General features: G+C 36.6%; 1 protein-coding gene and 2 long non-coding RNA genes across 3 annotated transcripts; 1 reads left to right on the forward strand and 2 right to left on the reverse strand.

The window, feature by feature from the left end:
- The first annotated feature begins 25,283 nt into the window (after positions 1-25,283).
- On the forward strand, positions 25,284-75,828 carry LOC149782199 (heat shock 70 kDa protein 12A-like). The gene is made up of 5 exons (XM_089935085.1): positions 25,284-25,365; positions 40,338-40,643; positions 41,543-41,767; positions 44,059-44,292; positions 66,383-75,828. Exons 1-5 carry the CDS (start codon positions 25,363-25,365, stop codon positions 67,457-67,459), a joined length of 1,845 nt encoding a protein of 614 aa, XP_089791211.1. The 5' UTR covers positions 25,284-25,362; the 3' UTR covers positions 67,460-75,828.
- A 35,293-nt stretch (positions 75,829-111,121) lies between these two features.
- LOC149782200 (uncharacterized) lies at positions 111,122-116,988 on the reverse strand. Its single transcript, XR_016414565.1, has 4 exons — positions 116,849-116,988; positions 116,257-116,364; positions 115,866-115,978; positions 111,122-111,235 (listed from the first exon to the last, which is right to left on the reverse strand). It is a non-coding gene; the product is annotated as an uncharacterized LOC149782200 (long non-coding RNA).
- Positions 116,989-138,066: 21,078 nt separating this feature from the next.
- LOC149782201 (uncharacterized) lies at positions 138,067-143,943 on the reverse strand. Its single transcript, XR_016414567.1, has 4 exons — positions 143,814-143,943; positions 143,222-143,329; positions 142,831-142,943; positions 138,067-138,180 (listed from the first exon to the last, which is right to left on the reverse strand). It is a non-coding gene; the product is annotated as an uncharacterized LOC149782201 (long non-coding RNA).
- Between the last annotated feature and the right edge of the window lie 236 nt (positions 143,944-144,179).

Raw genomic sequence — 144,179 nt, forward strand, 5'->3', positions numbered from 1 at the left:
GACAAAATAAGTTATTATCTTACTTCTGAATGGGAACAAAAATAGATAGATAGATAGATCAGAAATAATAGCATAAAAAAAGTTTTAGCACTTAAAACCAAGTTCCTTTGCATCATAAGTAAATTGTAACGTCGAGGAAATCTGAATCTCAAATTGTAAATTATATATTGGTTATTTAGTCCTCTGAAATTGAATGTTAATATCTCACTTTAAGAATCTCTTGTCCATTTACATTTGACACAAGTTATAACTATGTCCAAACCTGCTTGTTGGCAAAACTGTCAAACAAAAGTTTTCTCTTTTAAAGTGAAGTATATTACACTTTTGATGCGTCTGTCTTGTTTTAAGTCCATTAAAAATATATTTGTATCTTTGATCGACTGTGAAATATAAGATTATAGCAGAGATAGTCCGAATACAAGACTGCAGCTAGTTCAGTAAAACAGAGTCAATTACAACAAGCCCTTTGAATGTTGTTAAATTGTTAAATATCTGCCACAGCAGCAAAGAAAATAATGTGCAACTGACGTTATTTACTGTCAAAATTAAAATACAAATAAAATGAATGCACATAAGAAAATTACAACGTTACAGGCTTATAGTCTGCCAGTTTATCACAAATTTACTGTTTAGGTTCAGACGCTCAGTCAAAAACTTCAGCTGAATTGAGTTCCAATCACAAGCGTACTAAATATGACAAATGGACACATTTATAAGGGAGACAATTCAACTGGATTCGTCCAAAGTAGTGACAGATTAGGTTCATTGATCTACATTGAATTGTTGCACTAAACATCAAGTGGAGTGATAGGACAGGCAAGTTCAAAACAGTGACATCAACAACAACAGCAGCAACAAGAATAGCAATAACAATACTAATAATGTTCATGCTACTGGCTAGGAAAATGGCGGTAATCATAGAGGTGGTGTTGCTGGTCCTGATGATCACGATGGTGGTGGTGGTTATCATATTGCTCATAACAGTGATGATGGCCCTTAATATCATGGTTGTGATAATTACAATCATGGTGATTTTGACACGGCACAGATGATGCTAATGATCCTGGCATTGCTAAGAAAATGATTAAAAGTGAGGATAATCGTATTTGTAATGGTGATATCGATGACGATATAAATTACATTAATGTTCATAACGATTACGATATAAATGACATAAATGGTAATAACAATGACCATATAAATGGCATAAATGGTGAAAACGGTAACGAAATAAATTACATTAATGTTCATAACGATGACGATATAAATGACATTAATGTTCATAATGATGACGATATAAATGACATTAACATATAAACGACATAAATGGTAATAACAATGACCATATAAATGACACTAATGATGAAAACGGTGACGATATAAATGACATTAATGTTCATAATGATGACGATATAAATGACATTAATGTTCATAACGATGACGACATAAATGATATTAATGGTGATACTGATGACGATATAAATTCCATTAATGGCAATAACTGTGACCATATAAATGACATAAATGGTAATAACAATGACGATATAAATGGCATTAATGATGATAATGATGACGATATAAATGACATTTCTGTTCATAACGATGACGATATAAATGGCATTAATGGAGATAATGATGACGATATAAATGACATTAATGGTGATCATGATGACGGTGATAGTATTTATATGAGTGAGATTGATGGTTATAATGATATGTAAAGTGCAATATTTTTACCCTTAATAAAAGATTGTTGTGTAATACTGTCGATTGCAGAGAAATATTTTTTGATGAAAAAGTCTTAAATTAGAAATTTAAAAACAAGCGTTACAATTACTACGCAACCAGAGGAAAAATCTCCAGACCCTTTCTCATAGTACTTTGATAATACAATTTATAAGGTATCTCATGAATGAGGAACAAAGTTATAAACTACAACAAAATAGCGTCTGCCCTTCTGTCCTTCTGCCCAACTGTTCTTCACAAAGAGGCAAAAAAATAAAACAAATGCTGGCATTAAAATCCATCAACTTTAAGCATATAACAGTGGCGTTTCCACGAACAGAAACCCAACTTAAAATCCATACTAACTACACCCCAGAACAGTGGCCGCAGCACAGAACAAATGTTAATATTAAACGCCATCCCACCTCAAGCTTAGAACACGGGTCATCGCAAATCCGACATCAAATTCAATCCAAATTCGACCTGACAGCATGCACTGAACAGAAACCGACACTAAAGTCCATTGTACATAACAGTGGGCGGGTGCTGAGCAAATACAGGCACTCAGTTCTAATCCTCCTCAAGCCATCTCAGTGTCCTTCGCGAGAAACAAAATAAAACCCAAAAAGATGGTTCCAAGTGAAGCCAAGAGCAGAGTCGATTAATTCCAGCTCCAAAAAAATAAAAGAGACTGTCACAAGGAACAAACGCCGATTATAAATTTCATCATGAAAAACAAACGTTGAGACATAAATCTAACCTAATTAGTCGAGAATAGTGGGCGGTGCACGAAAATATGGCGACACTAAAACGTATCCCTACTCAAGCTGATGTCAGTGGTCGGTACGAAAGAATCGGCATTGAAAATACGTCTCAGCTAATTGTCAAAGAAGTTGCCGTGGCATAGGAGAAGCAACAAGACTGAAAATCAATCCAGCCTCAAGCCAAGGTCATGCTCCATTAAACAGAACAAATGCGTACATTAAAAGCTACCCTCAACTTCTGACCAGAAAAACGTTGACATTAAAAATTTACCAGACTCAAGCCCAGAACATAATCAGTACATCACAACTCGGCCATCACATGGAACAAGGTCGACAGTAAATTCCATTCCAGCTCAAGCTCAGAATATTAGCTTAGAACGACGAGAATAGTAGTCTGTGCATGAAACATAGTAGACACCAAAATCCAACCAAAATCAAACTGAAAATCAGTCCTAAATACAGCCCGGAACAAATGTTAATACTATAATCCATCCAAACTTTAATCCACGAAAAGACTATTGCAAAGAACAATTACTGACACCAAACTCGAACACATCTTAAAGGAACAGTCTTCATCACACAAATCAAATGCCGAAATTAAACACCGTCTCAACTGATGCGCAAAACAGAGGCGCTCCACCCCAGTTCAAAAACAAAACAGTGGCATTGACACAGAGCAAAGGCAGACACTAAATTGTATTCCAACTCAGGTTAAGAACATTACCACGAAACAGTGACACTAAAATCCAACATAGCTTGCGCCGAGAATATTGGTTGTTCTTCGGAACAAAAGCAGACATAAAAATCCCGCTTTACTACACCTTATCTCAGTGGATGTCACACAAAACAAGTGACACTGAAAACAAAAGACCCGAACCAATTTCGTGGAAAAGTGGCCGTTGTACAGAATAGACATGAAGACTATAATCCATCTCACTTCAAGCCAAAAACATAGACCTTCCAAAAGTTGACACTTAAATCAAAATGTTGAGAGCGGTTGAAAAATAGTTAACCTGTTTAAACTGTATAAAACAGAATAAGTGGCCTAGGAGCTAAGATCTATTTTAATGGTTTTATATGTCCATACAGGCTGTATTAGGTTCCAAGTAGCAGCAATGTTTCATTTTTCAAAAAACAAGCTGTATTAAGTGTCACGTAGCAGCAAGGTTTGTTTCGTCAATCCTCATGACGTAAATGATTCTAGTCGTTGTGTGCTTTTGGTTCGTTGTTCTGCCTACCACTGTCTTGGACATAAACCTAACCACCATCGAGTCCATTGTCCTGATGATTGGCGTGACCTGATATATAGTTTTAAAACGCATTTACTTCAGTGAAGTTTTGGGAATCATACAGTAATTATTACATGAATCAAGTGGAACATAAAATAAAAACAAATAAAAGCATATATATGTCAAACTGGCAGAGTAACAGACAGGCAGATAGACATATAAACATTAAGAACAGTCGAAGCAAAATGGTCCTGTTTTGAAACATAATGAACTTTGCATTTGTTTTTCAAATATCCTATATACCTTTTGGTATCAAGCGCTGATCTTTTTCTTCACTCGATATTGTCTTCCATTTGAGACGTTATACAACTACAAACATTAATTATACCTTTTCTTTTTCCTCGCATAAAAGTATTTTCGACTGAACCTTGTACAGCGTAATAAACCACTTAGAACAGGGCTGCTATAGGACACTGCGACCACTTAACATAGACAACAGAAAAATATCAGTCTTTACTTCAGTCGTAAAGTCTCGATTGATTTGAAGACGTCTGTCATGTTTTGTAAAATGTTTAGTGCGCTCTTTCCTTAAGATTTATGACTGCCTGAGTCAGCATGGAACATAATTATGTACTGCAATCCAAATGGATCATGTTCAAATAATGTGGACCTCTAACTGAGTAACATATTATTTTGAACTTGATTTATAGTGTAAAATGTTCAATGTTGTTTGTTTGTGTATATTAATCTGGTAGGAGTGACCAAGCCCCGTGAACATCGCGTAGATGGGCTTGGACTCATTATCCAGAAGAATTGAGGGGAAACATAGAAAAGGTGGTTATTAATCCGATCCCTTCCACCACTAATCAGGTGGTCAAAACCCAGTACTCCATCTCAAGAGAGGTGTCGGGTGCCCAGTGTCTATCACGCAGCGTTTGGCAAGCAAGTCCTGCACCCGGTGACCAGTGTCACCCTTAACAGTGTAGGGGAAGGATGATCGAGGTACGGGTTCGCTGTAAGAAAGGTGGACTCCATGAATTGTGGCGGAAAGAACTTTATTGAAATTATTGATATAATGGATCAGCAGCAGGCAGGGCGAACAGACCAAGTTTATTTCTTCAAACGAAGGCTCCTACGAAAAAATCATTTGTAAAAGCCTTTACTTACCAAAGAAAGTGCTTCCTTAGGGTATTAAAATTGTATCAGCCTACATATAAGACCACACTAGGACAGTCGCCACAACTGCTGCTATAAGGAAAATTATTTTAAAATATTTTGTCAAGACCGATTCGATATCGTGTTCGTGGATCATGCAAATTTATCGTTAAGAATCCATGCGGAGTTAACTGAGCACGACTAAATAAATTTCTAAATTTAATAATATCCATGTCTCCAGAACACCAAGTTTGAAGAATATTCCTTAGCGTGTGAGTGTCAACGCCGTTAAAAACAGCCAAAATATTACAATAATCTCTAATTACCTTTGGAATTTGAGTATACCGCTGAGTTACATAAATAACGCCAGTAATTTTATGTCTACCACGAGAAAATATCCTTGCAGGATTGGATTGTTAGTCTAACATTACGTCGTCGTATACGACTAAATTATTAATACTTCGTCAAGATCATCAACTGATGGTGCACATTGATATCGGTGATAAATTCAATAATATCATCGTGATTTTCATTTAATAATCGTGCATTTTCATTAAAATCCTTTAGTACTTCATATCATCGCTGATCATCAACTGATGGTGCTACTAAATATAATTTATCCCATTTTAGCCACCTCATTATCAAATTAAGCAATAATTGCGTTTTTCCACTACCAGATGGACCTATGATTATCAATCTAATAGAATTTGGTAGCGCTGCGTGATGTTTAACTGGTTCCTGTTTTTTGTGGCGGAAAAATCAATTACATTCATGATATAATTATAAAATGGATTTATATTATGTGAAACGTCGCTCGCGTACTCCAACAATAGGCCTGACTACGGCTGTTGCGCGCAATAATAGATCGGCCGCAACAGGTACATGTGCGAAATGTGGCACAAAGAAATTCAGATTTATTTTATCTGGTCAACGAGCAAAGCCGGCCAAAATAAAATCAATTTAAAAAAAAGGGATGTGATGTTGCAGCACAGTTAATAAAATTACCTGGTGTTCCCTGGGCTAAGTATCCTGGAGAAAAACATATTCCAGAATATAATTATTGTGGTCCAGGAACCCGACTCGATCTTAGACTTGACGATCATGATAGACCAAAATTAAATGAAGATCCCGTAAAAAACATAGAGCATGCAATGTTCATGATATTGCTTATCGAAGCAACGATCTACAACAAAGACACCTCGCGGATGTAAAATTGATTCACACGTTAAATTCTATTCCTAATAAATCAATAAAAGAAAGATTAGCTAGTTGGTTAATTAATACTGCAATGAAAGGTAAATTAGCGCTAGGTGCTGGTAATTAATATTATGGAATCGATTTATTATACTCTAGTTGGATTTTGGAAAGGTAAAGCAGCAATTAGTAAACTTTCTAAAGCTGCTTGAGTAAAGATTCCAACTGCGGCATTGTGGTTATCCAAACAGGCAGTATGGCAAATTTATCTTCCGCCGCTTAAACGAATCGAACACGCGCATTTTGACGTTAGTGTCCCTAATGAAGTTCATCAAGCTGATATTATGTTTATGCCACACGATATTATTGGTCTAAAAACATACAAATATATCCTTACCATAGCTGGTATTGCAAGTAGATATAAAGAAGCAGAACCGCTAACAACTAAAACCGCCGTTGACGTCGCAGATGCATTTAGGAAAATTTATCAACGAGGACCTTTAAGATGGCCAAATTTACTTCAAGTTGATCCTGACAGAGAGTTTTTAGGTGCGGTATCATTTTTAATGAAACAAAATAACGTTAGGATATGGCGAGGACACACTGGAATTCATCGCGATCAGGCAATTGTTGAAAGATTTAATAAAACACTAGCTGAGCGGTTATTCGGATATCAATATGCGAGGAAATTTATTCAGGATTCAAGATCATACGAATGGGTCGAAAGATTACCAGATGTAATATTAACGATAAATAGCGAAATAACACGAACAATAAATATGAGACCGGCCATCGCGATTACAAAATCAATTATACCAATAAAAAGGCGCGATTTTTCAACACAATCAGTTCCAGGCAGTATCATTGTGAGATATTTATATATACCAGGCGAACTTGAAGGTGGCAGAAAAAGAGCGACGGATCCCATTTGGAGTATTACAACACATGAAATATCCACCATGACAAGGTCATCTGGAAGACCAGCAGTTTATATACTTGACTCACTTGCTCCTCAACGTGGATTTACTCGTGAAGAACTACAAATAGTTCCCGCGGACACTCAATTGCCGCCTAAATCGCTCCGGTAATACGTCTATTACACTCAAACACGCCAACGTGACATTTTCTCGTGTATGACAGTAATTATTGTTTTTCCTGTCCACGGTAAATTGTCTTGAATCATTTTTCTGATATTTCCATAACATTACGCAATTACAAATCGCGCAGTTATTATTCTGCTGTTGTTTCAGCGACATAACAAACTCAACATCTAGGTCAAATATGTAATTATTTTTTTTATCGTATTGTTTGTAGCTGGATAATTTTTTCCTTATTATGTCATCGCAGGTTTCTTCGTTAATTATCAACGAATCTAAGATAATTCGTCTTAATTGAGATATTTTTCTAACCCTAGATATAGCTAAATAAACTAAATTTGATAATTCTGTGCGATCATCAACAATCCAAACAACTATATCAGAAATAATTAATCCCTGAGATGAATGAATCGTCGCTGCATATCCTTGCGTCCACGGAGATTTTTCCGCGCTTAGTGCTTCTTCGACGAAATCAATATCAACGGCAGCAATATCATTTAACACCAGGTTCTTTTTTCCTTGCCCCGGTAAATCAACGTCAATATTTTGTCGTCGCGTATCTGCTGGTCGATAACATAACGGCACCGGCAATGTTGGAAATTTCTCTTGTTGTAATTGAAATAATTCCCGTTGAAGCGTATCACGGACTCTTTTTCTACTAGCAACTATCAAATCATTTGGTCTCCACGCAGATAAAAAGTTCTTGATGGATGTTTCTGAAATTATTTCGCGCATAATCGTACGCTGAATTTTATTTGGTTGTAATCGAATTAATTTTTTAAGTTCACTTAATTTTGCATCAAGTGATCTGTAATCGGTATCAACTTCTTCGTAATAATCAACAAATTTTTTTAACCATCCATGTGGAGATTCCCCATCAATTGGATTTGGTTGGCCATGATCGCCGCACATTATCACGGCAGTGTTTTTCAGTAATAACCAATCAAGAAAAGCTTTAAACACCTCCAACGAAACAGTACAAATCTCATCCTAAATAATAATTTTATTGATATATTTTTCTCCCATTCGCGAAGAAGTCCATGTTCCACCGCTATATTTGAAAAAACTATGATAAGTACACGAATTAACTCCTCGTTGCTTCATTTCTTTCGCTAGTCTGTGTGTTGGCGTTAACACAATTACGTCAGAGTTTTTAAATAATTCAATAACTCGTGTTGTTTTACCTGAACTATCTGGCCCGTTCACGTATACTGTTTTATATCGCGATATTGGATCGTACACGAACGGCGACGAAGAAATTTCTGATATTTCACCACAATAATATTCATCTTCGACCACAACATCAGCCGATCCACAATAATTAATAATATTTTCATTTTAAATTCTCCATGTGCCCCATGAACCGTCTCCGGTTAATTTCGATACCGCCGCTGAGTATTTACTATCAATATAAAATGAATCAGTAGCTACCCTAACTGCGTGTTTGGGAAATATATTTATCATCGAAAGTAAATTTATACTTACGTACGCCAACATCGATGATCTTAAATGAGTATACTGCTGAGATTCCCCGTCGACCTAGCTGATAACGGTACCCAATTTTGCTCCGTCTGCGAGGTAAATATTTTCTCTATTACAAAATATATTTCTCGCAGCGGTATCAGCGATTATAAAATCTAATACAGCATCATCCATGATTAATCGAGAATGATGTCGTTGATGATCGTATGATCCGCCTTGGGTAAATTTACCAATTATTTTTCTAACAAGATCTTTTGCTGTTTTTTCGTCATGATCCATTGGCAACCAAACTGATGTTTGTTTTTTATATGATATAATTGCTTCACTGACTATCAACGACGTTAGCATCGCTGAATCGAGCATATATCGCAACAGCGCCGTATGAACCCAACGTCGCTCTGAAAAATGTCTATCAAACCAAACATAACAGATTTTATGAAGATTTTTGGCAAATTCAAATGATACTACACGAGCGAATCTGGTTATGGGAAAACCTGGCAACGGACCATTAATTGATGCTCGTGTCATCTCGCTACTAGGATGTCCAAATTGAGCAAAATATTTAGCACACTCGCCTAATCCTAGGAAACTCCCAGGATAACACGCAACCATGTCAACTGATATCATATCCATGTAATTATATTTAGTGTTCCATAATCCACACTGACACTGGATCTGATTTACTTATTTTGTGAATAAAATCAAACATTTCTGAAGAATAAAATTTAACAATACGATCTCGTGGAAGTTTCGTTACCGCAGATGTCCACGCATGCGAATTATGATCAATTATTATAATTGGTGCTCCTCGAGATTTATATGCTGATTCATATAAAATTTCTCCCCATAATGTCTTTACGGTTATTGGAAACTTTAATTTACTCGACAACATAGCAACGTCATTTATTGACGCACCCGCAGAAACTGATTGCGCCCACGTAGTTATTTTTTAAGCCTTAAATCGGTTAAACCTGATTCGCGTTTTGTAATTTTTAGGTGTTCTATTACTCGTTCAGCTACGCAATTTATCCCAGGAGATAATTTCATCAAGGCGAGATTTTTAACATCTGGTTTATTATTTAACCGATAAATTCCATAAACAACTGCAGTCACAGGATAAGATCGAACATAATACGGTTTATCTATGCCGGTTAATAATCCTGGCCTGGAATTACTGGATAAAATAACAGTTTTTTTCCCACCAATTACAGGATCATGTCTATCACGAATAATCCAAACTTCATTGTCGGTCATTTGTGCCATAAATTTTATTCCAAAGATAAATTTCTCGTCGCGATGATTAGCGCCGATATAATCGATTATTTTCTTTGCTCGTGCATCGCTCATGGTATTATCGATAACGCTGGTTTTCCACGTTGACCACACATGAACTGCTCCGTCGTCGTAAATTATCTTTCTTGGTTTTATCAGCGTCAGCTATATCGTGTTCAACTTCATCGAGGTCAAATAAATTCATGTTATATTTTAGACAAATATCTAATATAATAATGAACCAATGAAAGTGGTTAATGGTCGGATCGTTGACTTGTTGCAATAAATCATGCAGAAGTGAATTCTGCGAAGAACATTTACAATCTATTCGTAAGGGTGGTTTAAGACCAACCAGATGTATAAAATGTGATGTTGGAATCAGAGGAAAAACACGTCTGTGTGTACATTGTGGCGCAAAACGCTACCGAGAACTTAAAAGACATTATGACAAAAAAAATATCGATGACAGAATCATCAAGTGTGAAGAAGATTATCTAACTAGGTTTCCAAGCAAATCTTGATTTAGACAAATAATAATTACTATATGAATACAATATTCATGAAGCATTCAATCATTAAAGACTACAAAGCATCTTGCAACGGTGTTGTTAGACATTACAGATTGAGAAAACCTGTTGGCAACGTCAGCAAATTTGGTTATCTCAGATTCAGAGCCGGAAATAAATGTCATTTCAATCATCGTTTTGTTCATGAATGTTTTTACGGATTAATCAAAGATGGTTTTGTAATTGATCATATTGACGTAGATAAACTCAATAATAAATTATCTAACTTACAGGTTGTTACTCAGAGTGAAAATTGTGCACGAGGACACGCTGGTCATAATAATAATAGGGCCAGAGCGGTTAAATCGGTAAATTTAGAGACCGATGAAGAAATATTTCAGTCGATGTATTCGGCTGGAAAATATTTTGGTATTCACTCCGCTTCGATACGACTTGTTGCAGAAAAAATACAAAAATCAACATTTTCCTATCGTTTTGGAGAATGGATCTCGTTTTATTATATTCCTCTGATATTAGATTAAAATCATTTTAGAAATATTAAATTATAATTTTTTTTGCTTTTAGAAACATAATACTTAGTATATAATGAATGACGAAAATATCAACAATGTAATTTATGCCATCGAAGAATTAAATAATAAAGAAATAAAATTATCAGACGAATTATCTATAGAAAAGATTATCTTTGACTTTGAAATACTAGCACAAAACAAACATGACGGTAGATATGTTCTACCAGCTGAATATAAATCCATAAAGAAAATTCAATCAGCGATGTATCAATCACTAGCTGCCGTAGATGATGCACAAATAAAAGATTTTGCTGCTTCATCTAGGGCAATTGAGAAAATAAGATCAGAATTATCTGACGAATATGAGGCCAAAAAAAAATAATTAATACTCGCGCAAGGCAACTAAGAAAAATAGTAAATGGCGAAAAGTAAATTTATTTGTTATTTACTGAAATTATTTGGTTTGTTTACTGTTTTTTTACTGAAATTATTTGTATTTTACTGAAATTATTTGTTTTTTTACTGAAATTTCAGGTAAATACCCCATCGGAATTACAAAATTGTACAATTTGCTCAATTTTGACTACCAAATGCCCCATCAGAAATTAAAAATCAAACAATTTTATAATTTTGACTACCAAATACCCCATCAGAAATTAAAAATCGAACAAATTTATGATTTTGAGTACCAAATACCCTATCAAAATTAACAAAATTCAGCAAAATAAATATTTCAGTAAAATAAATGTTATGTAAAAAATAAATATTTCAGTAAAATAAATATTATGTAAAAATCAATTATTCTGTAAAATTGTACAAATTACTTGATTTTGACTGGTAAATACCCCATCAGAATTACAAAATTGTACAAATTTATGATTTTGACTAGTAAATACCCCATCAGAATTACAAAATTGCACAAATTACTTGATTTTGACTAGTGAATACCCCGTCAGAATTACAAAATTGTACAGTTTGCTTGATTTTGACTAGTAAATACCCCATCAGAATTGTGAAAATAAAAAAAAATGATATTTTTGTTAATATTTACTGCTTTTTATCTATTTTTTTTTAGGTAGAAATATTTAGGATCTCACGAGTAAATTAATACTTAGTGTTGCGTTTCTTAAGTCAAGTAAATTTCCAGACTGATCCGTTAATCTGAAATTAATTCTCGATAACAAACTATTATGACATCGCAGATAAACCGGATTAATTGGTTCCTGTACGATTAAAAATCCAGGTGGTATATCTTTTGGTGAAAATAAGTAAAGAATAAATCCTTTCCTAGCTTGATCTGATATTGTTGCGTCGGCGCTATAGCTGTTTTCGACGACGTCACAACCAAGATTAATTGCGACAACATTTGTTATATGTACTATTTCCGGTGAAATATGTCGTCCACCACGCCCAGATGGATCATTATTATGTCTAAGTATAGCTGGTGACGGTAATGATCTTCTCCACGCGGCTAGCATCTCAGAAAAAATTCATCGATGGTATCGCTGAGGGATTTTCTTAATTCGGGTGCATTATAACCGGGAAATTTAAAATTTGGCAGCGTCGCTTCTGTTAGCGAGTACGCGGTTAAAGATTTTTGTTTATTGTCTGATTTATTATCAATTATTGCCTGAATCATTCGTTGGTGAAGATATTCGCTGTCGGATGCGACCTGATTTAACATTTCTACGCGCTTAATAATCTCGCTACAGGAACCTGATACATCAAAAATACACTCCTGAAAATGCTGCCGTAATTGCCGTAGTATTTCTTTATACGCGATATTATATATTTCTAATGTTCCAGTAACATCAGCTAGTTCAAAATATGGGGTCTCGTTTATTGTTGCTCCCGCAAAAAACCCACATCATATCGTCTTTTTTTCTAAAGACAAAATTACCCTTGATGTTGATTTTTTCAGGTTAATTAAAACTGTTTCGTAATTTTTTTCACTACGTTCATGATATGATTGTCTGTCTGTGGTATAATCGGATTTTTTAGGTTCTGCTGGCGCTGGTGGTTCAATCTCAGGCCATCCTAGAACTGTTCTAATTGAACTAGCATAAATATCTACGGCGTAATTAGGTGAACTTATCTCGATAATCGATGACAACGTTGGTTCGTGAGCGGTTATTTTTATCCCAGGTTCTTCCCCGGTTATATTTTTTTATTCTATGTGTTAACTCATCATTAATTTCATCGATCTGATAACTACCTGTTGGTAATCCAACGACGGTCCAGTCAGGACTGCCGTCTGGTTTATTTTTATTAGCAAAAACAAATGAATTATTTGATAATAATCCATCAAATGATTTAGATCTGATGTTGGGCCAGCTGTAATATACTCGCAATTGAGCCAACGCGATTTCGTCAACGGAAATTGCAATTGGAAAATTAATGCTAAATTCTGGATTAGTCGAACTTGCCGAGATCATCGTGGTTCTGCGCGGAATTGTGTTTGTTGCAATCTGTTGAAGTAATTCCGACATTATTATTATTTGTAGCTTTAATATTGGCTTGATTATATACGCCAATCATTAATGAAAATTCAAAATCGGATATATTTCCGTCATTGAGACTCTCCGATAACAAAGATAATTTTGAATATGCAACTGTTGCCGCGTATAATTTAATCACGTACTCGGATAATTTCTCATTCGTGCACGAACATATTTTTTTTGCAATAATATTAAGGACACCCGCCACCGTTGTTGCCGCGGAGATACAAATAGTCACAGCTATCGGTGCCATCATTGTTACCGCGGATAATATTATTCGAGCTCCAGCAACGACGGCTGATACCGAATAAACAATCACGTCAACGATAACTAGTCGTCGTCGATATTTTTTTATTTTTGCCGTGTACACGTCGATGATATTTTTCAGAGACGACTGCCACTCACGTGCTTGATTGTACCTATACTGAGATGCGTCGCTGGTGTTCATTTTATTTTGCCTAGTAAATAATTGAGGTGACTCAGATATAAATTCCATGCACCACCAAAATGATGTCCGTTTTGTTGTTTTGTCAGTTTCTAACGTAAATGTTTCTTCGACATTTTTATTTAATAAAACAGTCAAAAATCCAAGAAATCTATCGCTGGGATGTCTCCAGTCATATTCCTTAGTAATTATTCTGAATCTTATAGAGGAAAAAACGTATAATCTGTACACGCCAGTGACCGCAGCGGTGTATTTAAGGTTATCGTTTTCTGGTGTCCACGTTGATGATCCGTTGACGTTGTAAATATGATATCATTGACCTGCGATGAGGTTATTGTTGGTGGAATCTTAATAAAGCCAGTTTTTTTCGATAATTCCAGGAATGAGTAATTCCGTTCCTTTGAATGTATCAACGCTGACTTCGATATTAGCAATTGTTTTGTTAATTTCATATATTTTTTTAGTTGTTTCAGCGGCGGTTTCATCGATTTTTCTGATGGTTTCATCGGTTCTTATAGTAGTTTCCGTAGCTGTTTCATTGATTTTTCTGATAACTTCATTGATTTTTTGATAGCTTCAGCGGCAGTTTCATTGACTTTTCTAGTATTTTCATTAGTTTGTTTAATAGCTTCTTGTAGACTCGTGAAATCATTTACGTGATTGTTATATTCGGTCCGTCGAATTGTATCATTTAATTTGATATTACTCGTTTTTAATTTTCCGTGTTGATCTTGAAAAATAACAACCTCGTCAGGATCTATTCCTAATATTGCTAAAAGATTGTTAACGTCTTCTTTTGTTGCATCCTTCGATAAATCAACGTCGACGGGTCTTTTTTTAATGTTCGCGATGACAAGGATCTTTCGTAAATATCAACCATTATTTATCAGCGATTGATTTAATTTATCAGAAGTGTACTCGTGAACAACCTTATGATATGGTTTAGTTGATGCTGATATTACATCAAGGACATTAATTGCTTCACGGCCACATATTGGCGGATCAGTTAGTGTTTGTGTTGGTAACGTAGAATACCAAATTGGAACGTTTAATTGTCTTGCATAATTTAGAAACTCACGTGGTGGCGCTAACCCGTACGAGTCAAAGTAAATAATTTCACGTGGATTAATCGCGTAAGCAACCCAGTGTGTACCAGGACCAATACTGTCATCGAGATTTATAGTTCCGGTTTCATCGCGGTTTGGTTGCTCCGGTAACTGATCTCGCATAAATACACCTCGGAAGAATTTTATTTTTAATTTTTTAGCGGCGTCAATTAGATCAAAATTTGACATTGGGGAAATATTTAACGGCGTTTTGGGTACCATGACGGAGGTGTTCCTGGTAGTCGAAGGCCTTTTCCGTACCAAGATGGGGGTGTTCCTGGCAATCTTAGGCCGCGTCCTTTTCTTTACCGTATTTTGCTCCTGTTATTTTTTCTGCTATTTTACTACCAGCGTATCCAGCAGCACCTAACACAGCTGCCTTTCCTAACGCTGGTAACGCAGCAGATAATAAGGCTGGTAACGCAGCGAAAAGTGGAAAGAAACCATCTACTTTAATCATATCCTTGACGGCGCTCGGAGAAAAATCAATTTGAACCCCAATATTTGATAATTTAGCTTTACTATAATGTTTATGCTGAGTTTTAGTTAGCGATAGTTTATTTGGACCACCGTTGGCAATTTGATTGTGTTTTAATGTTAATTTTGCTCCACAAATTTTTGTTGTATTTGATTGGAGTTTTTTCACCTGACCCGGAGTCAGGGTCACATTAACATGATCGTATGGCATTATAATAAAAGTGATTGATTTAAATTGATCTCACATTTTTTCCACTGGAGCATCAATGATTCTCATTTTTCCGCCAATACCTTCAAGAATCATAGTTCTATTACTAAATATGACGGCAACTGCTTTAAAATCAACGCCAGCTGCATTAACTACTATGGCTTTAAAATGTATATCAACGTCGGATTGTTTTAATAAATCAAGATGTTCTAGTGAAAAATAATAGATCGGATACAAATTTGTAAAATCTAATTGTGATATTTGTAAACCAGTATCAATATTTTGATCTCGCCCTAAAAAACTCATTAAACGATGACATCCACGCGCCACTGAATTAGCATCAAAATCTAACGATATCTCCTCAGATGGTTCCTGATGTCCATTTATTCTCAGCGACATTTCACTGGCATTATAATTATCAAATATCAATATGACTAGATGTTTGATTATTTGATCGATTAGCAGTTTGAAGAGCAACAAAGATATGTCTTGGTGCCGAAACACCTTGTTGTGATGCCATGCGCCAAGTAAAATTACCGTTGATTCTACTAGTGGCACTATCAGTGGTTGTTGTTAGCCACGACATTATTGATTTACCACCTTGATTCATAAAAAAGTAATTTACCTTCTTCAATAATTGATGGAGTCATTGCTGGCATCCATAATGTAAGTTTAGATAATACTACTTTACCATTATTAGCAGCATCAACAGCAGCATCAACATTACTCTCTCTCCAGATGGCATCTCTATTATCACCATTTCGATAAAAAAACAATTGTGTATTTGGCTCCAAAAATTACCTTCTTAAAATTTCTGCATAATCCAAATATATGAGATAATGGAATTGCACATGAAAATCTTATACAAGCACCTTTTAGCATGTTTTTACGTGTAGCAAATCCTAGGTTAAAATTAGGATTGGCATCCATGACTACTGGTTCCACATCAGCGTCATTAGCAGCGTTAGAGTTTAATTTTAGTCGTCTTAAAGTATATGGATTGTTTTCAGCCGCATTAGAATTATCCTTGGCAAACATCATACTCGGGCCAGCTGATCTAGTAAAATCATCTGAATACCTCGCTAAGCCTATAATTGTTGTAGCAATACCAACATTATCGTTAATTGTTTCAATTTCTTTTCCATCTATCATGTATATGGCGCTCTTAAATAACTCCATAATACGATTATTAACAAAACCAATTTTGAAAGATACGGTATTATCTGTTTTTATAATTTCACCTACAACCTCGATAAACGCCTCACACGGCAGAAAATATCTAGTTGTATCATGAACCTGAAGTTCAATTCGACTATCACTATTTGGCAATACTGCGTCGTATGAATAATGCTGATAATCATGTACTGACGTATCCTTATCTACAGATTCACCCATGTCAAAGGCCTCGTTGGATGTTCGCGCAAACATTTTATTATAAAGATTATCTTCTAAAACGAAGACCACTTCCGGATATCATACTCGTATTTATTATTTGCTCGGTTCCCTGATTTATTAATTCTGCTAATGTTTGATTTGCTGCATCATTTATTACCTTACTAATATCGTTAGGCATCACTGAGGTGCTTGGTAATTTGACTGGAGCAACAGGTTGTTTTTTTCTGCGTATTAAATTTAATATTCTGTCTTTAATGACATTAAACGCTTTACTGGCAGGGCTACCAACAGCGGCGGTGGCTTTATCACGAACAAAGTCCATAGTTTTCATCGATAATTGTTTCGCGATATGTCCGACTTTAGGAACTATTCTTGTGATAAAACCTTTAACAACATTACCAAATCCGTCTCCGTAAGTAACTCTGTACGTAGGTTTACGATGATTTTTGTACACGATCATTTTATTTAATTATTTATTTATTCAACAACTAGTCACTATACTCGTCGATAATTTCATCAATGAGATTTCGATAAACATTAACATCCATGATACCGCCGCGAAATAATCTTCGACAGATATTTGCCTCGTTGATTATTTCTGATGAATTATTTCCAGCTCGTTTTCCTCCAATAAGAACTTCTAATCGTGATACATCAATAACGATATTGTCGGGGCAAATTAAATTATTTCCAAAACCACTACCGGTAGCACCTGGAGATTGTGGTACATCCTGAAATTCTTCCTCCTCTAATTCTTTTAGTCTTTTAGGGTCTTTTCTCACTTCATGTATACATATTTTAAAGGATACATAACCCGGATCTCTTAAATTAATCCTAATATTTTTATGAGTAAAATATAATGCAGGAATCCAATCATCTTTTTCAACACTATCAACATATCTTGGCATCAGATACTTTCCTTTTTGATCATAATCAAATGCAGCAATACGAATTAATTCTTTTTGATCTTTAAGGGTTTCGAAAGCATTTTTGTTCAACATTAATGCAGGTACTTCGGGTATTTCTGATTGTTGTGTTTGCAAAGGTGGAGTTTGTTGTCGAGGAGGTTTCTTTCTCGCTTTGATTACTTCACTAACAAATTTTTTATATTTTGGATCTTCTGTATTGATCTTTGATCCTTTAGAGGCAAAATATACCGCAGGAATCCAATCACCTTCTCCAATTTTACCAATATATTTAGGTTTTAGATACATTTTTTAGAATCAAAACCATATGCAGCAATATCAACTAATTTACTCCGATCACTAAAACTACTAAGATTATCGTCGGTAAATATTTCATGTGGTAGTGGTGGTTTTTCTTCGGGAGGTTGTTGTCGAGAAGGTTTCTCCTCAACTTCTTCTACAATTCCTCTCTCTTGTACTTCTCTATTATATCCTCTAATAAAATGAGAATAATTACCAGTTTTCTTATCGGTTATCCGAATAATACCCTGCCTTGCTTTATACAACCAATCAGCCCATTTTTTACGACTATCAACAGTAAATATTTGTGTCTATCTGTAAAGGTTCTATAAGCAAAATCGCCAAAATCTTCCAATTCCTCAGGAGTATTAAGTGGATATTGTAACATTCTAGTCAAACCATACTGACTGAATTTTTTATCATAAGTATCCTTAGATTCAGGTTGAGCTTGAGGTACAGGTGCAGGTACAGGCACAGGTTGAGGTTGAGGTCGAGTTTGTTCTGCAATTTGTCTTAATACTGGAAGGATACCCTTTTTTCTCACATCAAGATCTTCAATATCTCCTAATAGAACTCGCTCAGTGGTTGTTGTGATAGGTTTAAATAATAACTCAGTTGACTCCGTAAAACCTTGTTTTGCATCTTCAACTGGGGGCCCCGAGTGGCCGAGTGGTCTAAAGCGCTCTCCGTTACGGATCACTGCCATCTCACCTCTGTCTGCGTGGGTTCGAGTCTAGGATTCGGCCAATGTGGGTATGTGAAAAAGCTTGCCAGTAGCTTCTCGTGGGTCGGTGGTTCTTCCCGGGGTTTTCCCGCGTTCTTCCTCCACCATTAATACTGGCCGCCATACATAGCCTATCTTGTGCTGAAAAATGGCGTTAAACCCCACAACAACAACAACAACAACATCTTCAACTACTCGTATTTTTCGTTTGACAGATTCTTTCACGGGAATATATTTCTTTATTGCTTCTAGTCGCTCTCGTGCTAATCTAGTAGCATATGCTTCTCCAACGTCCATGAATATCATAATATTAATAATTTTAATTTATGATGATAAAAAATTTACAAATCGGTCTTGACAAAATATTTTAAAATAATTTTCTCTATAGCAGCAGGGAGGGCGACTGTCCTAGTGTGGTCTCATATGTAGGCTGATCCAATTTTAATACCCTAAGGAAGCCCTGTATTTGGTAAATAGAGGCTTTTACAAAAGATTTTTTCGTAGGAGCCTTCGTTCGAAGAAATAAACTTGGTCTGTTCTCCCTCCCTGCTGCTATGGATCACATTCTCGATATAGAAATACATCTACACAAATTTTACAATTTAGATATAAGAAATAGATATAAAATTACGATATTCCTTCATGCTTACCAACTTCATACCATTCTGGAATTTCTGTATTATAGAAAATATTGTAAATAATTAAATATCGAATAAATTAATGATAGTCAAAATAGTTAAAAATTTAATATTTCGGACTAATACATTAATCATTTTGTAGCAAAGTGTTGTACTGAATTTGACATAAAATACCAAAATACCATGCGTCATAACTTAAAGAATCTTTTATTTCTAAATTAATTATTGCTAAGCATGAAGTTGGTAGTGAACTCGTCTTTAAGAATAGTCAATTTTATGATTATAAGAAAATATAAACTCTTAACAATTTCAATAATTTCAATAAAGTTCTTTCCGCGACAGCTCATGGAGTCCACCTTTCTTACAGGTAAAAAGCTGTATGTGTTTATAAGATTGTCTCTAGGGTATATGGATTTTAAATGTTTTAAGACGTTTGGGTGATTTGTTTTAGTAGCAATTCAATCTTAAATCGACGCGTTTGGAACATTTTTGGATTCTTTTAATATTCCTTTACTATTCTTTATTGTCATTTATTGGAAAGTTGAATAGCATTAAGAGTTTATATTTTCTTATAATCATAAAATTGACTATTCTTAAAGACGAGTTCACTACCAACTTCATGCTTAGCAATAATTAATTTAGAAATAAAAGATTCTTTAAGTTATGATGCATAGTATTTTGGTATTTTACGTCCAATTCAATACATTACTTTTTTACAAGATGATTAATGTATTAGTCCAAAGTATTAAATGTTTAAACATCTTGACTATCGTTAATTTATTCGATATTTAATTATTTACAATATTTTCTATAATACAGAAATTCCAGAATGGTATGAAGTTGGTAAGCTTGAAAGAATATCGTAATTTTATATATATTTCTTATATCTAAATTATAAAATTTGTGTAGATGTATTTCTATGTCGAGAATGTGATCCATTATATCAATAATTTCAATAAAGTTCTTTCCGCGACAACTCATGGAGTCCACCTTTCTTACAGCGAACCCGTACCTCGATCAACCTTCCCCTACACTGTTAAGGGTGACACTGGTCACCGGGTGCAGGACTTGCTTGCCAAACGCTGCGTGATAGACACTGGGCACCCGACACCTCTCTTGAGATGGAGTACTGGGTTTTGACCACCTGATTAGTGGTGGAAGGGATCGGATTAATAACCACCTTTTCTATGTTTCCCCTCAATTCTTCTGGATAATGAGTCCAAGCCCATCTACGCGATGTTCACGGGGCTTGGTCACTCCTACCAGATTAATGAACACAAATAAACAACATTGAACATTTTCACTATAAATCAAGTTCAAAATAATATGTTACTCAGTTAGAGGTCCACATTATTTGAACATGATCCATTTGGATTGCAGTACATAATTATGTTCCATGCTGACTCAGGCAGTCATAAATCTTAAGGAAAGAGCGCACTAAACATTTTACAAATTTCTGTTTTACCTGACAGACGTCTTCAAATCAATCGAGACTTTACGACTGAAGTAAAGACTGATATTTTTCTGTTGTCTATGTTAAGTGGTCGCAGTGTCCTATAGCAGCCCTGTTCTAAGTGGTTCATTACGCTGTACAAGGTTCAGTCGAAAATACTTTTATGCGAGGAAAAAGAAAAGGTATAATTAATGTTTGTAGTTGTATAACGTCTCAAATGGAAGACAATATCGAGTGAAGAAAAAGATCAGCGCTTAATACCAAAAGGTATATAGGATATTTGAAAAACAAATGCAAAGTTCATTATGTTTCAAAACAGGACCATTTTCCATCGAATGTTCCTAATGTTTATATATCTATCTGCCTGTCTGTTACTATGCCAGTTTGGCATATATATGTTTTTATTTGTTTTTATTTTATGTTCCACTTGATTCATGTAATAATTACTGTATGATTCCCAAAACTTCATTGAAGTAAATGCATTTTAAAACTATATATCTGGTCAAACCAATCATCAGGACAATGTACTCGATGGTGGTTAGGTTTATGTCCAAGACAGTGGTAGGCAGAACAACGAACCAAAAGCACACAACGACTAGAATCATTTACGTCATGAGGATTGACGAAACAAACCTTGCTGCTACGTGACACTTAATACAGCTTGTTTTTTGAAAAATGAAACATTGCTGCTACTTGGAACCTAATACAGCCTGTATGGGCATATAAAACCATTGTAAAAGAAATCTTTGCTCCTAGGCCACTTATTGTGTGACATCCACTGAGATAAGGTGTAGTAAAGAGGGATTTTTATGTCTGCGTTTGTTCCGAACAACGGCCAATATTCTCGGCGCAAGCTATGTTGGATTTTAGTGTCACTGTTTCGTGGTAATGTTCTTAACCTGAGTTGGAATACAATTTAGTGTCTGCCTTTGCTCTGTGTCAATGCCACTATTTTGTTTTTGAACTGGGGTGGAGCGCCTCTGTTTTGCGCATCATTTGAGACGGTGTTTAATTTCGGCATTTGATTTGTGTGATGAAGGCTGTTCCTTTAAGATGCGTTCGAGTTTGGTGTCAGTATTTGTTCTTTGCAATAGACCTTTCGTGGATTAAAGTTTGTATGGATTATAGTATTAACATTTGTTCCGGGCTGTATTTAGGACTGATTTTCAGTTTGATTTTGGTTGGATTTTGGTGTCTACTTTGTTCCATGCACAGACTACTATTCTCGTCGTTCTAAGCTAATATACTGAGCCTGAGCTGGAATGGAATTTACTGTCGACCTTGTTCCATGTGATGGCCGAGTTGTGATGTACTGATTACGTTTTGGGCTTGAGTCTGGTAAATTCTTAATGTCAACGTTTTTCTGGTCAGAAGTTGAGGGTAACTTTTAATGTTCGCATTTGTTCTGGTTAATGGAACATGTCCTTGGCTTGAGTTTGGATTGATTTTCAGTCTTGTTGCTTCTCCTATGCCACGGCAACTTCTTTGACAATTAGCTGAGACGTATTTTCAATGCCGATTCTTTCGTACCGACCACTGACATCAGCTTGAGTAGGGATACGTTTAAGAGTCGCCATATTTTCGTGCACCGCCCACTATTCTCGACTAATTAGGTTGGATTTATGTCTCAACGTTTGTTTTTCATGATGAAATTTATAATCGGCGTTTGTTCCTTGTGACAGTCTCTTTTATTTTTTTGGAGCTGGAATTAATCGACTCTGCTCTTGGCTTCACTTGGAACCATCTTTTTGGGTTTTCTTTTGTTTCTCGCGAAGGACACTGAGATGGCTTGAGGAGGATTAGAACTGAGTGCCTGTATTTGTTCAGTACCCGCCCACTGTTATGTACAATGGACTTTAGTGTCGGTTTCTGTTCAGTGCATGCTGTCAGGTCGAATTTGGATTGAATTTGATGTCGGATTTGCGATGACCCGTGTTCTAAGCTTGAGGTGGGATGGCGTTTAATATTAACATTTGTTCTGTGCTGCGGCCACTGTTCTGGGGTGTAGTTAGTATGGATTTTAAGTTGGGTTTCTGTTCGTGGAAACGCCACTGTTATATGCTTAAAGTTGATGGATTTTAATGCCAGCATTTGTTTTATTTTTTTGCCTCTTTGTGAAGAACAGTTGGGCAGAAGGACAGAAGGGCAGACGCTATTTTGTTGTAGTTTATAACTTTGTTCCTCATTCATGAGATACCTTATAAATTGTATTATCAAAGTACTATGAGAAAGGGTCTGTAGATTTTTCCTCTGGTTGCGTAGTAATTCTAACGCTTGTTTTTAAATTTCAAATTTAAGACTTTTTGTCGTCAAGAAATATTTCTCTGCAATCGACAGTATTACACAACAATCTTTTATTAGGGGTTAAAATATTACACTTTACATATCATCATAGCCATCAATCTCACTCTTATAAATGCCATCACCGTCATCATGATCACCATTAATGTCATTTATATCGTCATCGTTATGAACATAAATGTCATTTATATCGCCAGCATTATCACCATTAATGCCATTTATATCGTCATTGTTGTTACCATTTATGTCATTTATATCGTCATACTTATTGCCATTAATGTAATTTTATCGCCATCAGCATCAACATTAATATCATTTATGTCATCATCATTATGAAATTAATGTCATTTATATTGTCATCGTTAGGAACATTAATGTCATTTGTATCGTCATCATTATGAACATTAATGTCATTTATATCGTCATCGTTATGAAAATTAATGTCATTCATATCGTTACCGTTTTTATCATTAATGCCATTTATATGGTCATTGTTATTACCATTTATGTCATTTATATCGTAATCTTTATGAACATTACTGTAATTTATATCGTCATAGATATCACCATTACAGCTACGATTATCCTCACTTTTAATTATTTTCTTAGCAATGCCAGGATCATCACCATCATCTGTGCCGCGTTAAAATCACCATGATTGTAATTATCACAACCATGATAATAAAGAGCCATGATTACTGTTATGAGTAACATGATAACCACCACCACCATCATGATCATCAGGACCAGCAACACCACCTCTATGATTACCGCCATTTTCCTAGCCAGTAGCATGAGCATTATTAGTATTGTTATTGTTATTCTTGTTGCTGCTGTTGTTGTTGATGTCACTGTTTTAAACTTGCCTGTCCTATCACTCCACTTGATGTTTAGTGCAACAATTCAATGTAGATCAATGAACCTAATCTGTCACTACTTTGGACGAATCCAGTTAAATTGTCTTCCTTATAAATGTGTACATTATATTCTTTGCTGGTGTGGCAGATATTTAACAATTTAACAACATGCAAAGGGCTTGTTGTAATTGACTCTGTTTCACTGAACTAGATGCAGTCTTGTATTCGGACTACCTCTGCTATAATCTTACATTTCACTGTCGATCAAAGATACAAATATATTTTTTAATGGACTTAAAACAAGACAGACGCATCAAAAGTGTAATATACTTCACTGTAAAAGAGAAACATTTTGTTTGACAGTTTTGCAAACATGCTGATTTTTATATAATTATAACTTGCGTCAAATGTAAATAGATTTAGATTCTGAAAGAGAGATATTAACATTCAATTTCAGAGGACTATATAACCAATATATAATTTAGAATTTGAGATTCAGTTTTCCTCGCCGTTATAATTTACTTATGATAGAATGGGACTTGGTTTTAAGTGCTAAAAACTTTATTATCTATTATTACTGATCTATCTATCTATCTATCTATCTATCTATCTATTTTTGTTCCCCCAGTCAGACGTAAGATCAGAACTCATTATATGGCCAGTACCATGATAAATTTTATTTTATCTGTGAATAACTGTTAGTGTTCTAATGAGTAGTTTTTAAAATTAGTATTATTGTTGTCATCATGATCATGATGATGATGATCAATTACATTAGTAGAAAAATGAAATGATTGACTACATGTGAAAATATGCCTCTGGTAAAGTTACTGAAATTCTTTGTAAAAGGGGTTGGATAAAAGATTGAAAACCATATTTTTTTTAAAGATCATTATACACCTATACCTGAAGGCTGTGACCTTTCCTTTACAGAGACAATAGTAACTATCCTTTGATGGGCCCTAATCTTGTTCTTTGCTCTGTATTAACTTCCTGGTCTATTTATAACATTCCTTGAACACGGTACAGAAATTGCATCCACAAATAAACTCACTTTTGAAAAACAAGAAGAATTCTATAACTCTTTTAGATGATACAATGGTAAGTAAAACTTCAGTAACAAGTAGGAATTCTACAGTTTTTGAAACGGCGACAATTTCCAGTATTCAAGCACAAATGAACCTCAAGCAGCAGTTAGGTCAGTGTATATGTGTATTGTAAGTTGTCATGCTGGCACACCTGTGTATTGATAGAGCTTACCTAAACGAGTCGAGATTAGGCATTTATTCTGACATTTATTTTATTTGTAGGTTAGGTTTCTTCCAGATATTGAGGTCTCTGCAGTTAGGTCAGTGTATATGTGTATCTTAAGTTGTCATGTTGACACACCTGTGTATTGAAAGTGCTTACCTACATGAGTCGAGATTATTCTGACATTTACTTTATTTTCAAGGTTAGGTTTCTTCCAGACATTGAGGTCTCTGCAGAGATCTGGTATAAAACTCACCTGGCATGTGGATATCAGTTTCATTGGACGTATATTATACATAAATGAGGGAAGGTGGGTGGGTGGAAGCAGATAATTACTAAGTCAATCATCCAAATGATGCTCTCTCTCTCTCTCTCGTTTAAAACTTCGTTTTCCTAAGGCTATGATCATTGCGTTATCATTCCATAGAAGGTTCCATTCTCATTTTTATTTTCCAAGTTTACAATACACAGGTATGCCAAGATGTATGATCGCATGATCTTTTTCACATAAGGTCGATTAGAATGATCTTCTTTGTTTCTCAAGGATAAAAAAAAAAGTTATACTGACCGTGATTGAAAAGATGAATTTAACAACCTAATTTAATTATATTGTTGACAATTCACAGCAAACCACCGATCTCCCTCTCTCTCTCTCTGATATAATCTGATGACGGAACAATAAAAGTCGCCATACAAAACTAAGTTAAGTTATATCCCTCCAACCTCAAAATATCCCAAAAATGTAGCTTATTGGATTAAGTAATCATGAGAGTGGTCACTACCTACCCAACCGGGATTGGGAGGGCGATAATTTACCTCCATTATAGCTTCAAATTCATCTGTGAATAAATCTTGATGCTATAACATGTATTTATTATTATTATTATTATTATTAACCAAAGTAGTTACTGCCTTGGCCTCCCGAGCCATACCAATGATCTATAAAAACGGTACTGGTTGCTGCCTCGCTAATCGCTCAGCATTAGGAGGTTAGTGTTAGGACTGGTCGGCCTGGTGTCAGGATAATGTGACTGGGTGGGACATGATGCGACATGTATGTGACACGATGACCCAGTGCTAGACATCACTATAAACTGCCACGCTGCAGACATCGTAGCGATATGACTAAAAATTGATAAAGCTACGTTAAAAATCCAAATCACACTCACGCCTTGGCCTCCCATGATGCTTTGCACACGAGGCTAGGCAAGCACCACTGAATGGACGATTGCTGTGGAGAAATTCAAAATGGCAGAGGTACTTCAAAATGATGAATTGGCAATAAAGAAATCGCATTCAATCAGTTATTTGCAGATAAGTAGACGCCAGTTTTGTTTGTATTAGTCACAACTGTGTCAGTTTAAGAGGTAATGAGTGTTAAGTTAAAGTTTCACAATGCATTACTGACATTTCCAACCATCATGTATGAGTAGGGTGGTGGTGGTGGCGCAAAGGCGAGATATTGGGCTTTCGTACTGTTGCGCTTTAATTGTGTCAGAGATGCTGTTTTTCAACATAGTTGGTTCGATTGTGCTTAAACTCTTAGTTCAACATTTTCGAATTTATCGATCTGTCAAGCAGTTTAGAAGGCATTAGTGGAAGCTATGTACAGTCTTAGAGTTTTTATCTTTATTGTTAAGAAAAAAAAACTTTTCCTAGTTACGATATGATAGCCACGACTGGAAATCTGGATAAGTCAAGTATTAATATTGGTACTACTTCAATACATGATCAGAGAATAGATTTATATCTTAAGGTGAGATTAGTAATTTGTATTAGCATCTGTCTTGTTTTGTAGGTTTGGCTTCTTTCAGATAATATAAGATGTCTTGCAAATATTTTATGCATGCAGATCACCAGATTTTCATACAATAATGTGAATGGGACTATCTTCTGCATAGACTAGGGTGATTAGTAGCAGAAGGTGGCTATCTTAAGCAATCTTTCAATAACTCTCCCTTTCCCTCCCTCCCTCGTTTGACAAAACTTAATTCTTCTATGGCTATGAACTTTGCGTTATCGTTCCGTAGAAGGTTCCACTTTCATTTTATTTTTTCAAGTTTTGAATTCACAGGTATGCCAGGATTTTATGAACACAAGATGGAGTACAATGATCTTAGTTTCTTAGATGATAATACAAGTTAATCTCACCATGATTGAAAAGATGAACACGAATTTAAACAACCCAATCTGATTATTTTGTTGACTATTCACAGCAGAACCACCTATCTGTCTGTCTGTCTGTACGCCTCTCTGTCTCTCTGTTTCTCTCTCGCTAAAATAATCTGATAGCCGAACATTGAAAGTCACCATATCGAAATAAGTTACGTTATATCCCCTAAAACCTCAAAATATCCCCAAAATTTAAGTTATCGATCAAGCAATCAGGAGAGTGGTCAGTACCCAACCGGGGTGGGGAGGGGGATAATTTAGCAGTCCGATATGATACAGCAACCGCCATTATAACTGCAAATTCATCTGTGAATAAATATAGATGATATAATGCGTATTTATTATTAGTATTATTATTATTAACTATTATTAACTAAAGTGGTATTTTGCCTTGGCCTTTCATGATGTTTTGAACACGAGGCTAGGCAAGCAGCACTGAATGAACGATACCGGTGGAGAAATGCAAGATAGCAGAGATAATAAAAAAAAGTTGAATTGGCAATAAAGAAATCGCTTTAAATCAGTGATTTGCAGACAAGTAGCCACCAGTTTTCTTTGTATTAGTCACAACTGTGTCAGTTAAAGAGGCACTAAATGTTAACTTAAAGTTTCACTATGCAGTACTGAAATTTTCAAAATGTATGAGTGGGGTGGTGGTGGCTATAGGTGAGATATTGTGTTTAACTGTGAGTTCAGCATTTTCGAATATACCGATCTGTCAAGCATTTAAGAAGGCATTAGTGGAACATATGTACAGTTTTAGCGCTTCTATCTTTATTGTTTAGAAAAATAAACTTTTGCGACTTACGATACGATAGCCATGACTGGAAATCTGGATAGGTCACGTATTAGCATTGGTACTACATGAATACATGATATATCTTAAATTTAGATAAGTGATTTATTTTGACATCTATTTAGTTTTGTAAGTAGGGAGTCTTTAATATATTCAAATATATTTTGCACATAATTTATGCATACAAATCACTAAATTTTCACACTTGAATCTGAACGGGACTATCCTCTGCATACACCATGGTGGGTAGTAGCAGAAGGTATCTATCTTAAGCAATCTTTCAATAACTTTCCCTCTTCCTCTCTCCATCCCCCTCCCCCTCTGGCTCTCTCTGTCTCTGTATGTCTGTCTCTGTCTCTCTCTCTCTCTCTGAAAGAAATTCATTCGCATAAATATATTGCCTTGTCATTCTATATGGATTTTCCACTTTCATCTGGATTTAGCATATTCAAATTTGCAGGTAAGACAAAAAATTTGATTGTATGACCTTTTTCATCATTAAATGGAGTTTAATGGTCCGCATAATTTATCAGAAGATGATACAGATTATACTGGTGATGATTTAAAAGGGGAATATGAATAGTCAGATTCAGTATCAATGTTATGTGAATTTCAGTCTTCTTACCGTTGTTAATATGTATTAGCATAATTAGAGTTTGTGTGCGAAAAGATAATTATTATCCTCTGACATTTGTTTAGAGGAATTGTATTATCCAGGATGATTCAAAGGGTGTAGCATCCTATAAGATTGAGATTAAATGTATGTTCCGGTCTAGTAAAGGTCAATATTATTTTTATGAAATATGTACAGCCATTATTCCGCGGGGAAATCTTTAGAATAGTTTAACGACCAATTTTGCTCATTGTGCGGGAAAAAAAAACCAACAAACAACTACACCATGTGATCGGGTCCTGCTGGATATAAAGTGTGCGCCTATGTACTTGTTATCATTCTGCAAACTTAAACTTATCTGATTTACTTCCATGTCTATACAATGCATTTCTGGAAAATCCACACTTAACACCGTACGATTGAATAGGTTACGAAATATTCTAAAATTACAGATATACCTGTTTTTATTATATGCTCATTTATTTCTCCGTTAACTTTACATTGTCAGAATCGTCCAGTATTTTACGATATTGCACACCTTAATATTGCATTCACGTGCATAAAGGAACTACCTTCTATTGTAAACAGACGATGGACGCAGACGCTTGCACTTTTGATCTGTAAACAAATCATGTATACTCGCGTAGTAGGCGGTTTACGTTTTGGTTGATTAAATTTGTTTCTGAATGAAGTAAAGCAGATGTTTCGTGGATTGCCACATATCAGCTACTTTGCAATATTACGCGCTAACTTTTTTGATACAATGTTTCGGATTTAGACTAGCTATACAGTATACGCCAGAACGTGTCCTTACAAATAACATACAAGTGACAAAGCATCCACTGTCTTCTTTAGGTGGCAATAAAATATACTTACAGTTTTACATCCTGAATTTCCTCAAAATGTGCTTTCTTAATTCTGCAAATCCGAATTACATGAGCCATGTCATAGGCTCGCAATCTTGATTACACATTTCAAACATAAGTGCAATTACACCCTCCTTACTGCACTCAAAATGAAATAAGCAGTCCGATGTATTTCATGTGGAATTGTCACATATAAATCCAGTCCATAATCACGAAATTTCGTAGAATCGACAAAAATACCAAAATCTATTCATTTCAGATCAAATGGAAAAGTTGTTGCAATGCGCATTTATTCACTATATGACTCAAAATTTCAATTTTAACTAGATATGCCATTTTCTTTCGAAAGATATGTCGAGCGCGCGACTAAGTTCAAATTTATCTGGGCGGAGTTATGTGTGCAGTAATAATGATGTTGTGTAATGATGAATCTGCGCTTGTGTATTTAGCTTGGAATAAGGTATACATTCAGTTACTTTGTTTCTTGTAGTGTATTTTGCTAATATAATTAAGCATTAGGTAGAATAAGAAAATGAGCATATAATAAAAACGTTTCTGCATTTGTATAGGAAAATATGAACTAGTTTTGTCGGATGGATATACTGCAATCCCAAGGTCGTACAGTATTTACATCCTAAAAACTCGTTCATATTTTCCGATACAAATGCAGTAACCTATAATTATTATATGCTCATTTTTGTCTCCGTTAACTTTACATTGTCAGAATCGTGCAATATTTTACGATATTGCACACCGCCATATTGCTCTCACGTGCACGACACATGTGCCTAAGAGTGTATTAGGAATTACTTTTCAAACAAATAATGTACACTCATGCAGTTGACGTTTTACGTTTTCGTTGATTAAATTTGTTTCTGAATGAACTAAAGTAGATGTTTCGTGGATTGCCACATATCGGCTGCTTTGCAATATTACGCGTTCACGTTTCTGATACAATGTTTCGGATTTAGACTAGGGATAGACGCCAGACAGGTCATAACATTGCCGGATACCTACGAATAACACGTAAGTGACAACGCACAAACGTGTCTTCTTTAGATGGTAATAAGAATGGCAAAAAATATACTTACAGTTTTACATCCTGAATTTCCTCAAAATGTACTTTCCTAGGTCTGCAAATCCGAATTACACGAGCCATGTCATGGGTTCTAAGCTTGATTAGACATTTCGAAATTGTACTTTAATTTCCACTACATTCCAAGTGCAATTACATCGTCCTTACTGCACTCAAATTGAAATGAACAGTATATCCATAGCGTATTTTTGACGATTACAATTGAAAGATTTCATATTTTCCCCACATTATCATTCCAAACATTCAATGACAACAGAAACACTTGCAGATGTCAACACGCCGCTCTCTTGCTGCTGAAATCAGATGTACTTCATGTAGAATTGACACAGATAAATCCAGTCCATGGTCACGAAATTTAGTAAAATCGACAAAAATACCGAAATGTATTCATTCCAGACCAAATGGAAAAGTTGTTGCAATGCGCATTCATTGACAACATGATTCTTAATTTCTTTCGAAAGTGCTGTCCAGCGCACGACTAAATTCAAATTTATCTGGGCTGAGCTATGTGCGCATTAATAATGTTGTTGTTGTGTACTGATGAATCTGTTGTTTATGTATTTAGTTTGGAATACAGCATTAATTCAGTTACTTTGTCTCTTGTAGTGTTTTTTTTTGTTTTTTGTTTATATAATTAAGCCTTAGGTAGAATAAGAAAATGAGCATATAATAAAAGGTTGCTGCATTTGTATGGGAGTATCTGAACTCGTTTTGTCCCAAGGTCACGCAGTATATCAATCCGAAAAACTCGTCCACATTTTCCCATACAAATCTATAAATCTCGATAATTACCAAAGTACTAGCACTTCGGTATTTTCCATTAGTAAATAAGGTACGAAATTCCCCAGTAATGTTATTTAATGATAATATCAGGATGCTTTCAGTTTTGAAGACAAAATAATTCCAAAAAATTATTTATATTTTCTGTACGGAAGAAACTGAACATGTCACAAATTAATATTTAATTTATCACATATGCCAAAGTGCTGCTGTATGAGATTTTCTGAAAGATATTCTGGTCAATAGTTAGGACTAATATCATTTCTTAGTTATTTTGTAATGCATGTTAATGTGTTAAGCACATGCATTATTATGTATGACTGTGAATTATCCAAAGATTTTCAGGAGAGCATTTTTCTGCACATAAAGTATCGTGAACACTTTACAATATGGCGCCTGTTCTTTGAAACTGGCTAATTACCCGGTATGAACATTATCTTTCAAACACCTACTATAAACCTATAAACAAAAAAAAGCACATACATTAGGTTTGTTGCATTATATTTTTAATTGTTTTACCGATTCAATGTATCCAATAGATTATTGTAAACTGTGCATGTTTTGTTCATTTTAATATGGAATCAATGGCGCTCTCTATTATTTTTTTTTACTTATTTCTAAAAGTTAAAATCCGTTAAGTTTGAACATCAGCTGGCACGGAGTACAGAGAATGGTTAAGGAGCCATTGTTGCTTTGAAATTTTAGTTTGGATATGAAGCCGTTGTTTTCATATATTCACAGTGTTTTTTCGGCAGAAAGTTATGAAATTGCACTGTAGTCAGACATGCTATAGTGGCTTATAGTCAACAATGCTTTAGTGGCATACAATCAAACATGCTTTAGTGGCAAACAGTCAAACATGCTATAGTGGCAAATAGTCAAACATGCTTTAGTGGTCAGTAGTCAAACATGCTATAATGGTCTCAAGTCAAACATACTATAACGGCCTGCTTAATGTACGCGGCATAATTCAAGCCTTGCCAGGAATTAATTCATCCCTTCATGCTTTATACATTTCAAACCATACCTTCCTTCCTACTTTTGCAGTTTGGAAAAATGAGGTAAACGGTGAATGCCTTGTGAAATGATATTGTTAGGAGACGGAGCAGTCTAATGCACATAATTTGTCCATGTCATGGCACTGCACATCTTCTTGTACATTAGACTGCACTCTCTACCCAAGCGGAACACACTGGAATGACACTGAATGTCAAGCACTTCGTTTGACATTTTTTTTTCTTCTGCCTCTAACGATGACTTGCTAGCTTCCTTGATTTATCTTGTTTGCTCAACCATTTGTTAAATTAATAAAAGTTTTTAAAATGCGGAAACATTCTAAACTTTTGTTTTGAGTAAATTGCTATTAATATCTTGCCGGTAATGTTGCAAACGTACAACTTCATACAAAAGGGAACACGCGCTATTTGTGTTGATGAAAGTGTTTAGAATGGGAAAATATGAACTTCTTTTTACAAATTCTCTGTAGCTGTAGACTGATACATATTGTAAGGGACGGAACATCTTTCAAATGTACTAAATATGAATGTACAGGTGAATAAAAACAGGAGACAGTGATATACAAAACTGAATGTACTGTATACAAGTTTCATTTCATATGAGCTAGTAATTAAAAAGCACAAACCAGTGCGTTTATATTCTTTGCTGATGCATTAATACACTTTTCTTCATATGATTGTATTTATTCTAATTTTCAGTTCGATGTCTCTACTCGATGCTCGCTTTTTAAACAAGATATTTTATTAATTTGCACACTATGCACGCTTGTATTGACTTGATAATCTCTTTTCCCACTTTAATGCTAAGTTACAAGATTGTAAGTTAACCACGTGATGCATCCAAGTTCCCTTTAGGGTATTCGGCAATACCACGATATTTCAAATAAAGTAACGAATGCCATAGGAAGTTTTAAAATAAATAACAGATATGCACAAATAAATAATTAAAACTGACGAAATCTCATTTATATTATTGAAATGTACTCAATCTTCAGATCATGATGTGTTCGTACAACTGTCATAAGCTCTTTAAATTTCCGTTTTGCTAAAAAGTGAATAAGAAATCATACACGAACAAAAAGTTCTTCAAAACTCACACTTTAGCCTGCTTTGATCTTTAAGAAACTAATATTTAGGTACCTTTATAATCTTTGATTACAAGGTTATAATTTTGCAAATTGCGGTGATGCATTTGGACCTGTCTCTTATGATGACACCTGTTCGTATCATCTACTTATTCCTTACTTTTATTCCCTTGTACACACACACACACCACCCACCCACCCACCCCACACACACACTCTTTCTCTCCAGCCTAATATTTGTATCGTGCAATGCGACATAGGCCATTAACGCATTAGGACTGGAAAGCAGACAACGGTAAAGCTTATGGTGAGAGATTTAATGAAAGTGACTCAAAGTAACAGTCCGTTTAATAAGATATATGTTCAAAACGCAAAAGGAAAGTGGAAACAAGTAAAATCAGGAGAACGATAAGGACGAACAGAAGGGGGTGGTTGTATTGCCCCACACTACAATGTCGAATTCGCATAACCGATATACCATTCCAATCCATGTTAAATTCCAATAGCTATTTCATGCCCCTATACTTTATACCACTTCCGAGTTACACTTAGTTTTGGTCACTAGTAAATAAACTAATTGTATCTGAAATGACTGCTTATATGTGCGGGAGAAAAATACTTCAAATAAGACAACTTTGACTATCTGTGAAATACGGAAACAAAGTTTCACAGTATCGGATTTACTATTTTCTGGAGGTTCAAGTATGAAATATAAATCTTAAACAAACTGATAAACGTTACAATAGTTATACAGAGCTAGCAATTTTCTATGAGGTGCACATTTGGAGTAAAGCCTAGTTGTGTCTCCTCAAACTCAAAGCAGAATTTGTCATTCTGACGTTCAGCTCGCCAAAGGAAAGTAAAGCGTCTCTCACAGCCTCTCCTTTCCAGGTGCAGTGATCGCCGAGGGACCATTGTCTGGCTCTGCTGGGCAGGAGGTTACTTGCATATGGCCTCTCCTTCACTATTGTGTCCACAGCAGCACCTTTATGGGGTGTGTACTGTTTTCACAGAGCCTGTTGTGTGGCGCGACCGAGTGCCCGGCGGTATAACTGAGTGGGCAGACTAAGTTCCTTAGCCTAGGTAGGCATCCAGTCTAAAAGAAGGAAAATTCTGACTCCAAACCCGGGCAAATGGAGCTCGTTAGCCTTGTCAGGCAGTTCGTCTTGGAGAAGGAAACTCTGATTTCAAAACCCCGCTGCCTTGTGGATATCTTCGGGAGTAGGAAATGATACGGGAGTAAACCCAGACAGATAATCAGGAGTGGAACCCCTAAGGCGGCTGAGTGTCAACTACGACCTTCTCCCGGCAGCTCGTGCATCCGAACTGGTTCCAAATGACATGCTCAGCATTCCTTTGGACCCCACCAGCAAGGATGAAAGAGAGATCCTGACGACTGGACAGCCCAGGATATCCATACTCCACGCCCAGGCTTGCGCCCTTGTGAGGAAACAACGCGAAAGCTGGCAGTCTACGGGTTATAAGTCCCACCCGATTGGCGTAGGGAAGGGGCGCCACGGGTCAGCTTCGACGGTGGAAGGGATCGACGCATGCCACTGGCCAACTACCGCCGGCCTCACGCCGGACAGCCCCGGTCAGTAAGGTGTGGGCCCGCCAACGTCTGCCTGCTCCAGTGGGTGCCTGGAGCTCAGTGTATTGCTCAGCATGACAAGCAGACTGAACCTCCGCACCAGAAATAAAGAACAAGAAACCAACAAAGAAGAGTGCAGCTCTTCGATTCGCAATATGGAAAGTGCGCACCATGTGCACAGGCATCTCTGACGACCTCAGGGAGGTGGACAACGGCAGGAAGACGACCATCATCAACAGAGAGCTCACCAGACTAAATGTCAGCATAGCTGTTCTCCAGAAAATCAGGCTCACCTCCAGCGGCTCCCTCAGAGTGGAAAATTACACCTTCTTCTGGAAGGGTCGAGCACCTGTGGTGCTCCGCAAGCAAGGAGTTGGATTAGTAATCAAAACACCCTCCTGGTCTCAGTTGTGCCTCCCTCTGGGGGTACGGAGTGCCTTTTATCCATCCACCTTGCCAGTGCTACAGGTCCTGTCAACATCCTCAGTGTCTCCTGTCAACATCCCCCAACATCACGTCTTCAGAAGACCAAAGGGATCAGTTCAATGGACAGCTGGACGAACAGATCAAAGGATGCCCTAAAGATGAGCCACTATTCCTCCTCAATGACTTTAATGCCAGAGTGGGTGCAGACCACGAGTCATGGTCTACCTGCCTCGGACATCATGGTACTGGAAAGACCAACAAAAACGGTAAGTAACTGCTGAAGCTGTGCACCTACCATGACCTGCGTGTTACAAACACCTTCTTCAAGTGTAAGCTACAATACAAAGTGTCACGACAACACCCCAGTCTCATTGCTTGGCGCTCTGCCCTGAACAGAGTCCTCACCATCAGAAGCTAGCATAGTGCAGCCTGCGACTCCGACCACGCCCTCGTGATCAGCAGGATGTACCTACAGCAACAGACACTACACTGGCAGCAACTGTGTGAAGTAATCCAGCGAAACAAGGCATGTACAGTGGCATCAAGAAGGCCCTAGGCTCTACAGTGAAAGAGGTCGCCTTCCTGAAATCTCTAACTAGAGAGAAAATCACAGATCGTGAGCAAAAGATGGTCAGATGGATGGAGCACTACTCTTAGTTGTACTCTCGAGAAACGTCAGTCACCGATGTGGCCCTTAGCATCATACAGAAAGTGCCCAGCTTAAAGGAGTTCAGCAAAGCCATCGATTCCCTTACAAAGGACAAAGCACCAGGTGGCGACAATATCCCGCCTGAGTCTATCAAACGTGGGAAACCAACATTGCTTCATCCGAATGAGCTATTCTGCCTCTGTAAGGGCGACCTCAATGACTAACATTTACAGAGAGATCTCGCTCCTGAGCATTGTTGGCAAAGTGTACGTCCGCATCCTCCTAAACTGGCTGCAGCTGCTAGCGGACCGTGTGTACCCAGAATCCCAGTGCGGGTTCGGAGCAGGCAGGTCGACAACATACATGATCTTCTCCCTTCGACAACTCTAAGAGAAGAGAACAGAGCAAGGTCAGCCACGCTACATAATGTTCATCCACCTCACCAAGGCCTTCGACCTGGTCAGCAGGAAGGGCCTATTTGAACTTCTCAGGATGATCGGCTGCTCCCCAAAATTTCGCGGCATGATAAACTTTTTCCATGCCAATATGAAGAGAACAGTCTTGTATGCTGGATCCTCCTCAGACTCCTTCCCCATCAACAGTGGCGTGAAGTAGGACTGCGTTCTGGCGCTGACCCTTTTCGGATCTTCTTCTCCCTGCTCCTGTCCTATGCCTTCGACTCGTCCACTGGCGTATATCTGCACACAACGTCCGAGGGGAGGCTGTTTAACCTGGCACGACTGTGCTCGAGGACCAGAGTGAGGTCGGTGCTCATCAGGGAGATGCTTTTTGCTGATGACGCGGCTCTGGTGATCCACACCAAGTATGCCCCTCCACCCCCCACCACCGAGACTGGGAGATCGTTTCTTTGATGTCTGCAGGCAGTTCGGGATCACCATTAGCCTGAAAAAGACAAAAGTCAGCGCGAAAGATGCCACCACTGCCCTCTCCATCAAAATTAACGGTGTCACCATTGAACCAGTCAGCAACATTCCTTACCTGGGATCAACCATCAGCAACACTATCTCGCTCGTTGTGGAACTGAATAGAAGGCTTGGAAAGGCAAATATCATCATGGCCCGACTAACTAAGAGGGTGTGGAAAAACAACACGCTGACAGGGCTCACCAAGATCCAAGTATACCAGTCCTGTGTTCCCAGCACCCTCCTATATGGAAGTGAGACCTGGATCAGCTACATGAGGCAAAAGCGCAGGCTCAATTCCTTCCATATAGGGTGCCTAAAACGCATCCTGAAAATCATCTGGCAAGACCGCGCCCACACAGCGAGATCCTGCAGCGTGCAAGTATCCTCAGCATGTACTCCCTGCTGTGCAAACGCCGCATTCGATGGCTGGGACACGTCCGACGCATATAGGATGCGAGGCTGCCAAAAGACATCCTATATGGACAGCTGGCCACTGGCACCAGAAGAGTCGGACGCCCCTTACTCCGTTTCACGGATGTATGCAAGAGGGACATGAAGGCATGCATCATTTCACTCGACAGCTGGGAAGTGCAGGCCGATGACCGAGGCACCTGGAAACTGACGGTTCGCAAGGGCATAGCATTCGCTGATGTGAGGTGAGGCCAGTTGCCAGCAGAGCAACGTGAGAGAAAGAAGAGTGCGGCAGCAAAACCAGCAACTCAGACTACCCAGTACGTCTGCACTAACTGCAATAGGGACTGTCACTCGCGCATAGGCCTGCACATCCACAGCAGACGATGCCAAATCCCCAGAGACAGACGACACTCCAAGGGCGATACTCGCATGGTCTCCCGAGAAGGAGAGGCCAATGATGATCATGATAATGATGATGATGATGATGATGATGATGACATCAAAATAAAGAAAATTCTATATTCTCAAAATCTCTCATACGAGAAACATTTATTTTTACAGGGAAAATCAAGGGAATACTTACTTTTTTAAATTGTGAGAACCTCTTCAACCAATATGACAATATCTAGCAAAACCTACAGAAAAATTTGAACATTCACACAATTTTTTTTTATTTGATCGTATATGTTTATTTGAATATAATTGTACGTTTATGTTTAAAATAAGCGATTTGTGCCTAGTTTGCTCTTCCTCACAGAACATAACTTAAATCAGTATTATGCAAAACTCAATGTTCTTAGGAATTAGAAATAAAAATAAATTAAATTAAAATGTTGATTTAAATTAAATTTAAATAATTGTGCTTTTAATTTATGCTTAAGAAAATTAAGAAATTATTAAAACAATAAAAAGGTAAACAACACAAGTCATACAAACAAGCAAATAAAAGAGCAGATTCATAGGCTTCCAGATATTGGTTCCATTCCTGTATATCGCAGAATTGATCTGTAGCATCTTAGGAATAATTGTGACAAGTTTCATATTCCTGTCTTTTCGGATATCATTGTTTGCTAAGTTGAGAAAATGAAACATACATTTTAAAAATTGGTCATTTGTCTCTGTTGTCTGGTATTTGAGTGCGAAAGCCTGTGTAAAATATATGTGCTAATCAATGAAGTTCCGTAGAAAATGTGTATGTTAATTATTAAGACGGACAGACGGACAGTTGCTTAAGAATTAATTTATTGCTCTATAATCAGGATTAAATAATATAATTACATCCGCGTCAGACAATTATTTTACGAGATTCAAGGTGGGGTACAATTCTGATCAGTCGTGCGAGAACGCTGACGTGATGGCCTCTATAAATGTTGGCTACCTTGTTTTATTCATATTGAGATTTTCATTATACAAAAGACACTATTGACTATTTTATCGTCGTTTGTCGAGAGAGGTTGCAAACGTTGATTAATAAAGTTCAAGTCCCGTTCCTGAAAAAGTATTTTGGAATTTGCGATACATTGGGTGCTATTTGACAGACATTTTAACGACAATAGAAAAACACTGTAACCATTAGGAAACTCATTTTTGTACCTAACTGACTTTCTAGAATAATACTAAGTTATATTTACTCAAATATCCAATCAATCTATACTATTAAATATAAAGATATATATACTTATATTTCTATATTTTCTTTACGTATCAAAAATGTTTGGAAGACATTAATAGATTGATACATACATACATACATACATACATACATACATACATACATACATACATACATGGGATAATTGAATCATTTTTAGTTTCTAGAGTTTTACAGAATTGAAATGAAAAAATATTGAATGTCATATATCATTTGTTTTACCAAATGTTTTACCAAATTTACTTTACCGCCAAGGGTAGTTTTGAAATATTCAAAAAATATTCATAAAATATTTTATATTTCAAACCATCTTCCTCGCAGCATTGAAAGCCAGGTGAAGAAAATATCAGAGTAATTCATGCAAAGAAATATCATGGTAATCCATGCAAAGAAATATCATGGCAATCCATGCAAAGAAATATCAGAGTAAGCCACTCAAAGAAATATTAGAGAAATTCATGCAAACAAATATTAGAGTAATCCATGCAAAGAAATATCAGAGTAATCCATGCAAGGAAATATTAGAGTAATCCATTTCCTAACAGGCTCTTGCATCTGATGACATTCACTTTTTATAGAAGATAAATGTTATAAACCTATCGCAGTTAATCTATGACACAAATTGTACGGACCGGAATTGTGAGGTTCTAAGGATTGGCCTTGTTTAAACAGTTTGTATTTATCAAATAGCTTAGTGCCGCTGCATATCTAGAAGTTAGATTTGCAATTTTCTTTGTTTAGGCTTCTGTAAAATCTAATAAGCTTCTGGTGGCTGCTATCGACTTTGGAACTACTTTTTCAAGTTGGGCATGCTCCTTCAGACATGAATACGAGAAGGAACCAACAAAAATATTTGTCAACGAATGGAACAGTGGAGTAGGTATCTCTCCGAAGGCACCCACGACAGCTTTAATAACACCAGATGGCGAAACATTGCATGCTTTTGGCTATGATGCTGAAGACAAATATGCCACCTTGGCTGAGAACAATGCGCACAAAGACTGGTACTATTTTAGAAGATTCAAGATGTCCCTTTTCAATGACAGGGTAAGTTGGCGTTCTTAAAAAGGAGCACCTGACATTTGAATGTAAGGACAATGGTTGTAATAACATTAAAGATATCAAATACAGTCAGATGTAGAAAATATTGATGAAACAAATGAATGTTCATTTTTCACAGCTAAGTAAGTTTTTTTGTCTGCAATATTTTCTTCAAATACGAGTGAATGAATGTGTAAACGAGTATATATATATATATATATATATATATATATATATATATATATATATATATATATATATATGTGTGTGTGTGTGTGTGTGTGTGTGTGTGTGTGTGTGTTTTATTACGAGTCAGCGGAAAGAGTGAAATTTGATATGGTGTCCTGATACATGGAGGCCGTCAAGCCTTGACGTATTCTTAAGCTATATGAAATGAATTTTCCCTCCGACTAATAACAAAACAACAATGCGATTTTGTATATATTGCGTACTCCCTATCGCTTACTGTTTCGAAATGTATTTAGCTTTACTGTAGGGATGATATTCAAAACGAACTGTGATTTATTGAATTTGGATTCATTGCCTCTGACAATATCGATGAACCGGCGTTAAATAAGAGACCTAGGTATTTGCACTCTTCGTGTGATACGGAAATAAGGATTGTATTGAACACCAGTTCAAGCATGTAAGATCAAATGTGTATACAATAAAATATTAATTAAATAAAATATTAATTAATTAAAATAAAATGTATCAATAAATAAAGCTCAGAAGAACTACAGGTAGACGGTATCTGGATGGGGATTTGGATGAATTGCGATACTGTATTGATATTGTATACATCTTGTCTTGAAGATGAAGCATAATATCACTTAAAACAGGCAATTCGACCACGTTCACCATATATCAGAAACACGAGTATTTTACTTTAATTTTCTTTTAAGAATCTCAGCCGCCAAACAATAATAAAGGATGAATCTGGAAAGGAGATGCCAGCAATGAAGGTGATACTTCTTGTTATTCGATATCTGAAAGATGATCTCCATAAAGTGTTTGCATCTAAAATTACCGGCACATTTTCTTTTCAAGAAGAGACCCAGTGGGTTCTCACCGTGCCCGCTATATGGAACGACAAAGCCAGAAGCTTTATGCGTGAGGCGGCCATACAGGTAAAAGCCCGATTTTCTGTCCTATGCTTACAAAAGATAGATTTATTAATGTTAAAACATCTTGTCCGCTAAAATTTCGTTTCATATGGATATCCCTTTAAATAATTGTCATTCAGCACACTTTGCTATAATAATTAGCTTTTATTCGCAAAGATCAAGCAATGCACGTGAAGAAGTTATGATCTTGGCAATATCATGTATACGTGGCTCATATACTGTGACAGTTATCTGCTAATAACCAAAACAAGTTGCCGAAAAGTATGAAAACAGAGAAAACGCTACGAGTTAAATATGATTATGGGGGATTTGCAACGTTGTGTTATATTAATCCAGTTCACTTTTCGCATAGCACTGATCAGATTGAAGTATTTTTAAAATACTGTAGAACTATCGAAAATAATAGGACAGAAAAAGAATTAATGAAAATAATCATACTCATGCCATACATACAAGGCATACAAGCGAAGGTCAAAGCTCAATTATATAAGAAGCCATCATGGTGTTGTTGTTGTTGTAGTGTTTAGCGCCATTTTTCAGCACAAGATAGGCTATGCATTCGCGGCAGTATAAATGGCAGAGGAAGAACCTTGGAAAACCATGGAAAGAACCACCGATCAACGAGAAACTACATGCAAGCTTTCTCACGTACACACATTGGCCGAGCCCGAGCCTCGAACCCACGCAGACAGAGGTGAGATGGCAGTGATCCGTAACGGTGAGCGCTTTAGACCACTCGGCCACTCGCCCCCCCCCCCCCAATCAGGGTGTAATATAAACAAGAGGGAAAAGAGAGAAAATGCTAGGAGAAAGTGAGAGCATGGGTTATATAGAATTTACAAATCAAGCAAGTATCTAAGTCAAAGTATCAAAGATTTAAATTAAAACATTTTTTTATATACATTTTCACTTAATATGTAAAAGAGAATCAAAGGGTTGAAATGTGAAATCAGCACAGGTAGCTATTCAGTTCTTTACTCAGTTCTAATTCATTTAGAATTTTGTTAACAAATCCGCTTAAATATTTTACTAGTATTGTGTTCTTTTGTTTTCATTAAATGTTATTATTTCAAAATATTCGGTCGTATGAAATACTATTTCTTAATCAAATTAAGTATCACATCCTTGAAGAATTCGCACTCAAAGAGGCAATGGAATTCGTCAACCAACACATTATTTTAACATTTGATGCCTTTTCTCTCTTCATATGGAATTTTATTGCAATGATAAGTTTTTCTAGGTAATTTATGTTTTGACATCTTTAATTGCAAAATAGTCAAGAACATTTTATTAGATACATTTTCAAAATATCCCTCCAACTGGATACCCATTTTATAAATTGTAAAGTCTTGTCCTTTGGAGGATTCTGCAACATATATCCAATCGTTCTTGTGTTAATCACATTGCTCATTTAAACATTTGAAGTATAAGTTTTCTATGTTTTATAAGTTTCAAAGATTCCTTCATCTACGAACACCATTGTTAAATGCATAGTCCCGGGAAGTGGTTGTCGCTGCTGCAGAGGTTTCTATCAAGGGAGATAAATCAGTTTCAGAAAAGGCCTATAATTACAGCATATTAATCCATGCTGTTCGTTAACAGAGGTGGGAGTGGGTGGCATTTTCGTGATCACATCAAACGTACTGATTTGTTTCTAAATTTACAAATTCACTTCTTAACATCAAGCATTGAATGTTCTGTAAGGCTTTAGATACATTAACTTTGAAACAATGAATGCGAGATAGAGCTTAAATTTAAATGAACTGTTACAACGAATATAGAACAGGTTCAATTCTGTGTGAAATATTGCATTAATTGTACTAATAATTAAATAATCATATCAGGCACATACCTATTTGTTTTAATTCTGGATTAACTGACTTTTCATGGATTACAAACGAGTTCTGCACAAGTCTTGATGAAGAACCCGTATAAAAGACAGAGAATAGTGTGGCAATACCGAGTATATTCTCATCAAATCATCATCTAGTTTGATATACACGACATGATGATATATATCCTATTGTACCAAAAAACATTTGAAGATAACAGCAAGTGCATCACACGTAATGTCAAAATGGAATTTGTACTTCTAATAGTCCTATAGTACGAACAGCAAAATGACTTACTGTGCTTATTCATCTCGTTGTCGCAAACATCAATTTATAACAACAATAATAATAATAATAATACAATTAAAATACCACCAATGATACTAAAAATCAACAAAAAATACGTACTGCTCCGTACGGGTAAAAGTATATAATTAAAGTTATATTTCTACTTTTCAACAGGCTGGAATCAGCAACGATCAGCTACTCATTGCCTTGGAGCCAGAAGCGGCATCGCTATACTGTAGACATATTCCTCTCGAGACAAAGTCATCGGACGGTGAAACAGCGATTGTGCCTTTATCTCCCGGAACTCGTTACATCGTTATTGATGCAGGAGGCAATCACACACACACACACACACACACACACTGGTTTATCTGTGGGCATTCGCTTTATTTTTATATGTTTGATTTTAATTAATAACTACTGTTACAATGTTGGCTCGACATTTTGTACAAACTCCTTTAGAAATGCAAAAAGCCTTAAAATCAGTGGTACAACCAGATTTGATCAATTCCTAACCACCAGACAGAACCGTCCAAGACCGTTGTATAAAAAATTTCATCATCCATATTCATAAACGTAACTGTCATCAAACGTTTCGAACTGATTTGCTTGGTACTGCACAATCAGTTCCCAATTCCTTTGTCCAAGTTTAAAACATTCACGCCGTTCTAAATCATCTGCAATAGTATTGCTTAAATAAAATTGCATGTTTCATTTCTTTTCAAAATCATTATTAATTCAAAGTTTTAAACAAAATAAATAAAATATAAGCATAAAAAAGCGATAATTTTCGTCGATTATATTGAAACTTATTTCTATATTTTCTCAGGCTTTAAGTAAAAGTTGGGAGATGGTGTTACAACTCTATGGTCACAAACATAAGTAACAGAAAAGAAGCCAATATTATCATGAAGCGAATCCAGGCTTGTCCTTATAAAGGTCTATGAAAGTCCTAAATTAAAGAAAAGTTCCTTATAAATTTCAATACCGGCAATGTACTGGTCCTCCAAGAACCGTGACTTTGTCCAGATTGCGTTGTCCAGAATTCCTTTTAATAATTTATAATAGTTCGAGAATAATAGTATAGTCCAAATAATGAACACTTTCTATCTGCAATGAACAGTTCAAACAAATGTTTTTCCTCTCGATTAATATCTAAGTACAACATTAAATACGTTTGCAGACTTACATCAGGACCACAATATGTGTGAATGTCTCCAAATATAGGAATGAATCTAATTGCGGAATTTTCTCCTTCTAATCACCGTATATTGCGACTGTAATTCGCAATAGTTTCCACATGTGCATACACTATTGACTTTGCGTCGAATTAAGCATATTCTTGTGACCTTGTGTACCCAATGGGCAGTTACAGAATTATTCTCGAAACATTGATATCCTATCAGTCACTGAGAAACTACGCCATAGGCGCCATTTAAGTCTTATTATTAAGATTATTATTAATAATTGTCAACACGTACGTAAACATGTATTTATCGATCCTATGCAATATTATACTCTTAACAGATTCAAGTCACGCAGACCAAACTTAACTAAAGATATTTTGTACACATTACAGCCGTGAATAAGAATTATAAAAATTAGATAAACTCATGTATCAGGAGTTCCAAAAAATATAGATATACACAGCAACGGATGTACAGAAACGTTGCAAAAGCCTCTTGTGACCTTAGTAGTATATGGGGTCACCCTAGCGTCAAGTGGACTTACCATGCAAAAACAGTCGATTCACTCTGGCGTCAATGGGAATTTAACATGGGAAATTTTAACATGGATGGAACTGTAGAGCGTCAAGGGGAATTGAACATGGAAATTGAACAGGACCGGTACTTTAACGTCAATGGGACTTTAACGTTAAAATATGGGGTTTGCACTTTGTCGTAAATGGAAATTGAACATGGGAATGTCACCTGGATGTCAATGGGAATTGAACTTTGGGTGACGTCATGAGGTTTATAGGGTCAAAACATTTTATAGGGATTTTAATGTATTTGTAAGGACAAAAGGTAGATAGGGACAAACATACAAATACACATTTAAACACACAGAAAAGACGACAGAAATGTTCTAAAACAAACCTCACAGAGAGAATAATGGCTCAAAAAAGAAAAGTCTATTGTATGGGTTCAAAACATTTATTCAAGTATATACATGGGCTCTCTGGCCTGTGCTTTGGTCTAAGCACTATCCATTTAATACATAAACATTTCTACATCAAACAAACCTATTTACTAGTTATTTAGTTCTTGGCTCTAGTAAACCTGTTTACATTTAATGTTCATTTATAAGAAAAAGCTAACACAAAACAAGTAACATGCAATCAAATAGGACAAAGTTCATGTTTCTCTCTCTCTATTCGTCTCACATGTTGTTAAAAATCTGGTCAGCTAGCACTTGTGTCCCAGCGTAGATATTTCCCATCACTTAATCCGTTTCATTCATAAATCGGCTGTTATATCCATCGTGCTAGGTACACTTATCAGTAAGCAGATCAAGTGCAGTCATCGTCTTCTTCCCATGGAGGTACAATGTATACCATATGAATGGTTACTTTTCCTTCGTTGATGTCAAGTTTTCCTCTCATCGACTGCACGTCTTCAATAGCCCTAAAAAGTTTGGACGAAGTTATTTCTGCAGGTGTGCTAAATCCGAGACATACAGGTGAGTTCCAACTGTCGCGATACATAGATAGGCTCAAACGACCTCGATCTTTGACTTGGCAATGACATTTGAGTTCCTCTAACAGTGAGTCAAGTAGGTCCGTAATGAAACCTGCTACTTCCTCGGCTGAAATGTCAGACGCGAAGTCTCTAAATTTCACCGTGTAGGTGTAAGTTGTCGTTCTAAATTTTCTTGAGGTCACTGTCTGAGTCATTTGGATGCTAAAATACTCCTGTAGGTCTACTGAATCCTTTCCCTTCTTGGACGCACTTTGCTGTGACGGTATGGTAGTGAAAGAGGTCAGTGATGTTTGTTCCTTCTCTTTTTTCATCTGCGTAGAGTGATTCATCTTTCTCGTTGCTTGTCCTCGCAATGAAGTGTCGTTCTTGGAAGTCGTCCCTTTTTATACTGGGTGATATCAGTATGTCCATAAGGTAAAGTTTTGTGGTCTGGAAGTTTCACTAGCTGCACGTAGTTTGTCATGGCGTTAGTACATAAATAACTAAGATGTGTTACTGCATTGGTGATGTGATAGTGAGGCAAAGAATCACACCCGAGTTTCTCGTTGGACTTGAGTCTTACGCTCTATACTTGCTGTTTGAAGGGATTCATTTTTTCTCAATTGGTCTTAGTAGTGACAATGAACTGTTGGTCTTGGACGTTGTCCTTTTTTATATGCTGACCAATATTGATGTGACCGTACGGCAAAGTAAAGTGGTTGGGAAGTCGCACTCGCTTCTGGTACACGATTTGATAGACTTTTTCCAAGGGTCGACTGACGATGTGGTGAGTGGGTAAACGTACAATCTTGTTCGGCTGGTAGGTGGTCACTTTAAAGTTTGCATCCTCTCCAGACTGCAATGCTTCTTTCAATACGCCAAAGTTGACCACACGACTGGTACGATAATTCAGAGTCAATCCTTTCACTTTACACTCTGTGTGCACTTCTCCTTGTGGGTCCCGGTATTCGTAGCCGTAATTTTTAGGACCGCCACTCGCGAAACTTAAAATCTTGTCGTCAGGATGTTCGTCTGTCCAGGCTCCTAAACGGTCTCCTTCGATGTTAGGGTGTTGCTGACCCGGTCGATCGATGTAGATGCAACTGTCCGTGTCAAAGTACAGGACGCGATCCCCTAACAGTTCTAAAGCTTCGTACAATTTTAAGCGAGCATGAGCTGTCACGTAAGCCGCAATGATGACATTTCCAAAAGGGTCGTCTTGTACAAAGTCCAGATCTTCTTCGTAATTGACCAAGATTAAATTCTCTCGAACGACGTCCACGTGTTTCATGTATTTGGTTTTGTCGTGAATCATCTGGAAGTAGCGGGAAGGTTCTGTCAAATATTCCGTCTTGGGTAAACACGGTCGTTGTGCCATTTTACCCCACAAGCAATTTAACATCACTTTGGCAAACGATCGCCTGCCTTCGTTTTTCTCGATGTGGTCTAAAGTGATGCCCTCTTGTTCCCGGTATTTCTCTTTGAATTTTATTTGGTCTTCGGGAGTGTGACACCAGGAAGGATAGCCGCTGGCTTCTTGCTTCAGTTTCAAAAAGGCATCCACGTAGTCTGCGAAAATGCCTTTCTGAGTAGGGTCACCCTTGTGGTATTGTTGTGTCTTGGGAAAGTGGCAAATTTCGTACACTTCTAACAGTTGGTATCCCGTGTCCATAGCTTTGAACAATTCTACGCTGACCCAGGTTCCCGTCAAGGCCCGTTCTTCCTGGGTGTGCTGACAAGGCTGATCTTGGTTGCACGTTTCGGCACAAGTACGGCACAAGGGAAACATCAGTTTGCCTTGACAATGGTGAGGTAAGACGGGATGGTATAGGTTCGTGGGAGGCAAAACTTTGCACTTGATCAAGCCTTCGTATTGTCGAATGTTGACCAGGTCGATGTGTTCCGTCAGCAATCGCGGGTGCCCTGTAGGAAAGTGACAATATTTGCACACGTAGGGATACAGCGAACACACATCCAAGTATTTGATTTCTTCTCCTTTCTCTTCGTCGGCTTGGTACAGCAAACAGGTGGCATTGGTCCTTCCTCCGTACAAACTATCCCTCGGGTTCAGGGGGTCCATCAGCTTGTAACTTTCCACGACACGTTTAAACTCGGGATCGATTTTCAAACGGTGATCGTATTCGTGTTCCCACATTTCTACCACTTGGTATCCTTGCTGTTCTAACTTCAAGCGTCGCTGACAAGTGTCCTGGTACAGGTCTTCCATGGTCCGTTGTAAAAACTGATTTTTAGTGTCACGGTCAGGGTAGCAGACGGGACATCCGTGAAATAAGCAACCGTTAAACTCATACACGATCTTGGGGTTTTTTAAGTCCCAGCCATCGACCGAATACGTTCCGATGGTCCTTTCGCCTCCTCCGTTGCGGGCATGCTGAATCCATTTGCCTTCCTTGTCGCACAAGTAATGTAACCAGCGTAGGGCTTTGACCGAGTATTGACGCTTGACATAGTTGGTCGTTTGAGGACTGATGACAGCCACGGTGTTTTCAGGCATGAATCGTTGGCGGTACACTAAGGAACACGCTTTGGCAATGGTGCAAGCTTCTTTCAAAGAATCGACCCCTCCGTGTTCCATGAACAGTTCTCGAAATTTTCCACAGCAACGTCGTAAAATGTCCACGTCGGAACGACAATACTTTAACATTTCTTCCTGAAAGTCGAAGGGGTCAGAGGCATGAGCCTGGTACCAAGCGTAGAAATCTTCTCGTTGTTCGGTACGCATGTTGTCGGGGTCGTAATAGTGAGCCTCAGGCAAATGGGGTAGAACGGCATGTTGATTGGCTTCCGTATTGAAAAAGTGTGGAAAGTACCCTTTAGCCATTTCTGTCATTCCAAACGTTTTAGGCATTCGACTCAAAGGCATGGCCAAGTAACTCATCGAATCTTTAAACTGCACTTGTCCCACTTGCATGAAAATGATTTTGGCTCCGTTCAAAGTGACTTTAGGACGTTCGGTGCCATGTTCCGTATAGTACCTCAAAAGAAACTGTCCATCGTATCCGGAGAAATTGTGAGCCATCACTGTGGCATGGCGATGACAATCTCGGTAACGTTCGATGTCCTCTTTGCTCCATGTCTTGTCGATGGGGTCTAAGACCCATTTGGCAAAATCGTCTAGCGTCTTTGGTCCTCGAAAGATTTTTTCACGCCCTCCAGGAATTTTGCTGCAGTGAGGGCAATAACTGAAGATAGGTTCTTGAATACACTTCTCGCACGCTCGATGAGCCACGCAGAAATTAGGAATGTGAATGCCAGTCTCTTGCATGCATTCGAAATCGAAAAAGATGAAATTGCCTTTCTTCTTGTGACCGTCCTCTTTCTCTGGTGGGGGTTGGTATTTTTGCACGTAACATTGGTGTTCCAAGTCCACGATGTGGTGACAAATGTGACATTTTTTCTTTCCTGAACATACGTGTGCCTTGACACTATTGGTACGTATGCCTTGTCCACACGCGGGGCACAATCTCAGCAGTTGACAAGCGCATTTCTTCTGTGAACCTTGCGTCTTCAAATGTTGTTGGTAACAGGTAGGGCTGACAAACGTGCGCAGACAAGTTGAACAAGGCACTGGTTCTTCGCTCAGACAGGGTTGAGAGGCCAAACATCCTGAGCATTTCCATCCACAATGTTTGTGTTGCTCTCGATTATTATAACCATAGTCACATTTCTCACAATAATAAACATATCCCAGGAATCCAGTGACACTGGTAATGGTATCGAAATGTTCATCGTGATGATAAAGGTGAATGTATTTTCCGTCCTTAAAATGTTGGCCTCGAAACAACAGAGGCCCGCGCATTTCTTGAGGGTGCACTTTCAAGGTGTAGCGTGGAGCTAGGGCATCTTGCAATTTTTGCATCTCAGGAATGCCACAGGGTGTGTCTTTGGACAGTCCGGCTTGTTGTAACAGGAGTTCTGCTTCATTTCGTTGTTTGGCTCGGTCGGATTGTTGAATAGTTTTCCAGGTTCTTTTCCATTCTACCGTGTCGTTCTTGTTGGCATAGGTTCGTCCCACCACGATGGCACGGGCTAAACACATCTGGTCATGAGGGTTGTTAATTCGGACGAGACTTGTTTTGGTGTTGCGAAGGTCGTCCACCAATAAGACCTTTTTGCGTCCTGTCCCTTGAGGAAGAGAGACGTGAGCCATTTTCAGTGTGGCTTTACCATCGGTGATGTCAAACTTGTCATTGGATTGTTGCACCTGTTGTATCTTGTCCATGACTTTGGAAGGGGTCAGTTCTGCGGGTCTGCTAAACTCGATCCAAACAGGGGATTTCAAGCTGTCGTGTTGTATGGATAGTGTCAAGCGATCGTCTTCTTTGGGTTGACATTGTCGCTTGAGTGTGGTGAGCAAAGAATCCCACATCTCGGTGATGAACCCTTCTGCTTTCTCCAACGGTACGTCGGACTTGAAATCTTTAAACTTCACCGTGTAGGTGTAAGCCGTGGTTCTAAATTTTCTAGAGGAGCGCTTTTCCGTCTCTCGAATGTGATAGTACTTTTCAGGGTTGACTGGTGAACTTTGGTTTGGAGTAGACTCTCTCTGTCTGGTCGCAGACGTGGAAGGTGTTGGTTCAGGTTCGCTCATGTCTTCTATTTGAGCGAACACTTCTTTTCGTGTGTGAGGCGGTACGTCACTTCGCTGCCTCTTACGTTCTTCTTCTCTCTCACTGAAATCGTGCGATCGTTTCATCTCGATTGCTGATTCAGAAATGATTTAACCAAGTTCATTCTTTCCATATATACCCTCTCTACCTCTCGTTGTGACAATGACGGTATATTTCACAAGGCAAGTGAAAGCCAAGCATATAGGAACCCAACGACAGCGTTGCGTCTTAAACACCTCATGCATCTTGACGACCCTTCGATTCAAACCCTACCACGAAAGAAAATAGTTGCAAGAAAAATAAAACAGACAGTTGGTGTCTTCAAGAGAGCTAGAGACGGCACTGTGTCGCTGGGACACGTACGTACGTACTCCAGAAAACTACTCTACTCGACAACGTGAGTGTGCTTGTCAAAATGTTTGAATAAGATTAAAAATGTTTGTCAGTTTCAAAACGCGAACCAGTACTGTGTCCGTTTAATATTTGATGTGGCAAGAAGAAATGGTACAATACGCAACAAAGGGTTTGTACGTTTACACTCCAATCTGTCTGTACTGCAATGGTAACAGCGCTCTTGCGTTGGCATTATTTTGCCACACTACCTTTTAAATAAAACAATGCATCACTCATCATAAACGATTTCATTGGCTATACTTATTTTCTTACCGCTTTCGCTTCGAATTGACTTCAGTACCTTTTCGCACAGCGACAAGATCGGACGTGTTTTTTTATTCTGCGTCTGGTCGCTACACTACTTGCCCTGAATTTACAACCAAACAATGTGTTACACATTGTAATTGACTTCATTGGCTAACCGATATTTTACACTTCTGTCTCTGTTGATGTGAGTGTGCTTGTCAAAATGTTTGAGTAAGATTAAAAATGTTTGTTAGTTTCAAAACGCGAACCAGTACTGTGGCCGTTTAATATTTGATGTGGCAAGAAGAAATGGTACAATACGCAACAAAGGGTTTGTATGTTTACACTCCAATCTGTCTGTACTGCAATGGTAACAGCGCTCTTGCGTTGGCATTATTTTGCCACACTACCTTAAAAAAAAAACCCAATGCATCACTCATCATAAACGATTTCATTGGCTAAGCTTATTTTCTTACCGCTTTCGCTTCGAATTGACTTCAGTACCTTTTTGCACAGCGACAAGATCGGACGTGTTTTTTTATATTCTGCGGCTGGTCGCTACACTACTGTCAACAAGCCCTGAATTTACAACCAAACAATGTGTTACACATTGTAAGTGACTTCATTGGCTAACCGATATTTTACAATTCTGTCTCTATTGATGTGAGTGTGCTTGTCGAAATGTTTGAGTAAGATTAAAAATGTTTGTCAGTTTCAAAACGCGAACCAGTACTGTGGCCGTTTAATATTTGACGTGGCAAGAAGAAATGATACAATACGCAACAAAGGGTTTGTACGTTTACACTCCAATCTGTCTGCACTGCAATGGTAATAGCACACTTGCGTTGGTATTATTTTGCCACACTACCTTTAATAAAACCCCAATGCATCACTCATCATAAACGATTTCATTGGCTATACTTATTTTCTTACCGCTTTCGCTTCGAGTTGACTTCAGTACCTTTTCGCACAGCGACAAGATCGGACGTGTTTTTTTATTCTGCGTCTGGTCGCTACACTACTTGCCCTGAATTTACAACCAAACAATGTGTTACACATTGTAATTGACTTCATTGGCTAACCGATATTTTACACTTCTGTCTCTGTTGATGCGAGTGTGCTTGTCAAAATGTTTGAGTAAGATTAAAAATGTTTGTTAGTTTCAAAACGCGAACCAGTACTGTGGCCGTTTAATATTTGATGTGGCAAGAAGAAATGGTACAATACGCAACAAAGGGTTTGTATGTTTACACTCCAATCTGTCTGTACTGCAATGGTAACAGCGCTCTTGCGTTGGCATTATTTTGCCACACTACCTTAAAAAAAACCAATGCATCACTCATCATAAACGATTTCATTGGCTAAACTTATTTTCTTACCGCTTTCGCTTCGAATTGACTTCAGTACCTTTTTGCACAGCGACAAGATCGGACGTGTTTTTTTATATTCTGCGGCTGGTCGCTACACTACTGTCAACAAGCCCTGAATTTACAACCAAACAATGTGTTACACATTGTAAGTGACTTCATTGGCTAACCGATATTTTACAATTCTGTCTCTGTTGATGTGAGTGTGCTTGTCGAAATGTTTGAGTAAGATTAAAAATGTTTGTCAGTTTCAAAACGCGAACCAGTACTGTGTCCGTTTAATATTTGACGTGGCAAGAAGAAATGGTACAATACGCAACAAAGGGTTTGTACGTTTACACTCCAATCTGTCTGCACTGCAATGGTAATAGCACACTTGCGTTGGTATTATTTTGCCACACTACCTTTAATAAAACCCCAGTGCATCACTCATCATAAACGATTTCATTGGCTATACTTATTTTCTTACCGCTTTCGCTTCGAATTGACTTCAGTACCTTTTCGCACAGCGACAAGATCGCACGTGTTTTTTTATTCTGCGGCTGGTCGCTACTCTACTTGCCCTGAATTTACAATCAAACAATGTGTTACACATTGTAAGTGACTTCATTGGTCAGTCGATATTTTCCACCGCCTTAGCTTCAAATTGGTTTCATTTGTTATTCGCACCGTGAGATGATCAGACACGTTTTTCTGTACCTGACCATTAGTCACTTCACAAACAATAAAACTAAAACACAAATGATCACGCCATGAGCGGCTCATGGAAATTATGTTAGTCATGTTACGAAATATAGCACGACTTGCTTGGATGTACTTTTCTGTGGTCACTCTTTAATTACATGCGTCTTCAGTTCACTCTTGTGATATTTTTTGTAAAGGGTGTATTTTTTCTATGGATGTGATTGTGTTATGTTCTTTTATGTTTTCAGTGATTTTACTTTATATCTATATTTTAATTTAGATGTATAGACTATGTAGTCTGAAATAAAGAATTCTTATCTTATCTTATGTAAATGGAATGAGTGTTTCTTTGAAACTTTCATAAGGAAAATGTGCCATAAAAACAAACGTACGTGTCGTCATATTTTTAAAGTAGGAATAAATGATCTCTTTCTCTCTCTCTCTCTCTCTCTCTCTCTCTCTCTCTCTCTCATTGTAGTTTTGATTTATACCCTAATGGAATATGTTCCCGTTTGAAGATACCTCTCCAAAATTGTGATCAGTAGTCACCATAATTACGTGAACTGTTCGTCATGTCATTTTTTTCAAAAGTTTACACTCTAAAAAATTGTAGAACGATTTTTTTTCTTCCATCAGTAAATCTTTGTATGAAATAAAAGCTTGAGTTTGCACAATTCTGGTATCTTAACTTTATCCGGTTTTGAAACTGCAATATGTCACGCAATTTTTTTCTTTTAACGTTAGATTTACAGTTTTTCAGAAAAAAGACAATCACACGGCTTTTTTAAGAATGAAACAAATGACATTGCACTGTATAACCCTGCCTATGGTTAACTCTGAATTCTAAAGTCAAAACATGGGTTCGGAAAAAATGTAACAATGTTCGTCCTATCCTCAGTGTAAACTGAGAGAATATAGGACGAACATTGTTACATTTTTTCCGAACCCATGTTTTGACTTTAGAATTCAGAGTTAACCATAGGCAGGGTTATACAGTGCAATGTCATTTGTTTCATTCTTAAAAAAGCCGTGTGATTGTCTTTTTTCTGAAAAACTGTAAATCTAACGTTAAAAGAAAAAAATTGCGTGACATATTGCAGTTTCAAAACCGGATAAAGTTAAGATACCAGAATTGTGCAAACTCAAGCTTTTATTTCATACAAAGATTTACTGATGGAAGAAAAAAAATCGTTCTACAATTTTTTAGAGTGTAAACTTTTGAAAAAAATGACATGACGAACAGTTCACGTAATTATGGTGACTACTGATCACAATTTTGGAGAGGTATCTTCAAACGGGAACATATTCCATTAGGGTATAAATCAAAACTACAATGAGAGAGAGAGAGAGAGAGAGAGAGAGAGAGAGAAAGAGATCATGTATTCCTACTTTAAAAATATGACGACACGTACGTTTGTTTTTATGGCACATTTTCCTTATGAAAGTTTCAAAGAAACACTCATTCCATTTACATAAGATAAGATAAGAATTCTTTATTTCAGACTACATAGTCTATACATCTAAATTAAAATATAGATATAAAGTAAAATCACTGAAAACATAAAAGAACATAACACAATCACATCCATAGAAAAAATACACCCTTTACAAAAAATATCACAAGAGTGAACTGAAGACGCATGTAATTAAAGAGTGACCACAGAAAAGTACATCCAAGCAAGTCGTGCTATATTTCGTAACATGACTAACATAATTTCCATGAGCCGCTCATGGCGTGATCATTTGTGTTTTAGTTTTATTGTTTGTGAAGTGACTAATGGTCAGGTACAGAAAAACGTGTCTGATCATCTCACGGTGCGAATAACAAATGAAACCAATTTGAAGCTAAGGCGGTGGAAAATATCGACTGACCAATGAAGTCACTTACAATGTGTAACACATTGTTTGATTGTAAATTCAGGGCAAGTAGAGTAGCGACCAGCCGCAGAATAAAAAAACACGTGCGATCTTGTCGCTGTGCGAAAAGGTACTGAAGTCAATTCGAAGCGAAAGCGGTAAGAAAATAAGTATAGCCAATGAAATCGTTTATGATGAGTGATGCACTGGGGTTTTATTAAAGGTAGTGTGGCAAAATAATACCAACGCAAGTGTGCTATTACCATTGCAGTGCAGACAGATTGGAGTGTAAACGTACAAACCCTTTGTTGCGTATTGTACCATTTCTTCTTGCCACGTCAAATATTAAACGGACACAGTACTGGTTCGCGTTTTGAAACTGACAAACATTTTTAATCTTACTCAAACATTTCGACAAGCACACTCACATCAACAGAGACAGAATTGTAAAATATCGGTTAGCCAATGAAGTCACTTACAATGTGTAACACATTGTTTGGTTGTAAATTCAGGGCTTGTTGACAGTAGTGTAGCGACCAGCCGCAGAATATAAAAAAACACGTCCGATCTTGTCGCTGTGCAAAAAGGTACTGAAGTCAATTCGAAGCGAAAGCGGTAAGAAAATAAGTTTAGCCAATGAAATCGTTTATGATGAGTGATGCATTGGTTTTTTTTTAAGGTAGTGTGGCAAAATAATGCCAACGCAAGAGCGCTGTTACCATTGCAGTACAGACAGATTGGAGTGTAAACATACAAACCCTTTGTTGCGTATTGTACCATTTCTTCTTGCCACATCAAATATTAAACGGCCACAGTACTGGTTCGCGTTTTGAAACTAACAAACATTTTTAATCTTACTCAAACATTTTGACAAGCACACTCGCATCAACAGAGACAGAAGTGTAAAATATCGGTTAGCCAATGAAGTCAATTACAATGTGTAACACATTGTTTGGTTGTAAATTCAGGGCAAGTAGTGTAGCGACCAGACGCAGAATAAAAAAACACGTCCGATCTTGTCGCTGTGCGAAAAGGTACTGAAGTCAACTCGAAGCGAAAGCGGTAAGAAAATAAGTATAGCCAATGAAATCGTTTATGATGAGTGATGCATTGGGGTTTTATTAAAGGTAGTGTGGCAAAATAATACCAACGCAAGTGTGCTATTACCATTGCAGTGCAGACAGATTGGAGTGTAAACGTACAAACCCTTTGTTGCGTATTGTATCATTTCTTCTTGCCACGTCAAATATTAAACGGCCACAGTACTGGTTCGCGTTTTGAAACTGACAAACATTTTTAATCTTACTCAAACATTTCGACAAGCACACTCACATCAATAGAGACAGAATTGTAAAATATCGGTTAGCCAATGAAGTCACTTACAATGTGTAACACATTGTTTGGTTGTAAATTCAGGGCTTGTTGACAGTAGTGTAGCGACCAGCCGCAGAATATAAAAAAACACGTCCGATCTTGTCGCTGTGCAAAAAGGTACTGAAGTCAATTCGAAGCGAAAGCGGTAAGAAAATAAGTTTAGCCAATGAAATCGTTTATGATGAGTGATGCATTGGGTTTTTTTTTAAGGTAGTGTGGCAAAATAATGCCAACGCAAGAGCGCTGTTACCATTGCAGTACAGACAGATTGGAGTGTAAACATACAAACCCTTTGTTGCGTATTGTACCATTTCTTCTTGCCACATCAAATATTAAACGGCCACAGTACTGGTTCGCGTTTTGAAACTAACAAACATTTTTAATCTTACTCAAACATTTTGACAAGCACACTCACATCAACAGAGACAGAAGTGTAAAATATCGGTTAGCCAATGAAGTCAATTACAATGTGTAACACATTGTTTGGTTGTAAATTCAGGGCAAGTAGTGTAGCGACCAGACGCAGAATAAAAAAACACGTCCGATCTTGTCGCTGTGCGAAAAGGTACTGAAGTCAATTCGAAGCGAAAGCGGTAAGAAAATAAGTATAGCCAATGAAATCGTTTATGATGAGTGATGCATTGTTTTATTTAAAAGGTAGTGTGGCAAAATAATGCCAACGCAAGAGCGCTGTTACCATTGCAGTACAGACAGATTGGAGTGTAAACGTACAAACCCTTTGTTGCGTATTGTACCATTTCTTCTTGCCACATCAAATATTAAACGGACACAGTACTGGTTCGCGTTTTGAAACTGACAAACATTTTTAATCTTATTCAAACATTTTGACAAGCACACTCACGTTGTCGAGTAGAGTAGTTTTCTGGAGTACGTACGTACGTGTCCCAGCGACACAGTGCCGTCTCTAGCTCTCTTGAAGACACCAACTGTCTGTTTTATTTTTCTTGCAACTATTTTCTTTCGTGGTAGGGTTTGAATCGAAGGGTCGTCAAGATGCATGAGGTGTTTAAGACGCAACGCTGTCGTTGGGTTCCTATATGCTTGGCTTTCACTTGCCTTGTGAAATATACCGTCATTGTCACAACGAGAGGTAGAGAGGGTATATATGGAAAGAATGAACTTGGTTAAATCATTTCTGAATCAGCAATCGAGATGAAACGATCGCACGATTTCAGTGAGAGAGAAGAAGAACGTAAGAGGCAGCGAAGTGACGTACCGCCTCACACACGAAAAGAAGTGTTCGCTCAAATAGAAGACATGAGCGAACCTGAACCAACACCTTCCACGTCTGCGACCAGACAGAGAGAGTCTACTCCAAACCAAAGTTCACCAGTCAACCCTGAAAAGTACTATCACATTCGAGAGACGGAAAAGCGCTCCTCTAGAAAATTTAGAACCACGGCTTACACCTACACGGTGAAGTTTAAAGATTTCAAGTCCGACGTACCGTTGGAGAAAGCAGAAGGGTTCATCACCGAGATGTGGGATTCTTTGCTCACCACACTCAAGCGACAATGTCAACCCAAAGAAGACGATCGCTTGACACTATCCATACAACACGACAGCTTGAAATCCCCTGTTTGGATCGAGTTTAGCAGACCCGCAGAACTGACCCCTTCCAAAGTCATGGACAAGATACAACAGGTGCAACAATCCAATGACAAGTTTGACATCACCGATGGTAAAACCACACTGAAAATGGCTCACGTCTCTCTTCCTCAAGGGACAGGACGCAAAAAGGTCTTATTGGTGGACGACCTTCGCAACACCAAAACAAGTCTCGTCCGAATTAACAACCCTCATGACCAGATGTGTTTAGCCCGTGCCATCGTGGTGGGACGAACCTATGCCAACAAGAACGACACGGTAGAATGGAAAAGAACCTGGAAAACTATTCAACAATCCGACCGAGCCAAACAACGAAATGAAGCAGAACTCCTGTTACAACAAGCCGGACTGTCCAAAGACACACCCTGTGGCATTCCTGAGATGCAAAAATTGCAAGATGCCCTAGCTCCACGCTACACCTTGAAAGTGCACCCTCAAGAAATGCGCGGGCCTCTGTTGTTTCGAGGCCAACATTTTAAGGACGGAAAATACATTCACCTTTATCATCACGATGAACATTTCGATACCATTACCAGTGTCACTGGATTCCTGGGATATGTTTATTATTGTGAGAAATGTGACTATGGTTATAATAATCGAGAGCAACACAAACATTGTGGATGGAAATGCTCAGGATGTTTGGCCTCTCAACCCTGTCTGAGCGAAGAACCAGTGCCTTGTTCAACTTGTCTGCGCACGTTTGTCAGCCCTACCTGTTACCAACAACATTTGAAGACGCAAGGTTCACAGAAGAAATGCGCTTGTCAACTGCTGAGATTGTGCCCCGCGTGTGGACAAGGCATACGTACCAATAGTGTCAAGGCACACGTATGTTCAGGAAAGAAAAAATGTCACATTTGTCACCACATCGTGGACTTGGAACACCAATGTTACGTGCAAAAATACCAACCCCCACCAGAGAAAGAGGACGGTCACAAGAAGAAAGGCAATTTCATCTTTTTCGATTTCGAATGCATGCAAGAGACTGGCATTCACATTCCTAATTTCTGCGTGGCTCATCGAGCGTGCGAGAAGTGTATTCAAGAACCTATCTTCAGTTATTGCCCTCACTGCAGCAAAATTCCTGGAGGGCGTGAAAAAATCTTTCGAGGACCAAAGACGCTAGACGATTTTGCCAAATGGGTCTTAGACCCCATCGACAAGACATGGAGCAAAGAGGACATCGAACGTTACCGAGATTGTCATCGCCATGCCACAGTGATGGCTCACAATTTCTCCGGATACGATGGACAGTTTCTTTTGAGGTACTATACGGAACATGGCACCGAACGTCCTAAAGTCACTTTGAACGGAGCCAAAATCATTTTCATGCAAGTGGGACAAGTGCAGTTTAAAGATTCGATGAGTTACTTGGCCATGCCTTTGAGTCGAATGCCTAAAACGTTTGGAATGACAGAAATGGCTAAAGGGTACTTTCCACACTTTTTCAATACGGAAGCCAATCAACATGCCGTTCTACCCCATTTGCCTGAGGCTCACTATTACGACCCCGACAACATGCGTACCGAACAACGAGAAGATTTCTACGCTTGGTACCAGGCTCATGCCTCTGACCCCTTCGACTTTCAGGAAGAAATGTTAAAGTATTGTCGTTCCGACGTGGACATTTTACGACGTTGCTGTGGAAAATTTCGAGAACTGTTCATGGAACACGGAGGGGTCGATCCTTTGAAAGAAGCTTGCACCATTGCCAAAGCGTGTTCCTTAGTGTACCGCCAACGATTCATGCCTGAAAACACCGTGGCTGTCATCAGTCCTCAAACGACCAACTATGTCAAGCGTCAATACTCGGTCAAAGCCCTACGCTGGTTACATTACTTGTGCGACAAGGAAGGCAAATGGATTCAGCATGCCCGCAACGGAGGAGGCGAAAGGACCATCGGAACGTATTCGGTCGATGGCTGGGACTTAAAAAACCCCAAGATCGTGTATGAGTTTAACGGTTGCTTATTTCACGGATGTCCCGTCTGCTACCCTGACCGTGACACTAAAAATCAGTTTTTACAACGGACCATGGAAGACCTGTACCAGGACACTTGTCAGCGACGCTTGAAGTTAGAACAGCAAGGATACCAAGTGGTAGAAATGTGGGAACACGAATACGATCACCGTTTGAAAATCGATCCCGAGTTTAAACGTGTCGTGGAAAGTTACAAGCTGATGGACCCCCTGAACCCGAGGGATAGTTTGTACGGAGGAAGGACCAATGCCACCTGTTTGCTGTACCAAGCCGACGAAGAGAAAGGAGAAGAAATCAAATACTTGGATGTGTGTTCGCTGTATCCCTACGTGTGCAAATATTGTCACTTTCCTACAGGGCACCCGCGATTGCTGACGGAACACATCGACCTGGTCAACATTCGACAATACGAAGGCTTGATCAAGTGCAAAGTTTTGCCTCCCACGAACCTATACCATCCCGTCTTACCTCACCATTGTCAAGGCAAACTGATGTTTCCCTTGTGCCGTACTTGTGCCGAAACGTGCAACCAAGATCAGCCTTGTCAGCACACCCAGGAAGAACGGGCCTTGACGGGAACCTGGGTCAGCGTAGAATTGTTCAAAGCTATGGACATGGGATACCAACTGTTAGAAGTGTACGAAATTTGCCACTTTCCCAAGACGCAACAATACCACAAGGGTGACCCTACTCAGAAAGGCATTTTCGCAGACTACGTGGATGCCTTTTTGAAACTGAAGCAAGAAGCCAGCGGCTATCCTTCCTGGTGTCACACTCCCGAAGACCAAATAAAATTCAAAGAGAAATACCGGGAACAAGAGGGCATCACTTTAGACCACATCGAGAAAAACGAAGGCAGGCGATCGTTTGCCAAAGTGATGTTAAATTGCTTGTGGGGTAAAATGGCACAACGACCGTGTTTACCCAAGACGGAATATTTGACAGAACCTTCCCGCTACTTCCAGATGATTCACGACAAAACCAAATACATGAAACACGTGGACGTCGTTCGAGAGAATTTAATCTTGGTCAATTACGAAGAAGATCTGGACTTTGTACAAGACGACCCTTTTGGAAATGTCATCATTGCGGCTTACGTGACAGCTCATGCTCGCTTAAAATTGTACGAAGCTTTAGAACTGTTAGGGGATCGCGTCCTGTACTTTGACACGGACAGTTGCATCTACATCGATCGACCGGGTCAGCAACACCCTAACATCGAAGGAGACCGTTTAGGAGCCTGGACAGACGAACATCCTGACGACAAGATTTTAAGTTTCGCGAGTGGCGGTCCTAAAAATTACGGCTACGAATACCGGGACCCACAAGGAGAAGTGCACACAGAGTGTAAAGTGAAAGGATTGACTCTGAATTATCGTACCAGTCGTGTGGTCAACTTTGGCGTATTGAAAGAAGCATTGCAGTCTGGAGAGGATGCAAACTTTAAAGTGACCACCTACCAGCCGAACAAGATTGTACGTTTACCCACTCACCACATCGTCAGTCGACCCTTGGAAAAAGTCTATCAAATCGTGTACCAGAAGCGAGTGCGACTTCCCAACCACTTTACTTTGCCGTACGGTCACATCAATATTGGTCAGCATATAAAAAAGGACAACGTCCAAGACCAACAGTTCATTGTCACTACTAAGACCAATTGAGAAAAAATGAATCCCTTCAAACAGCAAGTATAGAGCGTAAGACTCAAGTCCAACGAGAAACTCGGGTGTGATTCTTTGCCTCACTATCACATCACCAATGCAGTAACACATCTTAGTTATTTATGTACTAACGCCATGACAAACTACGTGCAGCTAGTGAAACTTCCAGACCACAAAACTTTACCTTATGGACATACTGATATCACCCAGTATAAAAAGGGACGACTTCCAAGAACGACACTTCATTGCGAGGACAAGCAACGAGAAAGATGAATCACTCTACGCAGATGAAAAAAGAGAAGGAACAAACATCACTGACCTCTTTCACTACCATACCGTCACAGCAAAGTGCGTCCAAGAAGGGAAAGGATTCAGTAGACCTACAGGAGTATTTTAGCATCCAAATGACTCAGACAGTGACCTCAAGAAAATTTAGAACGACAACTTACACCTACACGGTGAAATTTAGAGACTTCGCGTCTGACATTTCAGCCGAGGAAGTAGCAGGTTTCATTACGGACCTACTTGACTCACTGTTAGAGGAACTCAAATGTCATTGCCAAGTCAAAGATCGAGGTCGTTTGAGCCTATCTATGTATCGCGACAGTTGGAACTCACCTGTATGTCTCGGATTTAGCACACCTGCAGAAATAACTTCGTCCAAACTTTTTAGGGCTATTGAAGACGTGCAGTCGATGAGAGGAAAACTTGACATCAACGAAGGAAAAGTAACCATTCATATGGTATACATTGTACCTCCATGGGAAGAAGACGATGACTGCACTTGATCTGCTTACTGATAAGTGTACCTAGCACGATGGATATAACAGCCGATTTATGAATGAAACGGATTAAGTGATGGGAAATATCTACGCTGGGACACAAGTGCTAGCTGACCAGATTTTTAACAACATGTGAGACGAATAGAGAGAGAGAAACATGAACTTTGTCCTATTTGATTGCATGTTACTTGTTTTGTGTTAGCTTTTTCTTATAAATGAACATTAAATGTAAACAGGTTTACTAGAGCCAAGAACTAAATAACTAGTAAATAGGTTTGTTTGATGTAGAAATGTTTATGTATTAAATGGATAGTGCTTAGACCAAAGCACAGGCCAGAGAGCCCATGTATATACTTGAATAAATGTTTTGAACCCATACAATAGACTTTTCTTTTTTGAGCCATTATTCTCTCTGTGAGGTTTGTTTTAGAACATTTCTGTCGTCTTTTCTGTGTGTTTAAATGTGTATTTGTATGTTTGTCCCTATCTACCTTTTGTCCTTACAAATACATTAAAATCCCTATAAAATGTTTTGACCCTATAAACCTCATGACGTCACCCAAAGTTCAATTCCCATTGACATCCAGGTGACATTCCCATGTTCAATTTCCATTTACGACAAAGTGCAAACCCCATATTTTAACGTTAAAGTCCCATTGACGTTAAAGTACCGGTCCTGTTCAATTTCCATGTTCAATTCCCCTTGACGCTCTACAGTTCCATCCATGTTAAAATTTCCCATGTTAAATTCCCATTGACGCCAGAGTGAATCGACTGTTTTTGCATGGTAAGTCCACTTGACGCTAGGGTGACCCCATATACTACTGACCTTACAACTAAATAAATGACATTTAATGCAAATTTTCAAGGATAATGTTGAAACAAAAGTTGGTTATAAAGAAAAACAAAAAAGATACAGTATTTAAAACTGAACTTTTTCAAAATAGGTTCTGTTGATATGTATCTGAATTATATGAATAGGACATTCTACTTCAATCATTACTTTGGATGCAGTAATAATCATATGATGTTTCTTTGCTGTCCTGTTTAAGATATAATTATATATTTAGCAGTACATTAAATACACTCCGATCAGCTATGCGGTACAAACGTTAATTGAATCGCATTCTACAAGGCATATGATGTTCGTCAAGAAAAGTTTCAACATGTGTAGCTTTTAATTTCTATATGGAGTATCATCAGTTATTGTATTCTATTTTTTTCTCTGTTAACTTTACATTGTCAGAATCGTGCAGTATGTTTCCATACTAAACAGCTTCATATTTCACGACGCGTGTATCTAAATATAGCACCGTGTATTAGATACAACATTGCAAACAAACAGTGTACGCTCATGTAGTATAAAAGTTTTAGCTTTTCATTTATTAGATTTGTTTGTGGATGAACTAAACAAGCTGTTTCGTCCATTTGAAAGTAGAGATGATAAAGTGAACGATGTGAACGAAGTCACAAATGAAACTTTCAAATGACTAAACGAATGAACGTGATATTCGCATATGAACGTGAGAGACGCAGTTATTGAAAATACCATTCTGATCATTTAAACAGTTATTTAGGAAAAATATACATAACGTTTCGTAAATAGAATGTTTTAGAGTATGTGGAGTGCTTTCTAGGGTCTATAAAATTAACATTCAAAAGCATATTGAGGCCAAGTGCTATCGTATATCTGTCAAAGACGTACCATTTACAAGTCAGTCAAAACACTAAATTTGAGACAATATGCAACTGAAGATTTTGGTAGAAAACGAAGGGCATCAGAGCCAATAAGCCAAGACGACGAAGAAGTCTTATTTCCCCTGGCTAAATGGACTGTCACACACCGACTGTTTTGCAATTTTCGCGTTTAACTATTTTGATACGATGTTAGGCTAGCGATAGAAACCATACAGGCCATAGCTGAGGTCTCTAAAACAAAGAGGTCACAAGTGACAGGGCATAAACATATGTATTATGTAGCTGGTAATAAGAAAGGCAATACATATATTTACATTTATGCATCTTGAATTTCCTTAGAATTTTCTTTCTTGATAATTTCAATTACAAGAATTCATATTTTCCCCAAATTATGATTCAAAACAATCAATGACAAAACAGAAACACAGGCACAGTTGATTCAACTCTCAAGTCACATGTAGGTCGTACGGAATTGACCAAATAAATCCAGTCCATCACAAGCAGAAATGAGTTGTATCAACATAAAACAAAATCCATCCATTCCAGACTAACTGGAAAGGTTGTTTTAATGCGCATTTATTCAGGAGATGACTCTAAATTTCGATTTCAAGTAGATAACACGACTAATGTCGATCTTGCGACGAAGTTCCAAGATCGCTGGGGGATGCTACGTGCGCATTAATACTGTTACAGTGTATTGTTACAGTGTATTGATGAATCTACGGTTGTGTATTTATCTTGGGAATACAGCATAAATTCAATTACTTTATTCATTGTATTATATTTTTTTTATAATTAAGCCTTTGGAAAAACCCACAATGACTATATAATAAAAAGGTTACTACATTTTTATGGGAAAATATGAACTCGTTTTTTCGGTCTAATACTGCATTCCCAAGGTCGTGCGGTATTACTCAGAAAATTTCATTCATATTTTCCCATACAAATGAGGCAACATATAATTATAGAATTAAAAAAGTCTCAATCATTGCCAAAGTAACTTTTGCCAACTTAACAACAAAAAGAGGATCATGAGATTTCACAGATGCTTGCATTTCTTTTAGAAGAATTTCAAAATAAAGTGGAATCTTATGAAAGGACTGAATGCATAAATTCCCGGTTACTCACAAAACGTACACACATGTATGTATGTATATGCAAGTTAAATTATTGATTGATAAAGTGTAGTTCTCTATTTTAAATACCTTATTATTTTATATTTAAAACAATATCCCAACTCTGACTCATCATCAAACAATCACTTGTAATGTAGACAGAAAGAGAATAATGAACTGATAGCGTCTTTTATGTATCCTGTTATATGATTTTAGTATTTTTCTGTAGTCACTGGATCGAGAGTAATATTAGTTATTAATTATTACATGTTTTTTTTATTTACAATATGCATAGATTCCTCAATACCTTGTCACATAAACTCGATTGTTGAAATATCTACCAATCATATGTTATTGGTTTGTCAATCTTCGATGAATACCTCTACAAGTAACTGAATTTCAGGTGGCACTGTTGATATAACGATACACGAAGTAATGGAGGACGGGAACCTAAAAGAAATTCATAAGGCGACAGGCGGCGCATGGGGAGGACAAGAAGTAGATGAAGCATTCAAACAGTTTCTGATCAAGATATTCGGAAATCCTGTTCTTGAAAAATTCAAAATGGACGCCACAGAAGACTATATTGGAATCTTTCGTGATTTTGAAGTGAAGAAGAGGAAGGCATCTCCATCTGGGACAGAATATCTCACCTTTACCTTACCTTTAGCATTAGTCGAAACATTTCAGAATGAGACCGGAGAAACCCTAACAGAAGCGATCACTCAATCTCCGTTCGCAGCAAATATTAATTTACTTAAAAGAAACAAATTAAGATTGGACAGTTCCCTAGTGGGAAGCTTTTTTGACAAGTCAGTAAGAAGCGTATTAGAACATTTGCAAGTATTTTACGACAACTATGAGAAGTATGGAATATCAGTGGCCATTTTAGTTGGAGGTTTTTCTGAATCTGCCATGCTGAGCTGTGCTATTCAAGACACATTTTCTTCGTGGAAAGTCTTAGTTCCTTGCGATGCGGGTCTCGTGGTGCTGAAGGGGGCAGTGCTATATGGTCACGATCAATCAACCATCGTTTATAGAGTCGCTAGATATACATATGGGGTTGGATTGCGTACCATATTTATTGACGGGAAGCATCCTGTTGAAACACTGAGAGTGTCTGAAGATGGGAGACGGTGGTGTAATACATCTTTCAAAATATTTTTAGAGGAGGGTTCTTTAATAAAACATGGTCAAATCGTATGTGACGGACAGAAAATAAATCCAGCTAAATCCGAACGTGATTGCGTGAAGATTCCTATTTATGCAAGTACCAGAAAGGATGCACAGTTCACAACAGATGAGTCCTGCTTCTTCCTGGGCAAACTTGTTGTTGGTGGTCTCGATATCAATTTACCTCGAAAAGATCGTAAGGTAGTTTATACAATTACTCATCAAAGCACGGATCTGCATATACATGCAATAGATACAAAATCTGGCAGAATGCTTCAGGCTTCAATAGATCTTTTAGACTGAATTAGACCATGAAGGACTTTGCCAGTTCGTGTTCTCTCAAAACTTAAGGGACAGCAAATGTGTATATATATATATATATATATATATATATATATATATATATATATATATATATATATATATATATACAATTTTCTGATTCTCTTTTCAAATGATAATATGTGAAGAATTATCTTTGGTACGTGATTAAAATATCCGCATGCATGAGTAATATGAGATCAAACGTGTAATATTAAAGAATATGAAGAACTGTAACTGAATTATCTTAACGCTTGGTTTCGATCATCAGCCGCCATGCCATGTTTTAGTTATTTCCTTTCAATCTCTTTCCAATTTGAAAATCTTAATATTTTTGTGCTATCTATTTACTCTCGAAATTAGCTTTCTTTAACACCGCTTATGACTTTGAAAATTTCAGTTAGCACTTTAATACGGCCACAGTTGCGGGAAGACACCATTAGACACAAACAATTGAAAAATACAAGCTGGTGTTAAGGTCATTTGACAAAGTGGATCAGAATGGCAAGATATTAGTGGGAAACGTTATCTAATAAATAGCAAAATAGAAAGAGATGAGTGATAAGCATGGCACCGGGAATTGTTTTTATCGATTTTTATTTTATTGCAGAGTTGGTTCTGGGTTTACTGATAAATAGACATTATCTTAATGGAAAATTATACCTTGATGTACATACACGAATAACTCCCTCATAATATGGTCCTGATTTCGTCATAACCTGTTGTCTGTTATAGTATATATTTGACTTTTGAGACTCTAAACTAGTTGGCACTTGCATCTATAACATTTCTGTACTGAGGGCACAAGTGGATGATACAAACGTTTCATTAATTATTACATATATGAGCCTTCTTCGTGAATGTTGTAACAAACTCTTCGTGTTAGTGTCCACCAGTGTTATAGCACAGCGTAGACGCCGTGATATCATTTGCAGATATCCTTGAATACGTTTTGTCATCTATCATTCATCTTATTGGCTTGTGAAATTTGGTCAGTAGCACTACAAATAACAATTAATTCCAGCTGGTATCGTTGATATAGCTATCCACGAAGTAATTGAGATAAGAAAGGTCTTAGAAGAGTCATAAGAAGACAGGCGGCGCATAGAGAGGATAGGAGGTAATGAAACATGCAGACAGTTTCTGATCTAGGCATTCGGAAATCCAATCCTGTTCTTCAGAAATTCAAAGAGGACATCATAGAGGACTATATTGGACTCTTTTGTGATTTTGAAGTGACGAAGTGGAAGGTATCTCCAGTTGGTACCTTTACCTTGCCGTTAACATTAGTCGAAACATTTCAGAGTGAAATCGAAGCAACCCTAACAGACGCGATCAAACGATCTCTGTTTGCAGTAAAAATTAATCTACTTAAACACACCGAGATTGGATAATTCATTAGTGAGAAGCTTTTCTCACATGGCAATGTTACGACAACAATGAGAAGTATTAGATATCGGTGGCCGTTCTAATTTTTGATGTTTCCCTGTGACATTCAAGGCAACGTTTCTTAGTAAAAAGTCTTCGTTCCTCATGATACTGGTCTCGTGGTTTTGAAGGAATTCTTCTATACAGTCATAATCAATTAAGTGTCTTCTATAGAGTGGCTAGATATACATACAGCGTGGATGCTATGACATCATTTATTTACAATTATTTTTCCTCCTTTGCAATGAAATCGGTTACATGTACAATGCCTTTGTATATGTATGTATATGGCATATACAAAGAGACACTATATATAATTGTACACAATAAATATACCTATTTTATTCTAAATTAACTAAAATTGTAAAGAGTACTTGTGCAGTGTGTCGTGGTCAGAATGCTGACAATGTTAGGTCTAGTTAGTCTTTATAATGCCATTTGATAATATTGACTGTTCAATGTGATAACATGGCAAAGTTTTCAGAGCTATACAGATAATAAATCTATAATGTTGGGACTCAGATCAAATAATGTATATTTCTAATGTAATTTCAATCCTCAACGATCTTTTTCCACAACGAGTCTTAGGCTTTCCTTGATATAAGTGTGTTCCTACGTATGGTATTATTTTAATTGATAACAGGAACTAATTAAACAACCCTGTTTTAAAATATAACATGTCAAAGGCTGAACCTCTCTTGCTTTTTGTCGTATAAATGACGGATGTAACAAGTGCATCTCTAATGCTGCTCATAGCAGGAACACATCGCCCTAATTCTCTCTCAATGCCATATGGCGATACACAGGTGTCAGTTATATTAGGCAATTATCTTTTCTTAGTGCCGTAGAAATTGTCGAATTTTCAAAACTTTTAATAACTATCTTCGACTGATAAAATGTCACGCTATCGCCATGTCCCAAACCCTTTTAAGGTCTTATGTTTACTTTTCTAGGATCCACAAAACGCACTGGAGAGTCTATACAATATTTAGCAGCCACGATAAAAGGATTAAGGATGCAATACATTTCTGCTTACAAATATAACTTAAATCATCTTCTGCACACAAGTTCTGAATGCCAACATATATAATATTCTGTTCACAGCCTAATTGTAGGCTTACGTGGTCCAGTCTAAACTAAAGCGTTTTTCGTGTAATATGGTAAAATTGATGAACGAAACATTTTAGACAGAGGTAAAACTCTTGCATTTTAGTCTTAATAGGAAGTTCATAATTTACATGATATGATTGCATGATATTATATTGAGTTCTTTGTTTATGCCGAAATTGTCTTGCAGCCTGTCAATATATATGGCCCTACAGAAGTAAAGACTGAAACATATTATAAGTATTTAGGATGCACATATTCTTCAAAAAACTATTGGTATATGTACCGGAAAACTGTCTAGCAGGCGCTGAAGGCTATGCATATTTTGAAGCAAAGTGTTTTGAAATTTGACAGATTTACCGTACCTGGATTACTTCGTCTGTCTGACGCGAAGATAGCTCCCATCCTTAACTATGATGCTGAAGTTTGGGGGTTTTACGATGCTTATGATACTGAAAAAACTTGTTTGTCATTTTGTAAGTATATTCTTGGTACATCTAAGTCTACTCCAAATGCATTGATATATGACAAAATAGGAAGATTTAGGATGCACTGTATAGGATATAAACATATTTTGAAATAATTGCTAAGAATACTAAAAATGCCGGAAGACAGATATCCTAAACAATGCTACAATTTACAGTTAAGGTGGGTGGAAAATTGTGATTGTTGGGCTGACAATGTTAAAAAGCTTCATTTTACATTCGGAATAGCCAATGTTTGGTAAACTCACGGCGTAAATAATGAAAATAAATTGTTTTTCAGCCAGAGATGTGAAGATATTTTAGGCAAAAGTTGCAGGATGAGATTAAGTCGATGGAAAGACTGCGTTTCTCTAAATCATTAGAAGTAGAATTCACTTGTTAAAGATATCTAGAATTGTTCGGATATAGTGATTTTTTTTACATAATAACTATGCTTGGAGCGCGGAACTTGCCAATAAGAAGTAACACGGGAAGATATGAAAGTATTTGCTATGAGGAAAGATTGTCAAATTTGTAACCGTAACATCAAAAATTAATTGCATTTTATTACTGCTTGACCGCTATATGGAGAAATACGAAGAAAATATTTACCCGTCTTTGTATATATTTATCCAACTTTAGAAAAATGTAGGCCTTTTATACCAAATGAACTAGTAAAATTCTGATGACAAATGTAGCAATGTTTGCTGTAAAGGCCTTAAAGATTACATAAACCGTTTTATTAAGGACTCCTGCTACATAAGATTCTAAATCAATATAAAAAACGTGCTCCATGCAGGTTCTCGGTTCCATTTGAATTCGTTTGTGTGATTACTGTGAAATATATGCTTGTATTTCATCCAATTTAAAAATGCAATAATGATCACTTTCATGTATATCACCTTCATGTATATCACTTTCATTATATATCATGTTCTTTTATTACGCAGTAAAACATCTTATTGTACCGCACGATGTATGGATATGTACCTATGGCCTGTATCACAAATAAATATTATATGCATATGTATATGTATATATATATATATATATATATATATATATATATATATATATATATATATATATATATATATAATAAATGAATATGAACAGTGCACAACTAGTATCTAACTAGCGTGAGTGCTTTCGACTTTTAATGAGTATTTTTCAAACGCAAATACAGAACATAGTCAAGACAAACAAATAAAATAAAACAACCATTGTGTTTGCAAAATTTTACATGACTATGACTTGTTGCGGATGCTGAAAATATATATTATTACGTGTGATAATTTGTATGAATATAGATTGTAAGGGTCATTTGAAAACACATTACATCTTTTCAAAATAATGGGTTTGTACCTTATGATGAGCTGATTTTTGAGAAAACATGTTATTGGGAACTAAGACTTTGAAAGTATTACGTATATTTGATTTAATTTAATTGTTTGTAAGTTTTAAAATGTTTTTAGTTTTAATTTCATTACATATCAAAGTAATGTAATTTTGTTTACTAGGAATTTGATATTTTCCAGAAATTAGTTTGACCTGATTGTTTAATCGCAAACACCGAACTTTGTATCTTTGATGACCTAGTTCCTGGCATTGATTGAGAATCAAGTAAACAACTTCTTTTTTTAATTCGATTTTAATATGTGAATGATAATAGTTAAGTCGAGGCTGTACAGGAATACGTGACTTTAGACGTATAGATACTTCTAAACCATTTTAGAATGTGATCACGTGACCCTCATACGTGATCTGTTTTGCGCATTATTTGTCTGTATAACCCTTGTTTATAGAGAAATAATCTCGGTCGGGCTTCTAAACTCTGGGACGTAAGGTGTTCGCTTTGTTATAGCCAGTTTGGAGTTATATTTTAATCTGTATTCAAATTATTTGGATTCTAAAAGATGAATTCTTTTGCCTGGAAATATTTGAGTGCAAATGCAGAATTCTTGGAAAAGGACAGTTCTTTAAATTCTATTCGGAAATTCAAACACCGGAATATTACTGTCTGTGGAATAACAAAAACCGTAGACACTACAGCACCATACTGGCTACAGTATACGTCATCGCCTTCCATTTTGGAATTTTCGTCGGGACTCGAACTTGAATTCATTAAAAAAATATATTACTAGGACTGCTAAAATTTGATTCGTGGATTATTCCTGGATTATTTTTGGATTTGATTCTTAAAGCCGTAAGTTTTTTTTTTTATTTTTACAGTGTTTTTCCAGGGAAATAAATTATTTGTTAAATTTGTTTTATTTCACTCTTTCTTTTGTTACTGTTTATTAGAGCCTATACAGGCAACATGAGAAAAGCTGTAGAAGAAATGGGGTTGACGAATTTAATAAGATTTGAATTCAGGTCATTAGATTTCCCCAAGGAACACCAGGTGACCTAATTTATGATTGGTTAGCTGCTAAAGGGCCTGCTCTTTTTGACAGAATGCTATAAAAATGATTATTAGACCCTCTTTCTCATTCTGAAATTGCGTCTTAGTTCTTATATCAGTGATGTTTACGTGAAAATTAGTTATTCAGACGTCAGTATTAGTGAAGTCATTTAGTTTGGTTAAGTTGATGGTATTTAATTTACTTCAATTATTCATTGGACTTACAAGTTGTCATAATCTTTGTCTAAGTAGCTGTTTAGGAATTACTGTGAATTAATTTAAAGACAGAGGATTATATATTTGTGATACGTCAAAACTGTTAGCACAGACCGTTCAAAGATATGTGTACATAACACCACTGGAACTAATTTGGAGTACTCAATACTTGTTGACGTCTTGTATAACTTTCAGGACTATTTACGATTTCGTTCACAATACTGTAAATTCTTTTTAATTTTTAACTTTATATTTTAGAGAAATAATTATTTGTTAATATTTACAAAGCTGGTTCGGAAAGGAAATTAAGAGAATTACAAATTAAAAAACCGGGAAGAAATTAGAAAGATGTTTGATGTTACCAAATACATTAGATTATTGCCATTTTTTAGAGTAAAAGAAGCTGATCGATATTTTCCTCATTTCTTCCTTAAACTTTCGAACAGTATTTAATCATTGATAGACTATCCATGTGTTACATGAAACTTAAATTGTACATGCGTACATATGTATCTTCTGCGCTATTTATTTTAAATAAAATGAGGACAATAAACAGTGTGTCTTCTTAAGAAAAAAATCTTGGGTACCTATATAATTTATGAACCCGTGATTTCATGGTAGTGGATACACATTAAGTACTCTGTCCTTAGCCCCAGCAGGCTCTTATGTTCGGTATCGGGAGCCTAGTCGACGAGGCTTTAGATACATTATGGAAATATGAGAAAATATATTTATATATATATTGTCTGTTTTTTCCATTTGCTTTACTATAATCTATTAACTCTAAGACTGATTTATGCCATGTATCCCATGTGAAAAAAGCTAAATAATTGCGTGTAGCCACATTAAAGAGACTGTAGAGGTGTATTTTAAAATAATTCTGAAAATAGCATGTTTGTATGTAATTGCGTTTTAAGGCGCCTCAGCATAAATATGCATTTTATGTTTGTATGGTATGTAATAGCGTCTTACGGTCAATCCGACTAGGCGGTCAAGATCACTGAACACGTTTCCTCGGTTGTAGGCGAACATCATAATTTTGTAATATATAGGGTATTAATGGATTATCAAATTCAAGATGGTGCAGGGCTTTAAGTCTGAAAAGGGACCCCGAATGGACGATTAATGTAATTTTCGAGAGGTTTCATTGTGGTTCAATACTTGGGGTGTGGCTGCTATTTATGTGGTAATAACTGAGGCATTAGCCAGCCGCTGGGTCGTGAAGGTGGCATGGTGAGTTACAATTTGAGTTCCAATTTTCATTTCTATCTTTTCAACCGTCTGTTTACATAAACATATTATATGACAGAAGTCTCTGATTTCATTGAATCTACGGTGAATATGGAGATGATTTGTTCAAGAGATTTTGAATTTGCAAAGGTCAATTATTATTTTGGGAGGTTTTGATAAGTAAGATGGCCATTTAGGGATACATAATTTTGCAGTATTTTAACAGTAATTTTTGCAGTTTCAAAGTGAGGACGAATTTACATGAGAATATTTTTGGTTTCTGAAGGTTTGGTATGTTGGCAGAACCAATACATTAGATGCGGGGTTAGATGGATTGGAATATAGTTTAGTAGCATAATAGAGAGTCAATTTCGATCATTAAGATGAAGTGATGGTTGGTTTGCTTCAGCATAGAGACTTATTTCTATATAGGGAAGGTGCAACCGATCGCCAGCGAACTGATTTTATCCGCTTATTTGCATCATTCGATAGGACTTTAACAATTGTTACTCCGGTCCGTGACCTGGATAAAGCTGCACATTCTTGTTCTAAATGCACTCAGAGAGAGAGTCTAAGTCCCTGACTGTGTATCAAATCAAACATCTGTAAGTACAATTTACAGTAAGATCTATATTCAATCGAGACATAGTCATGTTGTAATCTTACTAATGACTTGCATAACCGGCGCATGGTCTCTCGTTCTGCTCCCCAGTCCGTATTTGCCATGACTTGAATGAAATCCAGGGTTTATACCCCTAACGAATCTAATATGTGGATGAAAGGGTAGTTTTAAGGTCGATAATAAGCCGTAAATTTTACTCTTTTCCAAAACATGAAGATGACCACCGTCAAGATAGTGCTTTGGGTTTTCTTGAATACGATCTAATCGGCAGAAACGCATATTGTTATTTTTTATATTTCGAAAATGCTCATATGTAGTTGACATTGAATAGTAAACATACTCTTTGATGTATAGAAGATCACAAAATTGTCAATATATAACGATCATTCAGCTTCTGGGTTAAACCATTTCACTCAACTGTTACTGCTGATATAGAAGATGGTGAATGACAATACGCTGTAATGAGGTACATAAATATCCTGGGAATAGCGTTCCGAAATGTTGCTGCCAATTTCAACTCTGCAGATTTTATTTTTCGAAAGACTGAAGACAAAGTTAAGGATGCGATTCATTAGATCTAGGTTGAATGGGTCATTCATTACGCCGTACTTGCATGTGGTGTGCATGGTTTCTTCAATTATCGAAAAGACGGCAACCATATGTTATTTATAAAAGCTTCTCTATGCAATGCTTCAAGTTTGACTAGATGGTTTATTGTGTTTTTATGAATTCATACTGAACGTTCGATAGCGCTTTCTTGGATTCGAGATACCAGAGCAGTCTATCAATTATCATCAATGCTTTGCAAATGCAGCTTATTAATAATATGGAACTACAGTTGGAAGGGTAGTTTTAACTATCCAACAAGCTATCAGGGCACCAAGACATGTATTTATAGCGTTTTGAGCTGTAGTTCGGGCGCGTTGTGGACAGCATTTGAATTAAATAATATCTGACAAGTTAGGAGTGTTTGACGTTTCTTTACGTTTAATTGGTTATCAGCAACCCTTTGAAGAAATTTTGATTGACGTTACCAACACTCATGTCGCACGCGCAAATCACAAGCTGTCGTCATTTATGGGCCGGGGTCAATACGTTGACACTGACCTCCAGGTTTCCCAGCATTGCTTTACCACCTTGTACCGAATTTATTACTTTTTACTGGCAAAGTTAGCTGGAATTGATTCAATTAAAAAATTACCTGATTAATACAAAAATATATTGAACATAAGTTGTCATGGAAACATAATCAATAGCTCTGGATAAGCCAAGTTAATAAACGTAATATGCTAAAGGGACTATAAAGAACACCGAGCTTATATGTTCCCTTTTTTGTAAGTATCCATATTTATTGAGGTTAAAGGATGTAGTTAGCCGTAATAGACTTCTGATGAAAGAGACTTGTATCTTCTATATTGCGTAATCTAAATACATATTTAACCAAATATCTCAAATCGGACTCAAATTTAAATCAAAGACGTTTTTCAGGGACAGGCATCTACCACCTAAACAGAATTTCCAGGAATACAAAATAAAACCGTTTGTTCTTATTAACGGCTGAATCTTCAATTCTAGCAAGATTTTCAAACGACCTGCTATGGTGGCCACGCGATGTGATGTCAGATCAGCACCATTTTTATCTGAACCATCTATATATCATTAGAAGTCATTTGGCAGAAACCCAAGTCATTATAAAATCCATTTAGAAGGACTAGTGATAACAAGCTTGTCAAGATGGACATCATGGCAGGCATACTGAATGCAAGATTGGCACCATTGTTATGCGACATATTGTTTAGGAAGAGTAGTGATAAGATTTGTAAGATGGCTGCCATAAACGTCGTAGTGAATGTCAGATCTGCACCATTTTCAGTTAGGACCAAGTAGACATTAGAAGAAATCCCTTGGTAAAAGATGACTGCTCCGGTGGCCGAAGTGAGAAGAGCATCTGCCTTGGACACGGGATGTCGCGGGTTAGAACCCCGGCCGAGTCGTACTAAATATATAAAAGTGATACCAGTAGCTACCTTGTTCGGCGGTAACCATTAAGGAATTAGTGTTAGGACTGGTTGGCCTGGTGGCAGGAGAATGTGACTGGATGGGACACGATGCTACATGTCTGCTTTATGATGCCCCAGTGCTAGGCGTCACTATATACTGCCACACTGCCGACACCATAGCGATATGATTGCAATATTTTTTAAAGCTACTCTAGAATGCCGAATCACACACACACACACACTTGGTGAAAACCCCATGTCAGTATGACCATATTGGAGGATATATAAGCACCATTTTTAATTAGGACCAAATAGACATCGCAAGAAGTCTTCTGAATCTATGAGGATATGACATTTTGTTCAGGGATAGCAAAAGGTTTTTTTATTGTATCAGTCATACTGAAGAAATAACGTGGTTTACAATGTTATTCTTTTTAGGGCTCAAAATGATTGAAATACTTTCCAGTAATGCAATCTTAGCAACATCTGCAAATAAAATGTTGCATTTACATTTGCATTAGTGTAGCACGCATGACAAAATATGCACCATAAAGAAACACCCTCGTGCCCGTAAAGTACTGCAATCAGTGTATGTCCTTTGATCTCTGGTACTAAGAATTTTCATGTGCGTCTAAAAAAATCCATTATATTTCATAGAATAGGTTCGGGAGTTTCCTATCCATGTATATATTTGTTCATCTGACACAACATAAAACAGGTTTAACGTGACTTGTCTCATATGTCCTAAACTGCGACACAAGCATGCCAAAAATCAATTTTACTTAAATTAACTGTCCGATTTGGATCAATGAGTCGATCAAAAATTTACAATGGGTTCCTAGTGATCTTTCCAGGTATCGTTGTAGATGATGACAACATAGATGTATGCGCCAAAATTTTCTCGACCAGATGTATCATATTCATTAAACGCCAGAATCTTGCCGAAGAACCTTTCATACGAAATGGCATCATTTATATTGACACATTTTATCTGAATTTGCGAATTCCTAAAGCTCTTTTGCTCTTTCCGAGAGTCGAATTCGTCATAATCCCCTTAAAAGATAACATTTGTTGACATATTACGCATTTCCTATTTTGTCAATGCAATCATCTATTCTTAGCAATGGCAATTAATCCGATCTGGTGACAATGTAGGCATTACTGTAGCCAATACACATACGTAATATAGTATAAAGTTTGTGCTCAAGATTAAGTGGTGAACTCCAATTACTTTCCTTGGTTCGATGAAATCATTTTCCAGCAATGAATGACTTCTCTCAAACATTGCCGCCTGAAATGATTCATCATCCTGTTATGATGCCGTTTCAAGGGATGGAGAATGTACAATTTCAACATTAATACAGATTTTCTTTGTTCTTCTTGGAACTTCAGAAATCAAGTGCATATATTCACTTAATAGCTGTTTTAATTCACTCTTTTGCTGTAGTTGTAGATGTGAAAATTTCTTGCTCAGATTCTTTAAAATTTCTGGGCAAGAGCGCCAGAACTCTATCGCCATGTTGAAAACCTCTCACTTTTGTATTTCTGTCATCCTTTACTCTCATGTTTGACTGAATAGAGTGAAGATTAGTTCTGGCTACTTCACAAGCATTTGACAATTTACATTTGAAATCAGAGATAAAGTCAAGAAGACTAATCTTTGAATTTTCATTTGAAACAAGTTTCTCTTTTATTAACTTCAGTGGTCCATAGACAGTTGAAAAGGAGTTGAGCCTAATGATTCTTGATATGATTGTCTTACAGATAACAACAGTAAATGAACATCATCATCCCAATATGTTTCCAGTATCAAAACAATCTGACCGAATCACATTCAAAGTTTGATCAAATTTTTCTAAAGAACCGTGGCCTTCTAGGCGATAGGAAGAGGACGTAAACTATTGGATGCTTAATTCACGCATACATTAAAACTATTGTACACAGGCACGGACTCGCTGCTGATATATATATATTACAACTAGCTATGTTTATGCAGACATCGCAGAACCATGTTTGATCAAGGAATACCTGTGAGTATCCAAATGAACATCCGTTATTTCGTAACGCCAAGAAAAAGATCCTTGGTAAATTCAAATGAAAATACTCGGATAAACTAATCGGAGAGTATGTGGGACTATGACCAAAAATGTATTCAAGTGTAGTCAGCTCAATGAAAGTAAAATGCGAAGGTGTTCTACGGGCGATTGTTGAAAAAGATCTCAAACATGAACTTTAAGTGGAATGACCTTGAGACTGGCGTGAATTTACGCACTGGGCAAAAATGATAAGGTATCAGAACATGGGTGTATATCGATGCAATAAAGTGAGTTTGTGCCTGCTTGATACCAAACGATGGATACTCCCCGACGGAATTACCACCTATGCGTTTGACCTTCGTGCTGTAGTGAACCAAATTACAATTGATACTGGTTAGTGCATCAGTACAAATCCTGGTGGAAGTTCTGTACGATCGGCTGGGTCGAAAAAGTCCACTCGGCTTTGGTCAACCCGGTGATGGTTCCATACGGTAACGTGTTCGTTGACTAGGGGTATCAATCGGTTTCGAAATAGAAAACACATACACGTACCATACTGGGTCAGATGCAGGATGTTGTCCTCTGTCTAACTCTCCCGGTGCATACGAATTCTAAACAAAACTCGTCTCTGAGTGATTGTAATGGTGCTGGCTGCGAAATCAATCTCTGAGTAACAGTGACAGACTTTTGTTGAATGGATGATTTTAATCCAGTCCTGAGTGTGACTTCATTGTTCAATGCAGCTATTACTAATGGAAGTCGTATTATCCATTACTGAGGTTGTTAAGGTCTCATTAACAAGTCCTGAACGTACTGATGACCGAATAATCGTTCATAACATATTTGAGTTTTGCAGAGATGTTCGCAAGGTTATATTTGGAGCCAAACATACATTCACAATAACCCCCTTTAGAACAACTGTAACGATGTAATTTAGCATGGACAGCTTCAACGCTATCGTTTCCTGCACATACCACAGACACACTCATACCAACGGCGATTGCGGGACAATTTACGTAGCAAAAAGTAACCAACATTGTCTTACTGAACCACAACATGTGTTTGTGCCATGTCAGCTTAAAAATCGAGACAATGACTAAACACGGTGTAAAATATTTGACCACAAAGAAGTGACCGAGGTTTATCTGCGGTTAAACGGTCATCAAGAACCTTCTGAAGAAATTCGGCTTAACTCTGAAACCAATTATACCGCACGTGAATATCACAATCTGTCCTCGTATATGGACTAGCATCAAAACATTGACCCTTTTTGCAGATTTCCCAACATGACTTCACTGTACCCGATTTATTACCTTTCTTTGGAACATCTGGAGTTATTCAGAAACTCCGTCGTCCACATGTACACTCATACACGTATAGATGCGTCTGGTGTTAATTACAGATGTTATGCTGTGATACTTTCTTTTGTTGGAAGGTTCTGATAGTCGAATGATGATGATCGATGCACCTGTGGAAAATTCATAGAATTTTCTCAGATTCATAATTAAACCTGTTACGTATTTTAATAATAATCTCCTATCACGAAATGAAGGTCGGCCTTACTGAAAATCAACTTGCGAAAATACAAAATAGGCAATAAAAAGTACCTATGGGGTCACATTGAAACTTTATCCGGTAAAATTGACCAGACATGTCTCCATGTGGTTGACACAAACACAAATTTTTCAGCTTATTGCGGCAAAAAAATAATACCTCAGCAAAGTTAACATTATGCAAGTGAGAGGTGACACAAATGCTAAAGACCGAAGGAATATTTGAATTCCTTGCAGCGATTCCAGCATTATTATCAGCAGTGGCTCCAGAGGTTGCAAAACTTGCGGCTTTATCGGCTATTGGAACTGCATCAGGAATGGTGTTGAAAAAGGCAGTTAGTGGTCTTATAATAAAGGAAGAAGCCTTCGATTACCAGGTACATGTCGTCAAATACCATCGGCATAAGTCTTCAATTACCCTGACCCAGAAAATTACGCGTCCATTAACAAATCTTGATTTACTCGTGGTGTTTAGATTTCAGTGGTGTCTTTATGTGAAATAAACTTACATTGATTGTGCCACACACACGTGACACCGGCATTGTCGACCTGGATTTAACAACAGTACTTGTCATTATTTTGGTCCATACGCGGTAACGTCTCAAAATCTTTAGTATTTCTTTTTCTCCTATGGACTTGCTCCACCGTTTGAAGTTGTAAAATATTTAAGCAGGCACGGACGACAACCGTTGTTTTATTTAGCTGTTTCAGCATAAATTCATTCGGATGTGCCAATATGCGGTCATCTTGTTCTTGAAGTGTTGCATGCACATACAACCCTGCAAGCACTTATTGATTTCACATTAAAGTAAAATTAATATTATACACAATGTCTGTTAACATTTACGGACATCACTCAGCTCGACGACACGGTGTTGATGCGGATCTGAACCGATTTGCCACCAGAACGGATTTTAAATGAGGTTACAAGTCGTGTTCTTTTCGGCGTTGACCAAGGCAACCTTGTGAATTTTGAGGGTCAAACAGGTAAAACGCAAAGTCTAATGTCGACATTCAAGATATTATTGTCAAGTTTTAGAAGGCGATTTTGTAGTAAATAACCTAGCTGAAGTCACCGAAAACGGGGGAATCGTAGACGACGGTGTGTGTGGATGGCTTACATCAAAGTGTATGTTGATGATGCTAATGCAACAAGGAAACAATCTGTAGATGAACAAATCGCTAACTTGGCCGTACCACCACGAGTAGCAACTTCATGGAGTTTTATTTAAACCATATTAATCAAAGAAAGAGGGAAACCAATTGAAACGTCAACCTTGTCGAATGGTCGCCTTATTTCAACATCTCTATTTGAAAAAGGTTTTGAGAGATATAATCCTCATATTTTAAAAGGTGCTCTAGTCCGGAACATACTTGTTTATCCTTACCGAAACTAAAGTTAAGTGTTGTCGAATTTGAATGTTGATATATGATGAGCGGCGTCTTGATTATGATTATGTACCACCAATATCATTTGTAATCAGGCCAGACAGTGATGTTTATAATTTTTATACAGTCGCATTGTCAGCATCATTAGTTACCGGAGATGAAATTCAGTTTTAAGCGCTCAACGTTTATCCGGACGAGTACTTAACCGTCTTTGGCATTTTTCTTTAAGATTAGCTTTTATCGTTATAATGTATACGTAATGGATTCAGACCACGGTGATGTGGTTGCTGAATTTACCGACGGGGTGCTGGACCAACTAGCAGCAGATGTAAACATCGATAACAATTTCGTTCCACTTGTTGTTGAAGTCAGCTTGAATTCACCGCAATTGCACGTGTAAACGCCAACTGCAGCCCCAGATGTTAAAGCGCTTAAGGATTATTTCTACAATGGCGAAGTGGCATTCACCGATGTATCCACCCCAGTTACGTTCACCAGCGAGTATTTTAAACTGACATTGACTCAGTTGAGGATAAAAAGATCTCGTCTGTTATTCAACGAGGATGCACTTGTTCGAGTAAAGCTATTGGGCAATGACAATCGTTTGATGCAAAAGGTTCTGGTGTAATCGGCGTGTTGTTTAAAAGAATCAGATTCCAAAAAACCGGAACGCATAATCACTGGAGAACAGTGTTCCCGAGCAGAGGTTTTCTACAAAGGTATGACAGTTTTACCAATATTACAATTGTGCAACTAAAAAGGAATACTTGTCTAGAAGTGTGTGCGCGTAATCATGAGTCGGAACAATCTCTGTCTGTCATTCAATTAAATTACGCGATACTATTATTAATAGAAGAATTATGATGGACACTCAGTCTTACCGACGTAAAGAAATAATCCAAGCGGAATATCAGCTGTGAAATAAAATTACCACAAGAACCGTACTGATTATAAAAGACAAAGGAGCATGTTTAGGTTGTGGTCTTGCCTGAGAAAAACTGTTGGTCTAGGTGTAGCTGTAATCACGGCAACAACAACCATCGTAGTGCACCAATCGGTATTATTGTCTGAGTTACATCGATAGTAAACGGTGGCCCTGGTGGTGCTAGCAAATTAATATTGACGCGACTGCATTCATGAGCACCTGTCTACCGAAAATTTTTGCTGCAGCACAGAGCAGTGTGACAATTCAGCTTATGTTAGCTCCCACGCTCGAGAAATATCGGTAAGTGTATAAAATGTACACCGATGTCTACAGCCAAAATTTACTGCAGACTGTTGCAGGTTTTAATGAATAGATGATATCAATCCCTAAACCGCCAATCAATATCTTCAGGGTTGAGGGGAAGCTTTATCGGCCTAATACCAATTCACCCAACCTACTATGCTTTAATTGATACAATTTGGTTAGAAATACCTTACGACAAGCGTGATAAATTAATATTCGATTGACTGATATATAACGTAATGATCCATTTGGATTGCTGTCTTTTTCTACTACTAACGCCGATTCACCCGACATCTAGTAATAATTCCTAGACATCATGGAAGTATCCATTAAAATAATGGTCTGAATATAAATGGACAGACTGGTGTCGGATATATAACTAAAAGAGTGAGTCAAATACCTGAAAAGGTGATTAAAATATTGCAAGAGACAATGACTGATGCATAGGATGAATAAGTAGTGTTTAAACCATTAGATATTTTGACGTATGCTACAACTGAGTCAATGATTTAGTCTGTAAGTGCATCTATTGCTTAGTCTACACTTGTAATGACAACTAATTGCAGTACTTTAAATGAGCAATATCTGGTGAAAATAAATTTCGTGGAAACAATAATTTTAGATATTTGTGACTTGGTTCAGAGGTCGCAATGTTTGTACACCCCGATATATGGTCATTTGTTACTTTAACATTTGAATTATATTAAGGTATGGCGTGTAAGTGTTATCCCCTAAATATAATATAGATGTTTTCTTAAAGTTTCATTGCACTTGTTTTTCGTATGCACAAGTTGAAGAAAATTAATAGAAACAATTTGTAAAATTATGTAAGGCACGTTTCTTTGCAGACAATGGACTCTTCTGAAATTATATCAAGATTCTGAGTCATTCCATCCAACTAGGCAAATGCAACAACGTCTACTTACCAAAGTTAAAATAAATATTTAACCGTGGCAGTGACAGACTCCATTATGGTCACAATTCCCTTGGGTTCCATCTGGACATACGCATGTGTGCCCCTCACAAGGAGCCTGTCGAGCTGAAGCAAAAGGTAATTAAGTGTTTATACAATTTAAAACCATCGTTAAGGTTCTGCGTGTTTTTCTTTAGGTATATCAATAATGTATATCTTATTATTCATCTAAACATGTGTTTATATAATATATTTTAATGAATCCGTTACTATCGCTGATGAATTCAGGGACGAAAATATAGATAGTTCTACCTGCATTTATTTTACAACTATATTTCATTGAACATTCAGACTTGAACATGTTGTTGTAATACATGATACGGTGTATTAATAAACTTACCATGTTGATTGAAGTGGTAAACTCCATTAACACAATGGCCTGAATGCGGATGGCAGTGTGCTGTGCACTCTGTGTCGCTTGTACATTGATCCTGTGCCATTGTCAGGGCTGAGAAATGACATCACTGATTATGCAGTTCAAGAGATAAGTAAAACATATGTTAAGCCACTCTTACATCTTTGTTCTTTAAGAATGGTCGTATTGAAAAGTGGAATTAGGCTGGAAAATATTTTAATTTGGCACATTTGACATCTTTCGTACAATGGTAAACAATCGCTTAGTATCCTTGCAGGATGGTACATTCAGGAGTATGAAATCGCTAGAGAAATTTCGTTGATCTTTTTGTGTGTCTCTGACATCCTCCGTCTGGAAAGTTACCTCATACATATGAACGAGATCTCTGAACGGGCTGCATGTGTTGCTCAAAGTAGTACAAATCATACAGATAAAAGAAAATTCATATCTTTGCTTTTGGTTCATTTCGGCCTGACACCTGATAGTCACAGTTCGCAGAGTAAATGGTCTCCTACCGTTTTATTAATGAAGCTCTCCTGTTTTGTTTTACTAAATCATAAATTTCTCTCTACTCGCAAAAATGGGCCTTCATCTCTAAGTGTGAACCGTATTAAATGCGGTAAATCAATTTATTAAGTTGGAACCATTATAGAACTTTCAAGATTTTAGTAACGTTTACTGCATGCTTTTAAATACATAGATTACGCAAGTATCACATTTGACTGGAATGCTTGGAGTCTCAGCTCGAATTTACATTTAAAAACATTTTGATAATGCTGGGATAGATTGCTACAGTTCCTGAGCTATACAAAGAACTTTTCGAGACATGTAGCATACAACTAATAAGCATGTAAGATCTTAAAATACCAACCAGACTAAGAAGAACAACAGCCATCATGATTTTCTTTTTGCAGTGATTAATGACACAATACATCGTCTGTACGCTAGCATGGATTTTATAGATAGATATCTCCATCACATCTGTTATTTTCCCAATCGTAGTCGTGATACTAAATGCCACATGTTATGACCGCTGTCTTAAACTGTGGGTTTTCGTATACATTTTCGTTGAGGTTTGTCAGTTGGAGAAGGACATAACATAATCATTCATGTCATCAAGCTGAACATTAAGGGTATATATATATATATATATATATATATATATATATATATATATATATATATATATATATATATATATATATATATATATATATATATATATATATATATATATATATATATATATATATATATATTCCTTATTTATTTGAGTTAATTTATCATTGCATATGTAACAACAGGAAACTTAAAGATATATTTAATTTTTTGAGGCCGCAGCTTTTTAAACAAATTAAAATGATATGTAAAGTTATTATAACTGTCACTGTTCTTCTGTGTACCTGCGGTATCAATGTTAGCATAGGTGATTAAGCGTCGGACTCTTAATCGATCGATCGTGGTTCGATAGTCACACAGGACAGTAAGAAAAAGCATTCAGGTTCCATTTCTTCGACATGATATGCCAATCATGTGATAGAATGCTGTTGAAAACCAATCAAGAATTCAGCTACTTGGTATCTGATTGATTGGTTGTCGGTGCTAACAACCTGATACGTGTTCATTAATTGACCAATATGGCTTGACTGGCTTTATTAAAGATCACAATTACTTTACGTCTGATAGATCATTTAACAATTTATATTTGATATACACCTTGACTTATCGATCCGAGGCGACCCGTCGGTCTCATGCGGTAGCTGTAGGTCAACTGTTGTATCAAACTATTTACAAGTTATTTAGCTAAGATATTCAGAAGTTGTGTTAAAGCATAAAAATCAGTATTTGTCGTACCAAAAAAGGAGAATGTTACATCAGTGCTAATTTCAAACGAAATTGGGGACACTTATGACTAAAGCGCCCGTAATCTGAGTCCTGTTTGGTCTTAAACATATGTCAAATCTCAACTCTTGTCATGAAATCTGAAGTCTTCATAAATGACGATAAAGACATTGTTGCTCTTATCAGATTTATCCCTGGCATTAAATTTTGCCCCATCTACCTTTAGACTCTGCAAATCGCATTTTCCTTAATGTAGTAGATGGCAAAGTTTAATGACCGAAGAGAAAATAGTAATGTGATATAATGCTGTTGAAAACCAATCAAGTTACTTGTGGCAGCTTAATTATTCCACAAGGCTGTAGAGCCCACAAACATCTAACATCAGATGATTCAAAGAATAATATTTCAGCTAGGTTTTTAAAGTAAAAAAGAATGGTGTAGCATTCAAACAAAAAATCCATTTATCAGAGACCCTAATCTGTATTGGAGGAAAATACGTAAGTTAAACAAGGAAAATCGGCAGTTAAAAGGCTCTTCCGTTTAGAAAATATAGTTGTTGTGTATGGCAAGACAACCGGCATTTTCTATAAGGGTGAGAAAAGCCATGAAAGCTGATTCGAGCAACCGGTTTCCAAACAGAATATAATACTAATTAGCTTGTTCTTCCTATACAAATATTAAAGCATCACACCCACCGGTGGAGTGGCTTCTCTGGTACAAAACCCGCATACATAAGATTATAATGTGACACACGCCTGACTCATTCATACACATATCTAACTTATGTATACTTCCTAAAGAGTGAACTACGACTAGAGTGCATATCATTCAAGCGTCTACTGTCAACAGAACTCATTATTGTAGAGTGTATCTACTTTGAACCTGTGATACACAAGTAATGTAATGAAAACTCATTGACGAAACTTTACTGTGATGATCCACCAGAGAATGTCGTGGATTTTATAATGGAATGCGAACTATAAAACATATGTTTGGAGCTTTTACTTATTTGCCAATCATTTAACTAGTTCAAAAGATGTAACAGCTTTATCTTTGAAATTGTATCGTGGAGTACTTAATGTTTATAGTTTTTCTTTGGCGTTTAAGAAGGCATTAACTTTCAGGATCTCTTTGTTGCAATTTTTTTTATATTTGCATGTTTTGTCTTTTCTTTGAATCAACACTGTAATGCGTATCGGTTTGTTGTTGTATGTCCATATTCTTTATGCCTATTAGAAAACAAATGAGAAGATGGATATTGATGTAGTTAAGCACGTTAAATAGAAGTGGGCAGATGGATTTGAAGATTTAGTTAACTGAGAGAAAAACCACATTGTAATTAATTAAAGACCATTGATATGATGTTATGATAATTGGCACACCAATCAGCAGGGTAAATTGTCTTGGATTATTAAGAATATTGTTCCACAACATTATCGTGTCACAGCTTGTACAATGATTATTCTGTGTTAACGTCATGATAAATATAACATCGAGATCAAAATTGCGTTGATTTTTTTTTAACAAACTATTTATAATTAACTAATCTTTTTCTTATTTTATCAACAGCAACTTCGTTGTTGTCTTCGAGATTTACTGCAAAATTTGTGATAACCCCATGTAGCTGAGATATTCTCTTAATTCTAGCAACTGCAAGACAAACTAAATTTTACCAGTCGATACGGTCATCAATAATCCAAATATTAATATCCGCAATAGTTAATCCTAATAATGAATGAATCGTTATAGCATACCCTAGCGTCCATGGAGATTTGTCAATAACTCCGTCAGGAGTTAATGCGCTCTCAGCAGCACTGACAGGAACTAAAACAATATCATTTAGTACAATATTTTGTTTTTCTGACGATCCTGGAATTTCAATTTCAATATTTTGCCGTCGCGTATCTGCTGGGCGATAACACAATGGTGCGGGTAGATTTGAAAACTTTTCTTTATGTAACAAAAATAACTGTTGTTGAAGTGCATCACGAACAATCTTTGTACTTGCAACTATCAAATCATCTGGTCTCCATACGTTCCAAAAGTTGGTAATAGAGTTTCTAAACTCATTTTACGCATTTTTTCAGATTGAATTTTATTTGGTTGTATTCTGATTAATTTCTTAAATTCTCCTAATTCTGGATCAAGTGCTCTATGATAAGTTATTTCTTCATAATAATCAACAAAACTCCATAATCATTCATGCGGATACAATCCAAGAAAAGGTGGTGGTTGACCACGATTGCCACACATTATTACTGCAGCATTCTTCAATAATAGCCAATCAAGAAATATTTTTAATGTCTCCAGCGGCACTGTGCATATTTCATCCCAAATAATAATCCTTGGAATATATTTTTCACCCATTCGTTCAGGAGTCCATGTATCTTCTTTTCATGTGATAAGTAAAAGATTTCACTCCTCGTTTGTTCATTTCTCTGGCGAGTCTGTGTGTGGGTGTTGAAACAATCAAGTCAGCACAATACAAAGTATTGCGTCGAAATAATTCGATCACATGTGGGGGTTTTTCTGATCATCCTGGTCCGTTGAGATAAACAGTTTTGTGTCTAGCCACATGATCATATACAGATGGTGCTGATGATCATTTTGATACATTGTTATTTTTGTAATAAATATATTTAATCGAAACATCTGAAGATTCGGAATAACAGAATCTTCTCATTTTTTATTCTCATTCACCCATGATGCATGATTGTATACATTTATCAATTCTGTGTCTTTACAGACATAAAATAAATCAGTGGTGACTCTAACTGCAGACTTAGAAAATATGTTTACCATCGATAATACATTTATCGAAACGTACGCCAACATCGAAGATCTTAAATGAGTAAACTGCAGTGAGTCACCATCAATATAACTATCAATTGTACCTAAATTAGTTCCGACTGTTAAGTTAAGTTCACTTCGACTTATAAAGGTATTTTTCTTTGTTGTATAAGCAAATATTAAATATATTCAGCATCATCTATAATTAATCTTGTACAATGTCATTTATGATCATATGATCCTCCTTGGGTGAAATTACATATTATTTTTCTGCCAAGATCTTTTTGCGATTTTATTCTCATAATCAGTCGTATCAGGATTTTTATCATCTGAATACTTCTTTTGTGGTGGTAACCAAACTTACTTTTGAGAACTATATGATATAATTGCTTCACTTACGATCAACGATGTCAGTATTTTTTAATCAAACATATATCCTAACAATACTATTGGTGCCCACATTTATTTCTGAAAAGTGTTTGCCAAGCAAGACAAAACATCTCGCATGGTGATCTTCGGCAAATTTAAATGACTCGATACAAGCAATTCCAGTCAAATCAAAATCTGGTAGAGGTCCATTTATCGTTACTCTCGGCATTTCATGGGTTGGATGTCCAAATATGTTAAAATATCTCGAAATTGTCCCATTCCAAGAAAACATCCGGGATAACATGGAACTATATCGAGTGATATCATATTTTTATAATCGTATTTAGTATTCCATAATTCATCATGTCCGTACTCGACACAACTTGATGTTATATTATCTAGAAAATCAAATCGAGTCGGTTTCCACGAATTTTTCTCTCTTGCAAAATTAGCCGCACAATGTGGAACAGTAGAACAATCATTCAGTAATTGTTCAGTCCTGACATTTTCAATGTATTTCAACGAAAGAATTTTTATTGCTTCGTGGAGAGATTCTGTACGATAAATAATACCATTAGGCCGTACAAATTAATCATAGTTTCCATTATCTGAACTTTGAAATAACCATACTGATACAGGATCATTTTCACTTATTTCGCTAATAAAATCAAACACATCACCGTTATAAAATTTAACAGTTATTGGGAATTTTAGTGTTTTTTCTAATTTAGCAACATCATTTATGTAGCTCCTTTATCCTTCACTGATTCAGCTCATTTGTATATTTTTCACGTCGTAAATCTGTTATTTTATTTCCACGTATCGCGTTTGTGAAGTGTTCTTAATTCGCTCGGCTACACAATTTAATGTCAAGGAGGACGAACGCTAGGTTTGTCATTCAGCGGATATATTACATAAATAAATGTGGTCACAGGATACGCTCGCTCATAATACGGTTTGTCAGTACCAGCTAACATTCCTGGTTTGGAATTTTTATTTAACGTAACAATATTTCCAGTGTGAACATGGACAGGGTCACGTTTATCACGGATAATCCAAGTATCACCTTGTTCGTTATCTACCGCGGCAATCAATTTTACTCTGAAAAAATATCTTTAATTGTCGAGATAATTAATAGTCGTTGCCGGTCGATCATCGTTCAATAACATTTTAATTATTAATAATTATAAACGTTGACCACACATGAGATGCACCATCGTCACGAAATTCTTTTTTTGCGACACGAATATTTCTAGTCAGAGTTTTCGTCGGATCAACCATAGCTCTCCTCGGTAAGTCAGGTGTTCTTCTGTCAAGATCAAATCTGGCTTTAGACTCGGTTGTATATAATCTCTCAAATTCTTCCATATTATACTTAAGGCAAGTATATAATTAAATTGAAATATCGTATATATAATGATTCAAAAAAAGAATAAATGCAATTGATTAATGACAGGTTCTACAACTTCTAGTGACAAATCTTGTGTAAACGAATTTTGCGGACTTCATTTACAAAGTGTAAGGAGAAGAAGTTTTGGACCAAAAGCGTGTTTGAAATGTGGTGTTGGAGTTAGAGGAGAAATACAGTTGTGTGTGAAATGTGGTGGTAAAAAGTACAGAGAGCTGAAACGATATTCTGATTTTAAAAAATGACACCGATAATGATAAAGTTATAAGAATTGTGAAAGACTATCTAACTAGATTTAAAAATAATGATATAGACAAATGATATTATATAGAAATGGAGCAAAATGAGTTTGTAAAATCCTAGTATCGAAAATTATGAAGCATGTCGTGACGATGTAATTAGAAATTGTCGACTAAAAAACCAGTTGGCAATGTCACTAATACTGGTTATCTCATGATTGATACTAAGGGAAAGAAACATAATCTTTCTCATAAATTTATTTACGAGTGTCATCATGGATTAATCGAAGACGGTCTTGTGATCGATCATATCAACGGTACAAAAATCGATAACAATTTATGTAACTTACGTGCTATCCCACAAAGCCAGAACAGCTGAATTGGATTAACTGGCAATCATTAGAAAATTGCAAGACTTGTTACGTCAGTAAATACAGAGACTGGCGAAGAAATAATATTTCAATCAATGAACGCAGCTGGCAAATATTTTGATATTTCAGTGCGTTCGGTAAAACATATTGCAGATAATATTACCAAATCGGCGTTTTCAAAGAAATATAAACAAAAAGTTACATTTCATCATTGTTCAGATATAGATCCATGTAGAGTAATTCAGTAGTTATTTATTTTTTGAGTCATCTTATTGTTACAATAGATATTTTTGAATGATGAGGGCTTTGACCTTTAATACAAAGGGAGATAACTCTGTCATTGATACGTTGAGCGATTAGAGTTATCTCCCTGTATTTTATTCGCTTATTAATAAATTTATATTTTTGGGGGGTTGGATTTTCCCCCCGCCGTATTGCAAATAATATAACCAAATCGGTATTATAAAGCAATAGAAACAGAGGTATCTTACTTCAGAGTATAACTCTATTGTAAGACAGAAATTCAACATCAGTGATAGTCATTGGGCTAATGTGATCCTTGATTAATAAGAGAAATAACTCTGTTAAATAAGGTATAGTCTGAAATCTTATAAAATAATTTTTATTTACTGATGAACAATGTTTTTCTTTTTGGTTGTTTTGTTAAGAAACAATATCCTTATTTTATTAGATCTGTGAGGATCCTTGTTTCATCTATATTTTTTCAGCGATTATAATTAAGAAAAACAAACAGCAAATAAAGACACCATATCTGAACTATTTTAGATCTATTTGTTATACAGAAAATAACTATCCTTCAAGTTTGATTTCGTCAGGGCAGAAATACGTTTGTGATTATTTTATACAGCGTGATTAGAAACAGAAACAAATCCACGCTGAATTTTATTCATTATAATGATTAGTTCTTGCAATCCAACAATATGTAACTTTATAATAATTTCTGAAACGTATTATTGTAACATTGGAACGTAGCATTTCGCTGACGTGCTTTATTCTCATACTCGAGGTCACCAGTTCGAATCCCGTGACTGACAACTGTCGATGGTGGCGATAATCGCGGATTTTTCTATATAAAATAGGGGTCCAACCCCAACATCGAAATTCAACCGACAAGCACACTTCCCCTCACACTCACCATGTGGTGCGTGCCCTTTTGCATTCTCCGTGGGTTGATTTTGGGTGTTGGTGTGTTGAACGTGTGCCGTCGATATGATAAGTTAGCTAAGTTAATTTTGTGCAGCCCATAGGATAAGATAATTAAGTTGATGTTGTGCAGTCCAGAGGATAAGATAACTAAGTTAATTTTGTGCAGTCCATAGGATAAGATAATTAAGTTAATGTTGTGCAGTCCATAGGTTAAGATAATTAAGTTAATGTTGTGCTCTATAGAATTAAGTTAATGTTGTGCAGTTTATATAATTAAGATAAAGTTGTTTCGTCCTTAGAATAAAGTCAATTAAGTTAATGTTGTTTCCTCCTTAGATCTAAGGTTTGCTGTATATAGTTCGTGCCCTCTGAACTTTCTAGAATGTCGTCCGGCAATCTAGGATTTCACATGGCGGTTGTTTCGTCCTTAGATTTAAGATTTATATATTTCATGCCCTCTGAATTTTCTAGAATGTCGTCTGACAATCTAGGAATTCATATGGATGTTGTGTTGTGTAAATATTTTGTTATTTTAAATATACAATTTATTATAAAATGAACTATGAAAATATGTATGCTATTATTTCTGCAATTAAAAAATTAAAACATGACGGCATAAAAATATCAGATGAATTTAATCCTGAAAAAATTATTTCTGATTTTGAATCATTACAAACACGAAAATTTGAAGATAGATATACACTACCATCATAATACAAGTTTTTAAACTTATTCACCAGGCTATGTTCCAATCGCTAACTATGGTCAAGGAAACACAAGTTATAAAATTCGTATCTCTTTCAAACGTGATCGAAAACATTATATCAGAATTATGTCACGAACATCAAACAAAAAAGATTATTAACATTAGTAATAAGACAATTAAGGAATATTATGTCAGATCGTGAAACGATCCATAGTGAAAGTGAAAGTTAATTTTATTCACATTCTTTTAATTCTGATTATAATATTTTATTTATGTTGATTTTCTTAGAAAAATCAGTGATTTTAGTCATAATGCATCGTTTTTTATCACAAATCTTAGCCAATTTGTCAAAGAAAGTCACTCAAATTGCCGATTTTATTCAAGTCACACCTTAAGCAATTCTCTAAATGATTTAACAGTCTAAAGTTATGTTTTGTTTTTCACTAAATTATGTCTGAGAATTTATCGATTTATCGACAAATCATTTAGAGAATAGCTTGAGGTTGACCCAATCAAATTATAAAATCTGATTTTCTTTTTAGTATCATTTATCTGAAATCTGAGCGAGAATCAGTAAAAAATATTTTGTTATAATATATTTTGCATTTTTTTTAGACAATATTCCCAACAATCTGAAGAATTAGGCAATATTTTTTTAAGCTGATTAGATTTAATGCAGGAATGTGCATAATTCATAATTTGATCTCTATCACATGTGATCATAATAAAATGTTCTCGCTGCAGTTTATTTAATATTCTTGCGTCAACAAAAAGTCTTTGTTACCGTATTCATCAACAATTATATTAACACTAAATTGTTTTGTATTGACTGGAGACTGTGTCATTATTGTTCTGATGGCGTTTACAAGAACGTCTTTTGTCGTGTATGAAAACTCTCACATGTTGGTACATTATATTATACCTCTTGATTAATTGTTAAAACACTCTTCACGATTAAAAACCTATGACTCTAAATATAAGTTTATATTAAGAAATTCTCCAAATAAATCGATTAAGTGTCCGGATTGGTAAGTAATTTTGAAATGTATTCGCGATAATAAATTTTTATGGCACCGTAGATAAACAGGATTAATAGGTTCTTGTACGATTAAATATCCAGGAGGTACTTGCGGTGTAAATATATATAAAATATATCCTTGCTGAGCCTGATTTGAATTTTCAAGATATATTTGATAGCTGCCATCAATTGCATAACAAGCAAGATTAATGGCAATAGTTGATGTAATATTAACAATTCCTGTTGAAACATGTCTGCCTTCGCCGTGCTGATTATTGTTACATCAGAGAATATTTGCTGGTTGATTTATTTTTTCTATGGCTCAACGATTTTAGGAAAATATTCATCGATGATATCTTTGACTGATTTCTTTAACGCAGCCACGATAATATATCCAAGAAATTTAAAATTCTGTAGATCAGATTCTGTTATTGAATATTCATTGAGAAAAAATGTTTGAGTCTGTTTTCCGACTTGATTACTGTTTGCATAACACTTTGATGAACAATTTCAGCATCAAATACAATTTGATTTAACATTTATATCTGTTTGATGATTTCCTCTGTTGACGTCATGTCAAAAAGATACTCGTTAAATAATTGGCGCAATTTTTTTCTTGCTGTTCATGTTCATGATTAATATAATTAAAAGTTTGATCTCATCTGCGGTAGCCAACCCTGCTGTAAATTGTTTTCATCATATACCCACAATATTTCAGCTATACTTTGAACTAAACAGCCATCGTCCAGGTTTGCTCTTATAAATCTCCACAGTGGAATACTGATTTCATATTCTGAAGTAATAACCCATTACGAGCGTTTATCCGAAGTAAAATCAACCCACGTTGGCTCAAGTATTGCTGTAGGCGCTGGCGGTGCTATTTCAGGCCAACCTAACACACTTCTGATTGATGATTAGAAATATCAACGGCAAAATCTTGCGAATATATTTCAATCACGGATGATAAAGTTGGTTCATAAACTACTTTTGATTCTTTTTCGATTATTGATTTTATTCTGCGTTGAAATTCATCATCGATTTCTTTGATTTATTAGCTGCCTGTAGCGACGCGAACAACTTGCTAATCGAGCGTTCCATCTGGTTTAGTTTCATTTGCAAATACAAGAGAATAATTCGCCTGTAATCCACCGAATGATTTTGATCTGATGTTTGGCCAACTGTAATATACTCGTAATTGTGCTAGTGCTATTTCTTTTATTGGAATTGCAGTTGGAGAATTAACGTTAAATTCAGGATTAGTCGAACTTACCGATATCATTATTGTCTTTGGCGGAGCTGTATTATTAAAATATGTTGTAGTAGCTTGTTCGGGGTTGACTTTATTATTATTATTATTATTATTATTATTATTATTATTATTATTATTATTATCCAAATTATAATTTGGTAAATCATACGTGGATTTTATCACATTTGTACCTTCGTGGTAAATTTGAATCATCTGCGTGAACTCGGTATCTGATATTATTCCATCGCTTAGGATTGAAGATATTAACAAAGATAACTTAGAATATGCCACTGTTGCTGTATGAAGTTTTATTATGTATTCATGCAATTTTGTATTTGTGCATGATAATATCATTTTTGTAATAATATTGAAAATTTCAGCAACTGGTGTTACTGACGAAATACAGATTGCTATAATTATCGATGATGTCATTGTTATCGTTGATAGTAATACGCCTGTTCCAGCGATAACAGCAGACACTTAATACAAAATTATGTCAATAGAAAGTATGCGTCTATTGTATTTGTTTTACTTTTCTTGTATATTGATCAATGTTATTTTTTAATTTTGTTTGCCATAAACATACTTGTTTGTATCTAACATGTTGCGCTGTAACATCATGTTATTTAATTAGGTGGAAACTTAACTAGTAATTCAAGGCACCAATAATAAATCAGGCCGATTTTTTTCCTTCCGCTTCCATAATAAATGTTTTCTCGTCGCTTTAGTCTAACATCACTAACATAGATACACCTAACGGAGTCAGTGGATAACGCCGTGAAATCGTGGTAGATATTTTAAATGTTGTAACACCAAGTGCTGAGAGCCTGTATATACCGGTGACCTCAGCGCGATGTTTAATAGTTTTATTGAGTGGTGACCATAATGCTTGGTCAGACTCTACTGCATATACCATGTTATTAATCTGCTTGTGGAAAAGATTTTTTTAACGATATCAGGAATTACACTTATAACATTTAGTTTTTTTTTCTTCTAATATCATTGATATTACTCTGTGCTGTCATGATTAACTCTGAAACTGATTTAGGATCTCCGATAACACCTAATCGTTTATTAGTCGTTTCAATGTCTGATATAACTATTTTAATATCGCCGAGTTTTATGTTAATATCAAAGAGTTTTACGTCAACAGTCAACGGATCTCCAAAAAATTCCTCAGCGATTTCATTATTTTTTCCTAAAATTTCTACGAAAATTTGAAACATATTTACGTGAACGTCATACGCAGCTTGTAGTGTGGTCAATTTAGTATCTACACTATTATAGTTAATGTCTACATATTTTTTGTTGCGGCATCTTCATCAGATGTTTGATCTCTTAAAACAACTATTTTATTTCCATTCATGCTGAGTTCACCTGTTATTGTATCATCGGTAGATCGTAAACGATTAGCAACACTTTTTACAGTTTCATTTTTAATAGTTGCGATTGATATATTTGAGTCCCTGATTCTACCGCTTTCATTAAATACTGGAATATTATCCGTAGTAGCTTTGAGAACTTTACGAACTGTCATTCCATTTGATATTACTCGCCTTCAAAGCACCATGTTTATCTTGAAAAAATAACAGTCTCATCTGGATCAACTCCAGAAAGATTAATAATATCAGCAAGTTCATCTTTAGTCTCGTAATTCGACACATCGATATTTTTTTGTCCTTGCCTCCAGTAATCGTAGAAGATCTTCCGTAAATATCTACAATTATACTTTAAGATTTATTTAAATCGTCAAGATGGTTCAGTAAAAATTAATAAATCGGATAAAGATTTCTAAAATCTAACTGTGATATATATTTGTAAACCGGTATCTATATTTTGATCACGTCCCGTAAATGTCATTAAACAATGATATGCACGTGCTATGTAATTATTTTCAAACTTGAAGGTTATATCTTCGGATGGCTCTTGATGTCCATTGATCTGTAAAGAAACTTAACTAAATGTAAAGTTGTCAAATATCATATGACTATGTTCTTGATTATCTAATCGATCAGCATTTTGTAAAGTGATAAATATATGCATTGGTGCAGAAACTCCTTGTTGTGATGCAATATGCCATGTAAATAACCCAGCAATATTACTCTGAATGCTATCTGTGGTCATTGTTAACCATGATAATAATGATTTACCACATGAATCCATAAAAGAAAGCAATTTTTGTTCCTCAGCAATTGATGGAGTCATCACTGGCATCCATAGTGAAAGTTTAAAGAATATTACTTTACCCTCAACAACGACGCCTGGTCGCCAAATAGCAACATTATCGTTACCCTTTCTCACAAGTACAACTGTATGTTTCGCTCCAAAGATGACTTTTCTGACATCTCTACAAAATCTAAAGATGTGTGATAATGCAATAACACATGAAAATCTTCTACGACCATCCTTCTCCATTAATTTACGTGTAGCAAAACCTAGGTTATAATTTGGTCTGGTATTAATAATCATGTTTTCAGCATCAATATCATCAGCGCCTGCATTGTTTCTTGGTCGTCTTATATCATACTGGTTACTTTCAAGATTATCCGCGTTATCTTTGGCAAGCATCACTGATGGACCAGCTGATCTTGTATAATCATCTGAATATCTTGCTAAATTTAATATCGTTGTAGCATCATCAACGTCTTTTTGAATTGTTTCAATATTTTTTCCGTCAATCATGCACGTACCGCTATCAAGCAACGCCATATTACCATTGTTCACAAAACCAACTACAACATCGGTTCCATATGCTGTATTAAGAGGGACATCTGTTGCAAGCTCTCCTTCTACATCAATAAATGCTTCATCAGGTAAAAAGATCTGCTTTTATCTTGATCTTGAAGTTCGATTGTTCCTAGTGCGTTAGGTACACGTGCGTCATAAGAATAATATTGATAATCGCGTATAGATTCATCTTTGAGAACTGGTGCGTCCATGTCGAACGCTGAATCGGATATACGCTTGAACATTTTATTATAACTATCTTCTTCGAACACTAAGACCACTTCCTGAAATAAAATTTGTATTTGTCGGCATAATTTAATTAGTCATTTGTAGGAACAACTTCATTAACAGCCAATTCTGCTAGTTTTTTATTTGCAGCTTGATTTATTATTTTACTGATATTTGCAGGCATACTTTCAGTACTAGGTAATTTTACTGATGGTTGTGATTTTCTTCGCATTAATCGAGCTAATCTTTCTTCGATTGCTCAAAATGCTTTACCGGCAACATTACCAACAACACCAATACCCTTATCCCGAATAGCGTCAACAGCCTTCATTCCTAATTGTTTTGCAATCGGTATTGCTTTTGGAGCTATCCCTCTAAATAAACCTTGAGCAAAATCACCAAGTCCATCTCCGTAAATAGCTTTATAAGTAGGTAATCGTGAATTTATTACTCTGACCATGATCTGTCCTCGTTGAGCATTGTGTATAATCATCCTATTTGTTATTTATTTATCTAATCGCAGTGATCTTAGTCGCTATAATAATCATCAGTAATTTCATCGATGAGAGATCGATAAACATTAATGTCCATGATGCCGCCGGTAAATAATCGCCGGCAAATTTCAGATATTTCATTAATGATTTCTGGAGAATTATTTCCTGGGCGTTTTCGTCCAATCATGATTTCTAATCTATCTACGTCAGAAAGAACATTGTTAGGACAAGCCATAAGACCACTTCCACCTGATGTAATCAGGGGAGAAAGATCACTTCCAGTTGCTCTTTCTTTCTCACTTGTTTTATCTGATATTTTCTTCCATGTTGTTGAGGTTGATTTCCTTTCTGCTTGTGCTTCTTCAAGTTGCTGCTTTATTTTTTCTTCTTTTAGTATCATTTTTTGCTTTACTTGTTTAATATACTCATATACTGTATTGTTACAGATGTCAAAATTATTAATATCTTGCTAAGATCTGATTTGCGGCGTATCAGTAGAGATGCGATACGTATCCCTAATCCAATCACATATCTCACCGTTTTAACATATTCGGGTTTTACATACTTATCTCTTTCATAATATCCAAACGCGGCAATATCAAAGAATTGGTCTGGGTCTTTGATAGTGGAAATACCTTCGGGCGTGAATTTATCCATGATGTTGACTCTAACTCTTGGCAGAGGTTGTGGTACTTCAGGTTGTGGTGAGGAGGTTGCTGGGGTAGTGGAAGACGGCCAGCAATATCAGCAGGTAATGTCTCAAGAGTTTTTGGAACCGCCTCTTTTGCTGTAACAATTTTCTTGGTTGGTTCGACAGTTGGTTTAAATAATTATTCTGAACCTTCTGCAAATTCAACTTGACTTTCGTGTCGTTCTTGTAATTTTTGCCTGATAGCTACTGGCATTATTTTATAATCAACGATTTAGTTATAGCAGCAGGGAGGGTATGACCACCGAGTTGGTTCAATTTAGTAATCGTCTTTTTTTACGAAGGTTTATTTTGGCCTTTGGACCCTTCAAAAATGTGGTCTGTTCACCCTCCCTGCTGCTCACCAAAATGTGCCTAACATATTTAAACTCCCACTACAAACAAAAATCATGATTTCGGATTGAAACGAAAACAAAATATGTCTGCACCGCCGGATTTAAAAGGTATAAGCAAATGCGTCCATCGTAACGAAATTTTGATAATGGTCGTCAACTAACACTCAGATTAACAGTTAAATAGTAGATTTCGTGGAGATTTTAACACACCTACCGTATAGACATTTCACACAAGTTGTTGTTGCTTAACGTCATCGTGTAGCGCACGGTGCATGGCGACCAGTTTTTCGGTCGAGACTGGGGCACTTACAATTTCTGACACCAAATAAGTTTTTGAAGAAATACATTCTTGCTCTAATTAATAGGGAAAATAAAGAACTTATTGTCTCAGTTAAATTGACAAAAAATAAATTAACTACAGGCACCCCCAACAAAAAGACATACATTTGTTTCAAAATCAGGGTGAGATTTCAATGACCTTTCCCACCCATTTGTAGATATATTGATACTTCTATTAGGGTTTGAGGACAGAGGGTATACTCTATCGAAAAATTGCAATTCGCAATAACAGTAATGTGTCTGCAGATGGTAGGTTGCTACTCGGCCTTGCCAACTTGAACTATCTTACACTGCACCCAATCTGAAAGAAATCATCAATAAGGGTTATCTTCTCATATATAACAAGTATAAAATTCATTACGAGTTTAATTCGATACGAGTGAGATGAACCTATATCGTCGAAACATTTTGACCTCTTGCTCTCCATTTTTCATTACTAGTGGTACGAGTACATATTTCGTGACATACATTACGCCTACATTGTAGAACTGAATATGTGTCTTTGTAGTCAGAAGGGATGGCAGACTGAGAAATATAATAGTCGTGGTTAAACTTTACAAGTCCTGACCACAAATGCTTACTGACAAGAACTAAAACTTTATTAGACATCAAACTATCGGAATTACAAACACCTAGATCCGTGGACTATTGCTAATTGTGAGTCATGTATTTGTCCGTTATACAGAGGAGAGATGAGGCATGTGATACTAACAAAACCTGTGCTGGCTTGTGTTTTCTTCGTCACGGATCGGACGCTTACAAGGTTACAGCGACATGTTTCTGGTTGTTGTTATCATAATGACTATAATATAAATTATGTCGGCATTGTTGTGTATTTATAAACATTGTGACAATCACTTAATATGCTTAATATTATTGAACAACCTCATTGCAAATGGGTTTTTGTTGCCATTATTGACTATATGAGTCTTTATGCCATGGACACGGTGGCTGCAAGATTTGGCTAGTCATTTGACTAGCAGTGGAGACTGGTGAATTTTGTCAACGCCGTTTCTTCGTGCCCACTTTAGGCGAAATAAATGTTAATGTTAATACTCAAACTTCTTTATTTTCCAGTGATTGGGTGATGGCCATACTCCTGTTTGCCAGATCTTGTTGCAAATGTTTGTGAGGGTGCTAATCATTGTTTCTCCCCCTGCTTGGATTATTTCTGCTGGGATGTTGTCCACCACTGCTGACTTACACTTTCTCAGTGATCTCACTGCGGGTTCTACTTCGCGTATGATCGAGTGGTTGTCGTCGTTAGTTGCTGGAGGGACGTTCAGTACCTCCGGATCTATAGAGGCTCGGTGGTTGTAAATTTCTGCGCAGTACTCTGCCCATCTTTTCACAATCTATTTTTCTTCTGTGAGGCAGTTTCTGGCTTTGTCCTGTAAGGAGCTAAACCGTCGTTGTTTTGTGCTTGTTAGAACATGGACCAGTTGGTATGCTTTCCTGCTGTTGTTCCTTTTCAAGTTTCCCTCACTGTCTTTGGACATTTCTTCTATCCAGTTCTCTTTTGCTTTTTTCAAGCTTCTCTTGACTTCCCTGTTGACTGCCTTGTACTGCTCTGTCACTTTTGTATCGTTTTTTTCTTCTTCAGTTCCCTCCTCTTGTCACACAAGTTCAGAACCTCAGCTGTAACCCAGGGTTTCTTGACTGGGCGATGTCTACCGAGGATATCGCTGGCTGTTTCGGTCGTTGCTGTATTGAATGTGGGGATCAACGTGTCCATGTCGGTATTATCAGCCTCGAGGATAGTGAGCGGTGCAAATTTCCCACCAATCATTGCCTAGAAGGCTTTTGCTACTTCGGGATCCTTCAATTTCTCGAAATCAAATTTTATTTTATTCTTGTGTGGCTCTCTTTCTTGACCTTCTTTAGATGTAGCTTGAAGGTCATCATCACCAGATCATGGTCACTTCCCATGTCCCCTCCGGGAAAGCATCTAGTTTTGGCAAGGTTTATACTTGACTGTAGGCGCCTCTTCACCATGATGTAGTCGATCTGACTGTGATGATCTGCCATGTCCATCTTCTGGATAATTTGTGCTGGCCGAAAGTGTTTGCCAGCATAAGGTCGTTGTAACTAGAGAATTCCAGGAACCTCAGTCCTCTCTTATTTGTCTGTGCATTGCAGCAGCGCCCACATGTTCCTTTCCAGTTCATGCAAGCGTCCTCGCCTATTTTGGCATTCCAATCACCTTGTACAACCTGGATGTCTTTTTTCGATGTTTTATCCACAATTTATTGTACCTAGACATAGAAGTCTTCCACATACTGTGATGTATTTCATGTTTTGTTTTTGTTGCTGTTTTGTAAACAAACTATAATGTTCTAAAAAATCGATTTTTAAAAAAATATGAAAATGTCCAAAGGCCTCTGTTACGAGTCTATAATCTTACAATACGTAACAGAAAAGAGTGAAGGCAATAAACTTTGTAAACTTTAACAAATAATTTATTTCCCTTGAATGCAAAGTGAAAACTGAGAAAAACAAACTCACCATTTTACGAATTCAATCCAAAAGTAATCAAAGAATTAAAACGCAAGTCTTAGTCACTAAAGTCATGAATGAAACTGAGTTCAAGTCCCGATGAGATTAAAATTTGAAGGCGATGACGTCTGTTATAGTCAATGAAGTGCTGATGTGTCAACAGTCTCTTGTTGAATCACATAAATATTCCAGGTTTGAATTCAGTATAAATTCGAATGAATGTCTTTATCCAAGAGTTTTCTCAGAGCACGTTTGTATTTCCAGAGAAAATAATCACTTGAATTCAATAATTTGAAGAAAATAAAATTCAGCCCAAACTGGTCACAACATAACACAACTTACAGTGCTAGATGTTAAAGCACAACTGGTAGAATTCTGACAGTTGCAAAATAATATAGTTCTATGTTTTAGCACAGGTCACAAATTAGCATTTTCTACAAACAACCATTACCTAATGGAGATAACTTTCTTGCATGATTTAATTAATGAGCCGTGTTTACTTAAAATATAATACCCTGTAAAATTCACTTTGGAACCCAAAAAAGCCCTGACCAAAATCAACATGTTTAACTGAATAATAATTTGGTCAATGAACTCGTACCCATAGAGGATAATGAGGCATTTTTTAGATGTTGAAATCAAAGAAATATTTTTTTAAAGAAAAGTTAATCAGGTCAAACAGAACTGAACTCAATATCAGACAAGGCCAAATCCAGCAAACAATGTTACCTGACAATAACATGTAACGACATATTTTTTTTAAAAATCACAATCAATTTAAATTAAAGGTCACCGGCCATACTCCAACATTTTCCTATTTATATCAGATTTGTATTACATGATTAAAAATAGTTATCCTCGCACAAAAAATTATCAAGTGTAAAGAAGAAATAATAATTTAATTACTCGAAATAGAAGTATACAACGCTGTTACTTCCTCTTAGTTACGATTTCCCACCTATAGAGGACGCAACCGGAAATGACGTACATTTATCCCTACAAGACGAAGTACATGCTTCTTGTTGTCGAAACATAAAACACGATAAACTATGGATAGGGAATATTTTAGATGAAACTAATGAAAACTATTTTACTGTTCAGCCTTATATCGGTATGCGTACACGACGCACTAGATTGTGTCGCTTTCAAAACTGTTCCATTGTTTCAATTTATTTTGAAAATTCCCATTAATACAGGTAAAAATAATCAATGCTGGCTTCCCTGTGTCGGCAGACTTTATATAAAAAATGATGAAAGAAATCGGCACACTTAAAGAATCCAAAGGAACCGAACTTGACTTCCTTTTGTCGGCCGACTTCAGAAGAAAAAATCGACACACTAAAAAGATACCAAAGTCAGGTTTCCGGGGTTGGTTTGCATTGTAATAAAATAACCTATGTATTTGATATCCTATCGGTAAGTTTAAACAATGAGTTTATTGATCTATGCCAGTTGCGTTTATTACCTGGGCTTCTATTTGTTTGCCATATGTAATCCCAATTGATGTTTGCAGGGCAAATATTATACACAATAATAGTTTCCTTTAATAATACTTTTGTAACCCATGCTAGCAAAAAGATTATCATTTGCACTCACATTGAATGTATTTTAAAATAATGATTTCTTTTATTTGCGAGATATCGACTTATAGTTAACCTGGACACAATACAATCTGGGTGAGTTTGCAATAAGTAACTTATCATGCGTAAATGGCAGGTGCCTTCAAGCAATCGGATGATACTTTCGTCTCATTCGCGATTTTGTTATTTGACATAAGCGATACACACTACACTAAGGATGCATACGCAAGCCGGCATCCGCTACATATATGGAGTTCGTGGATATATTTTTTTTAAATAATTTTCGCATGATGAAAAAAGAAGGAATATATGATAACAATGCAAGGTTAATTTCTTTCATTTTATTTTCAAACAAGTTATGTTTATCAATTTGTTTTGTACCGTGAGGGGTGGGGGGAGCACAAATTAAACACAAAATTATATTCTTTCTAATTTGTATGGAATAATGAAGCAAAAATGATTGACGATATTGACCAGCAATGACAAACTTTCAATTTACGCGCACAAACACTAAGACAACTTGAACAATAAAAACAAACAATAAAATTAACTGGTAAGAGCTTCATATTGCAGCAAATAAATACTGACAAAATGCTCAACATTATTCTCTCTCTCTCTCTCTCTCTCTCTCTCTCTCTCTCTCTCATGTGTAATCTAGTATGTATTGTATGCAGCTGTGTAACAACGTGAAGCCTAAAATTAAGTATATTTGTTATAATATCGCATGTACACTACCCTTAGCAAAATGTATACGTATTATGTAGAATATTATCTGTTACCTACTTTTGTTTTATAAATGATTATTGATAATTTGACCGGAAGACTTAAACTGAGAATGTCGTTGTGAAGATGCATATATTTGTTAGAATACAAAATGTATATAAATATTTTAATTTGAACAAGCAAGATATGTCAGTTTGTGTTTTCTCTCATAAATATGTACGTTACGAAGTATGATTATTTTCTTTCAAAGAATATCAAAATAGTTTGTTTAAATTTTAAATTTAGTTTTTTTCCTAAAACCTATCTTACATAGCATCTACATTTTGTTGAAGAAAAAGAACGTACAAACTATTGCTAAGATTGGCCGAATTGTATTTCGAGTTGGGCCGAATTGTCTTTGGGCCAAATTCACTATAATCCGGCATAAATGATACAACTTTCCCATCCCTCCCCTATTCGATCCCACAGATTAAATACACTTTTTTCTGGTAAACATGGTTTTTCGGAAAAAGAAAGAACGCTTTTTCCCATCATCACTCTTTTGGTTACATCCGTATGCAACACAGTGCACCATATTTGCTGTACAAAAGCACGATCGTACGCTATATCACACAGACATTTACGTCGGGAAATTAAGCACTTGAATGTCTAGGTTGAATAGAAGGGATAAATGTAAGTCATATCCGGTTTTGACACGTGGAAACTACCGATTGTTTACGGAGATTGCCGAATATATTTTTCATTTTATAAAGCGGAGTTTTAAGTCTAATTAAACATTTGTATGGTGTGCATACATAACCAATGCGTTTGTACAATATGGGTGGCCGGTGGCCGGTGACCTTTAAATATACATACCCCCCCCTCTCCCTCTCCCTCTCTTTCTCTCTCTCTCTCTCTCTCTCTCTCTCTCTCTCTCTCTCTCTCTCTGGACCAACGTAGCAAGATACTGTCCAAAATCTGTGAACTGACGAATGTTGAGGATTTTCATTTGCGTCATCCCACGATATATCAAGACTTATGAATGATGGTAAAAGTTAAGTCAAACCGATAAAAGGATGAGAGAGAGACAAAGAGTGAGAATTTTAAAGTCAAAGAGACCAGAGAGAGAGACTGTGTGTCTTTGGTCAGTTTTATTGTTTCTAAGAAGGAATAATGTCTTAGATCAACTGTATATAATTTAAAATATTTTAACCACCTCTTGTTAATTACCGCTTATTTTCTATTCCACTTTAATTTGCATGAGCCGGTTGGTGAATGGCTTAGCGTTCATGTGAATGGCGCAGCAAACCAAGTGTTTGTAGTGCTCTACTTTTAGGATTAAAACCATCTTACATGTTTATATAATAAGTGTGTATCATATTGATTTAATCAATGTTAAAAAATAGAAACAAGAAAAGAAAAAATCAACTTGTCAACGTGCAAAGGTGATTGTGACTAGCCACAAAAGGTATATAACTACATATTGCTGCGGACACACTCGGGGATGTAAGTTGATTCACTCGGTCAATACACAACTGCCTGTGGTAAATCTTACCTCCGTTCAAAGGGGAAATATATATGTATTTGTATGTGATATAAGTAATATATATATATATATATATATATATATATATATATATATATATATATATATATATATATATATATATATATATATATATATATATATATATATATATATATATATATATATATATATATATATAATGTGTGTGTGTGTTATGTAATGTATTAGCTATGCTACTATTAAGGACGTATATACAGGCTTTAAGGGTAATTATGCATGCATTGTCATGTAATTTAATAAGCAAAATATCTTAATAACCGGACCATTCATCGAAACACGTACGTTTATATTCGCTGTCATAAAAGGCCAGGATATTTAAATAAACTTGCCCTGAAGGTGAAGGCAGTGGCACCTAAAGTCAAAATACAAACACTAGAACGAGGTTGGCAGTGTGCAACACAATCTGCATTGTATATGCAAGGACTCTGTGTCAATGTCAGGGCTGAAAAAATGACATAACTCAATGATGTTGAAATATATAAAATTAAAACGTATTCTTGCATAAATATATAAATTCAAAACGTACTCTTGCGTTTTAGTCCTTAACATTTGTTAATCAAAGAGTTATATGTAGTTATGGTGGTAGACGTAGAGACAGCAGGATGAAAACTGCTGTGATTTGTTATGTTTGAACCTGGGTTAGCGGTAAAACCATTGCTTTGCATTTATTTAGTCCCGGGTTAGCATCAGGTTCCGGATCATTCAATGGTATTGAATCATCCATTGCTATATCATTGGTGCCCGGGTTCTTTGGTATCTCCAGCATTAACAAGTACTTTAGACCTTTATACATGAGACGTCAGAAGAAGGTGGTATGAGTTGTTCCACCTTGTACATGCCCTAGAAATAATTAAAATCTTAACGTGCTTCTCTGAGGCCACATCTTTGACACCTGATGTCGGCAGTTCGCTGTCTTGATTGTCTGATATAGAATCACTGTCCAATGTCTCCTACATTCCTCCACATCAAAGTAACGTGACCTTGTAATATTTGTTACGAGACATGCATCTCGAATAAATTAGGTTATCGAGTTAGAATTATAATTATACTGAAATAATCTTTACAACTTCTGTTTCATACTTTCAAAGACACAGAAGTACCTCAAATAAAACCATTGACTTTAGGGCTTGGAAACTCGGTTTCACTTTCATGTTTAAAAACAGTACAAGATTTCGATGCTACTTGACCATAATACGTCCGTGTCTAAGATGGCGAGAGCACGTGACATGAAGTTTACAACTTTTCCTATGGCAAAATAAGCATTTAGTATATTTTACATAGTGACCAACTAGAGCCAGTAGAATAAAAGCCAATATAACCTTCATTTCACAGTGATTGTTGACACAGTGTATCATATGTACGTTTTCGTTCCATTTTATCAGCACACGTATTGTAAACATCTGTTATTTTCACAATTGTAGTCATGAGCCGACACACAACATTATGACTTCGGACGTAAATGGGTAACTAGAGAATTATCAGTTCCAGAAAAAGGCATATTGGTGAAGACCATACCATATACATAACTCCCAAGTTGGAAATGTAAAAGTAAGCGACTTACACGAGAATGCAAGACACACATAATTGGATATTCAACTATATGCACAAACTCAGTTGATACACCTTTCGATATATAAGTTACACATTATATAGCAAGCAACAAATGTTTCAAATGCACCTGATCCTTGAGAGATTATTTTTGTCAGGGGAGAATGCTATAGGAAACAAACATGAAAAAGCACGGTGGACGGTGCAGTAAGTAAGACGAACGGGATTTTGAAGCGAAGCCAATAATAATCTTCCTAAATGTACCGGACCTTTTAGAGATTGACTTATGTCTTGAGTCATTCTGCTTTGGAGTGTTTGTTTCCTCTTCCGTTTGCCTCCCCATATCATACAATTCGTCCGTTTTTAAATTGCACTAACAAGATAAAAAACAGGATCGCAGAAATTGTATATAGAATGGTCGTTACAAGGTAGTACCAAGGATCGAAAGGATTTGTGCTACTTACAAAGAGCTCTCAAAATGAAATATCATTTTTAGTAGCATGTATGTAGTTTACGCCTTACTAGGACATCAAATTTGTTTCTTTTTGAAAAGAAAGCACTACCAGAATACAATATAGAAAATTAGTAATGAGGCACCTTCAGTCGATGGCCACTACCAAATATGTTTTGTGGGATGTTTTATTATTTTTAAACTAACACACTTCCATTCACATTACAAACTTTTGCTTGACAAGAAGCTTGCTGCGTCACGTTATAAACACATACAACACATTTTTTAATTTATTACTTATTGTTCCCTGGCATCACGGCAATTTGTTTTAAACTTACTCTCTTAAGGCCAGAACTAACAAGGTTATGAAATAAAACAAGCATTATTCTTTTTGCTTATTGTAATATCGGGCATTAATGTTAACGTCATAAGAACAAAAATGAAATATTAACTTTAAAGAATATTACTCTTAAATTATAAACGCGGATTTCAAGCACACGTCTCTTTAATTCACATAGTACTATGGTGTTCAGCCCTTATAATGTAATGTATGGATGTTTACCCGCCATTATTTTTATGTCTTTACTTTTTATATTAGAGCAAAAATACGATATCTCTATGCTATAGGATCAATGTAATATGTATACAGGCATACTGGTAAGCAAACAGTCATACTGGTAGACAAACAGTCATACTGGTAAAAAGGGATAAATAGCTACTAGACTAATACATTATGTGCACACAGCTATACTCAGTAAAAAAAGCATACTACTCATATTTCTTATTGAAGGTTAGTTTGACTTTCATAAACTAAATTTATTAAAATTTGTAACAGAAATATTCTAAATATATAAAATGAATGATGATATTAACTTTTACTGACAAAAACAACTTTATTTATTTTTCAAACTGATTGATATAACTAAAGCTCACGTTGCTTTTGAAGACCTGTGTTGCAAGTCTCTATAATCACGCTGTAGCTTATCGAATATTGAGCCTCAATACAATGAAAATATATTTTTCAATCTCATCAAACATGTACATTTGCATCGTTTAATTTCTGTTCAAACAGCGTTGAAAGAAAAAGGTAAATTGTTAAACGAATATAATGAGACAATAGGTAAACGAATATAATTGGAAGTTAAAGATACAACACCAGTTTAGTAGCCAGCAATGAATAGAATTTAGGAATGCGACATAATCCTTCACATTTAATAGAATAAATAAATTAGTTGAACATTTGATATTTACCAATTCATCTAGAGGTAATAATAACGGCCAGAAAAGAAGTTAATTATTACTACTGCTTCTTAAATTGTACGGTTATTTTAAAGCCATCCAAGACAAATGAAATGGCTAAAGAGATACTGAATGTTGCTTTTGAATCATTAATTTTATTAATGATGTCCCGAATGTTGAATTTCCGTTCAAATTTTTACTGTATTGTTTGAATGTGTTATCCCTGCATGTTTAGTGTCATCATAGACAGATCTGGAGAAAGGTTAAAATATATCGAGGTCGTAAAATAATAGAGCGGAGAACAAAATCTGAAATAAATGTTTGCATACATAACATAATTTTTCTGATTCATATTTCACAATTCTAGAATATGATAAATTTTGTAAAATAAGGGTAGACCTTGCATTCAAATATCAGTAAGCAGCGTTCACAAAATTTGGTAGTCATTAGAATTTCCATGGAAATACTTAGATATTGAATTCAAATGAAAGTAAACATATTTTAGAAATAATAATGATATTAGCCACGTAGGTCTAAACCCTTACCCCCAATTACAGACAAAGGGCATGCACGTAGTACAAATTAAATATACATTACAATATGTAAGAAGAAGGAATATTTTCAAAATAATGTCAAGTAACGAATAAAAGAACATCGAACATGACTAATAATAGAAAGACTTTCCATTGCATGTCACCTTCATAAAACCGTGAGTAGGGATCACAGAAAAAGCGATTTTCATTCCATCTTAAATACAAATGGATTAAAAAGAAAGGAATTTTAAATTTCGTATTTGACTTGGCATTTCTATTCTGAGTGATAGAACACTTGCTAATGAATCTTCGAAAAAGAGGAGTGGATGATATTGATTTATTATCTATACCCCCAAAAGACCTAATTGTGGAAAAGCCGGCAGCGTTTTGTTTGCATTCGGCTAACAGAGTTGAATGCTATTAACAGTGATCGAGAGTGTCCATCAAGAAATGCACGATTTTAAAAATAGAAAAGACATGCATAGGCCTGACATAATAAAATAACTAGAAATGTATATGATCGTTTTTATTCAAGAGCAATTAAATTCAGTACAATATATTTTTCACACTGTTTCGGGCAAATTCATACTTTTTCTTCGTTTGTGTCGTCATGCTATTCACGGCACTGAAAAAATAGAAAGGTGTTGCTGATACTAAACAGTATAGGTAACAGAAATACCACTTTAGTCCGATAAATAACCCCTCAAATCTGTGTCGATACTGATGGATGATAAGTGGGTCTGATATCGCCGGTTCATTAAAATGTGCAATTTTGCTGCATGCAGATCTTTCCGGAACAAACCTGTGTACACTTTAGGCACAAAATTGGTAACATCTTGGTAACATCCATATCTAGAGCGAAATAATTCAAAATGGCCACCGGACAGATCGTCGTGCTATTCCAAGTGGATTTACAAGTCACCAAACGTAGGATCTGCTCCGGAAATATGATGAATATATTACCAAAAGACCCTTCAGCCGATGGGTAAGTGTATAAAATGTACACCAATGTGTACAGCCAAAACTTAATGCAGACTGTTGCAGGTTTTAATGAATAGGTTATATCAGTCTCTAAATCATCAATCAATATCATCACTGGTGAGAGGATGATTTATCGGCCTAATGCCAATAAACCCAACCTACTATACTTTAAGTTATACAATTGTGTTAGAGAAACCTTACGAGAAGCGTGAAAAGTTAATATTTGATTTACTGATATCTAACGTAATGATCGATTTGGATTGCTGTCTTTTTCTACTGCTGACGCCAATTCACCCTACATCTAGTAATAATTCCTCGACATCATGGAAGTTTTAATTTAAGATAATCTATTGGCATACGTCCGTGTACAAGAGACGATGGTGTAGCTTCAGAGTATTTGTTTCTTTAGCCTTCTTCCTATCTCTCTATTCAGCGTGCTTTATGGGCGGTGTGTCTAGTTCTTCCATGACAGGTATGTCGGGGATGGTATCCAGGGCGGTGTCCGTGACGAAGTTTTCGGTTTCATACAGCTCGAGATAGTGGTCAACCCATCGCTTCTGGTGTTTCCTCTGGTCTGGAATGACTTCGCCCGTCATGGACTTGAGGGGCCAGTCATGGAGATGGGAGTGCCTGTCGCCTTCATGATACTTTCGTACATGTCTCTTGCATCTCCGGTGTCGGCAGCTGTCTGAATACTGATGCAGAAGTTCAGGTAGTAGGTGTTGACGCAGCAGCGGGCGATCTGCTGGGCGTTGTTCCTGGCAGTCCTGAGTCCTGTAGTGTACTAAGCTTAGGTGCAGCCTTGTATGCCAGGAGGGCTTTCCTCTTCGCCACAGTCAGGGGCTCCATTTTATCCCACTTTGCCTCATACTAGTCAGCATTTGTGGCTGAAGATAGGATAGGGTCACGGAGGTGGGACCACTTGGAGTCAATGGTGTCATCAGGTGTCGCTGTGGCAAGACCTTCCTGAAGTTTGCTCATAAACTGCTGTGTTTTCTCTGGATTGCGTGCACAGCAGGTGTTGATGCGTGGGCTGCACTTCTTGGCGTGGCCCAGCTTTTGGGGTATTATTCGCTCTTTGCTGGCCACGAGGAAATGGTCCGTGTCGCAGTCGGCACTGTGGTAGCTGCGGGTGAGGAGGACACTGGCCAGTTCCGCACGCCTGGTGATACCGAGGTCTGGCTGGTGCAACTAGCGGAACATGGGTGTCTTCATGACACCTTCTGGATATCCTTGCATTTGAAGGTGCTGGTCACACATAGGCTGTGGGAGCAGCACATCTTCAGCAGATGCTGCCAATTCTCGTTGATCTTGCCCGTTCTGTGAGAGCCGAGACAGGTGGACCAGGCTTCTTGGTCATCTCTCACTCTAGCATTGAAGTCTCATAATAGGTAGAGGCCTTCAGAGTTGGGGATACCGGATATTGCCTGATCCAGAACCTCATAGAACTTATCTTTCTCCTAACGGGTCAAGTAGAGGGCTGGGGCGTCCACGCTGTATATGTTTGCTAGGCCTGAGTATGTTGACAGCCGGTGGGCGAGAATTATCTTAGTACCTGATGAAGGAGGTTCAATGAAGGCGACTAGCGTGTTCTTTATAGCGAAGCCGACACCTTGCTGACTAGGTTCATCCGACGGCTTTCCTTGCGAATAAAAGATGTAGTTAGCTTCCCTGATGGTGCCGCTGTCGGCCAGTCGGGTCTCCTGAAGGTAGTCTGTATCGACGTTTACTCGGGAGAGTTCTCTATCAATGACGGCAGTCTTCTGTGCGTCATCAATTTGCTGAAGGTCAGCGGCGAATCCAGGACACATGGTCCTGATATTCCAGCTTGCGAAACGAAGAGCTGTAGTCTTCTTATTTCTTCTTTTAGTCCTGCCTTGTGTGGAGGTTGTAGCCCACTTCTCGAGATGATTCTCTAAGCTCCAGGCACCCAATGAAACAGATAGGCATGGCGGGCTGCACCTTACTGCCTGGGGGCTGCCCAGCTTGAGGCTGGTGTCCATTGAGACATGGTGATCTCTCCCGCCGTCGTAAGCAGCCTCTGCGCCAAGCTCTACCTCAATTGAGCTTTACAACCGGTAAACTACTACTTTCCGTCTTGTGCCGACACCTAACGACGACGCTGGTGTGTCCTCTCCAGTGGAGGTACGAAGCCCGGGCATAGTGGTATGGAGAATCAGCAATTGCCCTTTTAGCAGATCCTCCTCTCCACGCAGCTGGTTGACCCAAGGAACGACGAATGCCGATACAGCTTGGCACCAACGACGTCGCAGGAGTTGCCGTTATGACGTTGAGGTCAATGTCAGACCGCGTTTGGAACGTCTCTAGATTTTATGTCGGGGTTTACTCCCGTAGCCTTTCCAGTGAGTGGGTATAGCCGCTAGAGCTTTGGAACCGGGGCTTTACTACTCATAGGTGAGCTATCAACCAATATTTACGAGTTCAATCTACCCAAAGCCACTGGTTTTAATATGCTAGTGGCCCGTCGTCACTACTTCTCCTATTAGTGGAAACATGGTCAGCCGGACTTCGAAGCTAAGCCACTCGCAAAGGCCAGGAGCTTGATTTTAGTTGACAGAGGCGATCAGAGGCGCAAGCTGTATGATAATGGTCTGAATATAAATGGACAGACTAGTGTTGGATATATAACTAAAAGAGTGAGCCAAATATTACCTGAAAGGTGATTAGAATATTACAATAGTCCAGTCTTGAAAGTACTAATGAACATACAAGTGTTTTAGTGGCATCTGCTGAAAGATGTTTGCGAATGGAGCTGATGCATCTCAGCTCAAGATATGCAGCCTTGCATATGTTCATGACATGTTGGTGCAACGTGAAACAGGTATCCAGAGAGACACCTAGGTTTCGTACTGCCTGTGTGAATTTAATGTTGGTGTTACTGATATTTATTGTTTGAGGTAAATGATGTGACTGAGAAAGTGTATGTGTTGTGATCAGAATATCCTCAGTTGTATCTGCAGCTTGTTACATGTCATCCATGATTTCACATGAGAAATGCACATCGCTACACATTGGTCGGTAGCATCAACTTCAATTTGGTCGCAAGATTTGTATATTTGGGTGTCATCAGCATACAATTGGTGAGACACTGGATGATGATCTATTACACTTGAGAGCGGCTGAGTGTACAGAATGAAGAGAACAGGTCCTAGAACAGACCCCTGTGAAACACCACAACATAGATTAATTGGGCTGAAGAGTATTCCATTTGCAGATTAAAAAAAATTGGCCTGTTATATATATATATATATATATATATATATATATATATATATATATATATATATATATATATATATATATATATATATATATATTATTACTAGGTACATAAAAATAAATTTAGAGCTTATTTTGCCACGAACATACACGTAATTCATAGAAGGAAACTAGGAAAATGAAAACCTGTATTACAGTAGTTATCTTTGTTCAGATAACTTTGTATGATTATACCTTCTTTTTTCGATGTTTCATTTACCTAACAGCAATTACCTCAGCTTTATACGCTGGGTAATATCGGTTACCTCTAATTTAGACAGTAATTCTTCAGCCACATGTTGAGCCAACATATTAATCGGATCATCAGCTAATATTTCTTACAACCTTTTAGATAATAGTTCACGCGCTCACTGAAGTATATTCTCCGCTTGTCTGTCCATTTTGTATTCAGCTCATTATTTTCGTTTCCATGGTGTCTTTCAAGTATTTCTAAAAGTAGGGTATTCGGGTATAGAAAATAGGTTATTAATTGGTAATCATTATTAATCGATTAATATCGCTAGTAAATTTAATTTATCACGATAATGAAGTATATATGACGTTATAGTTTTATCTTTTAATTTTACAACTGTAATCTCATTTGCAATATTCGGTCTTAACGAAATTTCATTGTACCGTGTTGTACATGATGTTTAAGAAGAGAGTATCATACAAAATGGCATTTGCTTATGCTCAAAATAAAAAATGTAGTCAGTAACTCAGAAAGGAAGCTGAAAGCTCGAAACTGTATTTCTACATAATATAGAATATGAAATTTGTAATGAAGATTTTTTCCCCTAATAAATATAATATAGATGTTTCCTTCCAGTTTCAATGCAATTGTTTCTCGTATGCACAAGTTGACGAAAATGAATAGAAACAAATAAAGCAATTATGTTAGACACGTTTCTTTGCAGACAATGGACTCTGCAGAAATTATGTCAAGATTCTGATTCATTCCATCCAACTAGGAAAATGCAATAACTTCTACTTACCAAAGTTAAAATAAATATTTAACTGTGACAGTGACAGACTCCATTATGGTCACAATGCCCTTGGGTTCCATCTGGACATGTGCATGTGTGCCCCTCGCAAGGTGCCCGTCGACCTGAAGCAAAAGGTAATTAAGTGTATCTACAATTTAAAACCAGCGCTAATGTTCTGCGTGTTTTTCTTTAGGTATATCGATAACGTATATCTTATCATTTCTCTTGACACGTGTTTATATAGTATATTTCATTGAATCCGTTACTATCGCTGATGAATGCAGATACAAAAGTACAGAAAGATGGCTCTACCTGCATTTATTTTAAAACTATATTTCATTGAACCTTCACACTTGAACATTTTGTTGTAATAAAGGATAGGGTATACAAATAAACTTACCATGTTGATTGCAGTGGCAATCTCCATTATTACAATGGCCGGAATGCGGATGGCAGTGTGCTGCGCAGTCTGCGTCGCTGGTACATTGAAACTGTGCCATTGTCAGGGCTGAGAAATGACATAACTGATTATGCAGTTATAGACATAAACAAACATATGTTAAACCACACTTACATATTTGTTCTGTAAAAATGGTCGTATTGAGAAGTGGAATTAGGCTGGAAAAATATTGCCATTTGGTACATTTGACATCCTTATTACAACGGTAAACAATCGTTTAGTATTCCTCTAGGATGAACCATTTAGGAGCATGAAATCGCTAGAGACATTTATTTGATCTTTTTGTGTGTCTCTGACGTCCTCCGTCTAGAAAGTTACCTCATATATATGAACGAGATTTCTTAACGGTTAGCATATGTTGCTCAAAGTAGCATACATTTGACTGGAATGCTTGGAGTCTCAGCTTGAACTTACATTTAAAAACGTTTTGATAATGCTGGGATAGATTGCTACAGTTCCTGAGCTATACAAAGAACTGTTTGAGACATGTACCATGCAACTAATAAACAAGTAAGATCTTAAAAATACTCACCAACCAGACCAAGAAGAACAACAGCCACTATGATTTTCATTTTGCAGTGATTTCTGACACAACAATCGCCTGTACGCCTCGTGGATTTTATAGACAGATATCTCGATCACATCTGTTACTTTCTCAATCGTAGTCGTGATCATAAATGCAAAGTGTTATGACCGCTGTCGGAAACTTCGTATACATTTTCGTAGAGGTTTGTCAGTTTGACAGTTCCAGTGCATGCATATTGGTGAAGGACATAGCATAATCATTCATGTCATCAAACTGAAAATAAATATGTATATAGTCCATATCAGGATGCAATACTAATACAGTTGGTCGCATCATATATATATTTATAGGTTACTACATTTGTATGGGAAAATATGAACGAGTTTTGGGATGGAATACTGCACGACCTTGGGAGTGAAGTATAGCCTTCTAACAAAACGAGTTCATATGTTCCCATACAAATGCAGTAACCTTTTTATTATATGCTCATTTTTGTTATTCCACCTAAGGTTTAATTATGTAAACAAAATATACTACAAGAAACAAGGTAAATGAATGTATGCCACATTCCAAACTAAATACACCAGCGCAGATTTGTCATTACACAACAACATAATTATTAATGCGCACATAACTCCGCCCAGATAAATTTGGACTTAGTTGCGCGCTCGACACAACTTTCGACACAACTTTCTAAAGAAAATGGCGTGTCTAGTTAAATTTGAAATTTGCAGTCATATTGTGAATGAATGCGCATTGCAACAACTTTTCCATTTATCTGGAATGAATAGGTTTTGGCATTTTGTTTTGATTCGACGAAAGTTTGTGATTTTGGACTGGATTAATCTGTGCAAAATTGTACATGAAATACATCGGATTGAAGCGGCGCGGGAGAAGCGTGTTTACATCTGCAAGTGTGTTTGTTTTGTCATTGACTATTTGAAATCATTCTGTGGGGAAAATATGAAATGTTTAAATTGCAATTATCAAAAAGACGCTATTGAATTTAATGTTTTTTTTTTCATTTAGTATACAGTAAGGATGTTGTAATTGCACTTGGAATATAGTCGAAATTACAGTACAATTTCGCAATGTGTAATCGACTTGATTATCAAGCTTGAGAACTCATGACATGGCTCATGTAATTCAGATTTGCAGAACTAAGAAAGTACATTTTGAGGAAATTCAGGATGTAAAACTGTAAGTATATTTTTTTGCCATTCTTATTACCAGCTAAACGGGACAGTTTATGCCTTTATAGATTGCATGCTATTTGTAGTACCAAGCAATTTTATGAAATCTGAAACAATGTATCAAAACGTTAACATGGAATGTAGTAAAACAGTTGTATGTCGCAGTCCACGAAACATCTGCTTTTGTTCATTCATCAACAAATTTAATCAACCAAAACGTACTGCGTCTACTATGCGAATGTACATGATTTGTTTACAAAATACACTATTGGGCACACGTGTCCAGCTCGTGGGTGCAATATGAAGGTGTGCAATATCGTAAAATATTGAACGATTCTGATAATGTAAAGTTAACGGTGAAACAAATGAGTATACATATATATATATATATATATATATATATATATATATATATATATATATATATATATATATATATATATATATATATATATATATATATATATATATAAACCAATCAAGAATTCAGCTACTTGGTACTTGGTATCTGATTGATTGGTTGTCGGTGCTAACAACCTGATATGTGTTCATTAATTGACCAATATGTCTTGACTGGCTTTATTAAAGATGAGTATTGCGTTACATCTGAAAGATTGCAGAACAATTTATATTTAATGTACACTATGACTTATTGTCCGAGAAGACCAGTTTGTCTCGTGTGGTGGCTGTAGGTCAACTGTTTCATTAAAATACAACAAAATAAAAACCAAAGCGCTGCTAATCAATAAACGATCCGATTATATTCGTGCTAGGACTATTCAGCGGTTGACAAATTGAATGCGAATGGACTAACGATGCAGTTTTCACGAGTTATACCTGATCGAGGATTGAAATGACACAAAGTGAAGTCTTGTGCCGTAACATTTCTAACAAGACTACTATGTTATTTAGGCAAATATACCAATATAATAATTTTTTAAAATATGGAATGCGTGCCTTAAAATGTCATAACATCTCACATTATGTCATGCAAAGCAAAGGTCGGAATGTATTTACAAGTTATTTAAGATATTCAGCACTTTTGTAAAATCAAAATCAGTATGTACCGTACCAAATTGGAGAATGTTACATCTGTGCTAATTTCAAATGAAATTTGGGACACTTCATGACTAAAGCGCCCATAATGTGATTCCTATTTGGTCCAAACATATGTCAAATCTCAGCTCTTGTCATGAAATATAAAGTCTTCATGTCTGAAGAGAATGACATTGTTTCTCTTATCAGATTTCTCCCTGGCATTAAATCTTGCCCCCATCGACCTTCATTCTCTGCAAATTGCAGTTTATTTAAAGTAGTAGATGGTATTTTTTTAAGATCGAAGAGAGAATAATAAGAATAATTAATTAATTTCAGTTCAGTTTTTAAAGCTAAAAAGAATGGTGAAGTAATCAGACAAAAACTCCATTTATCATAAACTCTGATCTATAATGGAGGAAAATACATAAGTTAAACAGGGAAAATCGTCAGTTAAAAGGCTCTTCTATTTAGAAAATATAGTTGATGTGTATGACAAGACAAACGGTATTTTCTATAAGGGTGATAACAGTTGAGATCAAGTCATGAACGCTTATTCGAGTAACCGGTTCCCAAACAGAATGTAATACTAATTAGCTGGTAGTTCCTATACAAATATTAAAACATCACACCCACCAGTGCCTTGGCTTCTCCGGTACAAAAATTAGATTATAATGTACCGATAACGTATTGGCACTTCTCTTATAGGAGAAGATCCAGACATGATGATCGTATTGTTCTGTTCGTGAATCGAAGCATGCGCCTGACTCATTTATACAATTACATAACTCATGGATACTTCCTGAAGAGTGAACCACGATTAGAGTGCATACCATTCAAGCGTCTACTTTCAGTAAAATTCATTATTGCAGAGTGTATCTGCTTTAATATAATGAGAACGCAATGGAAAAACTTTACGATAATGTTCCACCGGAGAATATCGTGGATTTTATCAGCAATGCGAAATATAAAACATATGTTTTGAGAATTTACCTATTTGTCAATCATTTAATTATTTCGAAGGATCTTAACAGCTTTTTCTTTGAAATGCTATCATTAAGTACTTAATGTTTATACTATTTCTTTGGCGTTTAAGAAGGCATTATCTTTCAATATATGTTTGTTACAATTTTTATATTTGCATATTTTGTCTTTTCTTTAAATCAGCCCCGTAATGCGTGTCGGTTTGTAATTCTGTGTCGAGATTCTTTGGGTCCATTAGAAACAGGTGAGAATATTGATATTGATGTAGTTAAGTACGTTAAAGTGAAGTGTGCAGATGGATTTGAAGATTTAGTTAAGTGAGAGAAAAACTTTATTGTTATTAATTAAAGGCCATTGATATGATGATATGGTAATGGGCACACCAAAATGCGCTTGCACAAAAACATTGTGTCTAATTCAAACGCCCACTCCAGGCATAAATTATAAATTCTGATTAAAACAAAACAATATATGTCTGCACCGCCATATTTAATTGATTTAGCAAATACGTTCATGATAACGAAATTTGTATAACAGTTAAATAGTAGATATGATGGCGATTTTAACACACCTGCCTTATAGACATTTCGTCCATGCTGTTATTGCGCACGGTACAAGGGTCAAGGGACATCACATACAAATCCCGGGAGGAACCACCAACCTATGGGAAGACACTGACAAGCTTTCTTACATACCCACGTTCTCGGAGCAAGAGACTTGAGCATACCCTGACAGAGGTGAGATGCCGGCGATCTGTAAAGGCGAGCGGATTAGACCACTAGGCCATCCGGTTCCCCCGCGCAAGTTGTAATTTGTCTAGTATTAAGTACATTTAGTTTGTATTGAGTTTTGGCTTTTGTCCATTATTGCATCCTGTGTATATTTAATTTGTATTGTAGAATGGATCTTTGTCCATATTTTGAAAGTAGGAATTGGTTCTAGCTACCTAATGCCTTCTTATTTTGTAAACAGTCTATTACGTAACTTATATTTGTCTATGATTTTAGATTATATATTAAGATAAGTTTTAATTGGAAGTAAACATGTTTACAGATGTTGGGTTCAAGGTCCAGGTTTTGTTTGAGAAATTCAAAATATTTTAGGAGCTAGTTATTTACGAATTTGACTTGGCAATGGCCCTCATTCTGGCTCTGTATTGTGTCCTTGCTTTATATATGAATGTGGTTTCTTCAGATTGCACATTCATGTCTTACCATCAGTCATTAGAGGAATCAGTTTTAGTTATTTTTCTATAAATAAGTTAGTTTATTTATGTATTTAAACTATTCATTGGAATTACACAATGCTCTTTGATCGTAATGCGAATTGCTTTAAAATATTTCAGAAAATTTCAATCTGAATTTGAAATTTAAAGTCACGTGGTTTCGGTTTTCTATGTTTAGCCTCTGGTATTGAAGTTCAAATGTTTGAGAAATCGTTCCTCAGACCAAGAAGATTTCACAATGTCATCTAAGGTGGAGAACTTCATTTTAAATCCTCCCCAGAAAGTGTTATACTCCATGGAAAAGGACGAAATACTTCTGCCTGCCAGCCAATGTGATCTTTTTTGAAGCAAAGACTTCTTTAACGAAGGATGAGCAATGATTTTGGTCCATTATATTTGGTGGAAAGAATGACTTTGGTAAGGTACGTTGTTTTTGAATAGTAAGTCTTTGTCTGGCTCTGAAATGAAATGAAAAGATTTGAAGCAACAAAAGAAAGGTAATTGAGCACGGAAATCTTCAACATAAAAATGAACTGATGGAAATCCAAAGTCAGAAAGAGGAAAGAGAACTACAATTGCAGAAAGAAAACAGGGAAAGAGATGGGGAATGAGAGAAGAGAAAAATAAAATACAAATGAAAATTGAGAGAGTGAGATAGAGATAGAGAGAGAATTTGAAATGGAAACTATAATATTAGACTTAATTCTTAAAAAGTGTATTTCCTGGCCAAATCTCGGGAAATGTACACTTCACTATAAGTACAACACATGCTATATTTGATGTGGTTAAGGAATACATTTTGAATGGTTGAGTTGGTACTTGATGCACATGGACAAAAATTTAGGAACTGTTCAAAGGAGAGATCCATGTCGGATTTGTAAGGAAAAATGTCCCCAGTATTTGATAGGTGGTGCACAGCCAAGAAGGTTGATCACGATTACGATAACCTCAGACAGCTCATACTAACTAAAGAGTTCAATAATTGCATTCACAGTGACCTCAAGACCTACCTTGATGATAACCATGTAGACGCTTTAGTATCCTAGTCTCATACAAGTAGTTTCAAATCTCAATCTGGCACAACGTTCAGGAATCAAGAATATGATTTGAATAATCGCAAATCCTTGTCGATTTCTACCTTATTGTATGTAGACTTGGCACATTATATAGCATTGTTACATACTGAAACATTAGCAACAGAATAAAGGCAGAACTATTCCAGATGTCGGTATTTCTAAGAGGTCAATATAACGGTCATGTATTAAAAGCAATGGTTTAGTTGGGCCAATAAAGCCAGTCCGACTTTATTCCGAAGAATTATAAACCATACCTGTCGCAAGGTCTTTTATCACTAGTTAGTGGTTATTCCAAGCTTAAATCAATTAAAATGTTAAGGGACAGGAAATTCTCAGGCTTTTATTATCAAGTACCCTTATCTGCCTTTATCTGAGAAGACAGCTCCTAGTGAAATGGTTATTATTCAATGAGTGCAGATTTTTAATGTTATTCCCATATTTCAGAATTGTCATCAGACTGTCTCAGGAAACGTTGCAGTCGGACCTGTACCTTCTTTACCCACTGAGGGTATTCATGTAATACTGGACAATAATCTAGCTGCAGATCACGATGTTCTTAATCCACTTGTAACTATCAAGCTTTGTTGGGATCAAAACGTGGATCATATTGAAAACAAATTCCTGATACATACCCTGCTTGTAGTTACTCGACTTTGTGAATGAAACTGTGTGTGTGAAACTTATACATCGTTTGAACTAGTGGTGCAAACGTGTTTTTGTATCTTTAGTTTCTCAGTGTCATTATTTTGATGTCTTCATCCATTTATTTTTTTGGACATCCACATATCATTTACACGTTTTTGTTTTCAGAGCAAAACACCATGATTTAAGCTATCTGAGTGAAAATTGATACTGATATTATACGTGTGGTCCATGTAGATTCGTTATTAAAAATTTTCACTCACTAAATTTCATGTTTCTGTCCATCGGACTATCCCTCAGCCTAACACAACACACACACACACACACAAGAAAGGATGACAGTGTTTAGTTCCATTTTATCTCCAATAATTGCATTTTGCACATGATGGTGCACTTTGGATTGGTAATCTTATCAGCAGTATTAATCGCTAGGTCACTGAACGACCTATCGGGAATGGGAAAACCTTTTGGTTGTGAGGAAGAATTCCTTAAAATATTTGTTCAAGAGTAGAAGGCTTGGAAAAAAGATCAGAGACTAAAGAAGACGGACATAGAAACGAATGATTTAGTGCAGGCAGAACGGAAATTAAGGGGGTTGGAATTGTAAACAGAACGAAATATAGCATTTTACAAGGAGATAATATATTTAGATAAACATGCAAAGAAGTAGAAGACAGAATTAGAAAGGAGAACGGGGAAGTAAAAATCATAAAAGCAAGCACAGAGCGATAGAATATTCTGGGAAACGGAAACAAAGAGGGAAACTATAGAGTCATGGAAGAGAGGTTAGAGATTGTGAAACAGTCTCATTGAGAAGACATGAGGTTTAAAATACAGGAATATGGACACAGAATAAAAAGAGAAAACTGAATTATTAACTGGAAAGAGGGAACGCTAGAAAGCCTCTAACTCGGATTAATTAGGAAACCCAGTATTTCACCCATATGATGACGCGAAGGATAATATAGACATTTATTTATAATGGTTTGCTAATGCCAAGAAGTGTTGAAATTATGATTGGTCGCTTGTTCACATCGCGTTGCTAGAAGGTAAAAGGCTGGATGTACCTTTGTATCTCCTGTTTCACAATGCGTCATATTATGACCAAAGAGGAGATGTACTCCGTAACAGATACGAGTTTATAGATTGATTCTTTGGATTAAAGAGGCGTTCTCACGGAGTGCATGTGCTTCTGGTTTATGTCGGCACATCAGACTGATATCTGTACATGGGGAAATTAATTAGAGCCACATCCCCCAGGCGTTTATGTGCTCACAGAGCACTGCTAATTTAGCAATCAGGTCGTGTGACTAGGTGTCCCTATCGACCTGAATGAAAGGCTCTCATGAGTGGGAATGGACCCAACACACATTCATGTTATCATAAAGTTGGAATTCAGTCAGTTGTAGACTGCACTAGGTGTCGACCCAAGCAATTTGTAACGTCCGCTGAGATTGGTCGCAGCGATGACGTCACAACATGACATCTAGCTTTAGACGGGTGGAAATTGTTCCACATCTCCGTCTCTTTACTTTGTCAAAGCGAGGTAAGGAGGAAAGGTGCTCGATAAGCCAGCCATGGATGTTGTGAACTCCCTAAAACACCAGCTCGTACTGAACCAAATTTAGTCCAGTGATTTAAATGGACAATAAAAAATACCAATGTTGTGTCAGCCACCTGTGCAATTCAGTCAAATCATACAAGTCTTAAATATTTTTGGTATGTCCTATCCGTTAAAGGAAATTTTAGTACAGAGTGTACGTTGCAGATATGTCTAAGCGACATAACAAAAGGTTGGTCACTATTAGGTAAAATATATTTCACTTTTGAAGTGGTGGTAGCGAAAGGATCAAGTCAGTAATGTAGTTTTATCGAATAGGGATACCAAGCCGAAAAAGGTACCATTAGATAAGAGGCAATTTAGAAGGAGTCCTAAGAAGGGCATTTTTATACGGCAGGAGGGAAGGTGTTCCTTCTGTCCTCCTCTTCACACAGTTTAGCAGCTGAGTTTCTCTTCGCTTGCGTGCATGGTATCCCTCAAACCTATGGAATTCTCATAGGAATTCCGCAGCGTCTATTAGGGTTGAAACTGGATGCTCTGCGTACGCCACATTAAAGCGTCTCTGAAGAATGCGTTTTCCCTGGTGCCAAAGTTTTGTTGTGGGTTTCTTTGTCTTGAGGGATCTCCAGTTTATGATTTCGGTGGATTTGATGAATCCTCTTGATGGCCTGATGTCCGCTACTGCTAAACGTAGTCCCAATGTGTTGAGCCTTTTGATGTCTGGGTCGCTGTCGTCAAGTGATACTGCCCATTTTGTGGTTTCTTTGTCCCTTTCGACTGCGGTTATTGTTATTTTTGCAGAGAAAGGTGAACACGGTCCCTGGGGAGTTTCCAAGAGACTTTGGATATCTTGGAATACTTGCTCTTGGCTAACCTGCTGTATTGTTGTAGTAGGTGTAGGAGTACTGGTCCTTGGTGGTGGTGGTGGTGGTTGTGGTGGTGGTGATTTTGAAACAACGATAGCAGATGATCCTTTGGGAGATTGTTGTTGTTGTTGCTGTTGTATTTCCAGAACGTGGTCTGATTGGTCGAGGGCAGTCAATACCGGTGGCCAGGCACTACTACTAGTAGTAGTAGTTATCTCGGTAGGCTGCTCGTGTCTGGACTCTTTGAGGGTCGACTCCTATGCCGTTTTCGCAAGAAGTCATAGTCATGTAAATTTTGCAAAGACAACTCTTTTTCTGTTTTATTTGTTTGTCTTGTCTAGGTTTTGTATTTGCCTTTGAAAAATACTCATTAAGAGTCGAAAGCGCTTAAGCTAGTTAGATACTAGTTTTGCTCTGTTCGTGGTGAGTTTATTACACACACACACACACACACACACACACACACATATATATATATATATATATATATATATATATATATATATATATATATATATATATATATATATATATATATATATATATATGTGTGTGTGTGTGTGTGTGTGTGTGTGTGTGTGTGTGTGTGTAAGCTTTATGTACTACCTGGAAATAACAAACGGTGAGATTTAAATTAAAATTTTCCTGCCATAAATTCTCATTTTCATTTTCAATCTTTAAGAAAGACATTATAGATTCACAATGAATTTCACGTGTCCTTTGTTTGACTGGAAGGCTTCTGATCTGGCGATTTCTGCAAATACCTGTAATCTACATTAGAAAACAAAGTCTCGTCTGCTATTTAAAATGTCTTGATAGTGTGTGTAGCGGAATACGGAAATGTTGTTTGCTAGCATGCGCTGTAGTGTTTGTTACTAAGTGACGCAGAAAAAGCAGCCGATAGTTTAGACTCATTGGCATAAGTGTGTATTTCTAATATTTTATATATCTCGAAATTAACTAATTGTTTTATCCGCAGTTTATATGAAGATATCATGAATGCATGATTAAATGTTGCAGGACTGAGAGACATTCGATTTCGACATAAATAATGTTTGCAATATGGGTTCTAAGTTCAATATGATTGTTGGTTTATGTAGCCGTCAGGCTTAAGCTACCTCCGTACAGGTAGAACTTTTTTATAGTGAGACCCTTTATTGAAAAATGGATATGCTCCGGAATCTGGCCGCTTTTCGTTCATGTACTATTTAGACATCCATCGCTCTTAAGGCGGCGAAAATGTAGCTGACCAGATTTTCTTTGGAATTGTCCCACTGTAGGTTCAAAAAGATGATGATTTACACTGATCTTTCATCCAGCGGCAGTGACAGTACGATTGTGTGAATACACCAGGTTGATGCATACTTAAGATAGGACTGTCAGGCAAATCGTTTTATTATTACAAATTTCCCACCATCGAATAATTATAAAAATGCATGCATGCTGCATGTCATGTACTACACTTAAATTTCCAAAATAATGGGTCGATATCATTTATAGTAGATAAAAGCTGACAATCATGTATGCTATCAGAGGGAAATGCTAGAAATATGTACGGGAATCATTATGACTCGTGTAATATTTAAAGAAATCGTATTGGCTGATAACGTGACAGATGCCGTTTTACTCCGCACAATACTTACTATATTTAAATGGAAGCAAACCTGAAGATTCACCTACTCTTATGACCAAAAAAAACTACCTGAAATATGTTAATGTATACTATATAAAACACAAATTACGATATAAACAGAACACAGTGATTTAAGACCTTGTCAATGATAAAAATCGTCACTTTAAAATCAAGAGTAACACAAAGACAGATATTCTGCATTCCGATTGTTTTCAGAATATTATTTGTCCTAGGAAATAACAAGAGCGATTTATTTTGTCATTTTGTGAAGCGCTGAGGATGACATTTGACCTCTAGAGTGACAATATGCCTTATTGACATTTTAAACAAGGAATATTAACTTTCAAATATCAAGTGACCATTGCAGAAGACACCAACAAGCACAGGTTTACATTAGGTTTTACTTAAACAAATTCTCACTTTGATAGACTTCGGATCCAAACGGATCAATGATCTTCATATGTTAATGTCCTTTTTGCTGACTTGGAATAATTGTGACCTATTAATTTCTGCAAGTGTTCGAACATTAGCAAAACATTGTTTTTTCTGACCCTATATATATTTACATTATCTGATAATAATTATATATATATATATATATATATATATATATATATATATATATATATATATATATATATATATATATATATATATATATATATATATATATATATCTTGACAGAACCAATGATTGTGTAAACCCAGTTATCAAGCTCTACGGATTGTTATTGACTCTGTCACCGATCTCTCTGCACTAAGTCATTCATGACAAGGAAAGGTGGACGTCGAAAACGTAAGTGCTTTTCGGACAAATAAACAAGACAAGGCAAGTAAACTTCTGTGTCAGTGCTCTCCAGACATTGGTGAATGGCACCTCATTTCAACAGACTATCGGTTACATCTTAGTATCAGAGACCGACCAATAAACATCTTTTGTCGAGGCTGGGGCACTTAAAATTTCTGACACCAAATCAGTTTTTGAAGAAATACATTCTTGCTCTAATTAATAGGGAAATTAAATAACTTATTGTCTCGGTTAAATTGACAAAAAATAAATTAACTATAGGCACCACACACACACAACACACACACACCAACAAAAAGACATACATTTGTTTCAAAATCAGGGTGAGATTTCAATGACCTTTCCCATCCATTTGTATATATATTGATACTTCTATTAGGGTTTGAGGACAGAAGGAATACTCTATCGAAAAATTGTAATTCGCAATAACAATGATGTGTCTGCAGATGGTAGGTTGCTACTCGGCCTTGCCAACTTGAACTATATTACACTGCACCCAATCTGAAAGAAATCAGCAATAAAGGTTATCTTCTCATATATAACAAGTATAACATTCATTACGAGTTTAATTCGATACGAGTGAGATGAACCTATATCGTCGAAACATTTTGACCTCTTGCTCTCCATTTTGCATTACTAGTGGTACGAGTACATATTTCGTGACATACATCACGCCTACATTGTAGAATTGAATATGTGTCTTTGTAGTCAGAAGGGATGGCAGACTGAGAAATGTAATAGTCGTGGTTAAGCTTTACAAGTCCTGACCACAAATGCTTACTGACAAGAACTAAAACTCTATTAGACATCAAACTATTGGAATTATAAACACCTAGATCCGAGGACTATTGCTAATTGTGAGTCATGTATTTGTCCATTATACCAGAGGAGAGATGAGACATGTGATACTAACAAAGCCTGTGCTGGCATGTGTTTTCTTCGTCACGGATCGGACGCTTACAAGGTTACAGCGACATGTTTCTGGTTGTTGTTATCATAATGACTATAATACAAATTATGTCGGCATTGTTGTGTATTTATAAACATTGTGACAATCACTTAATATGCTTGATATTATTGAACAACCCCATTGCAAATGGGTTTTTGTTGCCATTATTGACTATCTGAGTCTTTATGCCATGGACACGGTGGCTGCAAGATTTGGCTAGTCATTTGACTAGCAGTGCAGACTGGTGTGTACCAGGTAAATTTTGTCAACGCCGTTTCTTCGTGCCCACTTTAGACGCAAAAAATGTTAATGTTAATACTCAAAGTTGTTTATTTTCCAATTAGTATCGTTCATATCGGGCTCATATAGGGTCTCTTATTCAGGTAACGCTTCATGTATGATCGTTCCGGTCTGCTAAGCCAGGTGATACTTGGACTAATTTTCGAAAATATCCTTCTTGCCAAAGTGAAAGGATCAGTCTCTATCAGTAGTAAACAATACATGCAATATGACTATGATAATTTTATCATTTGGGATTTCCTGTCAAATGCCTTCATGAAATCCACAAAGACGTGGTACAGATCGTGCTGGTGTTGGAGGTAATTCCCACACAATATCCTGAAGTTGAAGATCTGCTCTGTTGTGCTGCGCTCTGATCTGAACCCCGCCTGCTATTCGGCAACGATATTTTCAGCCTGTAGTTTTAGTCTGTTCAGCAGTATCCTTAACATGACTTTGCTTGGATGGCTTATAAGACTGATTGTACGGTGATTTTGACACTGTTGCCAGTTGCCTTTCTTGGGGAGGGTGATGATCAGTGATTGGGTTCATGGCGATGGCCATACTCCTGTTTGCCAGATCTTGTTGCAGATGTTTGTGAGGGCGCTAATCATTGTTTCTCCCCCAGCTTGGATTATTTCTGCTGGGATGTTGTCCACCCCTGCTGACTTACACTTTCTCAGTGATCTCACTGCGGCTTCTACTTCGCGTAGGATCGGGTGGTTGTCGTCGTTAGTTGCTGGAGGGATGTTCAGTACCTTCGGATCCATTGTGGCTCGGTGGTTGTAAAGTTCTGCGCAGTACTCTGTCCATCTTTTCAGAATATATTTTTCTTCTGTGAAGCAGTTTCCGGCTTTGTCCTGTAAGGAGATAACCAGTCGTCGTTTTGTGCTTGCTAGAACATGGACCAGTTGGTATGCTTTCCTGCTGTTGTTTCTTTTCAAGTTTCCCTCAATGTCTTTGGGCATTTATTCTATCCAGTTCTCTTTTGCATTTTTCAAGCTTCTCTTGCCTTCCCTGTTGACTGCCTTGTACTGCTCTGTCACTTTTTGTATCGTTCTTTTTCTTCTTCAGTTCCCTCCTCTCGTCACACAAATTCAGAACCTCAGCTGTGACCCAGGGTTTCTTGACTGGGCGATGTCTACCGAGGATATAGCTGGCTGTTTCGGTCGTTGCTGTATTAAATGCGGGGATTAACGTGTCCATGTCGGTATTATCAGCATCGAGGATAGTGAGCGGTGCAAATTTCCCACCAGTCATTGGATGGAAGGCTTTTGCTACTTCAGGATCCTTCAATTTCTCGAGATCAAATTTTATTTTATTCTTGTGTGGCTCTCTTTCTTGACCTTCTTTATATGTAGCCTCACCAGATGATGGTCACTTCCTATGTCCGCTGCGGGAAAGCTTCTAGTTTTGCCGATGTTTATACTTGACTGTAGGCGCCTCTTCACCATGATGTGATGATCTGCCATGTCCATCTTCTGGATAATTTGTGCTATCCTAAAGTGTTTGCCAGCATAAGGTCGTTGTAACTAGAGAATTCCAGGAGCATCAGTCTTCTCTCATTTGTCTGTGCATTGCAGCAGCGCCCACATGTTCCTTTCCAGTTCATGCAAGCGTCCTCGCCTATCTTGGCATTCCAATCACGCTGCACAACCAGAATGTCTTTTTGCGATGTTTTATCCACAATTTCTTGTAGCTGGTCATACAAGTCTTCCACATACTGTGATGCATTTCATGTTTTGTTTTTGTTGTTGTTTCTTAAACAAACTATAATATTCTAAAAAATCGATTTTAAAAAAAAAAAAAAACATGAAAGTGTCCAAAGGCCTCTGTTACGAGTCTATAATCTTACAATAAGTAACAGAAAAGAGTGAAGGCAATAAACTTTGTAAAATTTAACAAATAATTTATTTCCCTTGAATGTAAAGTGAAAAATGAAAAAAAAAAGAACTTGCCATTTTACGAATTAAATTCAAAATAATCCAAGAATTAAAACACAAGTCATAGTCATTAAAGTCATGAATGAAACTAAGTTCAAGTCCCGATGAGATCAAAATTTGAAGGCGATGACGTCTGTTATGGTCAATGAAGTGCTGTTGTGTCAACAGTCTCTTGTTGAATCACATAAATATTCCAGGTTTGAATTCAGTATAAATTCCAATGAATGTCTTTATTCAAGAATTTTCTCAGAGCAAGTTTGTATTTCTCGAGAAAATAATCAATTGAATTCAATAATTTGAAGAAAATAAAATTCAGCCCAAACTGGTCACAACATAACACAACTTACAGTGTTAGATGTTAAAGCACACCTGATAGAATTCTGACAGTTGCAAGATAATATAGTTCTATGTTTTACCACAGGTCACAAATTAGCATTTTCTACAAACAACCATTACCTAATGGAAATAACTTTATTTTTTTATTATTTGCGAGATACCGACTTATAGTCAACCGGGACACAATACAATCTGGGTGAGTTTGCAATAAGTAACTTATCATGCGTAAATGGCAGGTGCCTTCAAGCAATCGGGTGATACTTTCGTCTCATTTGCGATTTTGTTATTTGACATAAGTGATACACACTACACATAGGAATGCATACGCAAGCCGGCATCCGCTACATATATGGAGTTCGTGGATATATTTTTTTTAAAATAATTTTCGCATGATGAAAATGAAGGAATATATGATAACAATGCAAGGTTAATTTCTTTCATTTTATTTTCAAACAAGGGTATGTTTATCAATTTGTTTTCTACCGTGAGTGTGGGGGGGACACAAATTAGACACAAAATTATTTCCTTTCTAATTTGTACGGAATAATGGAGCAAAAATGATTGACGATATTGACCAGTAATGACAAGCTTTCAATTTACGCGCGCAAACACTAAGACAACTTGAAAAATAAAAACAAACAATAAAATTAACTGGTAAGAGCTTCATATTGCAGCAAATAAATACTGACAAAATGCTCAACATTATTCTCTCTCTCTCTCTCTCTCTCTCTCTCTCTCTCTCTCTCTCTCATGTGTAATCTAGTATGCATTGTATGCAGCTGTGTTACAACGTGAAGCCTAAAATTAAGTATATTTGTTATAATATCTCATGTACACTACCCTTAGCAAAATGTATACGTATTATGTAGAATATTATCTGTTACCTATTTTTGTTTTATAAATGATTATTGATAATTTGACCGGAAGATTGAGAATGTCGTTGTGAAGATGCATATATTTGTTAGCATACAAAATGTACATAAATATTTTAATTTGAACAAGCAAGATATGTCAGTTTGTGTTTTCTCTCATAAATATGTACGTTACGAAGTATGATTATTTTCTTTCAAAGAATATCAAAATAGTTTGTTTAAATTTTAAATTTATGTTTTTTTCCCTAAAACCTATCTTACATAGCATCTACATTTTTTGAAGAAAAAGAACGTACAAACTATTGCTAAGATTGGCCGAATTGTATTTCGAGTTGGGCCGAATTGTCTTTGGGCCAAATTCACTATAATCCGGCATAAATGATACAACTTTCCCATCCCTCCCCTATTCGATCCCACAGATTAAATACACTTTTTTCTGGTAAACATGGTTTTTCGGAAAAAGAAAGAACGCTTTTTCCCATCATCACTCTTTTGGTTACATCCGTATGCAACACAGTGCACCATATTTGCTGTACAAAAGCACGATCGTACGCTATATCACACAGACATTTACGTGTAGAAATTAAGCTCTTGAATGGCTAGGTTGAATAGAAGGGATAAATGTACGTCATATCCGGTTTTGGCACGCGAAAACTACCGATTGTTTACGGAGATTGCCGAATCATTTTTTTTTTTTTCATTTTATAAAGCGGAGTTTTAAGTCTAATTAAACATTTGTATGGTGTGCATACATAACCAATGCGTTTTGTTTATAATAATAATAATATCACACGTTTGTACAAAATAGGTGGCCGGTGACCTTTAAATATACATACCTCTCTCTCTCTCTCTCTCTCTCTCGACCAACGTAGCAAGATACTGTCCAAAATCTGTGAACTGACGAATGTTGAGGATTTTCATTTGCGTCATCCCACGATATATCTGGACTTACGAATGATGGTAAAAGTTAAGTCGAACCGACAAAAGGATGAGAGAGAGAGAGACAAAGAGAGAGAGTTTTAAAGTCAAACAGACCAGAGAGAGAGAGAGAGAGAGAGAGAGAGAGAATGTGTGTCTTTGGTCAGTTTTACTGTTTCTAAGTAGGAATAATGTCTTATATCAACTGTAAATAATTTAAAATATTTTAATTACCTCTTGTTAATTACCGCTTATTTTCTATTCCACATTAATTTGTATGAGCCGGTTGGTGAATGGCTTAGCGTTCATGTGAATGGCGCAGCTAAACAAGTGTTTGTAGTGCTCTACTTTTAGGATTTAAACCATCTTTCATGTTTATATAATAAGTGTGTATTATATTGATTTAATCAATGTTAAGAAAATAGAAACTAAAAAGGAAAAAATCAACTTGTCAACGTGCAAAGGTGATTGTGACTAGCCACAAAAGGCATATAACTACATATTGTTGCGGGCACACTCGGGGATGTAAGTTCATTCACTCGGTCAATACACAACGGCCTGTGGTAAATCTTAACTCCGTTCAAAGGGGTAATATATATGTATTTGCATGTGATGTAAGTAAAATACACACACACACACACACACACACACACACACACATATATATATATATATATATATATATATATATATATATATATATATATATATATATATATATATATATATATATATATATATATAACGTGTGTGTGTGTTATCTGATGTATTAGCTATGCTACTATTAAGGACGTACAAACAGGCTTTTAGGGTAATTATGCATGCATTGTCATGTACTTTAATAAACAAAATATCTTAATAACCGGACCATTTATCGAAAGACGTACGTTTATATTCGCTGTCATAAAAGCAAGGATATTTAGACAAACTTGCCCTGAAGGTGAAGGCAGTGGCACTTAAAGTCAATACAAACACTAAAACGAGGTTGGCAGTGTGCAATACAATCTGCATTGTATATGCAAGGGCTCTGTGTCAATGTCAGGGCTGAAAAAATGACATAACTCAATGATGTTGCAATATATAAAATTAAAACGTACTCTTGCATAAATATATAAAATCAAAACGTAGTCTTGCCTTTTAGTCCTTAACATTTGTTAATCAAAGAGTTATATATAGTTATGGTGGTAGACGTAGAGACAGCAGGATGAAAACTGCTGTAATTTGTTATGTTTGAACCTGGGTTAGCGGTAAAACCATTGTTTCTATTTATTTAGTCGCGGGTTAGTATCAGGTTCCAGATCATTCACTGGTATTGAATCATCCATTGCTATATCATTGGTGCCCGGGTTCTTTGGTTTCTCCTGCATTAACAAATAATTTAGCCCTTTATACATGAGACATCAGAAGGAGGTGGTGTGACTCGTTCCACCTTGTACATGCCCTAGAAATAATTAAAATCTTAACGTGCTTCTCTGAAGAACCATCTTTGACACCTGATGCCGGCAGTTCGCTGCCTTGATAGTCTTATATAGAGTCACTGTCCAATGTCTCCTAGATTCCTCCACATCAAAGTAACCTGACCTTGTAATATTTTAGATCACGATATGTGACATATGCTGCAAGTTACGAGACATGCATCTAGAATAAATTAGGTTATCGAGTTAGAATTATAATTAAACTGAAATAATCTTTACCACTTCTGTTTCATGCTTTCAAAGACACAGAAGTACCTCAAATAAAACCATTGACTTTAGGACTTGGAAACTCGGTTTCACTTTCATGTTTAAAAACAGTACAAGATTTCAATGCTACTTGGCCATAATACGTCCGTATCTAAGACGGCGAGAGCACGTGACATGAAGTTTACAACTTTTCCTATGGCAAAATAAAGCATTTAGTATATTTTACATAGTCACCAACTAGAGCCAGTAGAATAAAAGCCAATATAACCTTCATTTCACAGTGATTGTTGACACAGTGTATCATATGTACGTTTTTGTACCATTTTATCAGCACACGTATTGTAAACATCTGTTATTTTCACAATTGTAGTCATGAGTCTACACACAACATTATGACTTCGGACGTAAATGGGTAACTAGAGAATTATCAGTTCCAGAAAAGGCATATTGGTGAAGACCATACCATATACATAACTCCCAAGTTTTGGAAATGTAAAAGTAAGCGACTTACACGAGAATGCAAGACACACATAATTGGATATTCAACTATATACACAAACTCAGTTGATACACCTCTCGATATATAAGTTACACATTATATAGCAAGCAACAAATGTTTCAAATGCACCTGATCCTTGAGAGATTATTTTTGTCAGGGGAGAATGCTATAGGAAACAAACATGAAAAAGCAGGGTGCACGGTGCAGTAAGTAAGACGAACGGGATTTTGAAGCGAAGCCAATAATAATCTTCCTAAATGTACCGGACCTTTTAGAGATTGACTTATGTCTTGAGTCATTCTGCTTTGGAGTGTTTGTTTCCTCCTCCGTTTGCCTCCCCATATCATACAATTCGTCCGTTTTTAAATTGCACTAACAAGATAAAAAGCAGGATCGCAGAAATTGTATATAGAATGGTCGTTACAAGGTAGTACCAAGGATCGAAAGGATTTGTGCTACTTACAAAGAGCTCTCAAAATGAAATATCATTTTTAGTAGCATGTATGTAGTTTACGCCTTACTAGGTCAGCAAATTTGTTTCTTTTTGAAAAGAAAGCACTACCAGAATATAATATAGAAAAGTAGTAATGAGGCACCTTCAGTCGATGGCCACTACCAAATATGTTTTGTGGGATGTTTTATTATTTTTAAACTAACACACTTCCATTCACATTACAAACTTTTGTTTGACAAGAAGCTTGCTGCGTCACGTTATAAACACATACAACACATTTTTTAATTTATTACTTATTGTTCCCTGGCATCACGGCAATTTATTTTAAACTTACTCTTAAGGCCAAAACTAACAAGGTTATGAAATAAAACAAGCATTATTCTTTTTGCTTATTGCAATATCGGGCATTAATGTTAACGTCATAAGAACAAAAATGAAATATTAACTTTAAAGAATATTACTCTTAAATTATAAAAGCGGATTTCAAGCACACGCCTCTTTAATTCACATAGTACTATGGTGTTCAGCCCTTATAATGTAATGTATGGATGTTTACCCGCCATTATTTTTATGTCTTTACTTTTTATATTAGAGCAAAAATACGATATCTCTATGCTATAGGATCAATGTAATATGTATACAGGCATACTGGTAAGCAAACAGTCATACTGGTAGACAAACAGTCATACTGGTAAAAAGGGATAAATAGCTACTAGACTAATACATTATGTACACACAGCTATACTCAGTAAAAAAAAGCATACTACTCATATTTCTTATTTAAGGTTAGTTTGACTTTCATAAACTAAATTTATTAAAATTTGTAACAGAAATATTCTAAATATATAAAATGAATGATGATATTAACTTTTACTGACAAAAACAACTTTATTTATTTTTCAAACTGATTGATATAACTAAAGCTCACGTTGCTTTTGAAGACCTGTGTTGCAAGTCTCTATAATCACGCTGTAGCTTATCGAATATTGAGCCTCAATACAATGAAAATATATTTTTGAATCTCACCAAACATGTACATTTGCATCGTTTAATTTCTGTTCAAACAGCGTTGAAAGAAAAAGGTAAATTGTTAAACGAATATAATGAGACAATAGGTAAACGAATATAATTGGAAGTTAAAGATACAACACCAGTTTAGTAGCCAGCAATGAATAGAATTTAGGAATGCGACATAATCCTTCACATTCAATTGAATAAATAAATTAGTTGAACATTTGATATTTACCAATTCATCTAGAGGTAATAATAAAAGAAGTTAATTATTACTACTGCTTCTTAAATTGTACGGTTATTTTAAAGCCATCCAAGACAAATGAAATGGCTAAAGAGATACTGAATGTTGCTTTTGAATCATTAATTTTATTAATGATGTCCCGAATGTTGAATTTCCGTTCAAATTTTTACTGTATTGTTTGAATGTGTTATCCCTGCATGTTTAGTGTCATCATAGACAGATCTGGAGAAAGGTTAAAATATATCGAGGTCGTAAAATAATAGAGCGGAGAACAAAATCTGAAATAAATGTTTGCATACATAACATAATTTTTCTGATTCATATTTCACAATTCTAGAATATGATAAATTTTGTAAAATAAGGGTAGACCTTGCATTCAAATATCAGTAAGCAGCGTTCACAAAATTTGGTAGTCATTAGAATTTCCATGGAAATACTTAGATATTGAATCCAACTGAAAGTAAACATATTTTAAAAATAATAATGATATTAGCCACGTAGGTCTAAACCCTTACCCCCAATTACAGACAAAGGGCATGCACGTAGTACAAATTAAATATACATTACAATATATAAGAAGAAGGAAGATTTTCAAAATAATGTCAAGTAACGAATAAAAGAACATCGAACATGACTAATAATAGAAAGACTTTCCATTGCATGTCACCTTCATAAAACCGTGAGTAGGGATCACAGAAAAAGCGATTTTCATTCCATCTTAAATACAAATGGATTAAAAAGAAAGGAATTTTAAATTTCGTATTTGACTTGGCATTTCTATTCTGAGTGATAGAACACTTGCTAATGAATCTTCGAAAAAGAGGAGTGGATGATATTGATTTATTATCTATACCCCCAAAAGACCTAATTGTGGAAAAGCCGGCAGCTTTTTGTTTGCATTCGGCTAACAGAGTTGAATGCTATTAACAGTGATCGAGAGTGTCCATCAAGAAATGCACGATTTTAAAAATAGAAAAGACATGCGTAGGCCTGACATAATAAAATAACTAGAAATGTATATGATCGTTTTTATTCAGGAGCAATTAAATTCAGTACAATATATTTTTCACACTGTTTCGGGCAAATTCATACTTTTTCTTCGTTTGTGTCGTCATGCTGTTCACGGCACTGAAAAAATAGAAAGGTGTTGCTGATACTAAACAGTATAGGTAACAGAAATACCACTTTAGTCCGATAAATAACCCCTCAAATCTGTGTCGATACTGATGGATGATAAGTGGGTCTGATATCGCCGGTTCATTAAAATGTGCAATTTTGCTGCATGCAGATCTTTCCGGAACAAACCTGTGTACACTTTAGGCACAAAATTGGTAACATCTTGGTAACATCCATATCTAGAGCGAAATAATTCAAAATGGCCACCGGACAGATAGTCGTGCTATTCCAAGTGGATTTACAAGTCACCAAACGTAGGATCTGCTCCGGAAATATGATGAATATATTACCAAAAGACCCTTCAGCCGATGGGTAAGTGTATAAAATGTACACCAATGTGTACAGCCAAAACTTAATGCAGACTGTTGCAGGTTTTAATGAATAGGTTATATGAGTCTCTAAATCATCAATCAATATCATCACTGGTGAGAGGATGATTTATCGGCCCAATGCCAATAAACCCAACCTACTATACTTTAATTTATACAATTGTGTTAGAGAAACCTTACGAGAAGCGTGAAAAGTTAATATTTGATTTACTGATATCTAACGTAATGATCGATTTGGATTGCTGTCTTTTTCTACTGCTGACGCCAATTCACCCTACATCTAGTAATAATTCCTCGACATCATGGAAGTTTTAATTTAAGATAATCTATTGGCATACGTCCGTGTACAAGAGACGATGGTGTAGCTTCAGAGTATTTGTTTCTTTAGCCTTCTTCCTATCTCTCTATTCAGCGTGTTTTATGGGCGGTGTGTCTAGTTCTTCCATGACAGGTATGTCGGGGATGGTATCCAGGGCGGTGTCCGTGACGAAGTTTTCGGTTTCATACAGCTCGAGATAGTGGTCAACCCATCGCTTCTGGTGTTTCCTCTGGTCTGGAATGACTTCGCCCGTCATGGACTTGAGGGGCCAGTCATGGAGATGGGAGTGCCTGTCGCCTTCTTGATACTTTCGTACATGTCTCTTGCATCTCCGGTGTCGGCAGCTGTCTGAATACTGATGCAGAAGTTCAGGTAGTAGGTGTTGACGCAGCAGCGGGCGATCTGCTGGGCGTTGTTCCTGGCAGTCCTGAGTCCTGTAGTGTACTAAGCTTAGGTGCAGCCTTGTATGCCAGGAGGGCTTTCCTCTTCGCCACAGTCAGGGGCTCCATTTTATCCCACTTTGCCTCATACTAGTCAGCATTTGTGGCTGAAGATAGGACAGGGTCACGGAGGTGGTACCACTTGGAGTCAATGGTGTCATCAGGTGTCGCTGTGGCAAGACCTTCCTGAAGTTTGCTCATAAACTGCTGTGTTTTCTCTGGATTGCGTGCACAGCAGGTGTTGATGCGTGGGCTGCACTTCTTGGCGTGGCCCAGCTTTTGGGGTATTATTCGCTCTTTGCTGGCCACGAGGAAATGGTCCGTGTCGCAGTCGGCACTGTGGTAGCTGCGGGTGAGGAGGACACTGGCCAGTTCCGCACGCCTGGTGATACCGAGGTCTGTCTGGTGCAACTAGCGGAACATGGGTGTCTTCATGACACCTTGTGGATATCCTTGCATTTGAAGGTGCTGGTCACACATAGGCTGTGGGAGCAGCACATCTTCAGCAGATGCTGCCAATTCTCGTTGATCTTGCCCGTTCTGTGAGAGCCGAGACAGGTGGACCAGGCTTCTTGGTCATCTCTCACTCTAGCATTGAAGTCTCATAATAGGTAGAGGCCTTCAGAGTTGGGGATACCGGATATTGCCTGATCCAGAACCTCATAGAACTTATCTTTCTCCTAACGGGTCAAGTAGAGGGTTGGGGCGTCCACGCTGTATATGTTTGCTAGGCCTGAGTATGTTGACAGCCGGTGGGCGAGAATTATCTTAGTACCTGATGAAGGAGGTTCAATGAAGGCGACTAGCGTGTTCTTTATAGCGAAGCCGACACCTTGCTGACTAGGTTCATCCGACGGCTTTCCTTGCGAATAAAAGATGTAGTTAGCTTCCCTGATGGTGCCGCTGTCGGCCAGTCGGGTCTCCTGAAAGTAGTCTGTATCGACGTTTACTCGGTAGAGTTCTCTATCAATGACGGCAGTCTTCTGTGCGTCATCAATTTGCTGAAGGTCAGCGACGAATCCAGGACACATGGTCCTGATATTCCAGCTTGCGAAACGAAGAGCTGTAGTCTTCTTATTTCTTCTTTTAGTCCTGCCTTGTGTGGAGGTTGTAGCCCACTTGTCGAGATGATTCTCTAAGCTCCAGGCACCCAGTGAAACAGATAGGCATGGCGGGCTGCACCTTACTGCCTGGGGGCTGCCCAGCTTGAGGCTGGTGTCCAGTGAGACATGGTGATCTCTCCCGCCGTCGTAAGCAGCCTCTGCGCCAAGCTCTACCTCAATTGAGCTTTACAACCGGTAAACTACTACTTTCCGTCTTGTGCCGACACCTAACGACGACGCTGGTGTGTCCTCTCCAGTGGAGGTACGAAGCCCGGGCATAGTGGTATGGAGAATCAGCAATTGCCCTTTTAGCAGATCCTCCTCTCCACGCAGCTGGTTGACCCAAGGAACGACGAATGCCGATACAGCTTGGCACCAACGACGTCGCAGGAGTTGCCGTTATGACGTTGAGGTCAATGTCAGACCGCGTTTGGAACTTCGTCTCTAGATTTTATGTCGGGGTTTACTCCCGTAGCCTTTCCAGTGAGTGGGTATAGCCGCTAGAGCTTTGGAACCGGGGCTTTACTACTCATAGGTGAGCTATCAACCAATATTTACGAGTTCAATCTACCCAAAGCCACTGGTTTTAATATGCTAGTGGCCCGTCGTCACTACTTCTCCTATTAGTGGAAACATGGTCAGCCGGACTTCGAAGCTAAGCCACTCGCAAAGGCCAGGAGCTTGATTTTAGTTGACAGAGGCGATCAGAGGCGCAAGCTGTATGATAATGGTCTGATTATAAATGGACAGACTAGTGTTGGATATATAACTAAAAGAGTGAGCCAAATATTACCTGAAAGGTGATTAGAATATTACAATAGTCCAGTCTTGAAAGTACTAATGAACATACAAGTGTTTTAGTGGCATCTGCTGAAAGATGTTTGCGAATGGAGCTGATGCATCTCAGCTCAAGATATGCAGCCTTGCATATGTTCATGACATGTTGGTGCAACGTGAGACAGGTATCCAGAGAGACACCTAGGTTTCGTACTGCCTGTGTGAATTTAATGTTGGTGTTACTGATATTTATTGTTTGAGGTAAATGATGTGACTGAGAAAGTGTATGTGTTGTGATCAGAATAGCCTCAGTTGTATCTGCAGCTTGTTACATGTCATCCATGATTTCACATGAGAAATGCAGATCGCTACACATTGGTCGGTAGCATCAACCTCAATTTGGTCGCAAGATCTGTATATTTGGGTGTCATCAGCATACAATTGGTGAGACACTGGATGATGATCTATGACACTTGAGAGCGGCTGAGTGTACAGAATGAAGAGAACAGGTCCTAGAACAGACCCCTGTGAAACACCACAACATAGATTAATTGGGCTGAAGAGTATTCCATTTGCAGATAAAAAAAATTGGCCTGTTATATATATATATATATATATATATATATATATATATATATATATATATATATATATATATATATATATATATATATATATATATATATATATATATATATATATATATATGATTACTAGGTACATAAAAATAAATTTAGAGTTTATTTTGCCACGAACATACACGAAATTCATAGAAGGAAACTAGGAAAATGAAAACCTGTATTACAATAGTTATCTTTGTTCAGATAACTTTGTATGATTATACCTTCTTTTTTCGATGTTTCATTTACCTAACAGCAATTACCTCAGCTTTATACGCTGGGTAATATCGGTTACCTCTAATTTAGACAGTAATTCTTCAGCCACATGTTGAGCCAACATATTAATCGGATCATCAGCTAATATTTCTTACAACCTTTTAGATAATAGTTCACGCGCTCACTGAAGTATATTCTCCGCTTGTCTGTCCATTTTGTATTCAGCTCATTATTTTCGTTTCCATGGTGTCTTGCAAGTATTTCTAAAAGTAGGGTATTCGGGTATAGAAAATAGGTTATTAATTGGTAATCATTATTAATCGATTAATATCGCTAGTAAATTTAATTTATCACGATAATGAAGTATATATGACGTTATAGTTTTATCTTTTAATTTTACAACTGTAATCTCATTTGCAATATTCGGTCTTAACGAAATTTCATTGCACCGTGTTGTACATGATGTTTAAGAAGAGAGTATCATACAAAATGGCATTTGCTTATGCTCAAAATAAAAAATGTAGTCAGTAACTCAGAAAGGAAGCTGAATGCTCGAAACTGTATTTCTACATAATATAGAATATGAAATTTGTAATGAAGATTTTTTCCCCTAATAAATATAATATAGATGTTTCCAATGCAATTGTTTCTCGTATGCACAAGTTGACGAAAATAAATAGAAACAAATAAAGCAATTATGTTAGACACGTTTCTTTGCAGACAATGGACTCTGCAGAAATTATGTCAAGATTCTGATTCATTCCATCCAATTAGGCAAATGCAATAACTTCTACTTACCAAAGTTAAAATAAATATTTAACTGTGACAGTGACAGACTCCATTATGGTCACAATGCCCTTGGGTTCCATCTGGACATGTGCATGTGTGCCCCTCGCAAGGTGCCCGTCGACCTGAAGCAAAAGGTAATTAAGTGTATCTACAATTTAAAACCAGCGCTAATGTTCTGCGTGTTCTTCTTTAGGTATATCGATAACGTATATCTTATCATTTCTCTTGACACGTGTTTATATAGTATATTTCATTGAATCCGTTACTATCGCTGATGAATGCAGATACAAAAGTACAGAAAGATGGCTCTACCTGCATTTATTTTAAAACTATATTTCATTGAACCTTCACACTTGAACATTTTGTTGTAATAAAGGATAGGGTATACAAATAAACTTACCATGTTGATTGCAGTGGCAATCTCCATTATTACAATGGCCGGAATGCGGATGGCAGTGTGCTGCGCAGTCTGCGTCGCTGGTACATTGAAACTGTGCCATTGTCAGGGCTGAGAAATGACATAACTGATTATGCAGTTATAGACATAAACAAACATATGTTAAACCACACTTACATATTTGTTCTGTAAAAATGGTCGTATTGAGAAGTGGAATTAGGCTGGAAAAATATTGCCATTTGGTACATTTGACATCCTTATTACAACGGTAAACAATCGTTTAGTATTCCTCTAGGATGAACCATTTAGGAGCATGAAATCGCTAGAGACATTTATTTGATCTTTTTGTGTGTCTCTGACGTCCTCCGTCTAGAAAGTTACCTCATATATATGAACGAGATTTCTTAACGGTTAGCATATGTTGCTCAAAGTAGCACACATTTGACTGGAATGCTTGGAGTCTCAGCTTGAACTTACATTTAAAAACGTGTTGATAATGCTGGGATAGATTGCTACAGTTCCTGAGCTATACAAAGAACTGTTTGAGACATGTACCATGCAACTAATAAACAAGTAAGATCTTAAAAATACTCACCAACCAGACCAAGAAGAACAACAGCCACTATGATTTTCATTTTGCAGTGATTTCTGACACAACAATCGCCTGTACGCCTCGTGGATTTTATAGACAGATATCTCGATCACATCTGTTACTTTCTCAATCGTGGTCGTGATCATAAATGCAAAGTGTTATGACCGCTGTCGGAAACTTCGTATACATTTTCGTAGAGGTTTGTCAGTTTGACAGTTCCAGTGCATGCATATTGGTGAAGGACATAGCATAATCATTCATGTCATCAAACTGAAAATAAATATGTATATAGTCCATATCAGGATGCAATACTAATACAGTTGGTCGCATCATATATATATTTATAGGTTACTACATTTGTATGGGAAA

The sequence above is a fragment of the Sinohyriopsis cumingii genome, chromosome 15 (genome assembly GCF_028554795.1).
Source record: "Sinohyriopsis cumingii isolate HCF-2022 chromosome 15, ASM2855479v2, whole genome shotgun sequence".
Taxonomy (NCBI): Eukaryota; Metazoa; Mollusca; class Bivalvia; order Unionida; family Unionidae; genus Sinohyriopsis; species Sinohyriopsis cumingii.

Excerpts from the sequence above, each read along its gene's own strand:
- LOC149782199 (XM_089935085.1), top strand. Across the intron at positions 40,644-41,542 it reads TGTCCCTTTTCAATGACAGG|AATCTCAGCCGCCAAACAAT; the intron begins GTAAGTTGGCGT and ends TTTTCTTTTAAG. Across the intron at positions 44,293-66,382 it reads ATTTTTATATGTTTGATTTT|TCAGGTGGCACTGTTGATAT; the intron begins AATTAATAACTA and ends AGTAACTGAATT.